Consider the following 121,896-nt stretch of genomic DNA (forward strand, 5'->3'; position numbering starts at 1 on the left):
GTACTTGATGGTTGTAGAAATGTATGATAACGAATAGAGAAAAAAATATCACAGTAAAGCGTACCCACGCAGTCACATCTGTTCACACTGCACCCGCTTGTCGCAGCAAAGCAAGCTTGTATTCTCACACGTAGAAGACCCTATAAGTGGCGAATGGCGTCCTGCGATAGACTGTCCCAAGGATCTTTTACCTTTTGTTGCAATTAAATGTGTGAGTTGCCGTTTCATCGTGTTCTATACCTGTTCAGTTGGTGACAGATCTGGTGATATTGCTGGCCAGGACAGTTGTTGCATGCCAGAAAGAGCACGTTGCCTCACAGTATCTGTTTGTGGATGTGCATTTTACTGCTGTAGAAGCACGTCATTTCCTGTCGAAGAAACAGCAGCCTATAAATGTAACGGGCTGTGGTTACTTTCACCTGCAGAAACACGAAGTGTGACTGTCAGTTATAACTGACCCATATACCCTGAATCCTGGGATGGAATCTGTGGACCAATGCAATCCAGAATACGCAGGCCACCAGGTCCACGTCATACATGTGTATGTCCAGTACTCGTCCACAGAACCTATGCCCTTGAGTGAAGACAACAGAACGCCATTCCACTCTCCAGCCAACACTTGCACGAAACTGGACTACCTATGCGTGGCGGTGTCGTTGTCTCATTGATACTCTGCGCAGAGGCCACTTGATCGATTCTACTGCAACCTCGTATCACATCAGGTGCAACAGATGCCCTTATTTCATTCTTGGATGATGTTCAGTAGGCCACCGCTGATCTCACGGTCTTGACGAGCGTCCGAAACCTATAAACAGGCGTGGGAATGTTACAAAGACCACTGTTGGAAACAACGGCACATCAGAGTTTCACTGCGGGAATAAACCGATTTGTCCAGCCAGTTCTACATCTACATTTACATACATACCCCGCAATCCACCATACGGTGCGTGGCGGAGGGTACCTCGTACCACAACTAGCATCGTCTCTCCCTGTTCCACTCCCAAACAGAACGGTTGCCTATATGCCTCTGTACGAGCCCTAATGTCTCTCATCTTATCTTTGTGGTCTTTCCGCGAAATATAAGTTGGCGGCACTAAAATTGTACTGCAGTCAGCCTCAAATTCTGGTCTCTAAATTTCCTCAGTAGCGATTCACGAAAAGAACGCCTCCTTTCCTCCAGAGACTCCCACCCGAGTTCCTGAAGCACTTCCGTAAGACTCGCGTGATGATCAAACCTACCAATAACAAATCTAGCAGCCCGCCTCTGAATTGATTCCATGTCCTCCCTCAATCCGACCTGATAGTGATCTCAACGCTCGAGCAGTACTCAAGAATAGGTCGTATCAGTGTTTTATAAGCGGTCTATTTTACAGATGAACCACATCTTCCCAAAATTCTACCAATGAACCGAAGACGACTATCCACCTTCCCCACAACTGCCACTACATGCTTGTCCCACTTCATATCGCCCTGCAATGTTACGCCCAAATATTTAATGGACGTGACAGTGTCAAGCGCTACACTACTAATGGAGTATTCAAACATTACGGGATTCTTTTTCCTATTCATCTGCATTAATTTACATTTATCTACATTTAGAGTTAGCTGCCATTCTTTACACCAATCACAAATCCTGTCCAAGTCATCTTGTATCGTCCTAGTCACCTAACGACGACACCTTCCCGTACACCACAGCATCATCAGCAAACAGCCGCGCATTGCTATCCACCCTATCCGAAAGATCATTTATGTAGACAGAAAACAACAGCGGACCTACCACACTTCTCTGGGGCACTCCAGATGATACCCTCACCTCCGATGAACACTCACCATCGAGGTCAACGTACTGGGTTCGATTACTTAAGAAGTCTTCGAGCCACTCACATATTTGGGAACCAGTCCCATATCCTCGTACCTTAGTTAGGAGTCTGCAGTGGGGCACCGAGTCAAACCGAGTTCCCCTTAGGCACACAGAGCGACCCTACTCAAATGACTGAAACAGTTCAGCACGAGTATGTACTCGTTAGTGAGACATGGTTTTACCCTGGAACGAATGTTTGAAACACTATTTACCTCTATTCTCGGCAATGATACAGCCTGCAGAGTCAGAACAGAGGCTGCACACAGAGATATCCTGAGCCCCATATGATCCCCATGACAGTGATAATTGTCTCAGTGACACTATAATGCACGTTATTATACCCTGGTGCCAGTGAAGACAGTGTCAGTAGGCTGTTTAGGTTTTCTTATTGGTAACGCCACGTAGCGCTCTGTATAAAAAAACACTGGCTGTGCTGTGTGCAGTCAGTGGCTGGTTGGCATTGTTGTAATACTCGCCATTGTAGTGTTGGGCAGCTGGATGCTAACAGCGCGTAGCGTTGCGCAGTTGGAGGTGAGCCGCCAGCAGTGGTGGACGTGGGGAGAGAGATGGCGGAGTTTTGAAATTTGTAAGAATTGATGTCATGAACTGATATATATATATTATGACTATTAAGGTAAATACATTGTTTGTTCTGTATCAAAATCTTACATTTCCTAACTTTGCCTATCAGTAGTTAGTGCCTTCCGTAGTTTGAATATTTTATTTATCTGGCAGTAGTGGCGCTCGCTGTATTGCAGTAGCTTGAGTAACGAAGATCTTTGTGAGGTAAGTGATTTGTGAAACGTATAGGTTAATGCTAGTCAGGGCCATTCTTTCGTAGGGACTTTTGGAAGTCAGATTGCGTTGCGCTAAAGACATTGTGTGTCAGTTTAAGCACAGTCTAGTATAAATTTTTTTAAGGGGACGTTTCATATGGCGACCCTCTAGGGGACGTTTCAACAGTCCTTGAGGGTGGTGCATATTTATTTCCAGCAGCGTACCTAAACACATTCGTACAAATGTGTAGATGCAGTGGATACGAGATTTTAGCGCCTACTTTTTGCTGCAGGTTTGCGGTTTACCTGAACCGCGGAGCGAAGAAGGAGGGGCAGCAGCGGCGGGAAGAGGAGGCGACCCCGCTGCCCGCGTGAGGAGCGCGAACTACTGCCGGCCCGCCTCTCTGCCTGCGGCCTCCTCCTGAATCTCGCGCCCTCTTCCTGTCCGGGGCGCTCACAGCAGGCTGTCCCGGTTGCTAGGAGACCACAGCTGGGACGGCCGTGCCTGCTGTGCAGTGACGCCGCTGGGCCGGCTTACTCGCTGGCTGCCCGAGTGCGACGTGGCAGAGCCATAACCTCTCTTTTGTTCTGCTGTGTCACAGCCTAACACTCTTCCATCTATCGAATGTTTCAGCTTATGTGTGAGTGTATTTATAAGTATAATTTCTTGTTCATGTAATCATAATTGTGCGTATATCTATTTCACTTAATTTACTTCACTTAAATCTTGAAACTGATTTTAATACCGATTAGTTATTTATTACAGAAGTCGGTAGATACAATGTCGCTTTTTATAGAGATTGTACGGTTGTACATATGTACAAAATGTATAAAATACATGTGACACCTGTATAAATACATCGTTTGATAAGAATGTTGTTAAATAGTGCAAACTTTTTATTATTTTCTTTTTATGGAACACCGTTGCTTACATAAGAGGGAAACGGAAAATCAATATTTTCATTAACAATCCATGTCTATTTATTAAATTTATCATATAATAAATCGGTACCCATATTGTAAACAATACATTACAACGCGGGTGCAGTCTTCATTACTACTCTGCCTGTGTCCAAATTCAGGACGTGTTCTTCTCGTGTTAGGTGAACAAGAGTAGAAAGATTCGTAAAACGACGCTTCCTAAGTTGTAATATTGTGCAAAAATAATTAATATTTAGGCTGACAGTACTGACTTACTAATCATGTGGTGCTCCTTCGAGGTCCCTACGATGTCAGGAAACACCTTACAGTCGCAGATATACCAATTACATTAGTCTTGGCTTTCCACATCAGAAAGAAATATTAATGGTTATTAGTAAAATGAACGTCCATCCATGATAAGGTCGCACAAATAGTCTTACTTAGCAAAAATTAATACTCATAACACCCACTTAGCATTAGGAACAGAAAGCTAGTCTAAGCTGAAAGTGAACAACGGCGAAATATTAAATCCAGTTTGAAATATATATAGCAAAGATATACTGTTTGTGGTGTATTTATTGCTGTAAATAACTTTAAATTGTGACGTTATTCAGGATTCCGAATGTGAAATAGTCTGGGCAAAGATAAGCGTCATAGGTGGGTCACAGACGGTAAGCGGGTGCTCCTACGTCATGAGTTGTAGTGGCAGAGCGTTTCAGAAGTCACTTGCATAATACCGAGAATAAGTTTCCCGATAATGCTGTTGTGATAGGGAGAAGCTTCACCTCGACATCTATAGAATGCGAGAGTCACGAAGTTAAAACTGGTCCCGCAGAAGCGAATTCGAATGATGTTGCCGGCCGCGGTCGTCTAGTGGTTCTAGGCGCGCAGTCCGGAACCGCGGGACTGTTACGGTCGCAGGTTCGTATCCTGCCTCGGGCGTGGATGTGTGTAATGTCCCTAGGTTAGGTTAGGTTTAAGTAGTTCTAAGTTCTAGGGGACTGATGACCACAGATGTTAAGTCCCATAGTGCTCAGAGCCATTTCATAGTGCTCAAAGCCTAATGATGTTATTTTATATGTCTTATCTGAGAATTACTTTGGGCAGGCAGACGAAGAGCCAATGCGTGAAGGCAATATCTTAGACTTCTTAGCAACTAACATACCCGGACTCTCCGAGTCAGTTAACGTCGATGAGGGAATCAGCTGTGTTGGCATCAATGATTATGGCATAACAAGGAATGTTAAAAAAGTTACGAAAATATTTATGGTTGGCAAGCGTGACAAGAGACAATTTGCAGAGTACCGTATCTAAGCAGTCAAAATCCTATAGATAGCTCTCAAAACGAAGATGTGGAAGTGTACAACTCAAAACCATTCTGACAATGTACTGTTAGTGAATCTATCTTATGTCAACGGCACTGACAGATAACGCCGACCGGAAGGTCTGAGGAGAGGTCAGGTTGAAAGAACGCGACGTTGAAATTCGAAAACGTCCTACCCCAGTTGGGGTAGCTGTAACTGACGATGCAGCACGTTCCCCAGTAGTGATAGGGCTCGTGCGGTGTCAAGAATTATTCATCCGTTAGTCAACAGTATGGAAAATTTTGCGGTGCAGCAACTGAGCCCTTAGAATCTGCAGCAACGTTCTGAATTTGGACTTCGGATTCTGGAAAGCATCGAAGTTGATGACATCTGGCTGGGCACAGCACATTTTACACTACAGGTTGCAGTGAATACATGGAGCAGGCGAATTTGAGGTACTGATAATTTGAGTGTTGTGCACAAAGAGCCACTGCAGTCGCCGTAGGTGACTGTGTGGTGTGGATTCACAAGAACCTTTATTCTCGGTCCGTTCTTCTTTGAAGAGAACATACCCAGAGGGCCTGTAAGATGTGCTGCGACGTCTGCGGGTTATCGAGATCCTCTTGTACGGCATGCAGTTCTTCCTTTGAAAAGCGAAGCTGTGAGGAAACTACTATTTTCACGCGAGATGGGGCAGCATCTCAAGGCGCTCGCCCAGTGAATGATTTGCTTAACGTAACCGTCCGCTCTTCGAAGGCTTTTCCAGATGCATGACCTGCAAAATCACCTGATGTCCATGCGAATTTTGCCTCTGGGGACATCTAAAAGCCCCTTTTAAAAAGAACGCGTTCACCAGAGATATGTTCGGTCTCTGCCTCATCTGAAGGCCATTACAAACAGAAACACGTTGCTGAGATTCCACCAAAACTGTTGCGAGCAGCTTTTGATCTCGTCGACCTGCAGATGCAGTATCTCGCCAAAGTCTCCGGTGCTCATATTGAACAAATTGTGTAAGCAGTGGTTAGTAATAAAATCAGCATTATGCCTTTCTCACCCACTTCTTTGGTCCTTCAGTCCACCGTCCGTTCCTAATCCATAACATATGGAAACTTTTGTATACGCCTTTCTTGCATCTGCAGCTCCATATTTGCACCTGGCGGTCAAAATAGGAACAATTTTTTCCCAGTGTAAATCGGTTAGACATTAACGCATTTATCATATCAAATATTTATCAAGTTTCACTGCCGTACGATAATTACAGTCCAGACTGCACCTCTGTGAGTAACTGCACTTTAATTATAACCACCCGGTATGTCCCGAGGAAGACTGTGTGGGATGGAAGGATGGGAAAGACCTACCGTGCTTCATAAGCAGTGTTAGAAATTTGCCGCGATGGCAAAGAGATCTTAATCTCAGATTTAACCAAATCTTAGCCTGGTAGACCAAGAGAAAAAGAGTGAGCGCTTCGAAAAGCAGTCAATGAATTTCAACGAAAAAGTTTGCCTAATGATCTAATGAAAAGTTCTAAGAAGTTTCAGTTTTATGTAAAGTTGGTAACAGGATCGACATCATCTATTCAATGGCTGACTAGCTATACTGGCACCAAAACGGAAGATAACACAGAGAAGGCCTAAGTACTGAATTCAGTCAGCCGAAATTGTTCCATCGCGTGAAATCCTCCTTTCAGTCATCGTACGAATGTCGAAATGTCATCTATTAAGATTAGCGATCGGAGAATAAAAATTAGCTGAATCTGCTTAACACTCGAAAGCCAACTAGGCCGGATGAGATTATGGGAAAGAACTTGCTCCCTTTACAAGAGAAGTTCGTCGAAGAGCACTGGAGCAACGAAGAGTACGTAAGAGTACGTAGCTAAGAGAATAAAAGCAGATCTTTCCCGCTTTCAAAAAAGGTCGTAGAACAGATGCACATGATTATAACCCTACATCAATGACATCAACCAGTTGTAGGTTTATCGAACATGTTTGATTCTCACAGATTTTGACACTCTTGGAGACTGAAAATCTCCTCTATAAAAATCAACATATATGCTCTGGCAGGATCCGATATTCCTTGATTTCCGGAAGGTATACGGTACAATTCTCTAATGTCGTTTAGTGAACAACGTACGAGCTCAGCGAGTATGGGACGAGATTTGTGATTAGATACATGACTTCCTTGCGGGTAGAAATCAACACATCGTTCTTAACACAGAAAAATAGACAAACATAGAGATATTGTTGGGAGTACCAAAAGAGTGTCATGAGGCCGTTACTGTTTACAGTTTATGTTAATTATTTAGTGGATAACGTTGAAGGAGGAAGATGTTGCCTATAGGAAGGTTGCAACACCAGAAGTCTGCAACGAAATGAAAGAGGACCTGCAGAGGATGAACAATTGGTGCAGGGACTTGCAGCTATCACGGACGTAAATAAATTCACCCCACTGCGCGTAAATAGGTGAAGAGATCCATTGCCGTTGAATTACACTATAAGCGACAATCACTGTGAGCAGAGACTTCCGCGAAATACCCAGGAGTAACCATCCGGGGTGTTCTAAACCAGATTGAGATTCACTGGGGAAATCTGAAGGAAATAAAATTCTTCCACGAAAGATGTATCATGCAAAACACTCGTTCGACGGATTCCTGGGAAATGTTCATCATCTGGGGCTCATACCGAGTATGATTAAAATATCAGAGAGAGACAGAGACAGAGGGAGATAGAGAGAGTAGAGAGAGACAGAATGTCGGAGATGCCGAACAAATTCACTGGCAAACATTGTTACAAGCATAGCGGAGGCCTTATTCTTGAAGAAGAATCGGGCAGCATATTACTTCCTCCCACATGTCTCGCTAAGTGGTCATGACGTAAAAAGTAGAGAAATTATACGTCAAATGCTTTATCGACAAACATTTTTATCAACCGCCATTCGTGATTTGAAGAGGAAAGGCGGAAAAAGCTAGTGACACTAATGTATCTCTGCCAAGTACCATAAAGAAGCTTGCAGAGTATACAGGGTGGAGAAAAATAGTGTCACGAAATTTTAACCAAACCAAAATCACTAATGTTGTGTAGATCGACAATGCACAATTTTGTAACTACGGAAACTTGGCGCCACGCGCTCCAATTAGCCGCGGGAATTGGCCTGTTGCCGGATGCTCTGGACAACGTATGACCGCGAATGCTTTGCCTGCCTGAGATGGCGATGTATCCAAGGTCACCCGCACGCTCGGTGGTAGCGAGCCAGCCTTCCACTCTCGGGGCGAATCCATTGTAGTTTCATGATAAGAAGTGCCGGAACAAACCCGTCAACAGCTGTTAGTTCGCGTACCAAAGGTCTTTTACAAATTGCGTCGGCCCTGAAAAGGGTCTCTTCTGTAGCTAGGACATTGTTTACTTTAAGCAGGTGCTCTTACTGGCGACTGACTGACGCGACACAAGCTTGGTAACGTCGGATGTTGTTTTGCTGAACTCTTTCAAAGATTCCTGGCACTGCCCTGATGTGAATGGCGGCAAGTTAAATGCGATCCATTAAGTCCTCTTCGTTTCTAGGTGGTTCGCGTACGGGTGGGTGAACTAAAACCTTGAAAAATCCTCACAGGAAAAAGTCCGGCGGCGTGAGGTCTGGTGATCGCGGGGGCCATGTCCTACGAGCACCTCTGCCAATTACCCGGCCGTCGAAGAGTTCATTGAAACACCCGCGCAGAGCACGACTGTTGTGTGCGGGCGCCCCATCATGCTGCAACCACGTCCGTAGCAGTATGTCCACCTCCCAATAGGCCGGGTAGAGTTTCTTACAAAGAGTGAAGGTAATTCTCCCCAGTAAGACGAGGAGATAGACTGACCGGCCCAGTCAGATGGTCACCCACAATGCCTGCCCAAATATTGAGCGACAATCGTTCCTGGTGTCCGTGGACGTACGTGACGTCAAGATTTCCCCTTGCCCAGTAATGAACGTTTCGAGTCTTGTAAAGGGCATCCCGGTGGTAGGAGCACTCGTCGGTAAACAACACAATGGCTGGGAAGTCCAGAACGCATGCGACACGTCGCGGAAACCACCGGCAAAACCCTAGCCTGTATTCATAGTCCTCCACAGGATCTAGATCTTGGACGGGGTAGAAACTAAATGGATGCTCGCCGCCATTCACCAAAACCTCCCAGACTAACCGATGAGTGACCCTCTTGTCGTTACCAACCACTCGAATACCTGTCGTAGGTGCTTCCTCGAAGAGCTCGAAAACAGTCTCTTCAAATGCAGCATCCCGTTCGATGTCTTCCAGCTTCACCATGATATCCCACTAACGAGTCTGTTTTGCCAAGTCGCCGGTGAATTGCTGTAAACGTTTGGGGGTGTGAGTGGCGTCTTGCTGGGTACTATTTCTCATACAACCGTCTAGCTTCGTGCTCATTACCGTCAGCTAGTTCATAAACAAAAACCATATCTCGTTGCTCTTCAAACGAATACTGTGACGCCATGCTTACTGTATGACAAAATAGCAGATTTGTGTGGTCCGAAACACCTCTGACGTGAGGTGGAGACAAAACAGCAGGACATATTCGACACGTGTGCGTATCACGTTGGGGCAGTGACGGGGCGAAGGACGTTTTTATGTGTGAACTGACAACCATAGCGATGCCTGTCAACCGACGAACGGAAACAGGCAATACCGCGGCTAATCGGAGCAATTGGCGCCAAATTGTTTGTGGTGTATTTATTGCTGTAAATAACTTTAAATTGTGACGTTATTCAGGATTCCGAATGTGAAATAGTCTGGGCAAAGATAAGCGTCATAGGTGGGTCACAGACGGTAAGCGGGTGCTCCTACGTCATGAGTTGTAGTGGCAGAGCGTTTCAGAAGTCACTTGCATAATACCGAGAATAAGTTTCCCGATAATGCTGTTGTGATAGGGAGAAGCTTCACCTCGACATCTATAGAATGCGAGAGTCACGAAGTTAAAACTGGTCCCGCAGAAGCGAATTCGAATGATGTTGCCGGCCGCGGTCGTCTAGTGGTTCTAGGCGCGCAGTCCGGGACCGCGGGACTGTTACGGTCGCAGGTTCGTATCCTGCCTCGGGCGTGGATGTGTGTAATGTCCCTAGGTTAGGTTAGGTTTAAGTAGTTCTAAGTTCTAGGGGACTGATGACCACAGATGTTAAGTCCCATAGTGCTCAGAGCCATTTCATAGTGCTCAGAGCCTAATGATGTTATTTTATATGTCTTATCTGAGAATTACTTTGGGCAGGTAGACGAAGAGCCAATGCGTGAAGGCAATATCTTAGACTTCTTAGCAACTAACATACCCGGACTCTCCGAGTCAGTTAACGTCGATGAGGGAATCAGCTGTGTTGGCATCAATGATTATGGCATAACAAGGAATGTTAAAAAAGTTACGAAAATATTTATGGTTGGCAAGCGTGACAAGAGACAATTTGCAGAGTACCGTATCTAAGCAGTCAAAATCCTATAGATAGCTCTCAAAACGAAGATGTGGAAGTGTACAACTCAAAACCATTCTGACAATGTACTGTTAGTGAATCTATCTTATGTCAACGGCACTGACAGATAACGCCGACCGGAAGGTCTGAGGAGAGGTCAGGTTGAAAGAACGCGACGTTGAAATTCGAAAACGTCCTACCCCAGTTGGGGTAGCTGTAACTGACGATGCAGCACGTTCCCCAGTAGTGATAGGGCTCGTGCGGTGTCAAGAATTATTCATCCGTTAGTCAACAGTATGGAAAATTTTGCGGTGCAGCAACTGAGCCCTTAGAATCTGCAGCAACGTTCTGAATTTGGACTTCGGATTCTGGAAAGCATCGAAGTTGATGACATCTGGCTGGGCACAGCACATTTTACACTACAGGTTGCAGTGAATACATGGAGCAGGCGAATTTGAGGTACTGATAATTTGAGTGTTGTGCACAAAGAGCCACTGCAGTCGCCGTAGGTGACTGTGTGGTGTGGATTCACAAGAACCTTTATTCTCGGTCCGTTCTTCTTTGAAGAGAACATACCCAGAGGGCCTGTAAGATGTGCTGCGACGTCTGTGGGTTATCGAGATCCTCTTGTACGGCATGCAGTTCTTCCTTTGAAAAGCGAAGCTGTGAGGAAACTACTATTTTCACGCGAGATGGGGCAGCATCTCAAGGCGCTCGCCCAGTGAATGATTTGCTTAACGTAACCGTCCGCTCTTCGAAGGCTTTTCCAGATGCATGACCTGCAAAATCACCTGATGTCCATGCGAATTTTGCCTCTGGGGACATCTAAAAGCCCCTTTTAAAAAGAACGCGTTCACCAGAGATATGTTCGGTCTCTGCCTCATCTGAAGGCCATTACAAACAGAAACACGTTGCTGAGATTCCACCAAAACTGTTGCGAGCAGCTTTTGATCTCGTCGACCTGCGGATGCAGTATCTCGCCAAAGTCTCCGGTGCTCATATTGAACAAATTGTGTAAGCAGTGGTTAGTAATAAAATCAGCATTATGCCTTTCTCACCCACTTCTTTGGTCCTTCAGTCCACCGTCCGTTCCTAATCCATAACATATGGAAACTTTTGTATACGCCTTTCTTGCATCTGCAGCTCCATATTTGCACCTGGCGGTCAAAATAGGAACAATTTTTTCCCAGTGTAAATCGGTTAGACATTAACGCATGAAATATTTATCAAGTTTCACTGCCGTACGATAATTACAGTCCAGACTGCACCTCTGTGAGTAACTGCACTTTAATTATAACCACCCGGTATGTCCCGAGGAAGACTGTGTGGGATGGAAGGATGGGAAAGACCTACCGTGCTTCAGAAGCAGTGTTAGAAATTTGCCGCGATGGCAAAGAGATCTTAATCTCAGATTTAACCAAATCTTAGCCTGGTAGACCAAGAGAAAAAGAGTGAGCGCTTCGAAAAGCAGTCAATGAATTTCAACGAAAAAGTTTGCCTAATGATCTAATGAAAAGTTCTAAGAAGTTTCAGTTTTATGTAAAGCTGGTAACAGGATCGACATCATCTATTCAATGGCTGACTAGCTATACTGGCACCAAAACGGAAGATAACACAGAGAAGGCCTAAGTACTGAATTCAGTCAGCCGAAATTGTTCCATCGCGTGAAATCCTCCTTTCAGTCATCGTACGAATGTCGAAATGTCATCTATTAAGATTAGCGATCGGAGAATAAAAATTAGCTGAATCTGCTTAACACTCGAAAGCCAACTAGGCCGGATGAGATTATGGGAAAGAACTTGCTCCCTTTACAAGAGAAGTTCGTCGAAGAGCACTGGAGCAACGAAGAGTACGTAAGAGTACGTAGCTAAGAGAATAAAAGCAGATCTTTCCCGCTTTCAAAAAAGGTCGTAGAACAGATGCACATGATTATAACCCTACATCAATGACATCAACCAGTTGTAGGTTTATCGAACATGTTTGATTCTCACAGATTTTGACACTCTTGGAGACTGAAAATCTCCTCTATAAAAATCAACATATATGCTCTGGCAGGATCCGATATTCCTTGATTTCCGGAAGGTATACGGTACAATTCTCTAATGTCGTTTAGTGAACAACGTACGAGCTCAGCGAGTATGGGACGAGATTTGTGATTAGATACATGACTTCCTTGCGGGTAGAAATCAACACATCGTTCTTAACACAGAAAAATAGACAAACATAAAGATATTGTTGGGAGTACCAAAAGAGTGTCATGAGGCCGTTACTGTTTACAGTTTATGTTAATTATTTAGTGGATAACGTTGAAGGAGGAAGATGTTGCCTATAGGAAGGTTGCAACACCAGAAGTCTGCAACGAAATGAAAGAGGACCTGCAGAGGATGAACAATTGGTGCAGGGACTTGCAGCTATCACGGACGTAAATAAATTCACCCCACTGCGCGTAAATAGGTGAAGAGATCCATTGCCGTTGAATTACCCTATAAGCGACAATCACTGTGAGCAGAGACTTCCGCGAAATACCCAGGAGTAACCATCCGGGGTGTTCTAAACCAGATTGAGATTCACTGGGGAAATCTGAAGGAAATAAAATTCTTCCACGAAAGATGTATCATGCAAAACACTCGTTCGACGGATTCCTGGGAAATGTTCATCATCTGGGGCTCATACCGAGTATGATTAAAATATCAGAGAGAGACAGAGACAGAGGGAGATAGAGAGAGTAGAGAGAGACAGAATGTCGGAGATGCCGAACAAATTCACTGGCAAACATTGTTACAAGCATAGCGGAGGCCTTATTCTTGAAGAAGAATCGGGCAGCATATTACTTCCTCCCACATGTCTCGCTAAGTGGTCATGACGTAAAAAGTAGAGAAATTATACGTCAAATGCTTTATCGACAAACATTTTTATCAACCGCCATTCGTGATTTGAAGAGGAAAGGCGGAAAAAGCTAGTGACACTAATGTATCTCTGCCAAGTACCATAAAGAAGCTTGCAGAGTATACAGGGTGGAGAAAAATAGTGTCACGAAATTTTAACCAAACCAAAATCACTAATGTTGTGTAGATCGACAATGCACAATTTTGTAACTACGGAAACTTGGCGCCACGCGCTCCAATTAGCCGCGGGAATTGGCCTGTTGCCGGATGCTCTGGACAACGTATGACCGCGAATGCTTTGCCTGCCTGAGATGGCGATGTATCCAAGGTCACCCGCACGCTCGGTGGTAGCGAGCCAGCCTTCCACTCTCGGGGCGAATCCATTGTAGTTTCATGATAAGAAGTGCCGGAACAAACCCGTCAACAGCTGTTAGTTCGCGTACCAAAGGTCTTTTACAAATTGCGTCGGCCCTGAAAAGGGTCTCTTCTGTAGCTAGGACATTGTTTACTTTAAGCAGGTGCTCTTACTGGCGACTGACTGACGCGACACAAGCTTGGTAACGTCGGATGTTGTTTTGCTGAACTCTTTCAAAGATTCCTGGCACTGCCCTGATGTGAATGGCGGCAAGTTAAATGCGATCCATTAAGTCCTCTTCGTTTCTAGGTGGTTCGCGTACGGGTGGGTGAACTAAAACCTTGAAAAATCCTCACAGGAAAAAGTCCGGCGGCGTGAGGTCTGGTGATCGCGGGGGCCATGTCCTACGAGCACCTCTGCCAATTACCCGGCCGTCGAAGAGTTCATTGAAACACCCGCGCAGAGCACGACTGTTGTGTGCGGGCGCCCCATCATGCTGCAACCACGTCCGTAGCAGTATGTCCACCTCCCAATAGGCCGGGTAGAGTTTCTTACAAAGAGTGAAGGTAATTCTCCCCAGTAAGACGAGGAGATAGACTGACCGGCCCAGTCAGATGGTCACCCACAATGCCTGCCCAAATATTGAGCGACAATCGTTCCTGGTGTCCGTGGACGTACGTGACGTCAAGATTTCCCCTTGCCCAGTAATGAACGTTTCGAGTCTTGTAAAGGGCATCCCGGTGGTAGGAGCACTCGTCGGTAAACAACACAATGGCTGGGAAGTCCAGAACGCATGCGACACGTCGCGGAAACCACCGGCAAAACCCTAGCCTGTATTCATAGTCCTCCACAGGATCTAGATCTTGGACGGGGTAGAAACTAAATGGATGCTCGCCGCCATTCACCAAAACCTCCCAGACTAACCGATGAGTGACCCTCTTGTCGTTACCAACCACTCGAATACCTGTCGTAGGTGCTTCCTCGAAGAGCTCGAAAACAGTCTCTTCAAATGCAGCATCCCGTTCGATGTCTTCCAGCTTCACCATGATATCCCACTAACGAGTCTGTTTTGCCAAGTCGCCGGTGAATTGCTGTAAACGTTTGGGGGTGTGAGTGGCGTCTTGCTGGGTACTATTTCTCATACAACCGTCTAGCTTCGTGCTCATTACCGTCAGCTAGTTCATAAACAAAAACCATATCTCGTTGCTCTTCAAACGAATACTGTGACGCCATGCTTACTGTATGACAAAATAGCAGATTTGTGTGGTCCGAAACACCTCTGACGTGAGGTGGAGACAAAACAGCAGGACATATTCGACACGTGTGCGTATCACGTTGGGGCAGTGACGGGGCGAAGGACGTTTTTATGTGTGAACTGACAACCATAGCGATGCCTGTCAACCGACGAACGGAAACAGGCAATACCGCGGCTAATCGGAGCAATTGGCGCCAAATTGTTTGTGGTGTATTTATTGCTGTAAATAACTTTAAATTGTGACGTTATTCAGGATTCCGAATGTGAAATAGTCTGGGCAAAGATAAGCGTCATAGGTGGGTCACAGACGGTAAGCGGGTGCTCCTACGTCATGAGTTGTAGTGGCAGAGCGTTTCAGAAGTCACTTGCATAATACCGAGAATAAGTTTCCCGATAATGCTGTTGTGATAGGGAGAAGCTTCACCTCGACATCTATAGAATGCGAGAGTCACGAAGTTAAAACTGGTCCCGCAGAAGCGAATTCGAATGATGTTGCCGGCCGCGGTCGTCTAGTGGTTCTAGGCGCGCAGTCCGGGACCGCGGGACTGTTACGGTCGCAGGTTCGTATCCTGCCTCGGGCGTGGATGTGTGTAATGTCCCTAGGTTAGGTTAGGTTTAAGTAGTTCTAAGTTCTAGGGGACTGATGACCACAGATGTTAAGTCCCATAGTGCTCAGAGCCATTTCATAGTGCTCAGAGCCTAATGATGTTATTTTATATGTCTTATCTGAGAATTACTTTGGGCAGGTAGACGAAGAGCCAATGCGTGAAGGCAATATCTTAGACTTCTTAGCAACTAACATACCCGGACTCTCCGAGTCAGTTAACGTCGATGAGGGAATCAGCTGTGTTGGCATCAATGATTATGGCATAACAAGGAATGTTAAAAAAGTTACGAAAATATTTATGGTTGGCAAGCGTGACAAGAGACAATTTGCAGAGTACCGTATCTAAGCAGTCAAAATCCTATAGATAGCTCTCAAAACGAAGATGTGGAAGTGTACAACTCAAAACCATTCTGACAATGTACTGTTAGTGAATCTATCTTATGTCAACGGCACTGACAGATAACGCCGACCGGAAGGTCTGAGGAGAGGTCAGGTTGAAAGAACGCGACGTTGAAATTCGAAAACGTCCTACCCCAGTTGGGGTAGCTGTAACTGACGATGCAGCACGTTCCCCAGTAGTGATAGGGCTCGTGCGGTGTCAAGAATTATTCATCCGTTAGTCAACAGTATGGAAAATTTTGCGGTGCAGCAACTGAGCCCTTAGAATCTGCAGCAACGTTCTGAATTTGGACTTCGGATTCTGGAAAGCATCGAAGTTGATGACATCTGGCTGGGCACAGCACATTTTACACTACAGGTTGCAGTGAATACTTGGAGCAGGCGAATTTGAGGTACTGATAATTTGAGTGTTGTGCACAAAGAGCCACTGCAGTCGCCGTAGGTGACTGTGTGGTGTGGATTCACAAGAACCTTTATTCTCGGTCCGTTCTTCTTTGAAGAGAACATACCCAGAGGGCCTGTAAGATGTGCTGCGACGTCTGCGGGTTATCGAGATCCTCTTGTACGGCATGCAGTTCTTCCTTTGAAAAGCGAAGCTGTGAGGAAACTACTATTTTCACGCGAGATGGGGCAGCATCTCAAGGCGCTCGCCCAGTGAATGATTTGCTTAACGTAACCGTCCGCTCTTCGAAGGCTTTTCCAGATGCATGACCTGCAAAATCACCTGATGTCCATGCGAATTTTGCCTCTGGGGACATCTAAAAGCCCCTTTTAAAAAGAACGCGTTCACCAGAGATATATTCGGTCTCTGCCTCATCTGAAGGCCATTACAAACAGAAACACGTTGCTGAGATTCCACCAAAACTGTTGCGAGCAGCTTTTGATCTCGTCGACCTGCGGATGCAGTATCTCGCCAAAGTCTCCAGTGCTCATATTGAACAAATTGTGTAAGCAGTGGTTAGTAATAAAATCAGCATTATGCCTTTCTCACCCACTTCTTTGGTCCTTCAGTCCACCGTCCGTTCCTAATCCATAACATATGGAAACTTTTGTATACGCCTTTCTTGCATCTGCAGCTCCATATTTGCACCTGGCGGTCAAAATAGGAACAATTTTTTCCCAGTGTAAATCGGTTAGACATTAACGCATGAAATATTTATCAAGTTTCACTGCCGTACGATAATTACAGTCCAGACTGCACCTCTGTGAGTAACTGCACTTTAATTATAACCACCCGGTATGTCCCGAGGAAGACTGTGTGGGATGGAAGGATGGGAAAGACCTACCGTGCTTCAGAAGCAGTGTTAGAAATTTGCCGCGATGGCAAAGAGATCTTAATCTCAGATTTAACCAAATCTTAGCCTGGTAGACCAAGAGAAAAAGAGTGAGCGCTTCGAAAAGCAGTCAATGAATTTCAACGAAAAAGTTTGCCTAATGATCTAATGAAAAGTTCTAAGAAGTTTCAGTTTTATGTAAAGCTGGTAACAGGATCGACATCATCTATTCAATGGCTGACTAGCTATACTGGCACCAAAACGGAAGATAACACAGAGAAGGCCTAAGTACTGAATTCAGTCAGCCGAAATTGTTCCATCGCGTGAAATCCTCCTTTCAGTCATCGTACGAATGTCGAAATGTCATCTATTAAGATTAGCGATCGGAGAATAAAAATTAGCTGAATCTGCTTAACACTCGAAAGCCAACTAGGCCGGATGAGATTATGGGAAAGAACTTGCTCCCTTTACAAGAGAAGTTCGTCGAAGAGCACTGGAGCAACGAAGAGTACGTAAGAGTACGTAGCTAAGAGAATAAAAGCAGATCTTTCCCGCTTTCAAAAAAGGTCGTAGAACAGATGCACATGATTATAACCCTACATCAATGACATCAACCAGTTGTAGGTTTATCGAACATGTTTGATTCTCACAGATTTTGACACTCTTGGAGACTGAAAATCTCCTCTATAAAAATCAACATATATGCTCTGGCAGGATCCGATATTCCTTGATTTCCGGAAGGTATACGGTACAATTCTCTAATGTCGTTTAGTGAACAACGTACGAGCTCAGCGAGTATGGGACGAGATTTGTGATTAGATACATGACTTCCTTGCGGGTAGAAATCAACACATCGTTCTTAACACAGAAAAATAGACAAACATAAAGATATTGTTGGGAGTACCAAAAGAGTGTCATGAGGCCGTTACTGTTTACAGTTTATGTTAATTATTTAGTGGATAACGTTGAAGGAGGAAGATGTTGCCTATAGGAAGGTTGCAACACCAGAAGTCTGCAACGAAATGAAAGAGGACCTGCAGAGGATGAACAATTGGTGCAGGGACTTGCAGCTATCACGGACGTAAATAAATTCACCCCACTGCGCGTAAATAGGTGAAGAGATCCATTGCCGTTGAATTACACTATAAGCGACAATCACTGTGAGCAGAGACTTCCGCGAAATACCCAGGAGTAACCATCCAGGGTGTTCTAAACCAGATTGAGATTCACTGGGGAAATCTGAAGGAAATAAAATTCTTCCACGAAAGATGTATCATGCAAAACACTCGTTCGACGGATTCCTGGGAAATGTTCATCATCTGGGGCTCATACCGAGTATGATTAAAATATCAGAGAGAGACAGAGACAGAGGGAGATAGAGAGAGTAGAGAGAGACAGAATGTCGGAGATGCCGAACAAATTCACTGGCAAACATTATTACAAGCATAGCGGAGGCCTTATTCTTGAAGAAGAATCGGGCAGCATATTACTTCCTCCCACATGTCTCGCTAAGTGGTCATGACGTAAAAAGTAGAGAAATTATACGTCAAATGCTTTATCGACAAACATTTTTATCAACCGCCATTCGTGATTTGAAGAGGAAAGGCGGAAAAAGCTAGTGACACTAATGTATCTCTGCCAAGTACCATAAAGAAGCTTGCAGAGTATACAGGGTGGAGAAAAATAGTGTCACGAAATTTTAACCAAACCAAAATCACTAATGTTGTGTAGATCGACAATGCACAATTTTGTAACTACGGAAACTTGGCGCCACGCGCTCCAATTAGCCGCGGGAATTGGCCTGTTGCCGGATGCTCTGGACAACGTATGACCGCGAATGCTTTGCCTGCCTGAGATGGCGATGTATCCAAGGTCACCCGCACGCTCGGTGGTAGCGAGCCAGCCTTCCACTCTCGGGGCGAATCCATTGTAGTTTCATGATAAGAAGTGCCGGAACAAACCCGTCAACAGCTGTTAGTTCGCGTACCAAAGGTCTTTTACAAATTGCGTCGGCCCTGAAAAGGGTCTCTTCTGTAGCTAGGACATTGTTTACTTTAAGCAGGTGCTCTTACTGGCGACTGACTGACGCGACACAAGCTTGGTAACGTCGGATGTTGTTTTGCTGAACTCTTTCAAAGATTCCTGGCACTGCCCTGATGTGAATGGCGGCAAGTTAAATGCGATCCATTAAGTCCTCTTCGTTTCTAGGTGGTTCGCGTACGGGTGGGTGAACTAAAACCTTGAAAAATCCTCACAGGAAAAAGTCCGGCGGCGTGAGGTCTGGTGATCGCGGGGGCCATGTCCTACGAGCACCTCTGCCAATTACCCGGCCGTCGAAGAGTTCATTGAAACACCCGCGCAGAGCACGACTGTTGTGTGCGGGCGCCCCATCATGCTGCAACCACGTCCGTAGCAGTATGTCCACCTCCCAATAGGCCGGGTAGAGTTTCTTACAAAGAGTGAAGGTAATTCTCCCCAGTAAGACGAGGAGATAGACTGACCGGCCCAGTCAGATGGTCACCCACAATGCCTGCCCAAATATTGAGCGACAATCGTTCCTGGTGTCCGTGGACGTACGTGACGTCAAGATTTCCCCTTGCCCAGTAATGAACGTTTCGAGTCTTGTAAAGGGCATCCCGGTGGTAGGAGCACTCGTCGGTAAACAACACAATGGCTGGGAAGTCCAGAACGCATGCGACACGTCGCGGAAACCACCGGCAAAACCCTAGCCTGTATTCATAGTCCTCCACAGGATCTAGATCTTGGACGGGGTAGAAACTAAATGGATGCTCGCCGCCATTCACCAAAACCTCCCAGACTAACCGATGAGTGACCCTCTTGTCGTTACCAACCGCTCGAATACCTGTCGTAGGTGCTTCCTCGAAGAGCTCGAAAACAGTCTCTTCAAATGCAGCATCCCGTTCGATGTCTTCCAGCTTCACCATGATATCCCACTAACGAGTCTGTTTTGCCAAGTCGCCGGTGAATTGCTGTAAACGTTTGGGGGTGTGAGTGGCGTCTTGCTGGGTACTATTTCTCATACAACCGTCTAGCTTCGTGCTCATTACCGTCAGCTAGTTCATAAACAAAAACCATATCTCGTTGCTCTTCAAACGAATACTGTGACGCCATGCTTACTGTATGACGAAATAGCAGATTTGTGTGGTCCGAAACACCTCTGACGTGAGGTGGAGACAAAACAGCAGGACATATTCGACACGTGTGCGTATCACGTTGGGGCAGTGACGGGGCGAAGGACGTTTTTATGTGTGAACTGACAACCATAGCGATGCCTGTCAACCGACGAACGGAAACAGGCAATACCGCGGCTAATCGGAGCAATTGGCGCCAAATTTCCGTAGTTTAAAAATTGTGCGTTGTCGATCTACACAACATTTTGGTTCCTACTGGCATCAGCTATCCAGGATTAAAATTATGTGACACAATTTTTCTCAACTCTATATATGTAGATGTATATACAGAGATTTTATAAAACAGAGGACCGAGCGAGGTGGCGCAGTGGTTAGATACTGGACTCGCATTCGGGAGGACGACGGTTCAATCCCGCGTCCGGCCATCCCGATTTAGGTTTTCCGTGATTTCCCTAAATCGCTCCAGGCAAATGCCGGGATGGTTCCCTTCAAAGGGCACGGCCGACTTCCTTCCCCATCCTTCCCTAATCCGATGAAACCGATGACCTCGCTGTCTGGTCTCCTTCCCCAAACACACCACATCACCACCTAAAACAGAGGAGCATACTGGAGAAAATTGTTAGGCACACGCCAAAATTGCCACAGTTGTTTTCGTATATTTTTATGTTAAAATCTGTATTGAGATATCCTTGACGTTCATAATCTCACGGCAATCAGTACCACAGATTAATTTCCTCTCCCGATCCGAGAAAATACAGTGAGCTGTCTTGTGACAAACGCAGCGTTTTGTTTACTCCAGGCATATCGAAGCGAGATGTACTTCTAACGGGATATCGATTCATATTTTCATACGCTTAACAATGCATGACTTTGAAGTAAACCATGGGTAACTACAGTGGTTAAAATATCTTGTAAATCTAAAAGGGAAATTTGTGTAATTCGCAGAACCAGTAAATTTCCTATAGCACTTGCGTTCAATCTAATAACTGTAATACATTTGTTAAAGTATACTAGTGTGTCTCTAAGCTGGATGCTGTGGCCGAGAGGCTCTATGCGCTTCAGTACACTGCTGCTATGATCGCAGGTTCGAATCCTGCCTCGGGCATGTGTGTTTGTATGTGTGTGATGTCCTTAGTTTAGTTTGGTTTAAATAGTTCTTAATCTAGGGAACTGATGACCTCAGATGTTAAGTCCCATAGTGCTTAGAGCCATTTGAACCATTTTGTGTCTTGACGCGTTAATGAAATTGAGGTTGACAACAGAACCAAAGCTATCTGGAATATATTTGAAGCTATTGACAGATTAAAAATAAAGTCTACATGATAATATTCCAAGTAAACAGAAAGACTATTGCTGTAGACTTTAGCAATAAACAAACACTTTTTTAGTTACAGCTAAACTGTGGGGCGCTCGAAATCGATTTTGCGTGTCTTCATTTTGAACATTATTCACTGGCGTTACTATTAACTGCGCAAATCGATGGTAGCTTGTTGAGCCGGCCGCTGTAGTCGAGCGGTTCTAGGGGCTTCAGTCTGGAACCGCGCTGCTCCTACGGCCGCAGGTGCCAATCCTGCCTCGAGCCTGGATATGTGTGATGTCCGTAGGTTAGTTAGGTTTACGTAGTTCTAAGTCTAGGGGACTGATGACCTCAGATGTTAAGTCCCATGTGCTTAGAGACATTTGAACCATTTTGTAGCTTGTTGATCAACCCTGGCACGCAGAGCAGTCCTAAAGTAGGTATTAAAGAGCGTTGGTGGGGCGATAAAAGCAAGGCAGCGAGTGACAGAGAACTGGAGGGCAAAATGGGCCGAGTTCCGGACATAGTGGGTCAGTCGGCCGTTAGCTCTGTTTACGTTAAGACTTGGAGAAACTGGTGAAGTCCGAGTTGCCGTAACTGAGCTGAGTATGGCGTCCATCTGTCTGGCCTTAAATTCCATGCTGTGCGAGTCTGCGTACTACGAGCCGCACTCGATACTTCCAGGATTATCAAGTATCTGCCATAACGTGCGTTTATGATCAATGTTTATTACGTTTCGATAAGCTCACCTCTACTGCCTGCGCTAGGTGGCTTACCGAAATATTCGTTTAAGTGTAATTACCTGAGCTAAGAGCCTGTTGCTTCAGATTGTTTATATTTCTGATCAGTCGGATATTTGGCTGTTTATGTAGTTGTACCTGTATCAGTGATTTATTTGTTCCACAGAGGGCTTCACTGTAGTGTGTTTGTGTTGCCTATACGCAGTGTGAAAGACTAAATTCAGTGATTAACCTTAAAGTTGGATTTTCCCATCGATCTGGATTTCGTCTTCCTTGTGCAGTAGTATTTTGGGAAAGTGCTTTGCAATAAGCTGTGGCAAAAATTTTGCAGATTAAATTGTGACCTTAAGTGTTTTTAAGGATTTTTCATTTAATCTTTTATTTGATATTTTGTTTGATGTAACAGAAGTTTCCTGCATTCAGTATATGCTAAAATTGTGTTGCAGACTTCCATGCCTAAATACCACGGGAGGAAGCATTGTTTGTAAGACACAGTTATTACGTACCATCTCTCAGCGCTAAGCTTGTTATTTTCCTTATACAATGGTTTGGTTCATGCAAGTTCTCTTGCATGTGGTTTGGCTAAATTACTGTCAGCTCTTATGCTCTGGGCACTTACTAGGTTTTCCTGTAACAAACTTTATTCAGCTAAATGGTTTAAGAGACGTTACCTTCGCCATTACTACGCAATCGACATATTTTGTAAATTTGGTTAAAAATAAATCTTTGAAATTTGGTGGCTATTAAGAGGCCTTATGCTGATGGCCATTAACATTTGCTTAACCAGATTCTTTGGCCTATGTCTCACCTAAGTGGTGTTTGTTACAGCCCTACATAGTCTCCTGAACTTCGCGGCCATCTTCTCAATTGCTGGTGGCCGCTGGGGCTTGTTCCTATTAGGCCACCTTGGTGTTTGTTGGCTGACTTTGAGACGCGCCCGCGATTGTCTTAGCACGCTGGTCCGCGCTGCATGCTGATAAATGTTAAGTTTAGTAGTGGCTATATTACTTAATGTTCTGATCTATAGAAACTCATTAAAAGTTTTACTTAAAGTCTTACATCTATTTTGGAATATTCTTGTATTGCCTAAGTTATGAATTTCGGAGAGCTAAGTTTTTTTTTTTTTTTTTCTAAACTTGCTTAAGCACAAGGTACTGCCTTGATTATTGTGTAACACGAATATTTCCAAATCATTGAATCATAATTACTGGTATGAGCCTAAATTGGGATTGTATTTGCCTCATGGGTGGACAATTTAATCAAGAATGAGGTTTTCACTCTGCAGCGGAGTGTGCGCTGATATGAAACTTCCTGGCAGATTAAAACTGTGTGCCGGACCGAGACTCGAACTCAACACCTTTGCCTTTCGCTGGCAAGTGCTCTACCAAATGCTCAGTTGGTAGAGCACTTGCCCGCGAAAGGCAAAGGTCCCAAGTTCGAGTCTCGGTCCGGACAACAGTTTTAATTTGCCAGGTAGTTTCAATGTTAAGCTATTTTACTGTTTTGGTATTTGATAAAATTTTCAGTAGATTTGATGCTGTTTTTGGCAGTTTGTGTGCCATCTTGTGTTAGGGGCCAGACTGATGAAAAAAAATTATAAGTCTTCCGAAAATCCTTTGAAGATCCTAAACGACCTTCCTTTATTTATCTTTAAAATATCTTTGGTGTTGGCCTTTGAGCAGCTTGTTATATAAATAAAGAAGCTTTTTCCTTTTTCAATTTTTTTTTACTGTTTTACATTATTTTGGCACTGTGTGTTGTGGCTTGCTGAGGTAAAATCATTTGATATATGTGATTGTTGCTGTAAGCAATTAATTACCCTTACCCTGTCGCTCATAATTATTTGTGGTTATCGTATTTATTTATTCAGACGACAAGTGCTCCTATTCTGGATTCGCCTTTCTTTGCTTTCCTTGTCCTACCCCATCCTGTGTTTAGGAATATCAACAGTATTTACTGTTCAGCGTCTACCAGTAGATGATAATGTGAGCACGTTCGGAGTGTTCCACGTGACATGGGCCACTGGAACAGACATAAACAGAGGAAATATTCTGAGTCATCATCTGTAGTGGAGCATTTTTGACAGGAGTGGACGTCCTGTGGCACTACAACTCTACCGTGGCGGTGACAAGATGGTCTCTCAGCACAGCTGGTAATGGTCTGCTTTAGATTGCTGCCCACAGAAAACTCACTTCCACCCGCTCTGAGGCGAGTTGTATGAGCATTACGTAGTTCCCAATGTGGATTCCCCGAGCACACAAAATTTTGGTTATTCCCACTTTTGATAATGCGATGTCCATTGTCTTTGCCATCGCCACGACTTCGTCTATTGATAGCAAAGACATAAGAACTATTTTAGACTGAAAATTTATAATTTTTACATAATTTAAATCATAACTTTGTAACTGTATCAGCGAAAGCAGGATCAAATAGTTAAGCGAAAGGGGTGTATTACATTTAATTCACAAAAATTGTGGCAAATGGAAGTAGCACCGATGTCCTCCTCTAACAACAGAATTATAAAAGTCGAAAAAAAAGACTTGCTCTTGTAAAGGAATTATATAATTTTTTCAGTGAATATATAGACACTAGTTCAACTACTAGAGATTAATGCGTAAAGCATTTGCTGAGCAAAAGAACTTTACGTTCTTCGTTTATTAGTTTTAGAATTAAGTTACCTTTCACTGTTATCCTGTCCTAGTGTTAAGGCGTGTTGTGCCATTTCTTACTGATAAAATTGGGTTAAATAATGAAAGTGATTTTTAAGCAGAGTGATTCCGTCTTATGTGATGCCATGGGTCCCAGCTCCTGAAATTCTGGAAAATTATTACTATTATTTTAAACATATGCAGAGAATTTAGATGGAGGCGACGATCTTCACTTCGACGCTGCTCAACAATAGAGGTACGTGTATGTGTTCATCTTTTTCCTTTCGTGGCCGCTACCGTCAATTTCAATATATTTCCCACACATTTACGTTCTAAGATAAATAAATGCATTTAACTGTAATTCTTTTTATCCAGGCCACGGGGGATGATAGCACTCAAAAATGTACGTGCCTCTATCCCGTTCGTATGTTCGCATACATTTGAGTGTGTACAAGCGTAACTATACATTTTAAGACTCATTTCCAACACAGTATTAAAGCTTTTTTTCATGTACGTGCCCTCTTATTTGAAGTAGTCAGTCGGCCGTATTCTTCAATAACATTATTTGTAATAGTCAGTGGCTTAGCTTCCACAATTGATCTTTGCCTGGGTCGCAACAGCGCTTCACGCTAAATATTTATCACGCGACATCCACAATAACTTTTATTTCAAAATTTCGACGACTGACTGAATAAAGATTTTTCTAACAATACCAATAGCAAAAAAAGAAAAAAAAGAGGACGCGTTACAAATGACCGAGTGCCATGACGCTTCTTAGTTTTCAGAAAAATTTAGTACAAATTTTAAGTCGAAATGTTTAAGCAATTTTTCCCACCCATTATTGCGACTATAACCAATTGTTTCTGTTACATGTTACGCAAACTGCGTATAAGATCACCAAATTTACTAATGAAAACAGCCCATAAAATTCACATACATCCATAAAATAAAAACTTTGAAGAATGGAGGTACTTCTGGAACATCAAATTTTTAACCGACTGCTAAGAAAACGACCGGCAAAAGAAACTACGTAAGGTAAGAGCAACAGCACTACTGCGCTTTTAGTTGACCGTAAATGTGGGACTGAGTATCATTTTTCCGACACCCACAGCGTAGGACGCATTTTTTCTTTCAAAACTTCAATTTTTTTAGATGATTTGTAGATTGCTGTTAGTAAAAAATACGTGAATGCGTCACAAGATGGCGGATCATTTTCATTGATTGGGCGCGCAAAAGTCATTTGTCAGTCTACTATTTTACCAGAGACATATTTTACTATATTAAATTACGCGAAAGAGCGCGACGTCATCTGTGATTTGTTTACGTGTAATCCGAGCCGCAATAGTAGTGAAGTTCTGCTGCACGCTGGTTTACGATTGCACACAGCTATGGTGAAATTATGTTGACTGGAATACTCTTTTTCAAATTCTAAAGGTGCCAGGGGTAAAATACAGGGAGCGAAAGGCTGTTTACAATTTGTACAGAAACCAGATGGCAGTCATAAGAGTCGAGGGGCATGAAAGGGAAGCAGTGGTTGGGAAAGGAGTGAGACAGGGTTGTAGCCTCTCCCCGATGTTATTCAATCTGTATATTGAGCAAGCAGTAAATGAAACAAAAGAAAAATTTGGAGTAGGTATTAAAATTCATGGAGAAGAAGTAAAGACTTTGAGGTTCGCCGATGACATTGTAATTCTGTCAGAGACGGCAAAGGACTTGGAAGAGCAGTTGAACGGAATGGACAGTGTCTTGAAAGGAGGATATAAGATGAACATCAACAAAAGCAAAACGAGGATAATGAAATGTAGTCAAATTAAATCGGGTGATGCTGAGGGAATTAGATTAGGAAATGAGACACTTAAAGTAGTAAAGGAGTTTTGCTATTTAGGAAGTAAAATAACTGTGGTGGTCGAAGTAGAGAGGATATAAAATGTAGACTGGCAATGGCAAGGAAAGCGTTTCTGAAGAAGGGAAATTTGTTAACATCGAATATAGATTTATGTATCATGAAGTCGTTTCTGAAAGTATTTGTTTGGAGTGTAGCCATGTATGGAAGTGAAACATGGACGATAACTAGTTTGGACAAGAAGAGAATAGAAGCTTTCGAAATGTGGTGCTACAGAAGAATACTGAAGATAAGGTGCATAGATCACGTAACTAATGAGGAGGTACTGAATAGGACTGGGGAGAAGAGAAGTTTGTGGCACAACTTGACTAGAAGAAGGGATCGGTTTGTAGGACATGTTTTGAGGCATCAAGGGATCACAAATTTAGCATTGGAGGGCAGCGTGGAGGGTAAAAATCGTAGAGGGAGACCGAGAGATGAGTACAGTAAGCAGATTCAGAAGGATGTAGGTTTCAGTAGGTACTGGGAGATGAAGAAGCTTGCACAGGATCGAGTAGCATGGAGAGCTGCATCAAACCAGTCTCAGGACTGAAGACAACAACAACATTGTGAAATTAAGATCAGAAACCAAATGGATAATTCGTCAGATGAGGAATCAGTTACTCAACCTATACCTGACACAGAGATAGAAAACATTGCAGATACAGATAGTCGCGGTGACTAGTGGTACTCAGTCGCAAGCGACAGACGAAAATATGTCAACTCTAAAAACTGTTCCGGATTCCGCAGATGTACTAAGTCCAGCAGAGCCATTCATCATACATTTGTTAAGAATAACAACAACACAGATCGGGAATGTAACAGTCCAAATGAATACACAGATAGAAAATATCACAGCACAGATAGGGAATGTAACAGCCCAAATGAATGAGCAGGTGGAAAATGTCACTACGCAACACAGAAAGTGTCACAGCACAGACAGGGAAAGCAACAGTCCAAATGAATACACAGATAGAAAATATCACAGCACAGATAGGGAATGTAACAGACCAAATGAACAAGCTAGACAGTGATGTAAAAACTCTTACTGAAATGCACAATAACCTGACGACACAACTGACACAACTAAATGGAGAGGTAGCGGATCAGTTAATAGAAGTGGTGCGTGAAGATAAGGATACTGATATTTTGAAATCCACAGTTAAGGATATGCCAAATCAGTTACGTAAGTTAACTGAAAATTTCAAAGCCATGAGGGTACAGAAAACCGAGCTCAACACAAAAATGCACGAAGCTGTAAATCAAGTTTAGGACTTGATAAAACAGCAGAAACAGCAATTCGAGAACTTTTTTGAATTAAAAGACACATGCATAAACTGTACTCTAGAAACAGAGCCACAAAAAGGAATAAGTTACACAATAGAGCAAGTATACACTACATCTACATACATACTTTGCAATCCACCATACGGTGCGTGGCGGAGGGTACCTCGTACCACAACTAGCATCTTCTCTCCCTGTTCCACTCCCAAACAGAAAGAGGGAAAAATGGTTGCCTATATGCCTCTATACGAGCCCTAATGTCTCTCATCTTATCTTTGTGGTCTTTCCGCGAAATATAAGTTGGCAGCACTAAAATTGTACTGCACTCAGCCTCAAATGCTGGTTCTCTAAATTTCCTCAGTAGCGATTCACGCCGCTTTTCCTCTAGAGACTCCCACCCCAGTTCCTGAAGCATTTCCGTAACACTCCCGTGATGATCAAACCTACCAGTAACAAATCTAGCAGCCCGCCTCTGAATTGCTTCTATGTCCTCCCTCAATCCGACCTGATAGGGATCCCAAACGCTCTAGCAGTACTCAAGAATAGGGCGTATTAGTGTTTTATAAGCGGTCCAAGTCATATTGTATACTCTTTTTTTTGTCATGAGTCTACTGACTGGTTTGATGCGGCCCGCCACGAATTCCTTTCCTGTGCTAACCTCTTCATCTCAGAGTAGCACTTGCAACCTACGTCCTCAATTATTTGCTTGACGTATTCCAATCTCTGACTTCCTCTACAGTTTTTGCCCTCTACAGCTGCCTCTAGTACCATGGAAGTCATTCCCTCATGTCTTAGCAGATGTCCTATCATCCTGTCCCTTCTCCTTATCAGTGTTATCCACATATTCCTTTCCTCTCCGATTCTGCGTAGAACCTCCTCATTTCTTACCTTATCAGTCCACCTAATTTTCAACATTCGTCTATAGCACAACATCTCAAATGCTTCGATTCCCTTCTGTTCCGGTTTTCCCACAGTCCATGTTTCACTATCATACAATGCTGTACTCCAGACGTATATCCACAGAAATTTCTTCCTCAAATTAAGGGCGGCATTTGATATTAGTAGACTTCTCTTGGCCAGAAATGCCCTTTTTGCCATAGCGAGTCTGCTTTTGATGTCCTCCGTCATTGGTTATTTTACTGCCTAGGTAGCAGAATTCCTTAACTTCATTGACTTCGTGGCCATCAATCCTGATGTTAAGTTTCTCGCTGTTCTCATTTCCACTACTTCTCTTTACCTTCGTCTTTCTCCGATTTACTCTCAAACCATACTGTGTACTCATTAGACTGTTCATTCCGTTCAGCAGATCATTTAATTCTTCTTCACTTTCACTCAGGATAGCAATGTCATCAGCGAATCGTATCATTGATATCCTTTCACCTTGTATTTTAATTCCACTCCTGAACCTTTCTTTTATTTCCATCATTGCTTCCTCGATGTACAGATTGAAGAGTAGGGGCGAAAGGCTACAGCCTTTACGAGCACTTCGTTCTTGATCGTCCACTCTTATTATTCCCTCTTGGTTGTTGTACATATTGTATATGACCCGTCTCTACCTATAGTATACCCCTACTTTTTTCAGAATCTTGAACAGCTTGCACCATTTTATATTCTCGAACGCTTTTTCGAGGTCGACAAATCCTATGAACGTGTCTTGATTTTTCTTTAGCCTTGCTTCCATTATTAGCTGTAACGTCAGAATTGCCTCTCTCGTGCCTTTACTTTTCCTAAAGCCAAACTGATCGTCACCTAGAACATTCTCAATTTTCTTTTCCATTCTTCTGTATATTATTCTTGTAAGCAGCTTCGATGATGAGCTGTTAAGTTGTTTGTGCTATAATTCTCGCACTTGTCAGCTCTTGCCGTCTCCGAAATTGTGTGGATGATGCTTTTCCGAAAGTCAGATGGTATGTCGCCAGACTCATATATTCCACACACCAACGTAAATAGTCGTTTTGTTGCAACTTCCCCTAATGATTTTAGAAATTCTGATGGAATGTTATCTATCCCTTCTGCCTTATTTGACCCTAAGTCCTCCAAAGCTCATTTAATTCCGATTCTAATACTGGATCCCCTATCTCTTCTAAATCGACTCCTATTTCTTCTTCTATCACATCAGACAAATCTTTACCCTCATAGAGGCTTTCAATGTACTCTTTCCACCTATGTGCTCTCTCCTCTGCATTTAACAGTGGAATTCCCGTTGCACTCTTAATGTTACCAACGTTACTTTTAATGTCACCAGAGGTTGTTTTGACTTTCCTGTATACTGAGTCTGTCCTTCCGACAATCATATCTTTTTCGATGTCTTCACATTTTTCCTGCAGCCATTTCGTCTTAGCTTCGATGCACTTCCTATTTATTTCATTCCTCAGCGACCTGTATTTCTGTATTCCTGATTTTCCCGGAACATGTTTGTACTTCCTCCTTTCATCAATCAACTGAAGTATTTCTTCTGTTGCCCATGGTTTCTTCGCAGCTACCTTCTTTGTACCTATGTTTTCCTTCCCAACTTTTGTGATGGCCCTTTTTATAGACGTCCATTCCTCTTCAGCTGTGTTGCCTACTGCGCTATTCCTTATTGCTGTATCTATAGCGTTAGAGAACTTCAAACGTATCTCGTCATTCCTTAGAACTTCCGAATCCTACTTCTTAGCGTATTGATTCTTCCTGACTAATGTCTTGAACTTCAGCCTACTCTTCATCACTACTATATTGTGATCTGAGTCTATATCTGCTCCTGGGTACGCCTTACAATCCAGTATCTAATTTCGTAATCTCTGTCTGACCATGATGTAATCTAATTGAAATCTTCCCGTATCTCCCGGCCTTTTCCAAGTATACCTCCTCCTCTTGTGATTCTTGAACAGGGTATTCGCTATTACTAGCTGAAACTTGTTACAGAACTCAATTAGTCTTTCTCCTCTTTCATTCCTTGTCCCAAACCCATATTCTCCTGTAACCTTTTCTTCTACTCCTTCCCCTACAACTGCATTCCAGTCGCCCAGGACTATTAGATTTTCGTCCCCCTTTACATACTGCATTACCCTTTCAATATCCTCATACACTTTCTCTATCTGTTCATCTTCAGCTTGCGACGTCGGCATGTATACCTGAACTATCGTTGTCGGTGTTGGTCTGCTGTCGATTCTGATTAGAACAACCCGGTCACTGAACTGTTCACAGTAACAGACCCTCTGCCCTACCTTCCTATTCATAGCGAGTCCTGCACCTGTTGTACCACTTTCTGCTGCTGTTGATATTACCCGATACTCATCTGACCAGAAATCCTTGTCTTCCTTCCACTTCACTTCACTGACCCCTACTATATCTAGATTGAGCCTTTGCATTTCCCTTTTCAGATTTTCTAGTTTCCCTACCACGTTCAAGCTTCTGACATTCCACGCCCAGGTTCGTAGAACATTATCCTTTCGTTGATTATTCAATCTTTTTCTCGTGGTAACCTCCCCCTTGGCGGTCCCCTCCTGGAGATCCGAATGGGGGCTATTCCGGAATCTTTTGGCAATGGAGAGATCATCATGACACTTCTTCAACTACAGGCCACATGCCCTGTGGATACACGTTACGTGTCTTTAATGCAGTGGTTTCCATTGCCTTCTGCATCCACATGTCGTTGATCATTGCTGATTCTTCCGCCTTTAGGGCCAATTTCCCACCCCTAGGACAAGAGAGTGCCCTGAACCTCTATCCGCTCCTCCACCCTCTTTGACAAGGCCGTTGGCAGAATGAGGCTGACTTCTTATGCCGGAAGTCTTCGGCCGCCAATGCTGATTATTTATCAAAATTTAGGCAGTGGCGGGGATCGAACCCGGGATCGAAGACGCTTTGTTATGAATCAAAGACGCTACCCCTTTTTTTGTTTTATTATTTTTATTATGTTTTTTTTTTCTTCACCGGGAACAGGGTAAATGAACAAAAGATCTTTATTGGTACAAACTTAAATACAAGAAAAATGCCATTCTTCCGGCTAAAATAACACAAGACATGATACTCGTACAAGGTGAGCAAGTTTTTAGTATGAACAAGGTGTAGGAAAAAAAACTAATAATACTGATGGAAGCTAAGAGGTGTAAAGCAATTTACAGTGGAGTGAGGGAAAAACCAGTGTTTATCTGGTGTAGTGCATGTGTCCATGCGCCTACTCCACTATGGGTTACAATGTAGAAAGCAGCGCAAGGGGTCTCAGATGTCAGCAGGGGTGGGGGGGGGGGGGGGGGAGTGCTGTCGGCGTGTGGTACCATCCAGCTGAGCGGGGGTGACGTAAAGATCGCGTGTAGGTAATTAGCGAAGAAGGCGCGGTAGCGCGGTCGCTGTTCGACTTCACTGTGGGCGGTTTGTAAGTACTGGAAGAAATCAAGGCGTGATTTGTCGCCATCATTATACATGTAGGTGATGGTCCATCCCTTGACCCATACAATCGCATGATTTTTGGTGGCGGGGAAATAAGTATTCTCAGGATGGATAAAAGTCCATGGGTCAATCGAGTCCGGCGGAACACGGAGGTAACAGGCAACGAACTGTCGGGCAAGTTTCCAGACGTCACTGGTGGCAGCACAAGTCAGTTGATGGACATCGTCATCCATGAGGTGGCAGATGGAGCAGAGTGGAGAGTCCTTTAGTCCGATGGCGTGAAGACGATGATTTGTGGCGAATTTTTCATTTGCGACCTGGTACCATGTTGCCCGGACGTTGGAGGGAAGAAAAGGCTGGTGGATGTGACGCCAAACCGTGGGCCACCGCGTGGACGGATGTCGCAGTTCGATATTGTTGCTGGATATGGAACGAAGGAATGGGGTGTAAAAATCTTTAGGTCGAGGAGAACGCGTGGTCGGTAAGTGTGTGTGAGCACAACTGAAGTCGACGATGAAATCAGAAATGTGCGTCAGATGGTGCTTGATGTGTCCGACTGGTACTGGTGGTGTTATGGTCGCGGGCACAAGAATTTCCAGCAAGCTGCGCGTAAGGGAGGTGCCCCCGTGCCACTGCTTATGCATGGTGGACATGTACAAGGACGCCGCGAGGAGTCGCACATTGACAAGACCGAGGCCACCCGCTCGCGGGGGAAGGGTGAGCGCGTCGTAGCGGACCTTAAAGAGCGTACCGGCCGTAAGGAAGTATCCAAAGGCAGCCTGGAGGCTGCGTCCAATAGTTGATGGCAGCGGGAGGACCTGTGCAATGTGGACCATTCTGGACGCCACATGTTGATTGAGGTATTGGACACGTTGTAAAGAATCGAGTCGTCGGAGAAGATTTTGTCGCACCATCGTGCGGATGGTTTGGAGAGCACGCCGAAAATTGATGGCAGCGGAGCGGCGCACGGTGGAGGTGAAAATGATACCAAGGTATCGTAGTTTCTGTACACACGGGAGAGGTGCTAAGTCGTCGTGTGAGAGGCCGCGTCCAATGGGCATCGCCGCGGATTTAGCCACACTCATGTTACTGCCCGCTGCAGTGCCGTACGTTGATATCAAATCAAGTACCGTGTGTGTTTCACTCCGTGAGCGGATCAAGAGAAGGAGGTCGTCCGCATACGCACGACATCGAAAACTGTGCTGTCGCAAAGTGAGACCAGAAAGGTGGCTCGTCAGACTCCCGATGAGTGGCTCCAGGCTGATGGCATAGAGTAGGGTCGAAAGTGGGCAGCCTTGCCGTACGGAACGTCGGATCGCCACTGGTCCTGCCACACGGCCATTAACCTGAATCAACGATTCGGCGTTGCCGTACAGGCGCCGGATTACGTCGATAAAGGCTGGTGGGAAACCCATGCGGTTCATCACGGAGAACAGAAAAGGATGCCGCACTTTGTCGAATGCGCTGTCAAAATCAATGGCAACCACTGCGGCGCGCAGTCCGCACGCCGCTGCCAGTGCAATTAAATCGCGACATTCTCCTGTGGCCGTTTGTATATTAACTGAGCCGCCCGGAGTTGTCTGTTCCGGGGATAGAATGCTAGGCAGGACCTTGCGGCATCGCGTTGCCAGGAGGCGTGTAAAAATTTTACAGTCTGCGTTAAGCAGAGTCAGGGGACGGTAATGTGCTGTCGTCACACCTGGTGTCGGTTTGTGGATGGGTATAATAATTCCCGTGACGAAGGACGGCGGTACGCCGTTCCCCATCGTCAGCAGTTCATGGAACATCGTTGTCCACCGTGACGCCATTAGTGTGAAGAAAGCGCGATAAAATTCTATCGGCAATCTGTCGACACCAGGTGACTTATTCAGAGCACCTTTTTTGATTGCATCGTGGATTTAGTCACGCGTAATGGACTCCATCAGCTCATCCGCTTCGTCGCTGGTGAGGGTGCGAGTTACGTGTGGTAACACAGACTCCTCAGCGTGGTTGTTGGTAGTCTCCTCGTGGTACATTGTGCGGTAGTGGTCGACAAAGGCACTGACGATTTCGGCCTGGCAAGTGACGTGCTGGCCGCGACAGGTTGTGATCTCGGTGATGAGTTGTTGTCGCCGATGTTTCCTATCGGAAGCGATATGATGCATGGTCGGATGTTCCTGTTCCGCCGAATCTTGATATCGGGTTCGCACCATAGCCCCCTGCAGTCGACGGCGTGTCAAAGTTACAATTTGGGCCTTAATCCTGCTGCGTTCCCTCTGGGTGTCGGGTGTGGGCGGTTGGGCGTCCAGGTCGCGGAGAACGGCGTAGAAATAGTCGGTAGTGTGCCGGCGCCACATAGCAACTTCCTTTCCATACTGAATCAAAGTACGTCGAATGGCAGGTTTGGCATATTCCAGCCACCAGGTCAAGGTCGTGCAGTATTTAGGTAAGCGACGTTCACAGGTGGCCCATGTCTCGGTAACACGTTGAAGACATTCGGGATCATGAAGATGGGAGGTGTTTAGCTTCCACGGTGCACGACTACGCCAGACCACTTGCTTGGGGAAGAGAATGTTGCAGATGTAGGCACAGTGGTCCGAAAAGGCCAGGGGCCAAAGTTCTGCACCTTGGACTGCAGGTGTGAGTTCCTGAGAGACGTAAATTCTGTCCAGGCGGTTCGCGGAGTGACTCGTCTGGTAAGTATGTCCAGGTGCGTCGCCGTGCTGAACTTCCCAAGTGTCGCGGAGCAACAGATCTCGGACGACAAGACGCAGTTCTTGACAGGTGTTGTAGTGGGGCACTTGATCTTTAGGGTGCAAGACACAATTAAAATCACCCCCAAACAAGTAATGGTCGCAGCGTCCAAGAAACAAAGGAGCGATTTCTTCTGAATAGAAGAAGGCCCTGTCGCGTCTGCGGGTGGAGCCTGACGGAGCGTAAATGTTGACGATACGCGTCCCCATGACGGTGACAGCCATGCCTCAGGCAGATGGAAGGTATGTGATATCGGCCACTGGAATGCCTTCTCTGGCGTAGATGGCTACGCCGCGTCCCAGGTGGTCACCAGGAGAAGGATAAGTGTTATATCCCGCGACGCCTGGAAGTGTGGCCAAGTGTACTTCCTGTAGTAGTGCTATATCGACGTCCGACGCCCATATCATCTCTCGCAGCAGTTGAAGTTTCACGGGTGTGCTGATGGTGTTAGTGTTGATCGTCGCTATTCCGTAGGTTTGGAGCCGTCCCCCGCCGTGAAGGGGAACTCCACCGGCGGAGGATGAAGAGGGGCGAGGCAACGGCGAGTCGTGCGGTGCGCCACCTGACGGCGCTATCAGCGGCGTAACGATGCTTCCGTCTGGGGTAACTCTGTCCCCAGCGTGTGGTCCGGGTCCTCATCGACGTCCTCACTTCACACCATTGAGGGCGCTGTCGTTGTGATGGTCGTACGTTCCACTTCGGTCGTAGGGCGGAGGACGTCTCGGCGGCAGTCGCATCGGTGGAATCCATTGGTTCAGGAGCACCTGAGCGAGCCAGTAGAGTTGGCATCGAAACATCCACAGTCGGCGTCATGTTGTCGTCATTCGTATCGTCGTGTAGGTTCTCTGAGGCCTCGTCGTGTCGGACGGCCTCTGGAGCATCAGGGGGAGGTGATCCGTCTCGTTCCGAGACCGTACGACGCCTCCTCTTGCGCCTCTTTGGTGAACGTTGTTTGCGGGTTCGTCCCTCTGTGTCGGAAGACGGAAGGGTGTCGCGTCGCTCTGAGAGGAACGCCGTCGCGGGAACGTCAAATGAAGGGGTGTCCATATATTCAGGCTGGTGGGTGTCGGAAGTCGTCGCTGTTGGTAGTGGCGCCGTAGTAGCGTCTGGCTTTGAGCGCGACGTGTCGGCCCCGGCGGTATCCATAGCAGCTGGAAGGGTCACCGGTACATGGTCCGATGAGCGGCGGCCGGTGGGAGGAGAAGAGAGTGCCGATGCGTAGGTGATCGGTAAAATCGTCGCCGGAGCCGTAGGTGCCACGGTAGCGCCCGGCAATTGGGTGATCCGTCGCTGAAGACACTCAGATCTGAGGTGGCCTTCTTTTCCGCACCCGGAACAGGTCTTGGGTTGGCCGTCGTATATGACAACCGCTCGGCACCCGCTAATTTGCAGGTAAGATGGCACGTGGCGATGGAGGTCGATGGTGATCTGCCGTACACCGTTAAGAACGGGGTACGTTTGGAATTGCGCCCAGCGTTCGGCAGTGTGGCCATGTACAGTGTCATAGGGGCGGAAAGCCGCGATAACGTCTTCCGCCGGTAGCTCGAACGGGAGTTCGAAAACTCGTATGGTGCGCATTCCTAAGCCGGCATGGTCGACAGTGACCGCTCCGACATTGCCGTCGGCGTGGCAAAAGCGTAATCCATGGTTGGTGTCACGAAGTATTCTTTCACACACCGCGTCGTTGACAACTTTCACGTACACAGTACTGCTTAATATGGACAAATGGATGCCCAAGATGTCGGAAGCTGGGATCTTAGCAACGTCGCGTAGGAAGCGTTCCACTTCCAAGGCCTTTGGTCGTGCGTATTCGTTGCAGAAGTTGAATCGTAAAGTTGATTTTCGAAAACGATTGGCCATGGCTCTAGTGCACGTAAGCGACACGTAAGTGACGGCCGCTGAAATGTAAACAACAGCGAGCGCGCGCGCTCCGCAGGAGGAAACGACAACACGTCCGCACTGCACGGCGGCGAAAGCCGGACTGTTACTTGAGAAGTCTTCGAGCCACTCACATATTTGGGAACCAAACTCACATGCTCGTACCTTAATAGTCTGCAGTGGAGCACGGAGTCAAACGCTTTCCGGAAGTCAAGGAATATGGCATCCGTCTGATACTCTTCAAACCATGGTTCGCAAGATAGCATGTGAAAAAAGGGCGAGTTGCGTTTCGCAGGAGCGATGGTTTCTAAAGCCGTGCTGATGCATGGACAGCAACTTCTCTGTCTCAAGGAAATTCATTATATTCGAACTGAGAATATGTTCTAGAATCCTGCAACAAACCGATGTTAAGGATATTGATCTGTAATTTTGAGGTTCCATCCTTCTACCCTTCTTATATACAGGCGTCAACTGCGCTTTTTTCCAGTCGCTCGGGACTACACAAAACACATGTGTAGTTAAAATGCAAACTGACATAGGCCAGATACAGAAAACTTTGACATAGGACTTACCAGGTTGGCAGAATCAAATAGGCTAGCAACTAAACCAGAAACTTCGTACAATGAAAGAACAAAACCAACATGCAGCAGAAGAACTTGACAACACACCCACAGGTAAGAGGGATTGTGAGGTCAGTGAATATCCTGCCCCGAATGTACATGTGTATTCACCAAACTATGAGGTGCACGGTAACCAACGACACTGCGACGAAAGAAGGGAACAGCAGATAGCTGAACCCACTTTGTCACCAGTTTTGTTGGAAGAGAGTCAATTTCAAGTATTCATTCCGGTGAAAGAACCTTGTATCCGGTAACTTTTACAAAGTTATTCAAACATGTATTGCCTAAAACGCGGTCAGAATAGCAAATGATACAATATGTTACGGGCTATATCCAAGGCGATGGACCGTTATGGGCGATGGAAATGTCAGAAACTTGTCAGATATTAGAACAATTTGAAAACGCGTTTCTTTCAAAGTACTAGTCACATGGCGTGCAAGAGAGATGAAGAAAAGCCTTATTCAACCCTGAACAATATAATCCAAAATTTGGATCACTCCGAAAGTACTTTGAAAAATATTTAAATGAAACAAGATTCTGGGATGAACCAGTGACACACACGGGACGTCCTAAGCATTCTGAAAGCTATTGTTATTGTTTTGGTCTTCAGTCCTGAGACTGGTTTGATGCAATTCTCCATGCTACTCTATCCTGTGCAAGCTTCTTCATCTCCCAGTACTTACTGCAACCTACGTCCTTCTGAATCTGCTTAGTCTATTCATCTCTTGGTCTTCCTGTATGATTTGACTACCGCTAAATATTCGGGACAAGCTAGTACAAGTACCCGAAAGCAATTTGCAGTATTTTCTATTTGTCTTGGGCTCTATTGACTTAATTAATGAAGACGCAAGACAAAGCCGTACCAATCAAAATAATTTCCGTAGCAGCGGTGGCAAAAAGCCTCAGCAGCGCTAGCCGCAGTACGGCGTCACCAATGTAACGTGCGCGGCTGAGTCACGACCGGCTTTTGTGGATTCCGCTGCAGCAGCGCATATACCAGGCCCGAATTCGGGAGGCAATTTCAATAACAACTAAAATCAAAATTTTAATCTAGGATTTAAAAGAAAAAGAAAAAATGGGGTTAGAAACTATTCTGGCTATTCAAGTAACCGGAAGTGAAACTCGAATAGGAACGATAACGGAAATCAGTGGGGTAACGCTCACAGTAATTTTCGGCCTCAATTTAACAACAACACGGCTAACCCACGAAATGTGCAGTGGCAGTACCCGATTAGCAACCAACACTATCAGTCCCAAGCTCAAAGTAATATTACGTCTGTAAACTTAGGGCAAAATCATCATCGAAATGTGCAATGGAGTAACAACACGTCGGGGTGAATATTATAGAAGTGACGAACGTAACACCTACAAACAGTAATAATGGAGTGTTAAACTAAACGTGGCCTCATTATGCTCCCCAATGTTGGGCTTGAATAATGACTATTTTCCGTCTGTTGGGAAACCGCAGGCGATCGTGTCAGATAATACAACCAATTTTACATTCCATGCTTGGAAACAATTTGTAAAAGAGCAGCAGGTGAAACAAATTTTGATATCCAAATATAGGCCGCAATCCAACCCGATAGAAAGAGTTTTTCGTGAATTGAACAGGTTTATGAGGGCGTATGTAGCCAACAAAGTCTAAATGGATTGAATACGTTTTTAACAGGTAGTAAATAATCTTCCGATTTAGAAACAACAGTTACGCCGTCGGAATTAATATGCAATAGGAAAGAAAAAATTGAAAGGGTTAACCCCATCCCATCTGTTCCAAGGCAACCTGGAGATTTAAATGAAAAGGTAAGACAGGTATTGATCTCAATTACAGAACAAGCTCAACGCAGTAAGAAACATTTTGACAAACAGCTACATGGTGTTACCAGATATGTGCTTAGAGAAAAAGTATTACTTAAGACCAGTGCTTCTTTTCTGGGGGAACGCTGGGGGATGCGTTCCCCTAAACTTTTCCGTCGACAAAGTAATTTTTTTACGATGCTGAGAACTTGGAAGAGTGCCAAAGGTTTATTTCATGGACGTAATTTTTTTATTTCATTTTTTCGTATTGGTAATTGCAGTGCGAACGATACCAGAGCAATTTTTGATGGGAAAAGCGATCCCATTGACTGTTAAAGCATTTCGAAGCAGCAGCCGATTTTTTTTATTTTTTTTATTTTTTATTTTTTTTATTTTTTTTTTTATTTTTTTTATTTATTTATTTTTTTTTAGTTCGACATGACGACGTCATGGCTAAAAGCAGACGGGGTGGTTGGTTCAAATGGCTCCGAGCGCTAAGGGACTTAACATCTATGGTCATCAGTCCCCTAGAACTTAGAACTACTTAAACCTAAGGACATCACACAACACCCAGTCATCACGAGGCTGAGAAAATCCCTGACCCCGCCGGGAATCGAACCCGGGAACCCGGGCGCGGGAAGACGGGTGGTATCCCATTCTTCAGTTATAAGTAATTTTCGCTGCATTATATCCAATGTCGTAGTACCCTCAATTTTTTTAGAAAAAAAAGCACTGCTTGAGACCCATGTGAAATCTTCTCTGTCAGCCAAGAAAAACGCTAAATAGCAAGTAAGACATACTGGCCCGTATATTATTGTACATATCCCGCATGACGGATGTTATTTAGTTGCGTACCCTCACAATGGTAAAATCAAAGGACTCTATGCACACAGAAACTTGAGGAAATTCTACCATGTTTAAGTATCACACTTTATATCTATCTATGCACGCGAGTGAAATAAGTAAACTGCGGTAAAAAGAAGAAATACGATTAGGTTAAAGTAGGTATATCTTCCTATGCAGCTAAGTGAATCAGAGCACTTCACTACTTCTGTTTACATTTGTCAGTGATTGTGGACTCAATACACAAGCAAGCTAGGACATAAATGTCAATTGATGACTAGCAATGTTAACATAGGACGTACTTGGAAGGTTGACTGAATAGTTTCTGATCACAGTGGTATTTTAGTTTTAAGTTTATGCACAAAGGATTCTGGAGCGAACAATTAACACATACCTCGGAACAAAGTAGATGTAAGGTGTTTTTGTCCACTTATGTTTAAGATTATAAGGTACAGGTTAAGTTACAGAAAATGTTGGACTCCCTAAGGTACATAAGTATACGGTCACGCAAGTACATGCCAAGTTGCAGAGAGTTTTTTTTTTGTCTTTATGAATATACAGAGCAAAGCGATATTAAATTTTTAATGCTCCGATGATGATAGGATTTCTGCTTGCTAATGAAAGTTTAGCGTATTATGCAGAATACGCACGACAACCTGATCTAAGTAAAGTGCATCCAAAGATAGAGTTTAGAAGGGAAAAAAAAGAACTAGTGTGATCTTACTGAAATAAAAATAATTTTTCAACTTTACACACACGTTTGAGCGCAAGTACACTGCTGAGGTACGATTTGCAAACGTGTTATGAGGCATACTTAATACCGTCTCTTCTGGAATAAAGTAAAAGAAATATGTACGAGGTTAAGTTAAAGGAAACTGACGGGCAGAGAAACTGGACAATGCCAAAACAACCTTCATTCTTTACAGGCGGCGTTCATCGAGATGCTACGAGACTTCAATCGACGAAGAGAAGCAACTATATTACTCTTACGTCTCTACGACTTACGATCTACGTTACAGAATATTACCAAGATCACTTAGAAGTACACGACTTGCCACTCTGTAACACCAGAAAGTTTTAATAATTGGTCTTATTTTCGGCATGAGAGTTCCAAGAATCTATGCTGACTTTAGAGCAATGTATGGAATGATTTTCTCTTGTGTTTACAATAGTTTGTCCAATCCGAGTTGGAAACGTTTAGTGAAGAATTAGAGTAAGAATGAACAACCACAGACACACACTCAGAAAGCATTATAGCGTATAGCGGTCAAGCTTCATTATCAATCTGTTGTTCGTACTGCCTAACATTTTAATTTTTCTATTTATGTATGAATTTTAGTATAGTGATTTATTTATTTATATGTTTTTTTTATTTCTTTCTACTTGTTCTTGATGTGTACCATGCGTTGTTACAATCTCCCCCGCACTGTAACTCGCGGGTAGTAAATGAACAGATTTTGCCTCATTTGGAGACAATTTTTATAAGCACTTTTTGTGCATTCATTTTTGTAGTGTCATTTCAATATGTAAGTGCGTCTATAGCACGATCTTAAGTTAGGGAAGTGCTTTCGTTCAGGAAAACGTGTTCTCTTATGCCTTGTGAGATGTCAGATAGTATAGCGATTGCAAACTGTAGTACTAGACGCACATACACTCCTGGAAATTGAAATAAGAATACCGTGAATTCATTGCCCCAGGAAGGAGAAACTTTATTGACACATTCCTGGGGTCAGATACAACACATGATCACACTGATAGAACCACAGGCACATAGACACAGGCAACAGAGCATGCACAATGTCGGCACTAGTACAGTGTATATCATCCTTTCGCAGCAATGCAGGCTGCTATTCTCCCATGGAGACGATCGTAGAGATGCTGGATGTAGTCCTGTGGAACGGCTTGCCATGCCATTTCCACCTGGCGCCTCAGTTGGACCAGCGTTCGTGCTGGACGTGCAGACCGCGTGAGACGACGCTTCATCCAGCCCCAAACATGCTCAACGCGGGACAGATCCGGAGATCTTGCTGGCCAGGGTAGTTGACTTACACCGTCTAGAGCACGTTGGGTGGCACGGGATACATGCGGACGTCCATTGTCCTGTTGGAACAGCAAGTTCCCTTGCCGGTCTAGGAATGGTAGAACGATGGGTTCGATGACGGTTTGGATGTACCGTGCACTATTCAGTGTCCACTCGACGATCACCAGAGGTGTACGGCCAGTGTAGGAGATCGCTCCCCACACCATGATGCCGGGTGTTGGCCCTGTATGCCTCGATCGTATGCAGTCCTCATTGTGGCGCTCACCTGCACGGCGCCAAACACGCATACGACCATCATTGCCACCAAGGCAGAAGCGACTCTCATCGCTGAAGACGACACGTCTCCATTCGTCCCTCCATTCACGCCTGTCGCGACACCACTGGAGGCGGGCTGCACGATGTTGGGGCGTGAGCGGAAGACTGCCTAACGGTGTGCGGGACCGTAGCCCAGCTTCATGGAGACGGTTGCGAATGGTCCTCGCCGATACCCCAGGAGCAACAGTGTCCCTAATTTGCTGGGAAGTGCGTCGCTGCGGTCCGGTCCCAGGTCGACGGGCACGTACACCTGCCGCCGACCACTGGCGACAACATCGATGTACTGTGGAGACCTCACGCCCCACGTGTTGAGCAATTCGGCGGTACGTCCACCCGGCCTCCCGCATGCCCACTATACGCCCTCGCTCAAAGTCCGTCAACTGCACATACGATTCACGTCCACGCTGTCGCGGCATGCGTGTTAAAGACTGCGATGGAGCTCCGTATGCCACGGGAAACTGGTTGACACTGACGGCGGCGGTGCACAAATGCTGCGCAGCTAGCGCCATTCGACGGCAAACACCGCGGTTCCTGGTGTGTCCGCTGTGCCGTGCGTGTGATCATTGCTTGTACAGCCCTCTCGCAGTGTCCGGAGCAAGTTTGATGGGTCTGACACACCGGTGTCAATGTGTTCTTTTTTCCATTTCCAGGAGTGTATGTTCTTTGAACACATTCACCTACCAACTTCTGTTGTTGTTGTTGTTGTCTTCAGTCCTGAGACTGGTTTGATGCAGCTCTCCATGCTACTCTATCCTGTGCAAGCTGCTTCATCTCCCAATACCTACTGCAACCTACATCCTTCTGACTCTGCTTAGTGTACTCATCTCTCGGTCTCCCTCTGCGATTTTTACCCTCCACGCTGCCCTCCAATGCTAAATTTGTGATCCCTTGATGCCTCAAAACATGTCCTACCAACCGATCCCTTCTTCTAGTCAAATTGTGCCACAAACTTCTCTTCTCTCCAATCCTATTCAATACCTCCTCATTAGTTATGTGATCTACCCATCTAATCTTCAGCATTCTTCTGTAGCACCACATTTCAAAAGCTTCTATTCTGTTCTTGTCCAAACTAGTTATCGTCCATGTTTCACTTCCATACATTTCTACACTCCAAACAAATACTTTCAGAAACGACTTCCTGATACATAAATCTATATTCGATGTTAACAAATTTCCCTTCTTCAGAAACGCTTTCCTTGCCATTGCCAGTCTACATTTTATATCCTCTCTACTTCGACCATCATCAGTTATTTTACTTCCTAAATAGCAAAACTCCTTCACTACTTTAAGTGTCTCATTTCCTAATCTAATTCCCTCAGCATCACCCGATTTAATTTGACTACATTCCATTATCCGAGTTTTTCTTTTGTTGATGTTCATCTTATATCCTCTTTTCAAGACACTGTCAATTCCGTTCAACTGCTCTTCCAAATCCTTTGCCGTCTCTGACAGAATTACAATGTCATCGGTGAACCTCAAAGTTTTTACTTCTTCTCCATGAATTTTAATACCTCCTCCAAATTTTTCTTTTGTTTCCTTTACTGCTTGCTCAATATACAGATTGAATAACATCGGGGAGAGGCTACAACCCTGTCTCACTCCTTTCCCAACCACTGCTTCCCTTTCATGCCCCTCGACTTTAATAACTGCCATCTGGTTTCTGTACAAATTGTAAATAGCCTTTCGCTCCCTGTATTTTACCCCTGCCACCTTTAGAATTTGAAAAAGAGTATTCCAGTCAACATTGTCAAAAGCTTTCTCTAAGTCTACAAATGCTAGAAACGTAGGTTTGCCTTTTCTTAATCTTTCTTCTAAGATAAGTCGTAAGGTCAGTATTGCCTCACGTGTTCCAACATTTTGACGGAATCCAAACCGATCTTCCCCAAGGTCTGCATCTACCAGTTTTTCCATTCGTCTGTAAAGAATTCGCGTTAGTATTTTGCAGCCGTGGCTTATTAAACTGATAGTTCGGTAATTTTCACATCTGTCAGCACCTGCTTTCTTTGGGATTGGAATTATTATATTCTTCTTGAAGTCTGAGGGTATTTCGCCTATCTCATACATCTTGCTCACCAGCTGGTAGAGTTTTGTCAGGACTGGTTCTCCCAAGGCCGTCAATAGTTCTAATGGAATGTTGTCTACACCGGGGGCCTTGTTTCGACTCAGGTCTTTCAGTGCTCTGTCAAACTCTTCACGCAGTATCGTATCTCCCATTTCGTCTTCATCTACATCTTCTTCCATTTCCATAATATTGTCCTCAAGTACATCGCCCTTGTATAAACCTTCTATATACTCCTTCCACCTTTCTGCCTTCCCTTCTTTGCTTAGAACTGGGCTGCCATCTGAGCTCTTGATATTCATACACATGGTTCTCTTCTCTCCAAAGGTCTCTTTAATTTTCCTGTAGGCAGTATCTATCTTACCCCTAGTGAGATAAGCTTCTACATCCTTACATTTGTCCTCTAGCCATCCCTGTTTAGCCATTTTGCACTTCCTGTCGATCTCATTTTTGAGACGTTTCTATTCCTTTTTGCCTGCTTCATTTACTGTATTTTTATATTTTCTCCTTTCATCAATTAAATTCAATATTTCTTCTGTTACCCAAGGATTTCTAGCAGCCCTCGTCTTTGTACCTACTTTATCCTCTGCTGCCTTCACTACTTCATCCCTCAGAGCTACCCATTCTTCTTCTACTGTATTTCTTTCCCCTATTCCTGTCAATTGTTCCCTTATGCTCTCCCTGAAACTCTGTACAACCTCTGGTTCTTTCAGTTTATCCAGGTCCCATCTGCTTAATTTCCCACATTTTTGCAGTTTCTTCAGTTTTAATCTACAGGTCATAACCAATAGATTGTGGTCAGAGTCCACATCTGCCCCTGGAAATGTCTTACAACTTAAAACCTGGTTCCTAAATCTCTGTCTTACCATTATATAATCTATCTGATACCTTTTAGTATCTCCAGGGTTCTTCCACGTATACAACTTTCTTTCATGATTCTTAAACCAAGTGTTAGCTATGATTAAGTTGTGCTCTGTGCAAAATTCTACTAGGCGGCTTCCTCTTTCATTTCTTTGCCCCAATCCATACTCACCTACTATGTTTCCTTCTCTCCCTTTTCCTACACTCGAATTCCTGTCACCCATTACTATTAAATTTTCGTCTCCCTTCACTATCTGAATAATTTCTTTTATTTCATCGTACATTTCTTCAATTTCTTCATCATCTGCAGAGCTAGTTGGCATATAAACTTGTACTACTGTAGTAGGTGTGGGCTTCGTATCTATCTTGGCCACAACAATGCGTTCACTCTGCTGTTTGTAGTAGCTTACCCGCATTCCTATTTTCCTATTCATTATTAAACCTACTCCTGCATTACCCCTATTTGATCTTGTGTTTATAACCCTGCAGTCACCTGACCAGAAGTCCTGTTCCTCCTGCCACCGAACTTCACTAATTCCCACTATATCTAACTTCAACCTATCCATTTCCCTCTTTAAATTTTCTAACCTACCTGCCCGATTAAGGGATCTGACATTCCACTCTCCGATCCGTAGAACGCCAGTTTTCTTTCTCCTGATAACGACATCCTCCTGAGTAGTCCCCGCCCGGAGATCCGAATGGGGGACTATTTTACCTCCGGAATATTTTACCCAAGAGGATGCCATCATCATTTAATCATACAGTAAAGCTGCATGTCCTCGGGAAAAATTACGGCTGTAGTTTCCCCTTGCTTTCAGCCGTTCGCAGTACCAGCACAGCAAGGCAGTTTTGGTTAATGTTGCAAGGCCAGATCAGTCAATCATCCAGACTGTTGCCCCTGCAATTACTGAAAAGGCTGCTGCCCCTCTTCAGGAACCACACGTTTGTCTGGCCTCTCAACAGATACCCCTCCGTTGTGGTTGCACCTACGGTACGGCCATCTGTATCGCTGAGGCACGCAAGCCTCCCCACCATCGGCAAGGTCTATGGTTCATGGGATAATGAAATATTTTGAGCTATATGCACCTCGATAAAGTTTTGAAAGAGAATACAGGAGCAAATAACGAACGTGGGCATAATCTATTTCATTTTATTTTTTTGCAGAAAGAAAATCAACGGGACAGTGTATAGTTATCCAATGACAGTGAGTTATTCAGTGTCGGTGACATGTGAGATATACGCATAGGAACTAGTGAGAATACTATTATACGACAAGCTTTTTCCTTCGAAATAAAGAAGACTTGGTAAATCGAGAAAGCCTGTTACAGCAAGAGTGTTTGTGCAAAAGTATAGGACAGTGTGCCGTTGGCAAGTTAAATAGGCTAATAAAGTGCAGTACTTATCTTCGTGCAGCGACCGTAGGAGGTGCCCTGTGGTCCCTTCTCACAGACAAGGTGTACGACGAGTGCAAGCAGATGCAGTACTTTAGTAAACGCTACGAACGCTGTGCAAAACACTTCACGAAAATACATTGATCGGCGAGCGCAACATCACTATCCGGCGGTGTTTGCACGACTACTGGAGTCCAAACGGCGCGTAACGTGTCGCCAGACTCATTGTTGCGCGTGCGGTTGACTGTAACTGACACATTATTGACTGACAGCGTGACGCTGGAGGGCAATTTGAATAGGAAGCAAAAATCTACATTCAAATTGACGCTCACCATAGTGCAAATAGGCGTAGAGTCCAGATTTCCTGACCTACTAAGTAAAGTCTTACCACTACAGCTCATGATTTACGTCCCACAATACAAAACAAAATATAAAAAAACGACACCTATGCTCACTGAACAGTACCCATGTTTGTGTTTATGTTAGTGTTAAGCTATAATAAGTACTAATCTCTGTGAATTTCATTTGTTACATGTTTATCTTGCCCATGTTGCGACAACTATGAAACCCAGAAAGGACATTATCAAATAGATACTGGTATAAAAGAGGGAGGAAGTGGAGAGCATAAGCAACTATAAGGGAGAATGTCTCCCTCTTACTATTCCAGATACCCTTGCAGCCATACAGCCTGGATCGATACACTAAAATATACGACGTTCTTGTAAGACTTTCTTGTTTTCAGCAAAAATGTAACTACAAAATCATAGAAGAGACTTGTGAAATGTAATGTTATTGTCAACGAGCGATTGAAGATTTTTTTGTACGTACGAACAATGACACTGGGAATCGTAGTAAACTATAAATTTGATCTAAAACACGATGTAATGTAATACCCATGTATTTGATCTAAAAGACGGTGTAATGAAATATCCATGTATTTGATGCAAAAGATGATGTAAACTCCATGTATTTAATGTAAAGGACGATGCAGTAATTTTTGTGTCTAGTATGTAAGTATTTTGTGTGCCCTAGTGCGTACTTTTTGTTTTCCTTGCTAAGTACCAGTACCAGCCCTAGAACTATATCAACTAAGTGATGTAGCGAACTTCATTAAAGAAATGAACAATGCCATTTAAAAACATGTGTTGGGGAGTGAAGAACTACCAGTGTGTAAAGTAGTTGGGCTCATTGTCAGGAATTTGACATTTCTTCTGACAATTCGCCCAAGAAGGCAATGTAAAGGGATTATATAATTTTTTATGAATATATAGACACTACTCCAACTACCAGAGATTAATGCGTAAAGCATTTGCTGAACAAAAGAAGCTTTACGTTCTTCTTTTATTAGTTTTAGAATAAGTTACCTTTCGCTGTTATCCTGTCCTAGTATTAAGACGTGTTGTGCCATTTCGTACTGATAAAATTGAGCTAAATAATTAAAGTGATTTTGAAGCAGAGCGATTTCGTCTTCTGTGATACCATGGGTCCCAGCTCCTCTAATTCTGGAAAATTATTCCCATTATTTTAATTTTATGCAGAGAATTTAGACGGAGGTGACGATCTTCACGGCGACGCTGCTCAACAGCAGAGGTACGTGAATGTGTTCATCTTTTTCCTTTCGTGGCCACTACCATCAATTTCAGCATATTTGCCGGGACTTTCAGAACCTGCAGTCTTTCTTTTCATTTAATTTCGAAGTCTACACATTTACGCTCTAAGATGAATAAATGCATTTAACTGAAATTGTTTTTACCCAGGCCACGGTGGATGATTGCACTCAAAAATGTACGTGCCTCTATCCCGTTCGTATGTTCACATACATTTGAGTGTGTAGAAGCGTAACTATATTTAAGACTCATTTCCTACACAGTATTAATGCAATTTTTTTAACCACTCATTCGCGAATGTATGTGCCCTCTTATTTAATGTAGTCAGTCGGCCGTATTCTTCAATAACATTATTTGTAATAGTCAATGGCTTAGCTTCCACAATTGATCTTTGCCTAGGTCACAACAGTGCTTCACGCGAAATATTTATTACGCGACATCCACAATAACTTTTATTTCAAAATTTCAGTGAACGACTGAATAAAGATTTTTCTAATAACAACAATAGCAAAACACATTACTATAAGAGGACGTGTTGCACATGGAATGGAATTTTGAACAGAATTCGTGCCCGCATCTCGTAGTCGTGCGGTAGCGTTCTCGCTTCCCACGCCCGGGTTCCCAGGTTTAATTCCAGGCGGGGTCAGGGATTTTCTCTGCCTCGTGATGGCTGGGTGTTGTGTGATGTCCTTAGGTTAGTTACGTTTAAGTAGTTCTAAGTTCTAGGGGACTGATGAGCATAGATGTTAAGTCCTATAGTGTTCAGAGCCATTTGATCCATTTTGATGAACAGAATTCGAAGATTTATCTAACTTATTTTAGTCATACATTTCGGGAACATACACTCCAGGAAATTGAAATAAGAACACCGTGAATTCATTGTCCCAGGAAGGGGAAACTTCGTTGACACATTCCTGGGGTCAGATACATCACATGATCACACTGACAGAACCACAGGCACATAGACACAGGCAACAGAGCATGCACAATGTCGGCACTAGTACAGTGTATATCCACCTTTCACAGCAATGCAGGCTGCTATTCTCCCATGGAGACGATCGTAGAGTTGCTGGATGTAGTCCTGTGGAACGGCTTGCCATGCCATTTCCACCTGGCTCCTCAGTTGGACCAGCGTTCGTGCTGGACGTGCAACCCGCGTGAGACGACGCTTCATCCAGTCCCAAACATGCTCAATGGGGGACAGATCCGGAGATCTTGCTGGCCAGGGTAGTTGACTTACACCTTCTAGAGTACGTTGGGTGGCACGGGATACATGCGGACGTGCATTGTCCTGTTGGCACAGCAACTTCCCTTGCCGGTCTAGTAATGGTAGAACGATGGGTTCGATGACGGTTTGGATGTACCGTGCACTATTCAGTGTCCCCTCGACGATCACCAGAGGTTTACGGCCAGTGTAGGAGATCGCTCCCCACACCATGATGCCGGGTGTTGGCCCTGTGTGCCTCGGTCGTATGCAGTCCAGATTGTGGCGCTCACCTGCACGGCGCCAAACACGCATACGACCATCATTGGCACCAAGGCAGAAGCGACTCTCATCGCTGAAGACGACACGTCTCCATTCGTCCCTCCATTCACGCCTGTCGCGACACCACTGGAGGCGGCCTGCACGATGTTGGGGCGTGAGCGGAAGATGGCCTAACGGTGTGCGGGACCGTAGCCCAGCTTCATGGAGACGGTTGCGAATGGTCCTCGCCGATACCCCAGGAGCAACAGTGTCCCTAATTTGCTGGGAAGTGGCGGTGCGGTGCCCTACGGCACTGCGTAGGATCCTACAGTCTTGGCGTGCATCCGTGCGTCGCTGCGGTCCGGTCCCAGGTCGACGGGCACGTGCACCTTCCGCCGACCACTGGCGACAACATCGATGTACTGTGGAGACCTCACGCCCCACGTGTTGAGCAATTCGGCGGTACGTCCACCCGGCCTCCCGCATGCCCACTATACGCCCTCGCTCAAAGTCCGTCAACTGCACATACGATTCACGTCCACGCTGTCGCGGCATGCTACCAGTGTTAAAGACTGCGATGAAGCTCCGTATGCCACGGCAAACTGGCTGACACTGACAGCGGCGGTGGACAAATGCTGCGCAGCTAGCGCCATTCGACGGCCAACACCGCGGTTCCTGGTGTGTCCGCTGTGCCGTGCGTGTGATCATTGCTTGTACAGCCCTCTCGCAGTGTCCGGAGCAAGTATGGTAGGTCTGACACACCGGTGTCAATGTGTTCTTTTTTCCATTTCCAGGAGTGTATTTTTTGAAGGTAAGAGACCTCATATTCAACGTCACCATCTACTGTCTTCAACACTTCGCCAACGAAAAATACAACATTCGCAAATTTTAGCGAAGTATAGTCGCCAATCACAACATCCTATTTCAAATTAAAAAGCTATTGTGATGAATTATCCTCCGATTGATCAGATGCGTCTACATTTCGCATATTATCTTCCAAGGTGTTTGAAGGGATCACATATCTACCTGAACCAGTAGTTGGATTATGGGCACAGTCAGAATTAATGCCGGCCGGAGTGGCCGAGCGGTTCTAGGCGCTACAGTCTGGAACCGCGCGACCGCTACGGTCGCAGGTTCGAATCATGCCTCGGGCATGGATGTGTGTGATCTCCTTAGGTTAAGTTAGGTTTAAGTAGTTCTAAGTTCTAGGGGACTCATGGCCTCAGGAGGTAAGTCCCATAGTGCTCAGAGCCATTTGAACCATTTTCAGAATTAAGAGAGTGGTCCGAAACCACAAATATAACGCAATCTAACTCATCTAAAATGTTGACATTAGGCAGTTAAAATCGATATTTTCTAAACCTATAAGACACATTTGCTGGTATCACTACTTTAATAAAATTTTCATCAACACTTCTCGCAACTTGCTAATTGTCATAGGTCTGAAATTTGCAGCAACCATGAGTCTATACTGACTTGCTGTTTGCCATATACACGTGCTTCAGTAAGTACTTAAGACACTATAAAAAGTAATTAAGAATCATAGCCTGTATAACTACCAAATCTAACACCTATGTTAAGGTATAGCTAAAAATAGCAAATTCCTAAAAGCCTCTCCTATAAAAACCACGAATTTCTTTCGGTGAGTTATGTGTTTTGCCGGTGCTATTGTTATTAGTGTATAAAGTGTAACGGACTGCATCGGAGGCTTTCTCACTTTTTTGCTATCAAGCCTGTTCCGAATGTAGGTCCTACAATTTTTCGATGTTTATCTGCATTTTGTAGATACTGTGAAAGCAGGCACACACGGCTGCCTCTGCGTGAGGGCTGGAAGGCCTCTGCTCGTGCTTCGTGTAAGAATCTGCATGGCGTTCGTGACTTACAAGCAATCTCCTTACTGCCCAGAAAACATTTTTATTGAAGCAGACTGGCTCTTTCCGCGGTTTTTTTCTTTCACACGCCTCCCTGTGCGGATTCTTGTCGCTTGTTTCTACGTTCCGTCTGAGACGTAACAGTCCATTAAAACGCATTTAAAACTCGTATTTTTTTATCCAATTTGAAATAAAAAGGAATCACTGATGTAAACAGAAGACAGTGCTATAGATAAACCAATACTTACAAAATTGACACCGTAAAACTGTTTACTGGATTGTAGTTGTATTGAGGTGTATAGATCATGTAACTGGTACGAATATTTAGGATTAACGTAATTAGGTGAAATCTGGAACAAATGATCGATCACATTGGTTAGAGTCAGTTCCTTGAAACTGAGATGGATTTCTGTTGACACAGTATCTAAATTAAGTCTGTGGTATTTATACAAAAGGCGGCCTGAGTGGCCGAGCGGTTCTCGGCCCTGCAGTCTGGAACCGCACGACGACTACGGTCTCAGGTTCAAATCCTGCCTCGGGCATGGATGTGTGTGATGTTCTTAGGTTACTTGGGTTTAAGCAGCTCTAAGTTATAGGGGACTGATGACCACAGCACTCAAGTCCCATAGTGCTCAGAGCCATTTGAACCATTTAAACAAAAAACCAACTGTGAGAATCAAATTTAATTAGAAAATTAAAATGTAATTAGTGAAAATGTTATAACTGGCGTGTAAACATAGCTAGTGTTTTAAGAGTTTTGTCAATAATAAATAAAAGACCTATTTTTCCAAATTCAGTAGGAGACTTGGAAACATATACATTGATAGGTACGTTTTCTGAACAATGTATCTTTTACATTTTATAAAAATAGTAAAAGCATTGTTAATATTTCATATTTGAGTATTCACACACTCCTAAAATGTTAAATACTTAAAAATCGATAAATGTATTTGATCTATGAGAGCCAGTGCAACTGTTGGAATATGTCATTAATTTTAAGGCAACAGTTTTAATCGTAATGGTATTAAAAAACCCTTTATAACAATACCGAGGATTGTTCTGATTTACATATAAAGGAGCAGCCATGTTGGAATGAGAGAACAGTGTCTTAGAAGATATTTTACAAGAAGCATGTAATTACTTAAGTGAGATGCACGTCGGTGTTGTAAGCATGTCAGTATAATTATGACGTGATTTAGAAAAAAGGTTCTGAAACATAATGTTTGTATTGATAATTCAAGGTGTAAAAATCATGTTACAGTCGACAACATGAGCTTGTGGCAGCAGCAGGTATAAAGAAAATGGATAAGTACACCATATAAAATTATAAGCTTTGTTAATAATGGATAATTTGTATTCAAACATTATGAATCACCTCGAAGGGAACGATCTATTGATACGTAATCAGCATGGTTTCAGAAAACATCGCTCTTGTGCAACGCAGCTAGCTCTTTATTCGCACGAAGTAATGGCCGCTATCGACAGGGGATCTCAAGTTGATTCCGTATTTCTAGATTTCCGGAAAGATTTTTACACCGTTCCTCACAAGCGACTTCTAATCAAGCTGCGGGCCTATGGGTTATCGTCTCAGTTGTGCTACTGGATTGGTGATTTCCTGTCAGGAAGGTCGCAGTTCGTAGTAATAATGGCAAATAATCGAGTAAAACTGAAGTATATCAGGTGTTCCCCAGGGAAGCATCCTGGGACCTCTGCTGTTCCTGATCTATATAAATGACCTGGGTGACAATCTGAGTAGTTCTCTTAGGTTGTTCGCAGATGATGCTGTAATTTACCGTCTAGTAAGGTCATACGAAGACCAGTATCAGTTGCAAAGTGATTTAGAAAAGATAGCTGTATGGTGTTGCAGGTGGCAGTTGACGCTAAATAACGAAAAGTGTGAGGTGATCCACATGAGTTCCAAAAGAAATCCGTTGGAATTCGATTAGTCGATAAATAGTACAATTCTCAAGGCTGTCAATTCAACTAAGTACCTGGGTGTTAAAATTACGAACAACTTCAGTTGGAAAGACCACATAGATAATATTGTGGGGAAGGCGAGCCAAAGGTTGCGTTTCATTGGCAGGACACTCAGAAAATGCAAGAAGTCCACTGAAGAGAGAGCTTACACTACACTCTGATAGAATATTGCTGCGCGGTGTGGGATCCTTAGCAGGTGGGATTGACGGAGGACATCGAAAGGGTACAAAAAAGGGCAGCTCGTTTTGTATTATCACGTAATAGGGGAGAGAGTGTGGCAGATATGATACGCGAATTGGGATGGAAGTCATTACAGCAAAGTCGTTTTTCGTCGCGGGGAGATCTTTCTACGAAATTTCAGTCACCAACTTTCTCTTCCAAATGCGAAAATATTTTGTTGAGCCCAACCTACATAGGTAGGAATGATCATCAAAATAAAATAAGAGAAATTAGAGCTCGAACAGAAAGGTTTAGGTGTTCGTTTTTCCCGCGCGCTGTTAGGGAGTGTAATGGTAGAGAGATAGTATGATTGTGGTACGATGAACCGTCTGCCAAGCACTTAAATGTGAATTGCACAGTAGTCATGAAGATGTAGATGTAGATGTAATAATTTCACATGTCCCAGTGTCTGCTGGTGTCAACGGCAAGTTTCTCACTTTTTTTTTAGGGCTGTCATAAACAGCTGGTGGGAGCTAGAAGATTCACAAATCCACGTATGCGTTTTTGAGGCTTTTGTGTGTGTGTGTGTGTGTGTGTGTGTGAATTTTCTTAGTCCCCACAGCCGCCCCTCAGTTATCAGCACGTTTCGAATTGCTCGCCAGGCTCTTGGCACAGTGTCCTTTCTTGAGCTGGGCTACGCCATCTTCTATGCTATCTCCCCCGTTATTGCAGAATGTGTTTCCAGCGCTCGCTGTATGGGGTCCGTCTCTCCCCTCGTGCTGGACCGTTGACGCTGTGAGTAATCAGCGGAAGTATCACAATATGTTTACTATTCAACACAGTCGTGTCCTTTACATTGCTGTAAATAATTTTGTCCTAATTATAATAATATCAGAGGAATAGGAAGTCTCTGTGAGAAGTGTAGTAATTTTTTGAAATAACGTAGCTTTAATAAGTCTTTTTCAGTATAAAAAGAATATTTTATAACGACGATCATATACAGTCATATGCAAATTATGTGCAACTGCTTTATGTGTAATTTAAAACAGGCTAAGGCTAAAATGCTGTTTTTTCCAAAAAACTTCGCAGAAGATAATTCCAAAAGTCTTTTTTAAGCTTCCGTTAAAGATGATTTTATAAAATAAGTCCAGCACAACAGTATTTTAGGAAACATGTATAAAATGCTTATTTGCTTTCCTGGTACATGTAATTACGGTTGCTAATACATGCCATTAGAGGAAACTCATGTATTATATTTTATTTTTACGTTCATAAAAAACACCAAATAATTTCACATATGTGTCTAAGATGTTGGCTCGGATTGTAAAGAACTCGTTCTTTTGGAAAATTGTATCTAAATATTTATACAACAATACGTACACATAAAAAAGGAGAATTGTTATAAAAAGCTATAAGGCATGCAGCATGTCTGGAGAGCCACGCCGTCCTTTTGCGGGCAGTGATGTATGAACACAGGGCAGGGGCGGCGCACCCTGTGGTCCTCTCATGGGGCACCCTGCCGTGCCCGCGGCCCTGCCAAGCACCGGCGTCCCCTGTCCCCTCTGGCGGCCCTCTGCGGGTGAAGAACGCCTCGACCACGGTCAGAGGCTCGCGCAGCGCCGCGGTGCTGAGATTCGTGGAGCGGCCGTCACACGGCCACAGCCACGGCGGGCCATCCGGCCACACTCACTCGGGGGCCGACGTCTTGCTGTCAGTGTGGTCCAGCTGCCTCTGCTGCTCTCTCTTCGCTCCTCGGTTTAGGAAGATTGCGAATCTGCAACAACGTAGCCAGTTCAAAACACGTGCTCTCAATTGTCCTAGATCTACAATATATCGGCAAAATACACTACTGGCCATTAAAACTGCTACACCAAGAAGAAATGCAGATGATAAACGGCTATTCACTGGGCAAATATATTATACTAGAACTGACATGTGATTACATTTTCGCGCAATTTGGGTGCATAGATCCTGAGAAATCAGTACTCAGAACAACCACCTCTGGCCGTAATAACGGCCTTGATACGCCTGGGCACTGAGTCAAGCAGAGTATGGATGGCGTGTACAGGTACAGCTGCCCATGCAGCTTCAACACGATGCCACAGTTCATCAAGAGTAGTGACTGGTGTATTGTGACGAGCCAGTAGCTCGGCCACCATTGACCAGACGTTTTCAATTGGTGGGAGATCTGGAGAATGTGCTGGCCAGGGCAGCAGTCGAACATTTCCTGTATCCAGAAAGGTCAGTACAGGACCTACAACATGCGGTCGTGCATTATCCTGCTGAAATGTAGGGTTTCGCAGAGATCGAATGAGGGGTACATCCAACGGTCGTAACACACGTGAAATGTAGCTTCCACTGTTCAAAGTGTCGTCAATGCGAACAAAAGGTGACCGAGACGTGTAACCAATCACACCGGGTGATACGCTAGTATGGCGATGACGAATATACGCTTCCAATGTGCGTTCACCGCGATGGCACCAAACACGAATGCGACCATCATGATGTTGTAAACAGAACCTGGATTCATCCGAAAAAATGACGTTTTTCATTCGTGTACCCAGGTTCGTCGTTGAGTACACCATCGCAGGCGCTCCTGTCTGTGATGCAGCGTCAAGGATAATCGCAGCCATGGGCTCCGAGCTGATAGTCCATGCTGCTGCAAACGTCTTCGAACTGTTGGTGCAGATGGTTGTTGTCTTGCAAACGTCCCCATCTATTGACTCAGTGATCGAGACGTGGCTGCACGATACGTTACAGCCATGCGGATAAGATGCCTGTCATCTCGACTGCTAGTGATACGAGGCCGTTGAGATCCAGCACGACGTTCCGTATTACCCTCCTGAACCCACCGATTCCATATTCTGCTAACAGTCATTGGATCTCGACTAACGCGAGCAGCAATGTCGCGATACGATAAACCGCCCTCGCTATAGGCTACAATCCGACCTTTATCAAAATCGGAAACGTGATGGTACGCATTTCTCCTCCTTACACGAGGCATCACAACAACGTTTCACCAGGCAACGCCGGTCAGCTGCTGTTTGTGTATGAGAAATCGGTAGGAAACTTTCCTCATGTCAGCACGTTGTAGGTGTCGCCACCGGCGCCAACCTTGTGTGAATGCTCTGAAAAGCTAATCATTTGCATACCACAGCATCTTCTTCCTGCCGGTTAAATTTTGCGTCTGTAGCACGTCATCTTCGTGGTGTAGGAATTTTAATGGCCAGTAGTGTATATGAGCTGCGCGGGGTAACCGCGTGGTCTAGGGAGTCTAATCACGGTCCGTGAGGATCGCCACGTCGGAGGTTCGAGTCCTCCCTAGGGCATGAGTGTGTGTGTTGTCTATAGCGTAAGTTAGTTTAAGTTAGATTAAGTAGTGTGTAGGCTTAGGGACCGATGACCTCAGCAGTTTGGTCCCGTATGACCGTACCACAAATTTCCGAAATATATGGAAATACCAAAAAGACAACACGTTACAATACCTATTACGGTTTAGGAAACCTGTTGGTATTCAAAACGGATTACCGTCGTCCCGGAGTGGATAAATGATTTTTAAGGGTAGCTCATACTATTCTTCCTGCAAAATCACGGCAAGGTATGGTGACGATCGGAGAGGAGGATAGTGATGGTGCACCCTTCTCTTCAAAGTAGACAAAGAACTATCAATAATATTGTGATCTGGTATCTGTAATGACCAGGGGAAATGCGACAGTCCATCCTCGTGCTCACAAAACCGATCCTAGATGATACAATCATTGTGAACAAAGGGCCCTTTTGTCTTGGATTACTACGTCACCATCGGGGCACAGGCATTGTATCATAGGATGGACATTACCTGCCAGAATGGTCGCATAATCCAAGGCAGTAATGTGACCTTGCAGACTAACCATGGGGCCCACGGAGTACTACGAATGGCTGCCAAAATCATTTCCGAACCCAAGATCGTCACCGAGCCCAAACTCATCACCAAAACCTCGTCATGTTTCACTCTTGGGACGTCAACTCGGCCACAGTTTGGAAACAGTGCGAAACAACACTCACCAGACCAAATGATTTTCAGACATTGCTCCACAATCTAGCTTTTATGGCTTTGGCACAACGTTTTCCTGACACAGGCACTTGCATAACTGGTGACTGGTTTTGGAATTCGAACTCCCTCTGCAGTTCTTTGCTTATGGCACTCCCTTCGCGTTCTATGGGTACTGACAGGGTTGGCGAGTGCGACATTCAGTTCTGCAGCGACTTTTCCAGCAGTAGTCCTCTTATTTTTCGTGTCAGTTCTCTTCAACCAGGCCCGGATAGAGGGTGGGCCAAATCGGGGTGTTTGCCCTAGGCGGTAATTTCAAGGGGGCCAAATTAACATTACTTAAGAATAAAACCTTGTTTTACGAAGCGCCTATCATCCAGCGCACGTTGATCTATCTATTATTCAAATGATCCCTGTTGTTTTTTGAACATTTTTGAACACATTCAAAGGTATTTTTCGAACGAATCATAAGTTGAGTTTCGAATGCGTGCATAGTGTACGTGATGTTCGTGCCAGGGAAATCCCCGTCGCACCAAGAAATAAAAAAAATTCCCGCAGACAAAAGAGGACGGGGCTATACGAACGGAGCCGAATAATCCCGAACGGATGAATAACAATTGCTGTTTCCTTATGAGGTTGGTTGACTGGGTGTGCGAATGATAAGCACTGTTACAATCACTAGCGAAATCCATAGATTCAGACTAACAGAGTGGAAATAAACGACAACAGGAATAACAGCTAGGAAAGATTACGTATTATCTAACCGGAAATAAACACGAGATAACTAAACCGGTGATTCTGGAAGGGATAGTGAAGTTAACCAGAGAATAAGTTTTGACACTGGCAGAATAGTTAGACAATTCGTGATGGCAAGATTGTTTGTTAGAACGAAGAAAGAGAAGAAACACTGACATCACACAAATTATTCCAAATTTATGGTAAAATTTCGCTCCACTACTTTTCGATCTCATGCTTGAGAAACTGGAGCATATGAATGAAATGGGAGGGCGGTGAGATTATCAAGTTTTTGCACCGGTTCGGAAACATCGTAAATCCGTGGCTGTCTTCAATGACCGTCTGTCACGATCACTCAGCACGCACTGTCATCCGTGTTGTGACCTAGTGGATGATGTTTCTTCGCTTTTCCTGTATGTGGTATAAATCTTCGATACGGTGTCTCTTGGAACACCAAACACTTCACCTCCCTTGCTTACGGAAGCGTGCACCATTCGAGCACCAGCAATCTGCCCACATTCGAATTCACTTAGACCCGATATAATGCACTCATAATTACAGAAAACACTGTTCTTATCACCATTGACACTTGCAACATGTTGAAAGCATTGTACAGGTGCCGATCGTAATCAAATACAACAGCGCTGCCTGCACGTTTGTCTAGAATGTGCCTTTACGTTCAAGCACTCAGTTCTCTTGGTGTTTTTGCCCAACCCGTGTACATCTACTTCTACATGTATACTCTTCAAAAGCGTGTGAAGGGGATGACAGAGGGTACTTTCCATTGTACCACTATTAGGGCTTCTCCTAGTTCCGGTCGGGCACCTTTGTACTCATCTGTCGCACTTACGTGGTTGTTCACGTTAGGAAGGAAGGCATACGATTAAAGTATCATTAGGACATCATTAAACACTGAACACAAGTACAGAAAGCAGAAAGACGGGAAATGAATTCGGTCGCACCTCTTCAAAGCAATCTTCTGACATTTGCGTTAAACGGTTTAGGAAAACCAGGCAAAATCTACATCTGAATGGCTGCACGGGTTTGAGTCCCCTCCCGATGTCACTGCTGTTAACTAGCAAGGGCGTCACATCACAAGGTGTTCTGACGTCAGGAGAACTCTTCGTATACCTCTCACCCGCTGGAAAAGAATAGTCCTGATGATCGTATAAGTAATTGCTCGTGTTCAATAATACGTCACAGTTTGGCTGAATTGATATATTGACCGCCTCTTAAGGCCATTACTTGTAGCTCCTAAAGTGGAATGCTAGGTAAGCAGCTGCAACACTGCGCGAAAGAAATTGTTACGCCAGCCGAAAACCAGAATTTATATTTTTTATAAATCTATACTGCTACGAATCTTAATGATGGATGCACTTTGGACAAAAAAACGTTTGTCTCCAGCATCACATAAATTAAGGAGATGTGATACTGACCTTGGAAGACCTTTCATTGTGTTGCTTCAAAGAAAAGCAATAGAAATAACGAAGAAGAGAAGAAGAAAGAAGGCAAAAGCGAGTGTGTGAGTGCTTGCGTGCGCGCGCGCGCGTGTGTGTGTGTGTGTGTGTGTGTGTGTGTGTGTGTGTGTGTGTGTGTGTGTGTGTGAGAGAGAGAGAGAGAGAGAGAGAGAGAGAGAGAGAGAGAGAGAGAGAGAGAGATAGAGAGAAAGAGAGAGAGAGAGAGAGAGAGAGAGAGAGAGAGAGAGAGATGGGAAGAAGACGCATGTGCTTTGGGTGAACGGTATGGTTTACAATCGGAGATTGTGCAGTAAATAAATCCTATTTTTCTATTTTTATAGTACTTATACCAACGGCCTTACGGCAGTGATTACAACAGTTCACGTTAGATCACGCAGTCAGTTTGGATTAGTACTTGGATGGGTGACCATCCGATTTAAGCGCTGTTGGCAAGCAACGTGCACTCAGCCCCTGTGGGGCAAACTAAGGAGCTATTTGACTGAGAAGTAGCGGCTCCGGTCTCGTAAAAAGACATACGGCCGTGTCTATAGTCAAATAAGAAACCATTTGTGTGCAACTCATTCCACGCAAGGAGTGGCGCAACTCAATATCGTCGTGTAAACAAGGCTTAAGGCTCCAATTCAGTCAGTGTCATATACAACGTGGGCAGTCCTGTGCAGTTTGGACTGCCGACTAGCAGGTTTCCGCACGCAAGTACTGGTTCACGTGCCAGAACTGTAAAGTTTTGTAAGCAGAAAAATGGTTCAAATGACTCTGAGCACTATGGGACTTAACTTCTGAGGTCATCAGTCCCCTAGAACTTAAAACTACTTAAACCTAACTAACCTATGGACATCACACACATCCATGCCCGAGGCAGGATTCGAACCTGCGACCGTAGCGGTCGCGCGGTTACAGACTGTAGCGCCTAGAACCGCTCGGCCACTGCGGCCGGCTGTATGCAGAATCATTGATTGGAGATGTGATAGTGCAGCTTACACCTACTAGGGTGGTTACATCTAATGCTTTGGCCAAACCCAGTACTAGTGTTTGGGACGTGGTTCACATCACCAAATCCTTCGAGACTGTTTTGGGAGCTCAACATGTTTTTGCAAATGAAATTCAAGTTTCCCTAGTATTTAATAGTCCTCGGAGGTGGCAGTCACCAGGTAATTCCGACTCATCATCTTCTAATTCGGTCTCTAAGTATCGCTCGAGTTCACGGGTGTACGGATCCTCGACGTCTCGTAAGAGATTTAAGAATGTCATTTTTTGTAACGGTAATCAGGAGGGATAAACGCCCTCCATATTCGGGGAATTCCGACGCATATTACGCAACTCTCCTGTTACAAATCAATCACGCAAAGCACATGCATGTTTTCTCATCTCTCTCTCTCTCTCTCTCTCTCTCTCTCTCTCTCTCTCTCTCTCTTTCTCTTTCTCTCTGCCTAAATAGGTACAACCGCTTACCATTTGGGGTTGCGAATGCACCTGTCATTTTCCGAAAGTCTTTAGAGCAACTGATTCAAGGTTTCCGGACTGTATTAATTATTTGCACGATATTATTGTTATGGGATCTATGAAAACGTCTAATTTCTTTTTAACTGTCTCCAGGAAAATAGTCTACGCTTGGAATGAAAAGTGTACTTTCCTTGCCCCCTCTGTCAAATACCAGGAGCATATCCGTAATAACAATGATATCTAACCCACGCGCGACGACGTCGATGTGATAGTAGAAATGTTAGCCACTAACAGTTGCAGTTATTTCTGGGTAAATCACATACTGTACTATGTTTATTCCGCAAGTGAAGCAGATTGCGCATCTTCTCAGTGTACTGCGCAAGAAGGGTGTCAAATTTGTTTTCCAATATTAATGCAAATGGCTCTAAGCACTATGGGACTTAACTTCTGATGGCATCAGGCCCCTAGAACTTAGACCTACTTAAGTCTAACCAACCTAAGAACATCACACACATCCATGGCCGAGGTAGGATTCGAACCTGCGACCGTAGCAGCAGCGCGGGTCCGGACTGAAGCGCATAGAACCGCTCGGCCACTGCGGCCGGCTCAAATTTGTGTGATCGGCCGCCTATCAACAAGCTTTTCAGAATCGTACGGACGATTTCTAAGAAGTTAAGGTGTTTGATGCCATATACACCGGGATTGTTGCTGACACTTGCGATCGACGCATCCCAGCGGGGCATTGCGATAGTTTTGTCCTACAAGTTGTCCGATGATTCTGAGCACCAAACTGCCTTGACCTCTAAAACGTTAAATGCTGTGCAGCTCAACGATCCACAAAAAGAGAAGGAGGTTTTATCGATCATTTATGGGGTCAAGAAATTTCATGTGTTTTTGTATGGCTGTAAATTCCACTTGTTGACTGATTACAAACCTTTGATTTCGTCATACATCTGTCTGTTTTCCTTAGTTGCTCTAAATTCGTGTACGTATGTACCGTCTATGCAACTAAATGAAGGCAGTTTGCTTGTTGTCATACGCGTTTCGCTTCATTTATTTGGGAAACATCAGCAGTGGCCTAAAATACATGTTTCTTTTTGTACATACGCCAAACGTGTTATGTGATAAATATAATATGCTGATATATTACATGTTGTCGTGTTTTCCTCTTGCTTTTTAGGTTAGAAGCAACTTTTGTAACACAAGTTCCGTATTGTGAATGTATTATTCGGTGTTAAACAATTTCCAGCGCTATTAACAGATGTGTATGTTGCTGGAGATGTATATGTTGGTCTTCATACTCCAGCTGGTCGATTTATGGCGTTGTTTCATACACATTTGTCACATCGCATGTTTCACTTTCACTTCCATTTGCTAATCAACATATGTGTGTTTTTGGTGTTTAGTGTTGCCAACTGTTATTGTGTGTTTGTCTTTTGTTTCTGTCGTGTTTGACGTTTTTCATTTGTTGTGTGTTTGTGTTTATGTGTGTGTGTTTTTGCACGCTCGCGCGCACGTGTGTGTGTATTCTGCTGTTTTTTTTAGTGAGTTTTTGTGTGCTTTGCTGTGTGCAAATGAATTATTATAATTATTTCTTTTAATAAATATGAGTTTATGTGTGTGTGTGTGTGTGCGATTTGCTGTATGCAAATGCAGTTTAAAAAAAAGTATGAGTTTGTGTGCGTGTGCGTGTGTGATTTGCTGTGTGCATTGTATTTATTTAAAATAAATATGAGTTTATGTTTCTTTGTGTGTATAGGCGCGGGGGGGGGGGGGGGAGGAGAGAAATACAGAGAGAGAGAGAGAGAGAGAGAGAGAGAGAGAGAGAGAGAGGAGGGGAAGGAGATTCATTAATTATTTATCCTGGCTACGTTTCGGTTTGTTATTGTTTTGGTGGCTAGCATGATCAGGGAGTTATTGTTTATTTGGATTTGGTCATTGAGTACCTTCTTTTCCACTGCAATGGCTCTTTTACGTGAAAGTTTTCTTGCAACGTCAGGAGCTTTTTGTTGTGATTATTCACTCTGGTAACTGTCATGTCACATTGCATGTTGGATCATTCATGTCCATGTTTTATCAAGTGTTCGGCGAAGGTAGAATGAGTGTTTTCATATTTCCAACTATACCTGCTCTTGGTATTTATGTGGTTTTTCTGTTCTTTATAAATGTGGTTGGAGTGTGTTTCTTGTTGTGTAATCCCTGTTTCATTAGTATATTTGCTATCTTGTGTGTTGCTTTCTGTTTGTACGTAAGAGTGTACCATTTTTTCTTTTATTCATGTCATGAGTGCTATTGTTGTCTGTTTCCATATGTGCTGTAGTGTCTGTGGGGTTCTATGCTCTCTGCTTGTTTTGATTTTTCTTTAGTTGTGTTTTAATTTTTTGATTGAGTTTTTGTACTATATGGGTGCTATAACCATTGTTAGTGTCTATGAGCTGTATTGTTCGCATTTCCTTGTTCAGGAATCGTTCTATACACCTAGATAAGAAGGCATTGCGTCTGCAGCACTGGGTGTTGCTCTTAAGCGAACGCCTCTGTATAATTCGCTTTCGCCCCATCACCCGACACACCAAAGTAGACGCCTTGTCCCGCCTCCCTCTTGGCCCTGACACGGAATTCGATTACCAGGAAACTGTTTGGTTTGTCCTGAATCAACACTTACAAACAACCGTAGACGAAATCCCACTAACGCCGCTTGAGGCAGCCTCTAGGTCGTCAGTAACCCAGTGCTGACGAGCGTTTTGTCAGTGGCTCTGAAAGGCTAGCCAGAGCACTTTCCCGCCAAGCTAACCTAGATTTTCACAATTATTCCGTGCTGCATTAATGGCTCCGTGTCGTCCACGGCGTCTTAATACTGGCCAGTCCCTGCCCTGACCCTAGATACTCCAGCTCTTTCAAACATCACACTGGGTGATGACACAAATGAAGGAGTGAGGCAGGAGCGACGGTTACTGATTTGTCATCAGTAATGACGCTGAACGTGCGTCCTGCTCCTGCCATGCTGGCTCCCCCTCAATCACACGTCACTAGCACAATGTTTTTGACCGTCGCCTTCCCTAACATCCATGTTACAAAGTCCATGTCGATACTGCTGGACCATTTCAAAGAGCTATGTTGCTTCTGGTAGTGAAGGCTCTAACAAAACTCTGGCTGATTGCACACATGCCATCCACAACCACCCCTGTCCTCAGCAAAAATTTTCACCTCCTAGGAGGCACCTTGTATCTTAGCGTTGGTGATGGGATCTAGTTTATGTAGGCACTGTTCCAGATTTTCTGCTGCCGCCACCGCACTGACTATCTGACCTCCGTCCCCTTTCAGTCTGCCTCCAATGCGGAAACTGAGTGAATGATCTGCTCACTCAAGTCTCAGAGGTGGAACGGCATGTAGACGTTGTGGACCAAGAACGCCTTGCACAGCTTCCTTCCGATGTACAGCTCCAGCCTGTCAACAGGGTCAGTCTAGAAAAATCCTGTACAGGTGCTGCATCTCACCCTGTTACACTTTTGCCATTCTTTGTACAGCCCCTGTTACACATGCGGCGCCTGTGTCTAGGCGTGTACATTCGGCTGGTGTCTGAGATTGTCCGGGGTTGTCATGGGCCACAGAGACATCAACTGTTTAACACTGTGGCTTTGTGTATCGACCTGACCTGCTCTGGCTGTGATCGCAGTTTTAACCGGCGCCCCCACAATCGTTTCCACCTCTGACCACCAAACCAACAACAGAATACCTATCAGCTGGATCTCTCGTCTTCTCCCCGCGTCTCCTTCACCTCGGTAGGACCTTCGCCTCTGGACACTCCCGCACTAACAGGTGGGTGAGGGGAATACGGTTTGGGAATCTTTGGAGACAGAATCACTCCCCATACCAGTTTTCCCTCATTACAGTGGAATCAGAGCAGTCTACGACCGTGGTCATTCTGCCACATCCATTGCCCCCCAATCCTCGAACAGGCCTTATCAGGCACAGCCATGACGGATAGATCTGCTAGCGGAGCGTTCTGCCGCCACACTTGCCCCTCGCTGCCGACGCCGGCATAGAGATAGAGCAGTACGATTTCGCCCCTAGGTTCCGATTTTTGAGGGGAGGGATTTAATATGTGCCCCTTCAAGCAATATAGATGATGATTCGGAGTGAAGAGCGCCACCAGAGGTATGGAATGCATCAAGCAAGCCACCATAGCTCAGTCTTGAAAAGTACGCCGTATGAGTTCCTTCGAATCTCACCTTGCTACTATTTCGAAACTGTCCTGGCTCTGGGCTTGTATAATCTGGGTTATCGTTGCAGGAATTACTTCTGTGTTCTGCTCATGACGAATTCAGCTCGTATTTAAAACACTAGTTTGTTGCATTCTTGACATCGGATAGGATGTAAATGAAACTTCCTGGCATATTAAAACTGTGTGCCGGACCGAGAATCGAACTCGGGACCTTTGCCTTTCGCGGGCAAGTGCTCTACCAACTTTTTTTTATATAACTTTTTATTATCAGATTGACTTGGTATATTTCACGAGAATTCAGACAACCATAGTTAAATCATCATTTAATATTAGCTGCAAAAAGAAAATCAACAAATTAGTTGAAACACAAATAAAACATTTCTTCTGAAGGGGAAGACCAACCCGTTATCCCACCCGTATGAATTTTGGGTGTATATATATACATGCAAAAAAAAAATTACGAAAAAATACAACAAGGGAGGGGACTCAAGCTCAGGGAAGAAACAGGAATCACAGGGGAACTTAACCAACACCTTGACGGTTAAACACAAGAAAAAGCATATTCGCAAAAAGCGTTCGGTATTGTGGTAACCGCTGCCATTTCCAATGCGCAGTTGACAAATAATGGTGAAAAACGGGTGGATCTGGGTCATTACCGCCTTCAATGACGTAGTGGACATAGTAACCCAAGAGCCAGACAATCGTGTTCGTTTTCGTCTGAGGAAAATAAGAGATGTCCGGATGTAAGAAGATGTCGTCTGGGAATGCGGTTTCAGGCCCTCTAGTAAGAAAAGCTAATTTACGGCGGACCCAGAGCCAATGATCCCGTCCGCAAGCAACTAGCCTGTGAAGTAAGGTGTCAGTTTGATGACATTTCTCACACTGATCAGTCGGACGAAGGCCAATACGAAAAAGACGATCACCAGTAGGTATCAGACGGTAAATGACCTTATACCACGTTGAAACAATCTCCATCGGCAAAATGGGAAGACTAAGATGAGACCAGACCGTTTTCCATGACGTTGACGGGGAAGCAAGTTCAACAGAAGAAGGGAAACATGCTGTACCCCAACGGATTTGTAGCATGTTGGTAGTAATATGCGTCATAGAAAGTATATCAGCACCCAGAATACCGACAAGTACAAAGTATTCACGAATGTGCCGCAATTTAGGATTAATCCGTCCAACATCAACAGGAGGGGTCAGACTGGCCGGCCGGAGGCGGGAAAGTAAACGAGAGGTGACCGAATGCGGAGCCCGCGTACAGGTTAAAACATTGCGGCGGGCAAATAAGATGGACGTCTTCACTTTGATATCTGAAAGACCCAATCCTCCAAGCTTCCGAGGCCTGGCCACAACTTCATACCGGACACGGAAGACATGGCGGCGCCACAGAAAGCGACTAGACAGCTGTTTCAGCCTGCGGGCCATCATCGCGGGAAGCGGGAAGACCTGCGCAACGTAGTATATTTTACTGAAGACATAGGTCTCTAAAACCCGTGCCTTGTGAAGGAGGCTAAGGGAACGGCGGTCATGTTCAAGGATCGCCCCGTGAACACGACTCGTAACCTCACGCCAATTTAGTGCCGCCATTTTGATCGGATTACGATCCACTATGATCCCCAAGGTCTTATGGCGATCGACAACCGTCGCCCAAGGAATGACGACATGATCAAACCCTCTCAACGGCAGGAACGTGCATTTGCGATCATTAATGCGAGCACCAGCAAGACCACAAAATGAATCCAAGGTATCCTTAAGCCGCGGTATGTCCTCGACATGTCGTACTAAAACCATGACGTCATCGGCGTATGCACGGACTGCAAAGATTTCCAGCAATATATTCCAGCCACGTAATTGCATGGTGCGATGGCGAAGTAAGGGCTCTAAGGATAGAAGAAAAAGTGACATGGATAAGGGGCTTCCCTGGGGTAACCCCCGTCTGATCGATATCCGGGGGGTAGGGTGACCGTTCACAATCACCGAGACACTGATACCGGTAAAAAGATTAGTTAAGACTTGTCGAGCATCATTATTAAAGCCGACAGCGGTGAGCACTCTCGATAAAAAATCATGGCTGGCGCGATCGAACGCTTTTTGGAAATCAAGAAAAAGCAAAGCCCCTGGGATATTAGCGGCAGCCGCCACCGAGATTACATCGCGACATTCGAGAACGGAAGTCAGTATCGTGCGTCCAGGCACACAGCTTTGGTGGGCGGCAATAATGGTATCGAGCAGCTTAGAGAGACGGATATTAATTGCTCGAGCGACAAGTTTATAATCAAAGTTAATGAGAGTAATAGGACGGAGGGAATCAATCGCAGGTCGACCTGTGGATTTCGGGAGGAGGACCATTCTGCCTTCCTGAAAAGGAGCAGGAAGTGAGACTCCCCGCATCACTTCATTTACCATTGACGTTAAGGTGTCACCAATGAGCGGCCAAAATTGAACATAGAACTCCTTAGGAATACCATCTAATCCAGGCGACTTGCGGGACTGCGATCCTGCAACAACATCATATATGTCATCCTTCTGAAAGGGACGCAGAAAGGCGTCGTTTAATTGAGGAGTGACGACGCGAGGCAGCAAGGAGGTAAAGTCGTCAAGAGAGGTTTCCGCCGGGACATGAGTATCGTACAGATCAGTAAAATAGGTGTAAACGAAGTCAGAAATGTCACGGTGAGAGGTGAACAAGCGGCCGTCAGCGGTTGTGATGGAGGCAAGGCACCCACGTTTACGGCGCGACCGTAAACGGACTAGATGCTAGAGTGACGTCAGTTCCTCTTGTAGAAGGGAACGCGGTTGAGACCTCGTCCGCAGGCCCTCCATTTGAATGCGTTTGAGGTGCAGCAATTTGGCTTTGATGCGCTGTATATCCGTAACCCGTAGGGGAGCATGCGTAGCACTATCGTACAGTTGACGTAAGACAGAATAGTAAAATTCTTGCGTTCGTCGATCTTCTGCCACCTTCGCAGCCCCAAAACGCATGAGAGCCCTACGGATGTGTGGTTTTGCATACAGTGTCCACCATGCCACGATAGACGGGTACCGGTCCATAGTACGAGAACAACGAGTCCAAATGTCCTCCAGGACGATACCAAGGGAGGTATCTTGCAAATACGCGATATTGAGCATCCAAGGAGGACGAAAAAATTTTACCGGTTGTCGCTCGTAATTAAACGTAACGGCTACAGCGCAATGATCAGTAAAACAGGCTGGTATCACATCAACAGCCAGAAGTTGCCCACACAAGGAATCGGAAAGGTAAAAGCGATCGAGCCGACTGCTAGACGTGGGAGTAAAGTAGGTATGTCGCACAAGTGTAGGATAGCGAGAAACCCACACGTCATGCAGGTGCAAGGAGCGCACAAGGTCGTCGAGTTCTTTACTGAAATTAAAATTAGGAGACTGATCTACCGGCCGTAGAACATAATTGAAGTCCCCACCTAAAATTATCTTTGTCGGGGATTTACGAAGCAGGTAAATGACTTCTTCTTTATAGAAACTCGAACGTGCGGTAGTACAACTCGAACCAGAAGGGGCATAAAGAAGGAGTAAACTGAGATCATAAAACGTGCACCCGATCCCCCTTCCACTGTCGAGTACTTCGAAATTCATCAACGGAATGCCTTCTCTATAAAACAAGTCAGTGCCCGTAGAAAGTTCGGAAGCGACATTAAAAAACGTCGAGAACCCAGGAATGGAAAACTGATCGAATAGGACTTCCTGTAAAAAAAACAACATCTGCCCCAGACTGATAGATAAACTGTCGCAAAGCGGCGAGCCGAAGCTCAGAACATATTCTGTTAATATTCAGAGTAAGAAATGTATATGCTTGCATGGAACTTCAACCCAGAAAGAAGAACAAAGATCGGTAGAGAGCCGTCAGCTGACGGAGCAACATACAAGTAATCATACCAGAAACAAGCGCTGAACCACAGAGAGAAAAACTACGAAACAGAACCCTCATCTTCCCACTGCTTTTTCTTCGGCCGTGACGCGGCTCTCTGTGGCTGTTTACGGATTCGGCTGCGGCTCCGCGGTGCCGACGCTGCAGCGTTCGGCTGCGTGGGAGCATCATGTAGACATTCCGTGTCAGATTGCGGGAGAGAGGCCTCTACATCCCACTCGTCCGCAGACATGGGTTCACTGTGGGACAGTTGGTGAATAACAACGGGATCCACCGGCTCTGGAGAATCAATCAGTTGTTTGATGGGAGGAGGCTGTGACCCAGAGGGGGCGACAGAAATTCCAGAAGGGGGATGCGAAACAGAGTCAATAGGAGAAGTGTCAGAGAGAACCGGAGAAGACACGTGGCAACCAGAAGCAGGTTCTGTCACGGGCGTCTCCGAAGAGGCTGCCGCGGCAGCAGGAACAACGTCAGATAAGGTGTCAGGGAGCTTCTGCAAAGGCGTGATAGCACCTGTGGCGTCCTCATCCACGATTTCCGACTGAGAAAGAGAGTCCTTTACCGGAGGCACATCGGAAGGGCGAGCCAATAAGGAAGATTCATCAGCCGCATCATCCTGTGTTCGCCGACGCTTGTTGTGAGAAATCAGCGCGGGCACACCGGAATTAAGGGCAGCAACATCCCTACTCAAGGACAACGGGGGAAAATCACGGCCGTTGTCGGGCAACGGATCACTGCGTCCCTCAGTAACAGTGAGCGATTCAGTCCGAGATCCTTGCGGGAGAAGATCAGCCAAAGTCAATTTTTTACGCTGTTCGTATGTAGGTTTTAATACCACCACACGCCGCGGACAATTAGTACGGAAATGACCAGTTTCATTACAATAATAACATGTTCCTTCCTGGCCACTGTACGTGATATGGACCCTATAACCACATACCTGTAGGTGAGAAGGAATAGGTTTTTTGACCACCATTTCCACCGACCGAATACCACTATATACCTGTAAGCGGTGCTGAGCAGACCAGCGTTCCTTTCGAATATGGCGTACGTCCCCATAAGGAAGCAAAACGGACTTCAGAAAACAGTCGTCAACCTCGGGCGGAAGGTTAAATACCCGAACATTCGTATATATCACTTCTGCATTTGCCAAGAGAACCATACTAGTGGAACCATCACGGTGCGTAAAGGGTACCTGAGAACCATGACGAGAAAGTAGCCCATCAACCTGGAGCGGGTCAAGAAACTTAACAAAAAACACATACAATTCGCTGTCGAAATATGCGGTATGCACCTGATCAGTAGTGACCTTAACTGTGTCGACTAACCAGTCATGTATCTCTAAAGAACCGGGCTGGACGTGACGCGTGGATTTGTCAAAGGTAAAACTGACTGTGCCTGTACGCGGAACTTTCGTGGGAACCATGGTGGACATCACGGCGAGAGACGACGCCGCGACAGGAAGGGCCGCACGAACACCAAACACCAGCCGACAACCAGCGATGCGACGCGCACGGAGACCAACACGGCACTAAACTGACAGGAGGAAAACACGCTGCGCTACGGTAGAGGCGGAACTAAGAGCACAACCTAGTCGCCCGACGCGCGAGAGCAAACTATAACTGAGCTACCCAAGCACGGCTCACGCCCCGTCCTCACAGCTTTACTTCTGCCAGTACCTCGTCTCCTACCTTCCAAACTTAACAGAAGCTCTCCTCCTTCGCAGGAGAGCTTATGTTAAGTTTGGAAGGTAGCAAACGAGGTATTGGCGGAAGTATAGATGTGAGGACGGTGCGTGAGTCGTGCTTGGGTAGCTCAGTTGGCAGCCGGCACGGTAGCTCAGCGTGTTCGGTCAGAGGATTAGCAGCCCTCTGTAACAAAAAACTGAGTTAATCGATCAACAACGAACTTAAACGGATGTCTTACGACGTCCGCCCGGAGCAGATTCAACGAACAAAAGCGAACAAAATGAGATTTTAAAAAAATGAATGGTAGAGCACTTGCCCGCGAAAGGCAAAGGTCCCCCGCACACTCCGCTGCAGAGTGAAAATCTCATTCAGGATGTAAATATTTGCAATGTGTTTTTTATAATAATAATGGTACGACTTCACACAAACTCTCTCGTTCTACAGTTGATGTTCTATATTTAATATCACAAATAGATAGTTGTTCAGTTAATTTCAGTATTGTATGAGAGTAAGCAAAGTGAAACTCATCAATTTCGATTAGAAATAGAACTTGCGTTTGAGTTACTTTGGGATGAGTTGCATGGTTACACCTACTCGTAGCATCACCATCTCTAATGAGTGATGAAAAATGGATGTGCCCATTAAAAAAAAAACAATATTTTGTAATGATGAAACAGAGAATGAAACTAAAGTTTTGGGCCGGCCGAAGTGGCCGACAGGTTCTAGGCGCTACAGTCTGGAACCGCGCGACCGCTACGGTCCCAGGTTCGAATCCTGCCTCGGACATGGATGTGTGTCCTTAGGTTAGTTAAAGTAGTTCTAAGTTCTAGGGGACTGTTGACCACAGAAGTTAAGTCCCATAGTGCTCAGAGCCATTTTTGAACTAAAGTGTTGGTAATTAATTTTTCATTCCTTTGGTAATAATGGCGTTTATGTCTGGTGTTTCTAAGGAATTGTTATAGGCCCTCTGTTGTTTCTAATCCAAGTAAATGATTTAGCAGACAATCAGAGCTGTCATCTTACATTGTTTATGATGATGCTGTCATTCACCATCTAGTAAAGTCAGCACAAGATCGAAACCAATTACAAAATGGTTTAGGCAAGATATCTGTAAGGTTCTAAATGTGAAATAATGAAAAGTGTGACTCATCGACATGATTACTAAAAGGAATCCGTCACATTACAGTTACACTATAAATCGCACAAATCTAAAAGCTGTCAATTCAACAAAATGCCTAGGAACTACGACTACGAACAACTTAAATTGGTAAGATCACACAGATAACGTTGTGGGTGAGGCAAATCAAAGACTGCTTCTTATTTTCAGAACACGTAGAAGACGCAGCAATTCTATCAAATTCAATGCTCTACTCTTGTCCGTCGTCTGTAGTACTGTAGTGCGCTCATCGTAACAAAGTAAGGGTAACCAAAACTCGCACGAGGAGTTGGCCGGAGACTGAAGTGTGAATTGCAGAGTAGTCTTAGCTGTGTGGTAATATGTTTGCCTCCCATGTAGTGGGCCCGGGTTCGATTCCCGGCCGGGGTGGAGATTTTCTCCGCTCGTGGGCTGTTGTTTTGTCTTCGTCATCATTTCATCGTCATCACCGGCACGCAAGTCGCCCAGTGTGGAGTCGACTGAAATAAGACTTGCACTCAGCGGCCGAACTTCCCTGGATGGGGCTTCCGGCCAACAATGTCACACGATCATTAAATTTTTGCAGAGTAGTCAACTGGATGCAGATGTAGATGCTATTATTGATGAGATAGTGAGTGGTGGTGATTGCACTGGAAGAAACTTTTTGGAAGAATCTGGTACTAGCACGTGTGAGAAGGGAACACTGTACATATTGTGTTTATGTCAGGTATGAGTTGTTGAAATTGAGGTCCTATGTATAGTCAAGTAAAGTATTGTAGGAGTGAAGTTCCAGCAATGCTAGAAGGTGTAATATGAACAACACGATCTTATTAAAGATGGTATCACACTGCACTTATTGAAAATGACAAGAAAGGAGGAACTTTAATATGTAAGAGGTGAAAGTGGAGTAGGTTACGATGAAGTGAATAATGATGGTGTGGAGTAGGGACGGAATACTAGTGTTGAATCAGATGAAAAAGCGATGGGATTCTTATTACCAGTTTACAAAACTAATGCAAGATGCAAATATGTCTAATATGGAACAAGAAAGGAGTTGGAAAAGCTGGTATTGGATACGTGTTGTGGTAGAAGGTGGTTGTGGAAATCAAGATGACGCTGATGCCATTGTATCGCTATAGCGGATACTGGTCTACTGGCAGAAGAGTACTCACAGCAGCAGTAGGAGGTCGATAACCATGATCCCGGCGGAGAGCAGGTAGAAGGCTCCAGGGAACGTGTTGATGGACGCATTGAAGACGGCGTTGTACATGGGAGTCCCCACCAGTGGGGTCACCGACTCTATGGTCACCGCCAGCGCGAACACCTGGCCTGTGGACACACAAGACAGACGCTCCAGTGTGGCACAGTGTGCTGATCCCCCTTGAAGACTCTTCTTCGTTGGGTATCTCTTCTCCGCTCCATTGAGATTTTAAGTATTTGTCCCTTCTCCCAGTGACAAAGTCTCGCAGCAGTGCTATTGGCATCCATAAAACACGATTTCTTCAACATATAATCACATTGCCTACGGGCTGACCACTCTTTGCACATAGATTAAAGGTTAAAATCTTTATAATGTCCCCTGTCACTGAGTCTTCTGACTTATGCACACTCGTAACATAAAATTACTTTACACAATAGCGTGATTCCGAAAACCATTAAATTACAACACAAAATCCTACGTCTGTTTTTTTGTACATGGACTATTTTCAAATCAACTGCAATCTGCACTCTAAACACAAAATAATTATGGCATATTTCTACAACATTTCAGATTTTTAGACTCGGTCGACATTATAATCATAATGTTTCTTTCCGAATTGTTCTCTGCTTGTAGTTTCCTATTATGTACTCCTGGAAATTGAAATAAGAACACCGTGAATTCATTGTCCCAGGAAGGGGAAACTTTATTGACACATTCCTGGGGTCAGATACATCACATGATCACACTGACAGAACCACAGGCACATAGACACAGGCAACAGAGCATGCACAATGTCGGCACTAGTACAGTGTATATCCACCTTTCGCAGCAATGCAGGCTGCTATTCTCCCATGGAGACGATCGTAGAGATGCTGGATGTAGTCCTGTGGAACGGCTTGCCATGCCATTTCCACCTGGCGCCTCAGGTGGACCAGCGTTCGTGCTGGACGTGCAGACCGCGTGAGACGACGCTTCATCCAGTCCCAAACATGCTCAATGGGGGACAGATCCGGAGATCTTGCTGGCCAGGGTAGTTGACTTACACCACCTAGAGCACGTTTGGTGGCACGGGATACATGCGGACGTGCATTGTCCTGTTGGAACAGCAAGTTCCCTTGCCGGTCTAGGAGTGGTAGAACGATGGGTTCGATGACGGTTTGGATGTACCGTGCACTATTCAGTGTCCCCTCGACGATCACCAGAGGTGTACGGCCAGTGTAGGAGATCGCTCCCCACACCATGATGCCGGGTGTTGGCCCTGTGTGCCTCGGTCGTATGCAGTCCTGATTGTGGCGCTCACCTGCACGGCGCCAAACACGCATACGACCATCATTGGCACCAAGGCAGAAGCGACTCTCATCGCTGAAGACGACACGTCTCCATTCGTCCCTCCATTCACGCCTGTCGCGACACCACTGGAGGCGGGCTGCACGATGTTGGGGCGTGAGCGGAAGACGGCCTAACGGTGTGCGGGACCGTATCCCAGCTTCATGGAGACGGTTGCGAATGGTCCTCGCCGATACCCCAGGAGCAACAGTGTCCCTAATTTGCTGGGAAGTGGCGGTGCGGTCCCCTACGGCACTGCGTAGGATCCTACGGTCTTGGCGTGCATCCGTGCATCGCTGCGGTCCGGTCCCAGCTCGACGGGCACGTGCACCTTCCGCCGACCACTGGCGACAACATCGATGCACTGCGGAGACCTCACGCCTCACGTGTTGATCAATTCGGCGGTACGTCCACCCGGCCTCCCGCATGCCCACTATATGCCCTCGCTCAGAGTCCGTCAACTGCACATACGGTTCACGTCCACGCTGTCGCGGCATGCTACCAGTGTTAAAGACTGTGATGGAGCTCCGTATGCCACGGCAAACTGGCTGACACTGACGGCGGCGGTGCACAAATGCTGCGCAGCTAGCGCCATTCGACGGCTAACACCGCGGTTCCTGGTGTGTCCGCTGTGCCGTGCGTGTGATCATTGCTTGTACAGCCCTCTCGCAGTGTCCGGAGCAAGTATGGTGGGTCTGACACACCGGTGTCAATGTGTTCTTTTTTCCATTTCCAGGAGTGTAGTTTACCCCGAAATTACGTTCGGAGGATGCTTTAAATATAGATGTTGCTAAAATTATTGTTAGGCAACCGTTTTTTGATAAGTATGTTGTATTGCCAGTCCGGAAGAGCACTCACCTATCTCGTCCTTGGCGACCAGCCTCGTCAGCATCGCTCTGACCAGAACCCAGATCAAGGCTCCGAAGCAAGCGACAGCCCCACCTGAAAGGATGCAGAGCATATTATTGTTTGTGGAATACAATATTGTACAAAGTGGAATGGAGACTTGAAGCAGAAGTCGAGAATTTCAGAACATTGTCTGGAGTAGCCTAATCTCCGACTATACTTACAAGAAAGCCACATAGTTGAGACTACATTCCGTAGCCTCGCATGCTTCTAACTGATGTTCTTCTCGATCATCATCTATTGTCTATTTGCACATTAAATTTTTTTCAATGGACTTTATTTATTTATTTTAACACTAAAGAGTTTTCTATATTACCAGTATATATGCTTAAAGCTTTCAAGACCCCTTTGTGACAGAGCTCACTGCGTGACATGTAAGATGTAAATACTTTTAAATACTCCAGCTATCATATTATGTTGATTAAATACTTAACAATAGTTAATAAGTGCTCGTAACGTAGCAGTGCTATTTCCATGGTCACCTTTCCCCTTGTGGTATTTTCGTAATGCAACTGGTAGTATTCACAACCAATGACTGAAACAGTGATTTTAGACCCACTGACGTCCTAAATTTGAAAGTTCTCTAAACATCTGGCAGCAGAGAATATTAACAACATATCGCAACCTCGAAGAAGTGTCATATTTGTGCGAAATACGTAGCATAGCGGTTAAGACAATGTAAAAGGCTGTCTGGAAGACCGGAGTGGGAATCCCTGTCTGGTATTCAGAATCAATTTCCCCTACTTATCTTTAGGTAAGTGGCAGCATAATTTGTTTGAAAAGGATGCAGTCAATTTCCTTCCATATCCTTCCGTCTGTAATGATGTGAACATTGAAGAGACGGGAAATCCTAATAGTTCTCCTCCCACCGATTTATTTAATTTTAGTGTATTAGTAATTATTCATTCCTATGGAGAAGTCAGCATTACCTGGAAAATGTTTTGATGAAAGAATGGATGTCTGACATTCGCCAGAAAAGTTTCTTTTAAATTTAATTTCGTAGCTCCAAAGACACCAAATGGACATGAATGACATTTTGCAAAGTAATAGATGTATGAACTATGCTCTTTAGATCTGGACCGTGAGATCACACGCGAAAGGATATGAACAGGATCCAGCTTGCGGAAATGAGAGGGTTAAAGAATGCACCACAGAAGATCGCTTCAGAAATGAAGGTACTAGAAATAAACTGGAAGTTGATTGAGTTCACAAGTAAATAGTTCCAAACTGAAACAGGTGGTGTGAAAACGTAGGTTGAACGCATGAAAACACACTTTCAGAACAAATTCTTGTTTACAAACCTAGGGGGCAAGACAGCGGGGAGGAACATGGAAGAGTGGCCGGACCGTAACAGATGATATACCCTAATCTGTGGAGGGAGGAGAAGAAGATGAAGAAGGAGAAGCTCTAAATGGTATTAGTGCACGAAGACTTTAGTAGCTCATATAGTTTATTGTGCGTAAAACTGTCTTATATTGTTCATGATAGAAAAGGAAGAAAGAACTACGGCAACAAACGAAGTTGTTTAGCTGTTTGGTCTTACATTAGGATGAAAGAGAAGTCTAGAAACTACGTTTAGTTATACGTTGATGAACATTAAAATAAGATGAGCAATGATTTAAAGAGAGATGGGCAACGTGTAAGATAAAATTACAGTAAAATTGAGTCATATTCGTAAAAGCGACCAACATACAATTCGGTGTGCAGCATAATGGAAACTCGTAAGGTTAGTGATGACTTACCTAGAAACATATACCACGACTCCGGGGATATCGAGTAGATTATGGCGGCGGCGATCTTGCAGGAGAAAGTGATGAGGGCTATCCAGCCGTCAGCCAGCTTGAGCCAGCGTATGAACACCAGCACGCCCACCATGGTACCTGCAAGCAAAGCGTAGCAGTGAAGGCCACAGCAGTTCATTCCTCCTGCAGTCGATCGGAGCAGTGTTATGAAACCGTCTTTATAAGCTGCTTTCCCCACGCGAAACACGGACCTTGCTGATATGGGATGGCTTGTGGCTTGACGATGCAGATAGCGGTAGCGTCGTTGTAACAAATACGGAGGGTTATATGTGTAGAGGCGAGACAAATATGTGGTTCATAAAAAGGGACAAGCCTTTTCAATAGCTGTAGAGGCAACAACAACCTAGGCGACGAACTGATATGGCCACATATCCAACGAAGAGCGAACCGTTGCGTCGCGGGATCGTTTCGTCGGCGCGAGAGGGTTAAAGAGATGCTCAATAAACTCCAGTGACATACGCTACGATAGAGGCTATCTGCATCACGGATACGTTAACTACATAAATTCCGAGAGAGCGCACACCGTGAAGGGACGAACAGCACATGACGTCCTCCCAAATGTTTCTCACGAAATGGCAAGAAGAGAAAATTGGAAGCATAGCTACTGGTGGTTGCTTTTTCTCGGGTCGCTAGTGTCGGAATATGGTGGGAGGTAAGATATTTTATATGATATTACAGTGACTGTTTCGTTAAGACGTGCCGACCGGTGTGGCCGAGCGGTTCTAGGCGCTACAGTCTGGAACAGCGCGGTCGCAGGTTCGAATCCTGCCTCGGGCATGGATGTGTGTGATGTCCTTGGGTTAGTTAGGTTTAAGTAGTTCTAAGTTCTAGGGGACTGATGACCTCAGAAGTTAAGTCCCATAGTGCTCAGAGCCATTTGAACTTTTTAAGAAGAACGATGCTACGTTCCTTCGGACATGCGAGTACAAGATGTACAGATATGGTTGACGACGTATGAAATTTAGGTAGTGGCTGTGAAGCTCCCTCCTTTAGCCTTATTGCAAGGTGACCGCTAGCGATAAGCGGGAAATCCGGGTCAAGTCTCGATCCGGCGCAATTTTTTTTTTTTTTTTGTCGCCATTCCATTACCCAGCTGGTGGATTTCCATATTCGCAACTGCGAATGCAGGTCATGAATTTCATAATGGTTATAGTTGTCGCAGTTCCTGTGCTTTCGGACATGCATGCGTTTGCGAAGGAACATTGAATCGTATTTCTGAAGAACGTAAACACTGCAATGTCGTATAAAATATATGCTCCCCATCACTCTTCGACATTAGCGGCCCCAAGACAAATCAACTACGAATAGCTTGCTCTGACTACAGTATTGAGATTACTGTTATAATGGTATTTTGTTTTTGTTGGGTCTCGAATACTGTGGATCTGGGGTCTTAACGTTTTCTGTCAGGTGTTTCCGGGAAAAAATGTTTAAAAAAAAGCAATTTCTCGTCGGAATGTTCCTTGGATTAGAGTCTCGAACTGGAAACAGTTTGAAGTTTCACAAATGCTGGATTTAATGAACTGTGAAACCTCCCCTTAGAATAATTTATCAATTACTGTACTGGTTAGCCCCTTACGTTATTTGATTTTCAAACAGCTGAGCAAAACTGAACGTACTCAGACATTTCTCTCTTTACTTATTCCAATCAACACTAAACTGTCAAACAATATTTTTAGCGCAACGCAATCTGACTTTCAAAAATCCCTACAAAAGAATGGCCCAGACTAACAATAACCTATACCTTTCATGAATCACTTACCTCACAAAAATCTTCGTTACTCGAACTAATGCAATACAGCGAGCGCCAATATTGCCAGCTAAATAAAGGATTCTAAGTACTGAAGGCACTAACTACTGATAGGCATAGATGATATCAAATGAAAGATTTTGATAGAGAACAAACAATGTATTTACCTTAATAATGTTCAAAAGTCATCATATATATATATATATATATATATATATATATATATATATATATATATATATATATATATATATCAGTTCATGATATCCAATATTACAAATTTACTCTTTCTGATGGACACACGTCCAGATCGTCCGCTCCCAAAGTTCTGCCATCTCTGTCCCCACATCCACCACTGCTGGCGGCTCACCTTCAACTGCACAACGCTACGCGCTGTTCACATCCAACTGCCCAACACTATAATAGGAAATATTCCAATAATGCAAACCAGCCACAGACTGCACACAGCACAGTCAGTGATTTTCATACAGAGTGCTATGTGGCGATACCAACATAAAAACCTAAACAGCCTACTTACAACTGTAGGAAATATCATACACCCACCTGCACAATTTATTTAGCGTATACGTGGACCATTGGCACAAGCGGAAGTAGTTGTGCTGTTGTGGTATACACTCGACAAGACACTCAGAAATCTCAGTATTCTATTAATTTAATAACAATATTTAAAAATGTTTTATAGCACCAGAAACCTAAAAATTAAACAACTTTCCTTTCAGTCTGCTTTCACGAACATGGTTTGTAAATCAGAAAAGGAATTTCCTAAACCAATGCCGGACCTAACTTTTAGCGTAGACAGTTAAGATTTTCTGTGGTTGCTTGTAACTCGATGTCTCTACACAGGAAAGCTTCTGTCCTGGAATCAATACGGATTTATAAGGCTTCGCCCGTGTGAAAAACAGCTTGCCCTTTTCTCGCACGACATACAACGAACCATGGATAAAGGGCAACAAGCAGATTCCATATTCCTGGGTTTCCCGAAAGAGTTTGGCACAACGCTCCACTGCAGATTGTTTACGATGGTACGAGCAGACGGAACAGCCTCCCGGATATATATGCAGCTCGCAAACTTCTGAAGTAATAGAATCCAGAACGTTGTTCTGGGGGGGGGGGGGGGGGGGGGTGAGTGTTTCTCACAGATAAGGATACCCCCTAGGAAGTGTGATAGGACAGACCTTATCCCCCATGTACATAATGATATGAAGGACAGAATGAGTCGCAATCTGCGACTGTTTGCTGATGACGCTGTGGTGTAGGCAAATTCCAGTGTTACATTGTTGATTTTATTTACTTAAACTTACGGCTTGTCACCTGAATGTTTTTTTATATTTCATTTTACCTGTTTCTAATATCGTGTTATAATATCATGTATTGACTCGTTCCATGACCATAGAGACTTCTCCTTAATTTGATCCCACGGAACAATAAATAAATAAATAAATAAAATGGCAGCTTCAAAGTACTTTGTGAGCTCAATGTATTTCTTGACATTCGAAAAAGTTCGCTTCTCTATGTTTGGTTGATTTGGTTAGTCAACACACAAGGTAAAATATAGACTTCTAGCGATGTCAGAGGCGTTATTGCATAAACATGAAATTGAGATTTCATCGTGTGGTGCTCCCTTCTTTCAGCTCCTTCAAAGCTGTTAGGTCATCGCAGAATAGAACTTATTGAAACTATTTTCATGACTGATCATTTCGTTGAAAACTAGTCGTCTCTGTTGTTTTGTATCAAAATTAATGCCAGCTTCTTGTCCTTCGGTGCGTACCAGATATCAGAACTGATATGTGTCAGCTTACCTACAGCAGTGGTGCCGTTGGTGAAGAAACCGTACAGCAAGCTCTGTTCGACGGTCCACTGAAACTTGGCGTTCAGGAACTGGTAGCTGGCGACGCCTTCTCCTGGAAATGTACACCAAAATATTACACACTGTGTGACGTCTCCGGTAATAGCTCAAAAGGATTTTCTACATCCTCGATTAGCTTAGAACTCTGCGTAAAGAAAATAACGATGTATGAAAGAGCGACATCACTACAGAACAGCTATAAGAGCTGTATCACGTTTGAACTGTTTACTAAACACCTGCGGTACACTTACACCTGTAAATGGAGAACGGAGGAGGACATTTTAATCATCTGGGCATATTTTTCGTCTTTTAGAATTTCGAAATTTAAATTGATAAGTGGAGACTACTGAACGATAAGTAGAGTGACAGATGCGACAGATATGTTATTTCAGATGTTTAATTAGATCTATCTAGATAGTAAGAAGAGAAAGAGCTGCATTTCTGAAAAAAATTAAAACGCTTTGTTGTATCCGATATTTTTTTTCCTTTTTCTAACATCTCTTTCGTTATTTGAACATAATGGGAAATATGTAGAATGGATCGTTGGACTTCAAAGGACCCTAATCTTGCCAAGATAAATGTGTTGAGAAGTGTACATATATTATATAATCATAAAATAAGCTAAACCGTGATAGACCATTAAATTATGCTTAAAATAAACACAGATTCGTATTTTAACTAACAAAAATTTGAATACAGGGTGGTCCATTGATAGCGACCGGGTCAAATATCTCACGAAATAAGCATCAAACGAAAAAACTACAAAGAACGAAAATCGTCTAGCTTGAACAGGGAAACCAGATGGCGGTATGGTTGGCCCGCTAGATGGCGCTGCCTTAGGTCAAACAGATATCGACTGCGTTTTTTTTTTTTAATAAGAACCCGCATTTTTTATTACATATTCGTGTAGTACGTAAAGAAATATGAATGTTTTAGTTGGACCACTTTTTTCGCTTTGTGATAGATGGCGCTGTAAGTCACAAACGTATAAGTACGTGGCATCACGTAACATTCCGCCAGTGCGGAAGGTATTTGCTTCATAATACATTACCCGTGTTAAAATGGACCGTTTACCAATTGCGGAAAAGATCGATATCGTGTTGATGTGTGGCTATTGTGATCAAAATGCCCGACGGGCGTGTGCTGTGTGTGCTGCTCGGTATCCTGGAAGGCATCATCCAAGTGTCCGGACCGTTCGCCTTATAGTTACGTTCTTTAAGGAAACCGGAAGTGTTCAGCCACATGTGAAACGTCTACCACGACCTGCTACAAATGATGATGCCCAAGTATGTTCATCAGTAGCAGACAAATTGCTGGAGAACCGGGAATCTCAAAAACGTCGGTGTTGAGAATGCTACATCAACATCGATTGCACCCGTACCATATTTCTATACACCAGGAATTGCATGGCGACGGCTTTGAACGTCGTTTACAGTTCTGCCACTGGGCACAAGAGAAATTACGGGACGATGACAGATTTTTTGCACGCGTTCCATTTAGCGACGAAGCGTCATTCACCAACAGCGGTAACGTAAACCGGCATAATATGCACTACTGAGCAATGGAAAATCGACGATGGCTGCGACAAGTGGAACATCAGCGACCTTGGCGGGTTAATTTATAGTGCGGCATTACGGGAGGAAGGATAATTGGCACCCATTTTATCGATGGCAATCTAAATGGTGTAATGTATGATGATTTCCTACGTAATGTTCAACCGATGTTACTACAAGATGTTTCACAGCATGACAGAATGGCGATGTACTTCCAACATGATGGATGTGCGGCACATAGCATGCGGTTGAAGCGGTATTGAATAGCATATTTCACGACAGGTGGATTGGTCGTTTGGTCGTCGAAGCACCATACCATGGCCCGCACGTTCACCGAATCTGACGTCCCCGGATATCTTTCTGTGGGGAAAGTTGAAGGACATTTGCTACCGTGATCCACCGACAGCGCCTGACAACACGCGTGAGAGCATTGTCAATGCATGTGCGAACATTACGGAAGGCGAACTACTCGCTGTTGAGAGGAACGTCGTTACACGTATTGTCAAATGCACTGAGGTTGATGGACATTATTTTGAGCATTTACTGCATTAATGTGGTTTTTCCTCCCCCCCCCCCCCCCCCCCATGAACCATGGACCTTGACGTTGGTGGGGAGACTTGCGTGCCTCAGCGATACAGATAGCCGTACCGTAGGTGCAGCCACAACGGAGGGGTGTCTGTTGAGAGGCCAGACAAACGTGTGGTTCCTGAAGAGGGGCAGCAGCCTTTTCAGTAGTTGCAGGGGTAACAGTCTGGATGATTGACTGATCTGGCCTTGTAACAATAACCAAAACTGCCTTGCTGTGCTGGTACTGCGAACGGCTGAAAGCAAGGGGAAATTACGGCCGTAATTTTTTTCGAGGGCATGCAGCTTTACTGTATGATTAAATGATGATGGCGTCCTCTTGGGTAAAATATTCCGGAGGTAAAATAGTCCCCCATTCGGATCTCCTGGCGGGGACTACTCAGGAGGATGTCGTTATCAGGAGAAAGAAAACTGGCGTTCTACGGATCGGAGAGTGGAATGTCAGATCCCTTAATCGGGCAGGTAGGTTAGAAAATTTAAAAAGGGAAATGGATAGGTTAAAGTTAGATATAGTGGGAATTGGTGAAGTTCGGTGGCAGGAGGAACAAGAGTTTTGGTCAGGTGACTACAGGGTTATAAACACAAAATCAAATAGGGGTAATGCAGGAGTAGGTTTAATAATGAATAGGAAAATAGGAGTGCGGGTAAGCTACTACAAACAGCATAGTGAACGCATTATTGTGGCCAAAATAGATACGAAGCCCACACATACTACAGTAGTACCAGTATATATGCCAACTAGCTCTGCAGATGACGAAGAAATTGAAGAAATGTATGATCAAATAAAAGAAATTATTCAGATAGTGAAGGGAGATGAAAATTTAATAGTCATGGGTGACTGGAATTCGGTAGTAGGAAAAGGGAGAGAAGGAAACGTAGTAGGTGAATATGGACTGGGGCAAAGAAATGAAAGAGGAAGCCGCCTGTTAGAATTTTGCACAGAGCACAACTTAATCATAGGTAACACTTGGTTCAAAAATCATAAAAGAAGGCAGTATACATGGAAGAAGCCTGGAGATACTGACAGGTTTCATATAGATTATCTAATGGTAAGACAGAGATTTAGGAACCAGGTTTTAAATTGTAAGACATTTCCAGTGGCGGATGTGGACTCTGACCACAATCTATTGGTTATGGCCTGTAGATTAAAACTGAAGAAACTGCAAAAAGGTGGAAATTTAAGGAGATGGGACATGGATAAACTAAAAGACCCAGAGGTTGTACAGAGTTTCTGGGAGAGTATAAGGGAGCAATTGACAGGAATGGGGGAAAGAAATACAGTAGAAGAAGAATGGGTAGCTTTGAGGGATGAAGTAGTGAAGGCAGCAGAGGATCAAATAGGTAAAAAGACGAGGGCTAGTAGAACTCCTTGGGTAACAGAAGAAATATTGAACTTAATTGATGAAAGGAGAAAATATAAAAATGCAGTAAATGAAGCAGGCAAAAAGGAATAGAGACGTCTCAAAAATGAGATCGACAGGAAGTGCAAAATGGCTAAGCAGGGATGGCTAGTGCACAAATGTAAGGATGTAGAGGCTTATCTCACTAGGGGTAAGATAGATACTGCCTACAGGAAAATTAAAGAGACCTTTGGAGAAAAGAGAGCCACTTGTATGAATATCAAGAGCGTAAATGGAAATCCAGTTCTAAGCAAAGAAGGGAAAGCAGAAAGGTGGAGGGAGTATATGGAGGGACTATACAAGGGTGATGTACTTGAGGACAATAGTATGGAAATGGAAGAGGATGTAGATGAAGATGAAATGGGAGATACGATACTGCGTGTATAGTTTGACAGAGCACTGAAAGACCTGAGTCGAAACAAGGCCCCCGGAGTAGACAACCTTCCATTGGAACTACTGACGGCCTTGGGAGAGCCAGTTCTGACAAAACTCTACCATCTGGTGAGCAAGATGAATGACACAGGCGAAATACCCTCAGACTTCAAGAAGAATATAATAATTCCAATCCCAAAGACAGCAGGTGTTGACAGATGTGAAAATTACCGAACTATCAGTTTAATAAGTCACAGCTGCAAAACACTAACGCGAATTCTTTACAGACGAATGGAAAAACTAGTAGAAGCCGACCTCGGGGAAGATCAGTTTGGATTCCGTAGAAATGTTGGAACACGTGAGGCAATACTGACCCTACGACTTATCTTAGAAGCTAGATTAAGGAAGGGCAAACCTACATTTCTAGCATTTGTAGACTTAGAGAAAGCTTTTGACAATGTTGACTGGAATACTCTCTTTCCGAACCTAAAGGTGGCAGGGATAAAATAAAGGGAGCGAAAGGCTATTTACAATTTGTACAGAAACCAGATGGCAGTTATAAGAGTCGAGGTACATGAAAGGGAAGCAGTGGTTGGGAAGGGAGTGAGACATGGTTGTAGTCTCTCCCCGATGTTATTCAGTCTGTTTATTGAACAAGCAATAAAGGAAGCAAAAGAAAAATTTGGAGTAGCTATTAAAATCCATGGAGAAGAAATAAAAACTTTGAGGTTCGCCGATGACATCGTAATTCTGTCAGAGACAGCAAAGGACTTGGAAGGGGAGTTGAACGGAATGGATAGTGTTTTGAAAGGAGGATATAAAATGAACATCAACAAAAGCAAAACGCGGATAATGGAATGTAGTCGAATTATGTCGGGTGATGCTGAAGGAATTAGATTAGGAAATGAGACACTTAAAATAGCAAAGAAGTTTTGCTATTTGGGGAGCAAAATAATTGATAATGGTGGAAGTAGAGAGTATATAAAATGTAGACTGGCAATGGCAAGGAAAGCGCTTCTGAAGAGGAGAAATTTGTTAACATCGAGTATAGATTTAAATGTCAGGAAGTCGTTTCTGAAAGTATTTGTATGGAGTGTAGCCATGCATGGAAGTGAAACATGGACGATAAATAGTTTGGACAAGAAGAGAATAGAAGCTTTCGAAATGTGGTGCTACAGATGAGGAAGTATTGAATAGGATTGGGGAGAAGAGAAGTTTGTGGCAGAACTTGACCAGAAGAAGCAATCGGTTGGTAGGACATGTTCTGAGGCATCAAGGGATCACAAATTTAGTATTGGAGGGCAGCGTTGAGGGTCATAATCGTAGAGGGAGACCAAGAGATGACTACACTAAGCAGATTCAGAAGTATGTGGGTTGCAGTGGGTACTGGGAGATGAAGAAGCTTGCACAGGATAGAGTAGCATGGAGAGCTGCATCAAACCAGTCTCAGGACTGAAGACGACAACAACAACAATGTGGTGTTTACAGGTAATCACATTGTAACAGCATGCATTCTCAGAAATGATAAGTTCACAAAGGTACATGTATCACTTTGCAACAACCGAAATAAAATGTTCAAACGTACCTATGTTCTGGATTTTAATTTAAAAAACCTACCTGTTACCAACTGTTCGTCTAAAATTGTGAGCCATAGTTTTGCGACTATTACATCGCCATCTATCACAAAACGAAAAAAGTGGTCCAACTAAAACATTCATATTTCTTTACGTACTACACGAATATGTAATAAAAAATGGGGGTTTCTACTTTAAAAAAAAACGAAGTTGATATCCGTTTGAGCTATGGCAACGTCATCTAGCGGGCCAACCATAGCGCCATCTGGTTTACCCCTTCAAGCTAGACGAGTTTCGTTCTTTGTAGTTTTTTCGTTTGACGCTTATTTCGTGAGATATTTGGCCCGGTCACGATCAGTGGTCCACACTGTATAATCACGTAGGCTTCCGGGCCTTCTTCTGGGTTTGACAGCCACTCGTCGGCGTTCAGAGTGAAACACAGCCACCTGATTGAGAAAGTTGTTGTCGACGACAGGCTGAGGTACTATCGATGAGGAGTGTTCGAAATTTGCTTAACGTAGATTCCGTAAATTGCCCTGACACGCTGTGTAGAACAGGTACTAAAATCGTTTACATTGCTCCTACACAATTTTCTCTCGTACTTGACTGGCGGGAAGTTGTCTTCCTTATACAATGCAAATAGGGATTATCTGTTTTATTGAAGGACACCTTGCCCCTTTCTTCTTCTTTTCCGTTCTAGTACGGGGTGAACTATTTTAGAATTTGTCCAATTTTATTTTCTTGTTTAACTTTGTGGCCAGATGCCCTTAATAACGCCACAGTAACCTAAAACAGCGTTTACTCCTGTGGGCCTTGCGCTTAGTTGCCTTGCGGCTGTGTTTGTGCCCCACACGCAAGTAGAGGCACGCGTGCAGGTGCATGCCTTTTTCCCATGAATGCTTCTACCCACATCTGTGTTGACACTGGAAGCCCCTACTTACGTATGGGGCAAGCACAGCCGTACGTCGACTAGGAGCAAGGCGCACAGGTGGAAACACCACTTCAGTCTTGTGCACCACCTATCTATGAATAGTGTAAACTTTGTCCTGTGTGTTTCTACTTTGAACGCTTGTGTACCGTATTCTCTAAGGCAGAATTTGGGGACCAGCCCAGCAATTGACACAATGAGCGTGGGAAACCGCATGAAAACCACTTTCAGACTGGCCGGTGTACCACACAAAGGCCGTTAAATCTGCTGTGCGCTTTCAGATCATATCTCACTTCCCTCACTCGCACGCTAGCGCGCAGCCTGCTGCGCTATACGATAGGTCAAAGGAGGAGATCGTGTACAGCAAGCACACTGTAGCATCGTCTCCCACGGCCTGTTGAACAATGCAGAACTGCATGACATTTACTCTTGCCTATTGTAGAAAGATAAAGAATAAACTGGTGTTCAGCCACGGTGAACGTGATCTCGTAGCCACGCTAACACGCCTCTGCAGGCGTTACGGTGGCCATTGTTTTGTGAGAACCGATGTCTAAAAAAGTTAATTAATCGACTGAGAGTTTTCCTTTGTTTCTCGCAGCAGCAATGTATGGGATTAAAATGTACTTCACTGAGGTGATAAAATTCATGGGACATGGATATGGAAATATACAGATGGCGATTGTATCGTATAATAGACAAGATACAAAAGGTCAGCGCGTCGGCAGAGATGACTTTTGTACTCCGATGATCCCCGTGATAAGACTTCCGAATTGATTATGGCGGCACAACGGGAATTATTAGGGGATTCAATATTCTGTGTGTCGAGAATCCCAAATTTCAGGCATTACCTCTCATCAAGAACGACGCAGTGGCCGACTGCCTTGACTTAACAACGAGAGCAGCGGTATTTGTTTGAAGTTGTCAGTGTAAGAAACGCTGCGAGAAATAACCGCAGAAATCAATCTGGGAAGGACGACGAACGTATCCGTGAGGCTTTGCTATAGCAGCAGACGAGAGAAGCGAGTGCCCTTGTCAACAGCTCGACATCGTCTGCAGCGCCCTTCCTAGGCTCATGACCATTTCGGCTGGACTCTAGACGACTGCAAAACTGTTGCCTTGCCAGATGTCCGCATCTCAGATGGTAAGAGCAGATGGAAGGGTTCGAGCATGGCGCAGACCCCACAAAGCCATGGGCCCAAATTATCGACAAGGCACTGTGCACGCGTGTGGTGTCTCCATATTGTTATGGGCTGTATTTACATGGAATGCATTAGGTCCTCTGGACCAAATGAACCGATCATTGACTGGAAATGGTTATGTCCAGCTACTTGGAGACCTTTTGCAGCCCTTCATGGACTTCATTTTTGTGGATGATAACGTTCCAGTTGTTCGCGATTGCTTTGAAGAACATTCTGAATAATTCTAGTGAATGGTTTGGCCACTCAGATCACGCGACAGGAATCCTAGCGAACATTACTGGGACATAACCGAGCGGCCAGTTTGTGCAAAAAATCCTGCACCGCCAACACTTACGCAATTATGGACGGCTACAGAGGCAGCATGGCTCATTATTTCTGGATAGGACATCCAACGACTTGTTGGTCCATGTGACGTCGAGCTGCTGTAATTCGCCGGGAAAAAGGAGGTCCGACACGGTATTAGGAGGTATCTCATGGCTTTTGCCATCTCAATGTATACCTCCGGTGTTGCAGCGTTATGCTGAAGTCAATTTGGCGACCGGTCTAACGCACGTCTCCCTCTTACGTAATGAGCTAGTCACGACTAATAGCAGCTGTTGGGATACTATCGACGGGATCTACTGCCGAGCCGAGCACGTACTCTTTTTTGTTGAACTTGAAAAATGAATGAATTCTCCTGTCATAGGAGTGTGATCTAAATTAAAATTTGTCATGAATTAAAAGCCTATTTAGAAGAATTTTAATAAAAAATTTCATCCTGCAACTATTTTGGCTGTCATCCTTTATCGTGACTATTTAGAAGACCTTCCAAAACTGTCAGGTCACAGATGAGTATGATCGTACTGGCCATGAATGCAACTGAACAAGTTAACCTGTGTGAAACACTTAAGAGTTTCCATTCGCCAAAATTTCCTTCCAGATCAAGTATAAATCAGATGAACATAGGCTGATAATGTTCTTACTAGGATCAGTGCTTCAGTTTGGGTATACCTTGGGAGATGAGGACGCCAGTCACGACCACAACGATGACGATGAGGATGGTTGAACGTCCATGGTGGGGCCGCTTCATCAGGGACGTCTTGAGTGCGTCGCGCACCAGCTGGGGGCGGAAGATCCCCTTGCAGCAACCGCAACTCGCCTGAGCACAAGAGACACAGTGACGTCAGTTTTTTATCATTATGGATGTTTTAGGGTGCGAGTAATGTATTCAGTTCGGTCGGCCGGAAGGCCAGTAACTCACGTCTTCAGGCGGCGTGTAGGGCGCCATGGTCTCCGGCAGCAGGAAGATGGAGTAGAGCAGACACAGCAGCATGAGGCCGGCAGCCAGGGCGAACACCCCGTGGTAGCTGAGGCCCAGGAAAAGCGGCGTGGATAGCCCTGACCCCAGCATCATGGCCGAGTACTGCGCCGCGTCCAGGATCCCCAGTCTGCAAGCAGCAAGTCCACAGTGTCAGGAAAGTCCTCGTCTTGTGACGCGACCAGCTCTACATTGGATGTACTGGTTTTTTCACTCATTAAATTTATGTCACGATTTGGTCTGTGCCAATGCTGTCGCTCGCAGGCACATTAGGTCGAAGTCAACCTGATCATATGCTACACAGATGGTTTGAATAAATGTGTCAAGGATTTTCTGCTATATCAGATTTGTACATAGACTTAAGCTTGGGATGGCTTCCTCTGTCGTCATCGCTAGGAATATCTTGGGCGCTCGGAAAGTTGATTAAATATCGTGCCTGCCTAGGAAAATTAAAGAGATATTGCTTCCAGAATAAAGACAGACTTGGTATCAATGTTCCTGTAATTTATAAAATTTCTTGACAGTTCAGTAGCAGATACATTGATCAGCCAACACATCGTATTTTAGAACGTTGCACAGAGCACCGACGCCATATTAAATATCATGATTTCGACAAATCTGTGTCACCAAACATAAACTGAATGAAATGAAATGATAGTGTGCCACTGATAGCCGGTAGACCCTGCCTGGGGAAGTTTGGTCGTGTAGCTACAAGGCTCTTTAGGTGACGTCACGCTTGGCGACTTGCGTGTCTATGATGATGAAACGGTGATGACAACACAACTCCCCAAGAGGAGAAAATCTCTGATCCGGCCGGGAATCGAATCCGGGCCCGAGGAATGGTAGTTATACGAGTTGACTACTCAGTTAAGGAGGCCATAAACAAACGGGCGATCGTGTTTAATGTATGCCAAATGGTATCGTCTGTACCCAGCCTGTCTACTGCGATTCAGTCCTCAACTACGCCGTTCAGGTGAGAATGTGTAACAGCACGTATATCCTTAGTGCACAAAACAGGCGCTTGAAGCTGAAAGCTACAGAGTAGTAAGCATCGCTGCTAATACTTCTCATCACAGATACCGACATACTCTGTGACAGCATTTGGAACTGTGATTTCGTACCGTCTACGTGACATAGATCGGCGGAGTAAATAAAGTCCCACATGGCCCATAATAATTCCTGGCACTGACGGCAGAGGAAATCGTTGAAAGCTTGGGTTCACATACAAATCTGACCCCGGAAGAAATCCGTGAAATATTTATGTAAGAATGTTACCGCAAAAAACACGTTCTCACGTCTATACCACAATGAACAGCAATAAATGTTGATTCTGGCTATAGCAACTCCACACAATTCACAGAAAAAAGTTCAATCTAACGATAGGAGTTTAAGTTGCAACGAAATAGATGGTGTATCGGACACTACAGTACTGTTTAGTGCATTCAAATATCGGTAAGTGAACCTCGTAAATGAAGAAATGAACGTCTACTTCAATTTATGCTCATAACACTACATATAATGTACACTTTATATTATCTCATATTGATAAAAGAAAGAGCGGTTTCTGACGCATAGTAGTTACGATCCAGTTTCCAACCATTTATATATCTAAAGATAATGTCTTGAGAAGCAAGTTAATTGTGCCTAATACCAGCTTTACCTCTACAATGACCATGTCGAGTATAAAAAACCGAAATGTCATTCCAATTAATAAGAAATAGAAATTGATTCCTGGTGAAACACATATTTTCAAAATTTATGTATATCTGAGAAGTTGTCAACTTTCCGTAATTCATATCTCAGTGAAAGGCTTAGAGGTCAGAGTGGGCACAATGCACTTTAGATTGTGCCACAGGTGTTGAGCCGCGCTAAAATTCAAGTATTACAGATTCAAAAATTGTATTGACTTTGGAAAGGAGCGTCTTGCTTAACAGTGGAAATTGACAGAGGAGGTATTTGCCAGGTGCGATATGAGAAAGATGCATTTTGTAATTCTGTTTCATGTCGAATGTTGCGCAGTGTTAACGCCAATGTTTGAACTTTAATGTCTGGGAAACATAAGTGGAGGAAGAAGCAAGAACAAATAACGAAGATTACTGAAAATGACGGCCTCTCTTAATTTGCTTCGATTTATTTCTCAAAATCCGTTTCCGCTTGGTGACAAAAACTACACGTTATTGACTTCAGCCGGCCGGTGAGGCCTAGCGGTTCTAGGCCCTTCAGTCTGCAGCCGCGCGACCGCTACGGTCGCAGGTTCGAATCCTGCCTCGGGCATGAATGTGTGTGATGTCCTTAGGTTAGTTAGGTTTAAGTAGTTCTAAGTTCCAGGGGACTGATGACCTCAGATGTTATGTCCCATAGTGCTCAGAGCCATTTCAATCATTTTTTGACTTCACGAGATCACACAAATAAAAATAAGTATTTTTTTTGTACTCCCTAATTTTCTTGGGTTTAACTGAATCTCTAGAGCTGAACTCAAATCAGCCGTAACGTCACATTTCAGGGATAGTACAAAAATATGGGAACACCACAAACACAACACAATACCATCGTTAGTTCAGTGTAGGCAACCCATTGGCATTTGAAACATCTTACAGTCATCTCTGAAAGGATAAATAAAGGTCCTATATGGTTTAGAAGCGAATCTTACAACATTCTTCTTACATAATAGGAGCAAGATCAGGTAACGATGATGGAGGTGGATGTGATCAGGCAATTTTCTTTCCTCAGTAGATGACAAGGGCTCAGTAATATATATCTGTGGTGAGAAGGAGAGATGTGAGAATTCATTTTAGTATTTAAAAAAATGTTTTTGGAAGATGCAAGCTGTGAGAGCAGGATCCCTGTCGCCTTCGGGCAAAGCATCACCATTGGGGAGCGAACATTGTTCCATGAGACGGAACTGGCCAGCTAAAATGGTCACGTAATCCTTGCAGAGTAACTATGGGGCCTATGGAATAGCACGATATGGCTGCCTAATTTATCGGCGAACCCCGCGCCATGTTGAACTCTTGGGACATAAACTCGACCAGAAGATGGAAACACGGTGAAAGAAGACTTATCCAGCCAAATGGCTTTCATCCATTGCCCCGTAGTCCAGGTTTTATGTCTTCTGTACCACGTTTTCCTGTTACGGAAATTTGCAGCACTGAGGAGTGGACATGGAATTCCAGCTGGCCCTGCAATTGCCTGCTTATGCAGCTGTCTTCGTGTTGTCGTGCTGCAGCTGTCATCCTCTTATTTTTCGTCAGTATCCTCCTCTCTGACCATCCACCACCACCACTCAACATTTTACGGATAATGCTTTTCCACTTTTCCTACATGCTGCATAAGCCGTCGATACGGTGCCTCTTAAAAAATCGAACACTTCGGATAAAATGGTTCAAATGTCTCTGATAACTATGGAACTTAGCCGGCCGGAGTGGCCGAGCGGTTCTAGGCGCTACAGTCTGGAACCGCGCTACCGCTACGGTCGCAGGTTCGAATCTGCCTCGGGCATGGATGTGTGTGATGTCCTTAGGCTAGTTAGGTTTCAGTAGTTCTAAGTCTAGGGGACTGATGACCTCATATGTTAAGCCTCATAGTGCTCAGAGCCATTGGAACCATTTAAGCCATTTAACATCTGAGGTCATCAGTCCCCTAGAACTTAGAACTACTTAAACCTAACTAACCTAAGGACATTACACACATTCATGTCCGAGACAGATTCGAATCTGCGACCATAGCGGTCGCGCAGTTCCAGACTGTAGCGCCTAGAACCGCTCGGCCATACCGGCCGGTCACACTTCGGATATCTTGGTTACAGAAGCACCCATCATATGAGCAGCACCAATTTGTCCGCTTCGGATTCATTTAGCTCCGACAAAATGCACACACAACTACGCTGAATACTGTTCTTAACGTGAATGACACTTGCAAAGCATTGAGGGCGTTGCACAAGTGATGTTCGTGATAAAAAAAAGAAAGTTGCAACCTGCATGCTTGGTTAACATCTGTATTTATACCTAGGCATGCATTTCTTGCGCTTAGACTTCGAGGGGAGGTCAGGAAGCCAGTTAGCACTGAATAATATTACACGGCTGTGCTATGTATTAGATTTATCAGTCAATGGTTTTACTTAGGTTAACCAAATCGAAGGCCTAACAGAGAACGTGAAACCCCGAAGTGCCCAATATTTCATCTAATACTATGAGATATGGTTAGAAAACACTGATAAGCTAAAATATTGCCTGTACGCTGCATAAACCGTCGATGCGGTGTCTCTTGAAACATCGAACACTTCGGATATCTTGGTTACAGAAGTACTCAGCTGATTACAACTTGTTTGTCCGTTTTTGGGGCGAAATACTTCACTGATTCTACGATCAGGGACCCGAAACTTTCTTGGTAGGTTTGTGAAGGTATGTGACATAAGATATTTGCGCATAGGTCACGTAATTCGCATAAATGACGGGATGCTGATTTGTGCACGTGATGCAGCGCGAGAGCGACCCAGATGGATTCGATACGATGTCACCACACGAATTTTGTCGCCCAGACGTCTACGTGGCTTCATTATTATGCTCCTCAAACCACTATAGCACTCTCTTGGCTGGGAGACACGGACAATGGTAAAGCTGAGAATTGACATCGCTGTCAGGAAAGACATCAAACATGAAGGGCTGCAGGAGCTTCGCAGCTATCAATGTGTGTAAGATTATTACCACATACCCCATGCAAGCTGTATACATGGAAGAAGCCTGGAGATACTAAAAGGTACCAGATTGATTATATAATGGTAAGACAGATATTTAGGAACCAGGTTTTAAAGTGTAAGACATTTCCAGGGGCAGATGTGGACTCTGACCACAATCTATTGGTTATCACCGGTAGATTAAAACTGAAGAAACTGCAAAAAAGTGGGAATTTAAGGAGATGGGACATGGATAAACTAAAAAAACCAGAGGTTGTACAGAGTTTCGGGGAGAGCATAAGGGTGCAATTGACAGGAATGGGAGAAAGAAATAAAGTAGAAGGAGAATGGGTAGCTCTGAGGGACGAAGTAGTGAAGACAGCAGAGGATCAAGTAGGTAAAAAGACGAGGGCTAGTAGAAATACTTGGGTAACAGAAGATATATTGAATTTAACTGATGAAAGGCGAAATTATAAAAATGCAGTAAATGAAGCAAGCAAAACGGAATACAGACGTCTCAAAAATGAGAACGACAGGAATTGCAAAATGGCTAAGCAGGGATGGCTACAGGACAAATGTAAGGATGTAGAGACTTACCTCGCTAGGGGTAAGATAGATACTGCCTACAGGAAAATTAAAGAGACCTTTGGAGAAAAGAGAGCCACTTGTATGAATATCAAGAGCTCAAATGGAAATCCAGTTCTAAGCAAAGAAGGGAAAGCAGGAAGGTGGAAGGAGTATATAGAGGGTCTATACAAGGGCGATGTACTTGAGGACAATATTATGGAAATGGAAGAGGATGTAGATGAAGATGAAATGGGAGATACGATACTGCGTGTATAGTTTGACAGAGCACTGAAAGACCTGAGTCGAAACAAGGCCCCCAGAGTAGACAACCTTCCATTGGAACTACTGACTGCCTTGGGAGAGCCAGTCCTGACAAAACTCTACCATCTGGTGAGCAAGATGTATGAGACAGGCGAAATACCCTCAGACTTCAAGAAGAATATAATAATTCAAATCCCAAAGAAAGCAGGTGCTGACAGATGTGAAAATTACCGAACTATAAGTTTAATAAGTCACAGTTGCAAAATACTAACGCGAATTCTTTACAGACGAATGGAAAAACTGGTAGAAGCCAACCTCGGCGAAGATCAGTTTGGATTCCGTAGAAATGTTGGAACACGTGAGGCAATACTGACCTTACGACTTATCTTAGAAGCTAGATTAAGAAAAGGCAAATCTATGTTTCTAGCATTTGTAGACTTAGAGAAATCTTTTGACAATGTTGACTGCAATACTCTTTTTCAAATTCTGAAGGTGGTAGGGGTAAAATACAGGGAGCGTAAGGCTATTTACAGTTTGTACAGAAACCAGATGGCAGTTATAAGAGTCGAGGGGCATGAAAGGAAAGCAGTGGTTGGGAAGGGAGTGAGACAGGGTTGTAGTAGGACGTGTTCTGAGGCATCAAGGGATCACCAATTTAGTACTGGAGGGCAGCGTGGAGGGTAAAAATCGTAGAGGGAGACCAAGAGATGACTACACTAAGCAGATTCAGAAGGATGTGGGTTGCAGTGGGTACTGGGAGATGGGGAAGCTTGCACAGGATAGAGTAGCATGGAGAGCTGCATCAAACCAGACTCAGGACTGAAGACCACGACAACAACAACCCCATGCAAGCTCAGGAGAATGTCTCTCCACCAGTCAGCGTCAGTGGTGCACTGCACATCTGAGCCGCCGGCCATCTTATGAAATTTCCCCTTAGAAAAATTTATAAATGATTAACCCCTTAAGTTACTTGATTTTCAAACAGCTGAGCAAAACTGAACATACACAGACATTTCTCTCTTTACTCATTCAGACCATCAATTAACTGACACACAATATTTTTAGCACATCGCAATCTGACTTTCAATAATCCCTACAAAAGAATGGCCGTGACTAACAATAACGTATACCTTTCATGAAACACTTAACTCACAAAAATCTTCGTTACTCGAACTACTGAAATACAGCGAGCGCCAATACTGCCAGCTAATTAAAAGATTCAAACCGCTAAAGGCACTAACTACTGATAGGCATAGTTAGCAAATGAAAGATTTTAATAGAGAACAAACAATGTATTTACCTTAATAGTCATAATATATATAGCAGTTCATGACATCCGTTCTTACAAATGTACTGTTTCTGATGGACATACCTCCAGATTATCCATTCTCAAAACTTCGCCATTTCTCTCCCCACATCCACCACTGCTGGCGGCTCACCTCCAACTGCACAAGCTACGCGCTGTTAACAGCCAACTGCCCAACGCTACAATGGCGAATATTACAACAATGGCAACCAGCTACAGAGTGTACACAGCACAGCCAGTGATTTTCATACAGAGAGCTACGTGGCGTTACCTATATAAAAACCTAAACAGCCTACTTGCAATCTCGATGACGGCGTTTGTGGAGACAACTATCTACCTACTGTAGCGAAAATGTGATTCCCCTAAAGAGCCGACACGTTTCCATTGATCGATAGTCGAATCTCGATGGTCCCGTGCCCACTGCAGTCGTAAATGAAGATGTCGTTGGATCAACATGTGAATTCGTAGGGGTGGTTTGCTGCGGAGTTCCATGTTCAACAATGTAGGATTGACGGTGTGCTTCGAAACAATTGTGCGTGCACCAGGATTGTGCTCTTTCAGCAGGGATGCCACAGATCGCTATCTAATCTACTTTACAGAGCAGACAATATTCTAACCCCATGTTCTGTGAAGAGTCTTGTCCGCTCAACCATTTGGTGCCGAGTTTTACTGCCTTTCTATCCCTTTCCGTAGAAGCTCAAGTCAGTATTATATTTTCCCAGCTCCGCAGATTTCGAGATTTTCGTCCACAGTCTCTGCGTAAAAATAATCTACCCTTCGCAAAAGTCGCTTATCTCCAATACGCAGCACATGTCTTCGCTAGAGTGTTCACCTGTCCGCGTCTACTTCGCTTAGATACTCCTACTCCTACTTACCCGCAACGTCACCAGTTGGCATCCAGCGATGCGGTGGGAGTGGGCATATTGTATTGACTTATCAGTGTATTTGCTGTGTAATATTACTGTTACAACTGAATATCCTTCTTCAGTACACTGCGACTGACATCTACCATTGAAACTCCAATATCAGACCCAAGTTGCACGTGCCTCGTTGGCACCCTGGTCTGTAATGAGTGTATTAAGCTGTGAGCCCTACCTTAGCTCCTTATGCCCCGCAGGGCTGACGTCGGCGATGTAGACGTTGGCCACAGCCATGAGGTTAATCATGCCGCCACTGAAGGTGGCCGCTACTGAAGGCATCAGCAACCACTCCGGCGCTAGGTCTGGAATCGCAGCCAGCCCGGAGAACACGCCGTACGCGATGGCGTTGCCTGGAATGAGGGGCGACGTTGGAAGAGCACAGTGTTCCGGCTCAAGCCAGTCGTGACACAGTGTTGGACGACTTGATGTCGATAGTTATTTTGTGGAGGTCGTTTACGCTCGAATACTCACAAGGGGAGGCCAGGACGTTTGGAAAGCGGATATACTGGAAACTTTGTACACTCGTAGTACTCCATGAGGACAACAAAATGTGTAAGCAGTAGCGCGTACTTCTCAAGCGTTATTGAGAAAATCGCAAGATAATTTAGCTCGTCGAATATATATCTGTGCGTGGCCATTTTAACCATGAAGCGGCTGCGGCTGCGTGGTGCCGGCACGGTAGCTCAGCGTGTTCGGTAAGACGGTTAGCTGCCCTCTGTAATAAAAAAACTGAGTTAATCGATCAACAACGAACTTAAACGGATGTCTTACGACGTCCGCCCCGAGCAGATACAACGAACACAAGCTAACAAAATGAGATTTAAATTGAAATTGTTGGGCGTTCAAGCCGCTGTATCGCTGGATCGAGTTCCTTTCGTCAGTTTTTTTTTATTTTCAACACAGTCATTTTCTCTACTATTTATATTACAATTGATATAATGGGGAAAATACCTGTAATCGGATGAACTTTTATTAAATTTACTATGTTATTTGTCAGTCTACTAATTTTTATTATCACAAATAATGTAATATTCATTACGACCAAACGCATAAAGTGATACTGAAAATGTATGCTTGTCCGTGTCGTCAAAACTGTTCGTATTTAATCGAAAGAGAACGAGAAATTGCACTCGATACTGCATAACCAATTATCAGAGCCGATCTTTAAGGAAATACTGCGTTATGCATCGTTTGCTTCCAAACTATCGTCTGAAAGAGAGGTTTTTGGAAATGTTAACGAAGTTTTTTTTCCACGGAAAACGTCGAAAGACCTTGAGTATGCGGAAACATAGCACTTATTCAATGCAGCTGGTGCCGTTTAACTTTATGTTTTCTATGTTTTTACGAAAACAAACATCCTGTAGCTTGTACTCGTAATGTCGAAAGCGACGATTAATTTCACGTCTTTCGAAAGCCGTCTGTGCCGGTCAGAACTTGGAGGTAACAAGCCATTTCGGGGCCTTCCAGGTATAAGGGATTTCTCAAATCACGGGCAAGCATACATTTTCAGTATCACTTTATGCGTCTGGTCGTTTACTAGTCGATAGTTATGAATATTACATTATTAGTAGACTGCCAAATAACACTGTAAGTTTAATAAAAGTTCATCTGATTACACGTATTTTCCCCATTATATCAATTGTAATATAAATAGTAAAGAAAATGACTGTGTTGAAAATTAAAAACTAAACTGACGAACGGAACTCGATCCAGCGATCCAGCGGCTTGAACGCTAAACAATTTTTTTTTAATTGTTCTGAATAGTTCGCCGAATTTGTTCAGGGCGGACGTCCGATGACACCCATGCAATTTTTCGTTCATCCTTTCACTCAGTTTTATTATTATAAAGGCTAACTAACGCTCTGACAGAACATGCTGAGCTACCGTACCAGCACCACTCCTGCGCGGCCGCTACGGTCGCAGGTTCGAATCCTGCCTCGGGCATGGATGTGTGCGATGTCCTTAGGTTAGTTAGGTTTAAGTAGTTCTAAGCTCTATGGGACTGATGACCTCAGAAGTTAAGTACCATAGTGCTCAGAGCCATTTGAACCAGCACCACTCGCTCCCAGCCGCTTCATGGTTGAAATGGCCACGCACAGATTTATATTCGACAATCGAAATTGTCTTGCTATTTTCTCAATAACGCTTGAGAAATACGCGCTACTGCTTACACATTTTGCTGTCCTCATGGAGAACTACGAGTGCACGAAGTTTGCAGTAAATCCGCGTTCCAAACGTTGTCGCCTCCCCTTGTCAGTAACACTGTGCATTTTCTGAATGTGTTTAAATTTACGTAGCTGTGATGTAGATCATTGTATTTTCATCTATCATGAAGAATGGCTCGAAACTGTCGATGCTATTACCTGCATTAATATAGAGTATCAAAGACACACAGCTCTTAACGTGACTATTTCTGCAACTAAAGGAAACCGCTCTTTTTGTATCAGAGCACCGCTACCGTAAATTTTTAAGCAAGCTCGGTTTGGTAAATTATGCTACCACAAAAGTCTTTGGTCAACTACCAAACAGCATCAAAAGCCTGACAGATAGTCAACCAACATTTAAAAATAAATTAAAAGAATTTCTAGAGGACAACTCCTTCTACTCATTGGCTGAATTTTTAGGTATAAATTAAGGGAGGGAAAAAACTAACTTAAGCGTTAGTATCATGCAATATTTTGTGTAATGTAATATCTTGTACAGACATCTTTCATTAACCTGACACGTTCCACATCATTACGAAGTGTCGTATTCATGATCTATGGAACAAGTATTAATCTAATCTAATCTGGTTGATTGATAGAAGACATTTGCTCTTGACATACCAGCAAAGGACCAGATGAAGATGGGTCGACGTCCGAACTTGTCGCTCCAGCTGCCGATGAAAAGCGACACAGCGGCGGGCACGATAGCTTCGATGATGGTCTTCCAGGTGGTGAGCGTGCTGGAATAGGCGCGATCCTCGTTGGTGCACACGCTGGTGTCGCTGGAGCGGCACACGCGCTCCAGGAAGAGCCCGTTGACCACCGAGTGCGTCACCACGTAGGAGAACATGAAGAGCAGCACCAGCGGCTCCACCGTCGGGCGAGTGCGCCACCACTTCGCTGCAACACGACGCGCTCCTTCACCTGTCTGATCGCTGCCTCGGTTGCTGCTCGTCAAGTTCTATTTCATACTCTCGTCTCTCAGCGTGTGTACCAAATGTGCAAATATAGAAATTATTTCGGTCATGTGTAGTGTTTCTGGTGAGTGTTTATGTCTGGAATATGTCTAATGAATCAATTTCGATATTACTAGCTAGTCCGCCTCCGTACGAGTGGTCAGCGTAGCTCGCTGCCATGCGGAAGGCTCGGATTCTGTTCCCGGCTCTACCAGAAATTTTTCAATGGCGTCGGCGTGAAACTTTGAAAGTATATAGCCATAAAGTCTTATTCTGAAAGTATAAAAATAAAAAAGTGTATAAAATTTCCCTTTTATAATTTACTATTTTACACTTTTTTGCTGTTTTATAATCGCAATGTTTTAAAAACATTATAATATTTAATGACACCTCATGCAGTTCTGGGTCTTCTACATAATTCCACGTCTGTAACTTTATGACCTTTATGTCTTTCAATACTTATACATCCATTGTTATCGATCTACCGAGAGAGGTGGCGCAGTGATTAGCACACTGGACTCGCATCCAGAGGATGATAGTTCGGATACGGATCTGGTCATCCGGATTTAGGTTTGCCAGCCAGCCAGGGTAGCCGAGCAGTTCTAGGCACTACAGTCTGGAACCGCGTGACCGCTATGGTCGCAGGTTCGAAGCCCGCCTCCGACATGGGTGTGTGTGATGTCCTTAGGTTAGTTAGGTTTAAGTAGTTCTACGTTCTTGGGGGCTGATGACCTCAGATGTTAAGTCCCATAGTGCTCAGAGCCCTTTGAACCATTTAGGTTTGCCGTGATTTCCCCTAAGTGCTTCTTAGGTCTATACTTGTAACACTCTAACAAAGAAAAATTATACAGTTTTTATTTTTAATATTTTCAGAGTAAGACCGTATGATTTTACACTTTCAAAGTTATGTACTTTTAATGCCTTATGATACTAATTCACTTTTCTCCCTTTATTTACACTTTTATAACATACTATTTTATCTCCTTTTACAGTTTCACACACATATTCTGGTTTTTTTACGGAAGATTTTTTACAAACCGACTTTTTGCAATCTTAGTATAAGACCCCTCCCCCCATGAACCATGGACCTTGCCGTTGGTGGGGAGGCTTGCGTGCCTCAGCGATACAGATAGCCGTACCGTAGGTGCAACCACAACGGAGGGGTATCTGTTGAGAGGCCAGACAAACGTGTGGTTCCTGAAGAGGGGCAGCAGCCTTTTCAGTAATTTCAGGGGCAACAATCTGGACGATTGACTGATCTAGCCTTGCAAAACTAACCAAACCGGTGTTGTTGTGCTGGTAGTGCGAGCGGTTTAAACCAAGGGGAAACTACGGCCGTAATTTTTTTCGAGGGCATGCAGCTTTACTGTATGATTAAATGATGATGGCGTCCTCTTGGGTAAAATATTCCGGAGGTAAAATAGTCCCCCATTCCAATCTCCGGCCGGCGACGACTCAAGAGGATGTCGTTATCAGGAGAAAGAAAACTGACGTTCTACGGATCGGAGAGTGGAATGTCAGATCCCTTAATCGGGCAGGTAGGTTAGAAAATTTAAAAAGGGAAATGGATAGGTTAAAGATAGATATAGTGGGAATTAGTGAAGTTCGGTGACAGGAGGAACAAGACTTTTGGTCAGGTGACTACAGGGTTATAAACACAAAATCAAATAGGGGTAATGCAGGAGTAGGTTTAATAATGAATAGGGAAATAGGAATGTTGGTAAGCAACTACAAACAGCATAGTGAACGCATTATTGTGGCCAAGATAGATACGAAGCCCACACCTACTACTAGAAATTGAAGAAATGTATGATCAAATAAAAGAAATTATTCAGATAGTGAAGGGTGAGGAAAATTTAATAGTCATGTGTGACTGGAATTCGGTAGTAGGAAAAGGGAGAGAAGGAAACGTAGGAGGTGAATATGGACTGGGGCAAAGAAATGAAAGAGGAAGCCGCCTGGTAGAATTTTGCACAGAGCACAACTTAATCATAGCTAACACTTGGATCAAGAATCATAAAAGAAAGCTGTATACATGGAAGAAGCCTGGAGATACTAAAAGGTACCAGATTGATTATATAATGGTAAGACAGAGATTTAGGAACTAGGTTTTAAATTGTAAGAAATTTCCAGTGGCAGATGTGGACTCTGACCACAATCTATTGGTTATCACCGGTAGATTATAACTGAAGAAACTGCAAAAAAGTGGGAATTTAAGGAGATGGGACCTGGATAAACTAAAAAAACCAGAGGTTGTACAGAGTTTCGGGGAGAGCATAAGGGTGCAATTGACAGGAATGGGAGAAAGAAATAAAGTAGAAGGAGAATGGGTAGCTTTGAGGGATGAAGTAGTGAAGGCAGCAGAGTATCAAGTAGGTAAAAAGACGAGGGATAGTAGAACTCCTTGGGTAACAGAAGAAATATTGAATTTAATTGATGAAAAGCGAAAATATAAAAATGCAGTAAATGAAGCACGCAAAAAGGAATACAAACATTTCAAAAATGAGAACGACAGGAATTGCAAAATGGCTAAGCAGGGATGGCTACAGGACAAATGTAAGGATGTAGAGACTTACCTCGCTAGGGGTAAGATAGATACTGCCTACAGGAAAATTAAAGAGACCTTTGGAGAAAAGAGAGCCACTTGTATGAATATCAAGAGCTCAAATGGAAATCCAGTTCTAAGCAAAGAAGGGAAAGCAGAAAGGTGGAAGGAGTATATAGAGGGACTATACAAGGGCGATTTACTTGAGGACAGTATTATGAAAATGGAAGAGGATGTAGATGAAGGTGAAATGGGAGATACGATACTGCGTGAAGAGTTTGACAGAGCACTGAAAGACCTGAGTCGAAACAAGGCCCCGGGAGTACACAACATTCCATTAGAACTACTGACAGCCTTGGGAGAGCGAGTCCTGTCAAACCTCTACCATCTGGTGAGCAAGATGTATGAGACAGGCGAAATACCATCAGACTTCAAGAAGAATATAATAATTCCAATCCCAAAGACAGCAGGTGTTGACAGATGTGAAAATTACCGAACTATCAGTTTAATAAGTCACAGTTGCAAAATACTAACGCGAATTCTTTACAGACGAATGGAAAAACTGGTAGAAGCCGACCTCGGCGAAGATCAGTTTGGATTCCGCAGAAATGTTGGAACACGTGAGGCAATACTGACCCTACGACATATCTTAGAAAATAGATTAAGGAAAGGCAAACCTACATTTCTAGCATTTGTAGACTTAGAGAAAGCTTTTGTCAATGTTGACTGGAATACTCTCTTTCCGAACCTGAAGGTGGCAGGGGTAAAATACAGGGAGCGAAAGGCTATTTACAATTTGTACAGAAACCAGATGGCAGTTATCAGAGTCGAGGGACATGAAAGGGAAGCAGTGGTTGGGAAGGGAGTGAGACAGGGTTGTAGCCTATCCCCAATGTTATTCAATCTGCATATTGAGCAAGCAGTAAAGGAAACAAAAGAAAAATTCGGAGTAGGTATTAAAGTCCATGGAGAAGAAATTAATAACGTTGAGGTTCGCCGATGACATTGTAATTCTGTCAGAGACAGCAAAGGACTTGGAAGAGCAGTTGAACGGAATGGACAGTGTCTTGAAAGGAGGATATAAAATGAACACCAACAAAAGCAAAACGAGGATAATGGAATGTAGTCGAATTAAGTCGGGTGATGCTGAAGAAATTATATTAGGAAATGAGACACTTAAAATAGTAAAGACGTTTTGCTATTTGGGGAGCAAAATAACTGACAATGGTCGAAGTAGAGAGTATATAAAATGTAGACTGGCAATGGCAAGGAAAGCGTTTCTGAAGAGGAGAAATTTGTTAACATCGAGTATAGATTTAAATGTCAGGAAGTCGTTTCTGAAAGTATTTGTATGGAGTGTAGCCATGTATGGAAGTGAAACATGGACGATAAATAGTTTGGACAAGAAGAGAACAGAAGCTATCGTAATGTGGTGCTATAGAAGAATGCTGAAGATTAGATGGGTAGATCACATAACTAATGAGGAAGTACTGAATAGAATTTTGGAGAAGAGAAGTTTGTGGCACAACTTGACAAGAAGAAGGAACCGATTGGTAGGACTTGTTTTGAGGCTTCAAGGGATCAAAAACTCAGCACTGGAGGGCAGCGTGGAGGGTAAAAATCGTAGAGGGAGACCAAGAGATGAATACACTAAGCAGATTCAGAAGGATGTAGGTTGCAGTAAGTACTGGGAGATGGAGAAGCTTGCACAGGATAGAGTAGCATGGAGAGCTGCATCAGACCAATCTCAGGACTGAAGACAACAACAACAACAACAACATAGCTTTTCAGAGCATTCACACATGGTGGCGACCCCTATAACGAGCTGACATGATTAAAGGTGCCAAACGATTTCTCATACACAAACAGCAGTTGACCGGCGTTGCCTGGTGAAACGTTGTTGTGTTGCCTCGTGTAAGGAGGAGAAATGCGTACCATCACGTTTCCGACTTTGATAAAGGCCGGATTGTAGCCTGTCGCGATTGCGGTTTATCGTATCGTGACATTTCTGCTTTCGTTGGTCGAGATCCAATGAAGGTTAGCAGAATGTGGAATCGGTGGGTTCAGGAGGGTAATACGGAACGCCGTGCTGGATCCCAACGGCCTCGTGTCACTAGCAGTCGAGATGACAGGCATCTTATCCGCATGGCTGTAGCGGGCCGTGCAGCCACGTCTCGATCCATGAGTCAACAGATGGGGACGTTTGCACGACAACAACCATCTGCACGAACAGTTCGACGACGTTTGCAGCAGCATGGACTATCACCTCGGAGCCCATGGCTGCGGTTACCCTTGACGCTACATCACAGACAGGAGCGTCTGCGATGGTGTACTCAACAACGAACCAGGGTGCACGAATAATAAAACGTCATTTTTTCGGATGAATCCTGGTTCTGTTTACAATATCATGATGGTCGTAACCGTGTTTGGCGACATCGCGGTGAACGCGCACTGGAAGGGTGTATTCTTCATCGCCATACTAGCGTATCACCCAGCGTGATGGTATGGGGTGCCATTGGTTACAAGTCACGGTCCCCTCTTGTTCGCATTGACGGCGCTTTGAACAGTGGACGTTACATTTCAGATGTGTAATGACCCGTGGCTCTACCCCTCAATCGGTCCCCGCAAAACCCTACATTTCAACAGGATAATGCACGACCGCAGGTGGCAGGTCCTGTACGGGTCTTTCTTGATACAGAAAATGTTCGACTGCTGCCCTGGCCAGCACATTCTCCAGATCTCTCACCAACCGAAAACATCTGGTCGATGGTGGCCGAACAACTGACCCGTCACAATACGCCGGTCACTACTCTTGATGAGCTGTGGTATCGTGTTGAAGCTGCATGGGCAGCTGTACCTGTACACGCCATCCAAGCTCTGTTTGATTCAATGCCCAGGTGTATAAAGGCCATTATTACGGCCAGAGGTGGTTGTTCTGGGCACTGAATTCTTCCCAAATTGCGTGAAAATGTAATCACATGCCAGTTCAGGTATAATATATTTGTCCAATGAATACCCGTTTATCACCTGCATTTCTTCTTGGTGTAGCAATTTTAATGGCCAGTAGTGTAATTTTACTATCTTTGTAGTCTATATTTTACATTTTCATTGTTTTGCACTACCAATTTTTAAACGAGAATTTTTTCACAATTATGCGTTCTATAATTTTAGGACGACTACCCTTATTAAACTCGTGACGTCACCACCATCCCCGTCCTAATTCCTTCCATCCTCCCCCCCCCCCCCCCCCAATGACCTTCGCTCCACTTCCCCTGCCACTCGTCCCACCGTCACCCCTACCTCCAACATATACCTGTCTAAAATATTGACCGCAGTAGCAAAACACAGTACTCAAATGTGGTTCTGAGCAGACAAGAGTGGTTGCTGGGCAGTTGCTTGGGTAAATTCCACGTTTATGTTCAACTCATTACTTTTCCGCTTATTGTTAATATTAGACGGTACATATTTAGTTTTTGTTTTAGATCTGAAGACGATCCTCAGTGATCGAAACATGTAATCTAATTACAAATGCGGAACTGAGACGGAACAATAAATGAGAAATGTCTTACATATCAGTGCAGTTGCTGTGTGTCACAAGACAAATATACAGTATATAGTGAGCTTCCATTTACTCTCGAATACAAATAGAGTTAATTATTGTTTGAATTTATTCACTGTAGGAAATACAACACTCCATCAAGCATCTGGCAAATGATCCATTGCCGGGAGCAGTATGGTGAGGACAATTAGATTGAAATCATAGTCTGTTGCAGCAGAACGGCGCTATTGATGCGTACTTGTATGAAGTGCGTAGCACAATGGGAAGTTCTAGCAAAATACTGCTAGTCGACTGGTACATCCTGAACGTCTAGATCTGACTCGTATCAAAGGAACGCTGCCATCCTCCAACCGTTATGGAAGAATCAACATAGTGTGTTGTGAGCATTAATGCAGGATGTGAGGTAACCATTGTCTGTGTTATACTGCCTCTCACTCATCGTGCTGCTCCACTATCAGGGGCTCTGTTATACGTGGCTGCTGCAGAGTGGTTCTGTGCTGCAGAGCGCAGCGCCCGCACTCACCTGCGCGTGTGGGTGGAGCCGCGTCCTCCTGCGGGCCATCACTGTCGGTCTGACACATCACCTCCTCTTCCGGCGCTGCAGCACCCAGTCTGGCTTCCATCGTCATTACTCTGAAAAAGGGAACAAAGAATCTGCGTGAGCCTATGATGGATTTCAAAATAATTAATTCCATTGCGCTGTTAGACGTGACGGAGGCAGACAGGTAATCAACTACACAAATAAGGGGACAGAAACAGTATCTGTCTGAGTGAAACAGGGAAAAAGCGGTTCCTTTCCTTGCGAAAAATTAACAGCTGGAATCCAGTTCCTCCATAACTGAGTGAACTAGCGTACACAGGTAGCGAAATGCACATTCAGTTACTGAGTTTACTACTTAACTTTCAATAGCATATTAGCGAAGGACTTCAGGCATGAAAATTCGTTTACACAGTTAGAATAGAACGGCCAGGTGACGTGCGAGAACGCCTTCTAAAATGAGTTTTTGACAGATTTTACAGTTCTTTTAAAATAGGCCATTTTCCATTGTGGAAACAATAATAGCTCAAAAACTGGACAAGTCATTTATTTATGAGTGATTGTTTATAGAAACAGTGTTGTGACAGAGAGGATGTTTCACGCAAAATTTTCTGAGAGGTGATTTCCAAAGGTTTTCGTTAGGACCTAACTCAACATCAATGCCTTTAAGCGCTTCGTGCCGCCAGGGTTTAGCCCAGCGGTCTGAGGCGCTGCAGTCATGGACTGTGCGGCTGGTCCCGGCGGAGGTTCGCGTCCTCCCTCGAGCATGGGTGTGTGTATTTGTCCTTAGGATAATTTAGGTTAAGTAGTGTGTAAGCTTAGGGACTGATGACCTTAACAGTTAAGTCCCATAAGACTTCACACACATTTGGACTAAGCGCTTCGTTCAACCTTTATAAATCAATGACGTTGAGAAAATTCTATTTACAACTAGTCTGCCAAAATTTGGACTTCTTAAGTCAGGGATAAATTTTGTGAAGGTCGATCTAATCGACTGTTGTTACAAAAAATCATTTACACTATGCGAAACATGACCGAAGAGACGCGGTAGGTGGCTTACCGCTGGACAGCGGCGTCCTTAGGAATATCGAATGCGGCACTACTGTCGACACTGCCTGAAAAATAATAGTAGAGCAGCCAACACGGGATGGGAAACAACATCCGGAAAATTCATGCACACCAAGTGTAAAGAATAAATAAAACGGAAACCCATTGATGATGGCACAGTGGTGCCGAAACATGTTTGGGTACTGAGAAAAAACGGTGTTTTCCATAATTGGTGGACCTCACGTCCTATAAATCAAGTAAAATTTACAAATCAGTTGGAAGTATCAGCCCATTTATCAGTACGACGTTGCACCCCCTCTGCTTTAGATGTATGTACTGATTCGGTTGGTAAGGGTGACATAAGGCCGTTGTTTCCCTTCCTGCTGTAAAATGGCCCAAAACTATTGTGACTGGTTCTTGATGTCCTGGATTCTCACACTGGGACAGATTTGACGTCCGCACTGGTCCCGCACATGTTCTGTCGGTGGCAGTTCTAGGGATCTTCCTATCCACAGGAATACCTCAACATCACGCATACAGTTTATAGAAAGAGAACCCTTGTGTGGGCTAGCATTGTTCTACTGGACAATGGCATCAAGAGGTGACACATGAGGACGCAGGATGTCCGTGACCTAGCGTTGTGCCGTCAATTCCCACAGTCACTACCGTCGATTACATGAAGTCATACCCGATTTTTCCACACAGCACGACCCCAGGATAATCACCGCTGTGCTCCAAAACATTGTAAGCATGGATCTCTCCCCAGATCATCCGGGGTAGTGCAGAACCACGATTCATCGCTGAACACAATGCGATGTGTTTTCATCAACAAACCGTGCTTCCCAGTCACGGCAGCACACGAGACACGGCCGTTTGCATTGCTGTGTTAACGACAGCTTACGCGTGGGGCAGTAATTCCCTAACCCAGCTGCAGCTAGACTCTGACCAATGGTGGGGGATGACACGGAATTGCAGGACGTCCGTTACTTGCTCTTGGCTGGCAGGAGCTGATGGTAGGTAGATGCTATTTTCCTTGACTTCCAGAAGGCGGTCGATACTGTTCCGCACTGTCGCTTGATAAACAAAGTAAGAGCCTTTGGAATATCAGACCTTCTGTGTGGCTGGATTGAAGAGTTTTTAGCAAACAGAACACAGCATGTTGTTATCAATGGAGAGACGTCTACAGACGTCAAAGTATCCTCTGGCGTGCCACAGGAGAGTGTGATGGGACCATTGCTTTTCACAATATATATATAAATGACCTAGTAGATTGTGTCGGAAGTTCTATGCGGCTTTTCGTGGATGATGCTGTAGTATAAAGAGAAGTTGCAGCATTAGAAAATTGTAGCGAAATGCAGGAAGATCTGCAGCGGATAGGCACTTGGTGCAGGGAGCGGCAACTGACCCTTAACATAGGCAAATGTAATGTATTGCGAATACATAGAAAGAAGGATCCTTTATTGTATGATTATATGATAGAGGAACAAACACTGGTAGCAGTTACTTCTGTAAAATATCTGGGAGTATGCGTGCGGAACGATTTGAAGTGGAATTATCATATAAAATTAAAAACTGTAGCCCATCAACAAAGGAGGTGGCTTACAAAACACTCGTTCGACCTATACTTGAGTATTGCTCATCAGTGTGGGACCCGTACCAGATCGGGTTGACGGAGGAGATAGAGAAGATCCAAAGAAGAGCGGCGCGTTTCGTCACAGGGTTATTTGGTAACAATGATATCGTTAAGGAGATGTTTAGCAAACTTAGGTGGTAGACTCTGCAAGAGAGGCGCTCTGCATCGCGGTGTAGCTTGCTGTCCAGGTTTGGAGAGGGTGCGTTTCTGGATTAGGTATCGGATATATTGCTTCCCCCCTACTTATACCTCCCGAGGAGATCACGAATGTAAAATTAGAGAGATTAGAGCGCGCACGGAGGCTTTCAGACAGTCGTTCTTCCCGCGAACCATACGTGACTGGAACAGGAAAGGGAGGTAATGACAGTGGCACGTAAAGTGCCCTCCGCCACACACCGTTGGGTGGCTTGCGGAATATGCGGAATATAAATGTAGATGTAGATGTAGAAGGGCTATCCAAACTTGTACTTGGTGCACAATACGGCCGCACCACCTGTAGAGATCAAACGCCACCGATTGGAAAATTGACGACGAGTTTGGGTGCCCTCACATTCCCATGCAGTCCAGTATGGAACAACTGTCTCATCTGAATGCTGAGCAAATCTGGACATTGCACAATTCAACCAGGCGGCTGAGTGGTGTTCGAGAACGACGCCGCTTTCGAAGTCTGTCAGGTGGAGTTAACGTCGCCTCTGTGCCCGGCACCTCCGTGTATGTCACACTCATCGCTCAACACGCGACGCTGATCGTGCCTGTTCTGTATCCTGCCAGCCCTGGTAATTACAGCAGACAAACAACACCATTGCACTGTAGTGGCCAGTGTACCTGTCACAGAGAACTGCAACTCTAATCATCTTTTACCCGCCGATGATGCCTACTCTGACGTCTGACAATATATCCAGGGTTAGGCAGTGGAATTAACATCGAAGTTTAGGAGTGGACAAGATGCGTAGCGGATGTATTCGGTATAAGCTGAGCAAAACACACCAAAAAAAACGCTTGTCTCTGTCATACAGTAAATGCCAAAATCATTTTACCGAATCATAAAATCGGTGAATAATATAGTGCCAAAGACGAAACTGGGATACATTTGTACAGGCCGCAAACTAAGCTGTCAACTATTTCGGTGTTCCAAAATCATCCGAAACCAACGAAACTGGCTCGTTTGAGAATCGCTTCCAAGAGAATCGAACTACTGTCTTACTGTCTGTATTCACATGATTCATTGTCTCACTACTTCTTTTTTGCTTTCTTACATCATCTACAAAATATACGGATAGAGATTTTCATCATATTAATAAGATGTTGAATACTTCCAAAATCGTATTTTTGAGATATCAATATCAGTGAGAAAAAAATGTTACCATAATTGATTCAGACGATGGCAAAAGTGCATAAATTTTAAAAGCGAATATTCTGAAAAACAATAAATCGATCTGTACACACTTTTATCTTCTGCCAAGGCTTTTGTAAAAACTCGAAACGCGGCTTTCGTGTCAGACCGCTACTTTCAAATACTCTGATAAGGAAATCGTGAGTTAGGTGTCTGAATACAATCTTAGGACCAAGAAGAAGAATCAGCTATGACCAATGGCATGAAAATGCAGAAAACGATGGAAACCACTGCATTAGAAACACGTAACGTGTGTGCACAGGATATGCGGCCTGTGACTGAAAGAGTGTGATAACGAACTCTCCATTGGCAACAGATTCCGGATTAATTCCCATTCGGATCTCCGGGAGGGGACTGTTAAAGGGGAGGTACCATCAGAAAAAGATGGAATAACAAACGACAGGGTAACATCCTACGTGTCGGAGCTAGGAATGTCAGAAGTGTGAACGTAGTAGGAAAGCTTAAAAATCTGAAAATCGAAATGCAGAGGCTGCATCTAGATATAGTGGGTGACAGAAAAGTGGATAGAACATAAGGATTCTTGGTCGAACCATAAACTGAGTAATGTGGACAGCAGCAAAATGTTCAAATGTGTGTGAAATCTTATGGGACTTAACTGCTAGTGTCATCAGTCCCTAAGCTTACACACTACTTAACCTAAATTATCCTAAGGACAAACACACACACCCATGCCCGAGGGAGGACTCGAACCTCCGCCGCGACCAGCCGCACAGTCCACGACTGCAGCGCCTGAGACCGCTCGGCTAATCCCGCGCGGCGGACAGCAGCAGAAAATGGAGTAATGGGAGTAGCATTTGTTAAAAACAGGAAAGTAGTAAGTGAGCGTGAACATTTCAGTGATAGGACTGTTCTCATCAGATTCAATAGTAAACTAACGCCGAAAACGATAGTTCAGGTATACATACCGAGGCCCCAAGCAGAAAATGATGAGACAGAGAAAGTATATGAGGATATTAAACAGGTAATTCAGGATATAAAGTGAGATGAAACTTTAATAATCAAGTGGGATGGGAACGCGGTAGTAGGGGAAGGAACAGCAGAAAAGATAACAGGAGAATATGGACTTGAAAGCACAAATGAGAGAGATTAATTGAGTTCTGCAACAATTTTTAGTTGGTAGTAGCGAATACACTGTTCAGGAATCACAAGAGGAGGAGATATACTTAGCCGGCCACTGTGACAGAGTGGTTCTCGGCGCTTCAGTCTGGGACTGCGCGACCGCTACGGTTTCAGGTTCGAATCCTGCCTCGGGCATGGATGTGTGTGATGGCCTTAGGTTAGTTAGGTTTAAGTAGTTCTAAGTTCTAGGGGACTGATGATCTCAGATGTTACGTCCCATAGTGCTCAGAGCCATTTGAACCATTTGGAGATATATTTGGAAAGAACCGGAGACACGTGAAGAAAAAAATGATTCAAATGGCTTGAGCACTATGGGACGTAACATCTGTGGTCATTAGTCCCCTAGAAATTAGAACTACTAACCTAAGGACATCACACACATCCTTGCCCGAAGCAGGATTCGAACCTGCGACCGTAGCAGTCGCGCGGTTTCGGACTTAGCGCCTAGAACCGCTAGACCACCGCGCCGGCAGACACGTGAAGAGTTCATTGTGATTACATCATGGTCACACAGAGATTCCGAAATCAGATATTGGACTGTAAGGGGTAAGCAGGTGCAGGCATTGATTCAGTTCACAATTTTTTAATAATGAAGAAAATCGTTCGGAAGAATCAGTGTGGAAGGAAGTGCCATAATGAAATACTGAACAACGATGGGATGCGTTTGAAATTCGCTAAGGATGTGAATACTGTGTTAGTGACTATTGAAATAGGCAGTTTAATTGAAGAGGAAAGGACACCTCTAAAATGGGCAATCACTGACGTTGCCCAGACAAACGTAAGTACAAGAAAAGTAACTGCGAAGAAACCATGCGGAACAGAAGAAATACTTCAAATTGGTCGATAAAGAAAGAAACACAAAAATGTTCAGAAAAAGACACATATTCAGCAATATAAATCCCTTTGGAATGAAATAAATAGGAAGTGCAGTGCAACCAAGGGGAAATGGCTGTGAAAAAAAAGATAAAGGAATGATTGTCGGAAGGGCAAACTTCGGTAAATTAAAAGCAATGGTGATAAAATTCAGGTTACAATGGGAATTCCATTGCTAAACGCGGAGGTGAGAGAAGATGGATGGAAATAGCGCATTTAGCGTGGGACATATCTGATGTGATAGAAGAAGAAAATGAAGTCGATAGGGGAGTCAGAATTTGAAAGAACTCTGTAAGACCTGCGCTCAAAGAAATGATATTCTATCGGAAATGCTAAAATCAGGGGGTAAGAGACAACAAATCTACTATTCAAGCTAGTGTGTAGAATCTACGAGACTGGCGACATACCATCACAATTTCGGAAAAATGTCATCCATGCAGTTCCGAAGACAGCAAGGGCAGATAAATGCAAGACCTATCGCACAACCAGCTTAACAGCTCATGCATTCAAGCAGACAACAAGAATAATATACAGAAGAATGGAAAAGAAAATTGAGGATCTGTTACATGACAATTAGCTTGGTTTTCCGGCAAAGTAAAAAAATTGAGCAACTTATCTGATCGTACGTTCTGACGGAATTTCTGATAGAACAAAAGACTGCGTACCTCCCACAATGTGCACTTCCCTGATGCTTTCTGTCAACATGTTAGACGAAATGCTCGGGAAGTCTGTCGTGTAGCTAGCCGGGCATCACGTTGACCCACGCGTTGGGGGAGCACTGCAGAGACTACTCACGAGCTCAAATCAACTGTCGCCGCGTTCTTCGAACGCCTTATCTAGGCTAGGCGACACTAGAGTAAGCAGCGTACCGAAACACGATAAAGTAATCGCTACAATGTTGATACTAAATGTGTTTGTTAGTTGGTCGTGTACTTCCTGACGAAGAGGGTTATCACATAGGCAACAGAATCAGTAATCAGGGAAATGAAAGCGACCAGATGTATTCACGCCTTATACGCAGGGCTTGGCAGAAAGAAACTAGTTGTCGATTAAACCACCTAGTACGTGGCGTAGTGATAAAAGCTTGTTGTAATAAATATATGTGAGCATCAGTTATTTTATAAGATTTTGCTTCGCACAGAGAAAGACGACTTAGCGTGAAATCCAAAATATTTGAGTTCTGTAGTTTGTCGAACATATACTGCAGTGATTTACAAATTCTTTGTAACAGATGACAACCTGCTGCATCAACACTGCTTTTATAAGTATAGGTATAATTTTTTTTATATAAATACCCCGCACTTACCGCGGCTGCGCTCGCATATTAGTAATTTTGTTATGATGAGTGCTGGTGAGTAAGTAAGCTACAGTACCGCGCAATAACGCCAGCTGCCCTCACGTATCTCCTTGTTTGGGTAAGCATAGCTCATGATGTGCGCAATCACTCCCCAAGTGCCTCAACGTACGAAGACGTGGCTTATGGCTCAAATGGTTCAAATGGCTCTGAGCACTATGGGACTCAACTGCTGTGGTCATTAGTCCCCTAGAACTTAGAACTACTTAAACCTAACTAACCTAAGGACATCACACACATCCATGCCCGAGGCAGGATTCGAACCTGCGACCGTAGCAGTCGCACGGTTCCGGACTGCGCGACGTGGCTTATGTTCACAGATGTTCTAGCCCTATTTCACCCTCTTAGGAGGCAATTTTTTGTTTTGTTTTGTAAAGTATCCTATGTTCTTCTACAGCGTCCAGTCTACCTCCACACCAAATATCATAGAAATCGCTTCAGAGGTTTCGTCTCGGAAACGTGACAGAGTTACTTCCGCAATTAGTACGTTGTAGTGCGGAAGTGTGAATTAAAGTATTTCTAAACATTGTATTCATTACGTTGAATCGTATTATGTAGAACATATCAGCAAATAAAAGCATCTTTACAAATATGGAAGCCGAAAAGTCAAAGAGGAAATAACGTTTTCAAAGAGTAAATATTTTCCCTAATTCGCGTGATATTCTTTAAATCAATAAATATGTTCTACTAAACACTCTAAACACTTTCTACAGTAGCCTATATCCTTTCTCAACGTGCAAGCTGTCTCCACACAAAATTTCATCAAAATCGATTCAGCGGTTTAGTCGTGAAGGAGTACATCTACATCAACATCTACACAAATACTCCGCAAACCACCTTATGGTGCGTGAAGGAACGTACCCTGTACCACTGCTAGTCATTTCCTTTCGTATTCCACCCGCAAATAGAGCGAGGGAAAAATGACTGTCTGTATGCTTCCGTATGAGACCTAGTTTCTCGTGTCTTATCTTCGTGGTCCTTGCGCGCAGTATATGTTGGGGGCGATAGAATTATTCAGCAGTCAGCTTCAGATGCCCGTTCTCTAAATTTTCTCAATAGTGTTTTTGAAAAAGAACGTCACGTTCCCTCCAGGGACTCCCATTTCAGTTCCGAAGCATCCCGTAACATTACGTGTTCTTCCAACGTACCAGTAACTAATCCAGCAGCCCACCTCTGTATTGTTTCGATGTCCTTCTTCAGTTCGACCTGGTACGGATCCCAAACAACACTCGAGCAGTACTCAAGAACAGGTCGCACCAGTGTCCTGCATGCGGTCTCATTAGCAGATAAACCACTCTTTCCTAAAATTCTCACAATAAACCTAAGTCCTCACATCCTCGTTCCATTCCATATCGCTTTAAAAGTAACAGACAAAGACACTTTCAAAATGGTTCAAATGGCTCTGAGCACTATGGGACTTAACTTCTAAGGTCATCAGTCCCTCGGAACTCAGAACTACTTAAAGCTAACTAATCTAAGGACATCACACACATCCATGCCCGAGGCAGGATTCGAACCTGTGACCGTAGCAGTCACGCATAGAACCGCTCGGCCACCGGGGCTGGCAAAGACACTGTCACATTCATAACATTGGTATGGAGTTCAACTTTTTATGCTTTTTAGTATCATTTTAATATGAACCAACTTTTTTCATAATTGCTCTTGTTATTTTTAGGAGAAATCTGAACCCAATGTACAGTGGTAAAGTAATGCGTATGAATTACTGGATTGTTTGATTTCCGTAAATGAGTAAGACTATTTCAAGACATCAAAATATTCATTTTTGTGGATATAGTGTCCGTAGTTGCTTTATAATTCATGAGGGTATTTTTGATCCGTCCTTGAAACTATAAAATGCGTCATGTTTTCACCAGACGCGTTTCGCTTTATTTGGGTAAAGCATCATTAGTGATCTGTAATTAAGTTTATTCACATTTCATTTGTTTTTTAGATCGAAAAATAGTTCGTTAAGAATAGGTTGGTTTGTACTTACGGTGATTTTTCGGCTGCTTTCTCGCTTACATCGCGAAATGCCGTCTGCTAGCACATCGTTGTTTTCTGTGTTAGACAGTGATAATTTTCGCATAATTTCTATATGTTCTGCAGCACTACGCATTTCTCAAGACACACTTTTATGCACACCACTGTATTATGTTTGTTTTCGTATTTCAAGTATGTGTTAATGTAGAGAAGGAATAGCGATGGAGATTTATTTATTTATTTTTTTGGGAGGAGAAACCATGATGAGTGGACATAACTATATAGCAGTGTGATGGAATGTCGGTTTGAGGAGAAGGTGAGGAGCGAGAGGTGAAATGAAACTAACCCACACTTCATCACACTGCTATATACTTATGTCCACTCATCATGGTTTCTCCTCCCAAAATAAATAAATTAATTAATCTTCACCGTTATTCCTTATCTACTCTTACACAGCATATAAATACACAGAAATATACTTAAATAGAATGACACACATACAATAACCTAATTTAAAAAAGGATATTGTAGGTCAAAGAAAATGTAGTGGAAAGGTTTTGTTGGCAACACTACAAAACACAAACATCAACACATACTTGTAGTACGAAAACAAACAGAATATAGTGGTGTGCATAAAAGTGTGTTGTGGGAAATGCGCAGTACTGCAGAACATAATTAGGAGAAAATTATCACTGTCTAACACAGAAAAACAACGATGTGCTAGCAGACAGCATTTCGCGATGTAAGCGAGAAAGCAGCCGAAAATTCACCGTAAGTACAAACCAACCTATTCTTAACGAACTGGTTTTCGATCTAAAAAGCAAATCAAAATGTAAATAAAATTGATTACGTACCAGTGATGATGCTTTACCTCAATAAAGCGAAACGCGTCGGATGAAAAAATCACGCATTTTTGTAGGTGCAACGACGGATCAAAAATAACCTCATGAAGAATAAAAATATTCTTCTACCACTCGGAGGGTGTAAAGATTGCGAAGATGAGTCAGTGTTAAAATGAAATGAAAATAACGTCATCAAGCGGCTGCTTCCAAAAGTGTTTCAAATAACAGGCGTATGTAAACGTAGACGCTTGACGTGTGTAGAGAGTACACCTTTTTATCTTTGCACAGTGATCTACAGCTGATATCCTGTCCACAACGTTTAACTAGATGTACGTTCTCTGCTTCGCTACGAGATACTAATTGCACAGCAGCACCAACGCGTTGCTGGCGCCACACAGATTACTGAACGCCGCCCGCCGGCACAAACAGTAGCAATCAACGCAGAAGCCTTACCTGTGTCTCAGCCCGTCGCCGCTGGGAGATACGGTACGCTCCCGCCCGCTGCTTTTAAGTGATAACAGGCAGGATGTCGCGTCCTTGTGACTTATCGATAACCATGATCTCCGAGATAAGTGCCTCCCCGCGAAGCAATTCATATTTATCAAGAGGTATTATGCGTGACAGATTTTATCACTTCACGTCACACGTAAATTCCCTCTGGAACCGAAACGGGGACTAAATTTAGGAAACAAAAATGTGCTAGAAATTAATCACAGCCTTCATTGCCAATGGTGGATCAGTGGAATAGTAATGTTTTCGAGGAGTTGGAGAGCCTTCACAACAACTTTTGTTTCGTACCTCGTTTACTGAAGGCGACTCCACTCTCAATAATTGTTCTGTGATTACGATTTATGGTAAGAAACGTACCCATTCGTGTCAAGTATTGTTACAACTGTCAGGTTTAACAGTGGCGGCTCACGGGGCATCTCACGGATTGTGGGCTATTTTACTGGATACAGGTGGTACGTGGCAAGCCATCATCATGTATCACATTTTAGTTTCCCTAAATCAGTTTCGGCAAACGCCAAGTTCTTAAAGTTATTTGACACTAGAACCCAAATCCGTAGAGCCACTCAAATTGTTTAGAGCAGTTACATCGGCACATTTAAAAGCTTTACATATGCAGTACGCACTCTCTTTCCGATGTTCAATTGTATATTACATCACATCGTTCATTATTTTGTCGTAAAATTCAGTTACATTACTTCTACTTACTTTACAATACACACCACTCACAAAGTTTTCCACCATTCGATAATTTCTATGCACTTAAGTGCTTTTACATAACTACCTCCACATTTAAGTATCTGTAAATCAACATTATCCTCAATCAAGCATGTAGTAGTTGTCTGATACACTTCCATTGGTTTCTCTCGATTACAGCTCGTTTTACTCTCGTAATTGACTATTATATCGTTTCATTAATGGGAAGAAAATCTAAAATGTTACATGTCCTGCTGATGTTCCCTATACAAAAAGCGATTTTCACATATCTATATCTTGAACAGGTTTAGCGTCAAAGGAAATCTTTATCGCTGTGCTTTAGAAAGTGTGAATAGTTGAGATAGTATGTTTACTTCGGTGATCTGCAAGTAATATTGATTTTTGCCTAGGCCTTACCCATCTTTTCTTATTTGTGTGATACTCCTCTCTCTCCGATCTTTATGCCATTGCTACGTCTTGTAAATAGCTTTTGATAATCCAAAAGCAATTTTCACTCTGCAGTGGAGTGTGTTCTGATTTGAAACTTCGTGACAGATTAAAACTGCGTGACGGACCGGGAAACGAACCCAGGAATTCTGCCTTTCGCAGGCAAGTGCTCTACCAGCTGAGCTATCTCAGCATGATGTACAACCCCCTCTCACAGTTTTAATCTGTCACGCAGTTCCAAATCAGCGCACACTATGCTGCTGAGTGAAAACTTGCTTTTAAACAATTCTGCAGGTCGTGGCTAAACCACGTCTCCCCAATATCCTTTCTTCCAGAAGTGCTACGGTAATGCCAAAATAAAAGCGGTGAGGAACGGTAGTGAGTTGGGCTTTCATAGCTCAATAAGTCAGTCCGTTCCCGGCCGCAGTGGTGAACACTCATTCGCTACAGGGCCTTGTAGACGGAGTGGCTGTGTTAACAGAGAGCGCGCCTGCGCTTCCTCTCGTGGTGACCACGACATTATTGCACTTGCCCTCAGTGGCTATTATCGGAAACATGTCCGCCCCCTGTAGCTGAATGGTAAGCGTGACGGATTGTCAAACCTCTGGGCCCGGGTTCGATTCGCGGCTGGGTTGGGGAATTTTCTCCTCCCAGGGACTGGATGCTATGCTGTCCTCATCATCATCCTATCATCCTCATCAATTGCAGGTCGCCGAAGTGGCGTCAAATTGAAAGACCGACACCCGGCGATCGGTCTGCCCGACGGCGGGCCCTAGCCATACGAATAAATAAACTAATCGGAAACGTGTGGTGGGGTTACGTAAACAAGTAAGACGTTGACTAAGGAAACGCATCGCATTGTGAATGATCCGAAGAGATGTACATATACTAACAAGTAGTTCAGCGTCTCCTCGTGAAATACCATGATAAAAACTCACAATAAGCCTCGCTCCCAGACGCAATAGTATTGTGGAGGACTAGTAAGTACAGTGAAAATACGAGAGTTATTGGTAAAATAAATTCCATTTCGCAAACTACCAGAGCTCGCTTTCCTTATAGCTCTTGTACTTCCAAGGCTAAAATGTCAAATTTAGCTTTACCACAGAGTGGAAGAGAATTAGGACTGTAGGATGTTAAAAGGCTGGCGCTGCCGAATAGTTGAACAGATGGAATTTCAAACAGTTGGGACTACAAAGCCTGCGCACGTCGGTGAGTATACGTCGCATCAGTCACATCTGGGAATGGTTTAAGCTATATTACATAAAATACGATTGCGTGCTGGACCGGATAAGACACAAGACGTCCACAAAAGCTGCGAATATAATAAGGGGGTATAGTTTGTGTTGTTGCCCCGGATGATGATTACACGAATATTTTGTCACGATTTGTAAGCGGTGGCTCCTTGAGGTAAGGCAATACGCGAACACGAAAAGTAAGTTTAAACAGTTTTATTAACGAAGGCGGATTATAAAACACGAACACTACGCATACCCATCATCACTGTGTCTGACATCCTAATTACGGTCGTATCGAAAGGCTCCATGGTGAGCTAAGAAAAGAGGCATATTCGCGCCCTTTTTTTTGACAAAGGATGGGGCCCCTCCACGCGCACACCAACGTGGTGACCAGACCAAAAGTTCTACTGTCACCTCCGTAAACATGTTAGTTTTTTTTTTTTTTTAAATCAGGCGTCACAGGATGCGGGCTGTGATGTTGTCCATGCATCTGGGTAAGATTACTCATTAACATAGTCCATCGGGAGATAGAAGTGGTCGAAAACGGTTGAAGGGTAGCGGTTGTAAGGGCAGAGGAAAAAAAGTGCCTAGGCAAGAGCCAAGGGAAAAAAAACCTCTGCGACAGTAGGACGGGTAGTAACGGCAGTAGCGGCTTGCTATCTGCGACAGTGCATGCAAGGTGTGGTCGTGTTAGTTCGAGGTATCGTGCATCGATACCTTTGTCGTTGTTGGAGCTTGTTGCGGCGCTTACTGCGGTTGCTG

At 44.1% G+C, this 121,896-nt stretch overlaps 1 protein-coding gene across 1 annotated transcript; it reads right to left on the bottom strand.

Annotated features, from left to right (window-relative positions):
* Positions 1–54,991: 54,991 nt before the first annotated feature.
* LOC126271913 (proton-coupled folate transporter-like) lies at positions 54,992–114,901 on the bottom strand. Its single transcript, XM_049974308.1, has 11 exons — positions 114,739–114,901; positions 107,973–108,082; positions 101,011–101,289; positions 98,361–98,535; positions 90,403–90,589; positions 90,153–90,300; positions 81,505–81,606; positions 77,878–78,015; positions 76,088–76,171; positions 73,875–74,031; positions 54,992–55,838 (listed from the first exon to the last, which is right to left on the bottom strand). Exons 2-11 carry the CDS (start codon positions 108,076–108,078, stop codon positions 55,751–55,753), a joined length of 1,464 nt encoding a protein of 487 aa, XP_049830265.1. The 5' UTR covers positions 108,079–108,082; positions 114,739–114,901; the 3' UTR covers positions 54,992–55,750.
* Positions 114,902–121,896: the final 6,995 nt, after the last annotated feature.

This window comes from Schistocerca gregaria, chromosome 1 (genome assembly GCF_023897955.1).
Source record: "Schistocerca gregaria isolate iqSchGreg1 chromosome 1, iqSchGreg1.2, whole genome shotgun sequence".
Taxonomy (NCBI): Eukaryota; Metazoa; Arthropoda; class Insecta; order Orthoptera; family Acrididae; genus Schistocerca; species Schistocerca gregaria.

Excerpts from the sequence above, each read along its gene's own strand:
- LOC126271913 (XM_049974308.1), bottom strand. The coding sequence starts at position 108,078 with ATGACGATGGAAGCCAGACTGGGTGCTGCAGCGCCGGAAGAGGAGGTG. Across the intron at positions 101,290-107,972 it reads GGCTCCACCCACACGCGCAG|CGAAGTGGTGGCGCACTCGC; the intron begins GTGAGTGCGGGC and ends GTCGTGTTGCAG. Across the intron at positions 74,032-76,087 it reads GGTCGCCAAGGACGAGATAG|GCCAGGTGTTCGCGCTGGCG; the intron begins GTGAGTGCTCTT and ends GTGTGTCCACAG.